The sequence below is a fragment of the Carcharodon carcharias genome, chromosome 13 (genome assembly GCF_017639515.1).
Source record: "Carcharodon carcharias isolate sCarCar2 chromosome 13, sCarCar2.pri, whole genome shotgun sequence".
NCBI lineage: Eukaryota > Metazoa > Chordata > Chondrichthyes > Lamniformes > Lamnidae > Carcharodon > Carcharodon carcharias.
The window spans coordinates 89,900,024-90,038,092 of record NC_054479.1 but is presented as its reverse complement, the minus strand read 5'-3'; the positions used below and the strand labels follow the sequence as shown (position 1 = coordinate 90,038,092).

Genomic DNA, 138,069 nt, shown 5'->3' with positions numbered 1-138,069 from the left:
TAGTCGTTGCTGTGATGCAGGAAACACAGCAGCCAATTTACACACAGCAAGCTCCCACAAAGACAGCAGTATGATAACAACCAGATAATGTTATTTTATGACGTTGATTGAGGGACACTGGGGATAACTTCCCTGCATTTCTTCAAAACCTTGCTTGGGATCTTTCACATCCACCCGAGCAGGCAGATGGGCCCGCAGTTTAACATCTTACCCTAAAGATGCCACCTCTGACAGTACAGTGCTCCTTCAGTATGACACTGGAGTGCCAGCCTTGATTTTTGTGCCCAAGCCCTCGAGTGGGACATGAACCCTGATATTCAGGGGCACAGAATTACACAGTGCAGAAGAGGCCCTTCGGCCCTTTGAGTCTGCGCCGACACATGAGAAACACCTGACCTACCATTTACCAGCACTTGGCCCATAGCCTTGAATGTTATGACATGCCAAGTGCTCATCCAGGTACTTTTTAAAGGATGTGAGGCAACCTGCTTCCACCACCCTCCCAGGCAGCGCATTCCAGACCATCATCACCCTCTGGGTAAAAAGGTTTTTCCTCACATTCCCCCTAAACCTTCTGCCCCTCACAAACTTATGTCCCCACATGTGCTGCCAACTGAGTCCAGCTGATGCAGCTGTAGAAGGAGCTGGAAAAGTAAACGGGATTAGGGAGGGAATTGCAGAACACAAGGTCTAGTAGGTGGCACCTCTGACAGTGCAGCAATTGTCAGTTCAGGATATGTGGTCGTGTTTTGGAGTACAGCTTTGTTGTCATTGAGATGCATCCACATGAGATTCACTGTGACACATGCCAAGTTTTCCATGCACAGCGTAAGGGGTTGAATCCTTTAAACCATTTTTATAACTGATGATTGAAAAATGCTCTGCTACTTTTAGTGTCACCCACTGTCATAGAGAGCCAAGACTGCTGGTGTGCCAGGAATAAGTGTGCCTGGAGTCAGGAGTCAGGGGAAGGGACTTAGACTGAGGAATGGGGATGGGTGCGTGGAAAGAGAAACCAGGGAATGGCGATCAGGATGAGGAGAGAAGGGACATGGGGGCAGAAGAGAGAAAATGCGGGTTGAGGGTGAGAGATGGGGGCATTGGGAAAACGTGAGATGGAAATGGGGAATGGGGAGAGAGGGAGACTGGGGAGCCGGGGTGTGTAATAAGGGGATTGAGAGGAGACTGTGGAATGGGATGGACATAGGAGACAGCATTTTCTGCAGAGTCAGGAGTAGCAACAGGGTGCTGAGTGAGACTATCAACAAGTGATGGAGCAACCTGTAAAAGGAATGCAAAAAAATCTGCAAACCTTGCAATAGCTAGACAGGGAGAGATTGACCCACCAGTGGGTGACCAAGAACATGGAGATAGAGACCAAGGATCCTCATTGGAGGAAATGAGGGGAAGGGAAGAGGAAGGGTTTTGATCTAAGGAGTAATAGACAGTGAGATACTTCACCACAGTGGCTGTTGAGGGAGAAACTAGAACATCTTTAAAAAGAGAGTGGGATAAATATTTGAAAAGGAGAAATATAAAAGTATCTGAGCGGAATGGAATTACAGGAGAGAGTGCCAATATTGGTATAGGCACTGGGGATGAATGGCCTCCTCCTGTACTATCATTCCTATATTTCCGCGGAATCTCTTCTTCGTCATGTCTGTGTTCAGCGAGTGATTTGGAAATGTTGGTGCTGAGCTGACTTTAGGGTTATGCACTGTGCGAGCTGCCCTAAACACCCAGCTCACTGCTCTATGTCCAATCTCTAGGTTTGGTTCAGGCCAGTCCGTGCCGGTCCAGTTTTGACGTGTGAAGTCCAAATACAAATCAGACTGACTAAGGCTTCCATTTTAGAGTTGTCACCTTCAGACAGAACCTGAATCTAAACCAGAGTCTGAGGAGACCGGGAGGGAGATCAGGCCTGTTAAAAGTGGCATTGACTGGGGATCCTGACAGTATATTGTACAGTGCCCTGTGATTCTGGTTTCAGAATAAATATCTGTGAGTTAGAGGATTACTACAAGTTACAGATAGAATAGTGAGGCATGTCAAGCCCAATAAGGGTATAATATTCCTAACTTTCTAGATATGGATTTCAGTCAATGTGGACTTTTTGAAATTGATGTTAAAAAGTGGGCAACGTGCATCAAAGATGGCTGACAAAAGTTGGGTGACCGTCTATGATTTCTGCACAAAGGAATAACTCATGTCTGAACATGCTTCCAAAAAGTTCTTAAAATGTGAACGACCGCAGGTGGGGTGCCCTCCCTTGAATAAGCATGCTGGAGAAGAAACCACTGGTGGAAATTACAGTCCCATTTTCTGTGTATTTACCAAAATTCAAAATCAATAGCTCCCCAGGCACATTGTCTGTGAGCTTAAACCTTAACAAAGCCAGGTGCAGAGAAACCAGTTTATAAGCAGGTGTGAACAGCCACCATTAAACCCCCATTGTGTGGCAATGCCTTCCACTTTTGAATCATTTATGTGGACAATAGAAGTATTGATCATGCGATCACATGATCAAAACTGACTTCAGATAACAAATCTTATTAGGCTAAGAACCAGACAGAGACAGGTCAGCTTGGAAAACACCAGGACAAAGACAAAGGGGCCATTCCTCCAGTCAGAAGAATAGAACTCTGCCTAACAACCAGTCAAACCAGGCAGTGTGAGGGGGACTAATTCATTTTCACCTGAAAAAGCTTGTCTCTGCAGCAATTTGCCATAACCTAGTCCAGAAATCCAGAGACTTCCAACTTCCATTCATCTCCAAAGAACTTTTGAGAGAGAGCCCAACCAAGCCTGCAATGTGTGCATTTTAATCACATGATTTGCTTCTTGTTATTCTGTTGAACTTCTAGTTGTATGCTTCATTTTCTAGAATCCATCTTTACTTGTGCATTTGCATCTCTGTGCATGAGGGTGTGTGTGTTTCATTGTGTTTACATATCAGGATGTTGTACGAATAAACATTATCTTCTTTTCTGATTTAAAGTTACCCAAAAGCTTTCTTCGTGTTTATCACTAAAATTCACAGATCGCAAAAGGTTGAAAACACTTGCTCTCAAATGCATTTCTTGGTGCAGACAACAAGAGGTAAGGAAACATAGAAATATAGAAAATAGGAGGAGTAGGCCATTCGGCCCTTCGAGTCTGCTCCGCCATTCACCATGATCATAGCTGATCATCCAACTCAATAGTCTGCTCCTGCTTTCTCCCCATATCCTTTGATCCCTTTCACCCCAATATCTAACTCCTTCTTGAAAACATACAACGTTTTGGCCTCAACTACTTTCTGTGGTAGCGAATTCCACAGGCTCCCCACTCTCTGGATGAAGAAATCTCTCCTCATCTCAGGAGAAAGGGGAAATCTTATCTCACTATCTCTCTTCCAATCTGTAACAGGCATTGCATATATTATTGCCAGTTACATATCAGTGAATTATTGTATTACTGTTGGTTATGAGATAAAGCTGAGTTGCTATTAATGGTGGAATCAAAATTTCTCCCACTTTGCCTGCTCATGGTGCTCTCCTGGTTCTCGGAACTTCTCACACAATAGCTGCTGTGTGAAACTATGAACAGATACCCAACAACAGGGTACCCAACTCTAATAAGTTAAATGATATCAAAACAAGACATCATGTGGTCAGAAAAGCAAATGAGCAAACCACCAAGAATGCCCTCATCTTGAGCTGGCAACCGTAATTGAACCGCAGAAATCAATAGCAGCTTGATGTTATGTTATAGACTCATCTGAGAATGTATAACAGCATCTTAGTCACTTAAAGTGCCATTTCTACTAGGCACACAGTGAGTGTTCAATTTCCTGACTGATCCAAAATGGTTCTCCTTTAATGAGTGAGATTTTACAATGTACGGATGGCAATTAGGCAAAATGTCTGCCAAGGTAACACATTCTGAGGGTGTGGCATCTCATTTGGTGCAAGTTATTAAATTGAGTAATGCTCCATTTTTGGACTTTTTGAGTGTGTTTTCTTACCAATACGTGCCTTAAATATTGTTGATTGCTAATGGCTTTCAAATTGCACCATTAGGAAGTGGTAGAGATGACACCTTCCTTTGGGCATTCTAAATGCTCTGAAAATGGGATGTAATGTTGACCTGGATTTTGCAGTCAGCGGTGAAGCGAGATAACTCACTGCTGACATGAAGAAAGCAGCCCACAAAGGCGTCATGAACTCCCTGCTGGGAATTTCCCCTTCACTCATCGTTTCAATTTGGTGCCAAATGAAGAGGATGACTTGGGGCGCAACAGCAATGATTTCAGCAAGCAGGTAGGCAACCAATCAAATTTAAATTTTTACACACAGCAAACCAGGAGTTAAAACCACTCAAAATCCTTCACCTTTAATGTAAACTTTCAGATGGTGGCATACATGTATGGCTGTATTAAGACAGAAGCTAAAATAAAGATAAACCAAGGTCCAAAAAAAAGAAAAACAAGTTTTTATAAACATATGGAATTTGTATTCTGGCAATTTAGGTTAAGGGATAGGTCAATAGAGATCCAATGGCTGACATTTAAGGAGATATTTCAGAATACACTGAATAGATACATTCCAACAAGAAAGAAAAATTCTTAGAGGAAGATCCACCATCCTTGGTTAACTAAAAAAGTTAAAGATAGTATCAAACTTAAAGAAAAGGCATATAATTGTGCAAAGATGGTGGCAGGTCAGAAGATTAGACAGAATATAAAAAAACAGCAAAGAGTGACTAAAAGATTAATAAGGAGAGAAAAATTAGAGTACAAGTGAAAGCTAGCTAGAAATATGAAAACAGACAGGACAGGTTTGTATAGATATTTAAAAAAGAGTTAACAAGGTGAGTGTTGGTCCTTTGGAAAGTAAGTCTGGGGAATTAATATTGGAAATTAAGGAGATGGCAGATGAATTGAATAGGCATTTTGCATCAGTCTTCACTATAGAGGTTACAAGTAACATCCCAGAAATATCTGTAAATCAGGAATTGGAAGGGATGGAGGAACTCAAGAAGTGGTACTTAGCAAAATTGTTGGAACTGCGGGTTGACAAGTCCCTGGGTCCTGATGGATTTCATCCTAGGGTTTTAAAAGAAATGTCTAGTGAGATAGTTGATGTGTTGATTTTAATTTTCTAAAATTTACTAGATTCAGGGAAGGTTCCATTAGATTGGAAAGTAGCAAATGTAACCCTTTTATTCAAAAAGGGAGGGAGACAGAAAGCAGGAAACTACAGACCAGTTAGATTAATATGTCATAGGGAAAATGTTAGCTATTATTAAGGATGTTGTAACAGGGCATAAGGTAATTAGACAGAGTCAACATGAATTGTGAAAGGTAAGTCATGTTTAACCAATTTATTGGAGCTCTTTGAAGAAGTAGCAGGTGCTGTGAACAAAGAGGAACCAGCGGGTGATTTCTTATCATTCCTTGCTTACCACCTCTGCCTTAAAAATATTCCTGCCAAAATGGACAATTTCACATTTTCCCACATTAAAAGACTCTGCTTCCACTATATTTTCAGAAAGAGAGTTCCAAAGACTCAAACTTTCTGAGTGAAAAAAAATCACCTCATCTCTGTTTTAAATGGGTGACCCCTTATTTTTAAACAGGGACCCCTGGTTCTAGATTCTCCTACAACAGGAAACATCCTCTCCACATCCACCCTGTCAAAATCCCTCAGGTTCTTATATGCTTCAATCAAGTTGCCTCTTACTCTTCTGAACTCCAGCGGATACAAGCCTAGTCTGTCCAACCTTTCCTCATAAGGCAGCCCATCCATTCCAGGTGTTAGCCTGGTAAACCTTTCCTGAACTGCTTCCAAAATATTTACATATGTCCCTAAATAAGATGACCAACACTGTACACAGCACTCCAATGCCCTGTACAACTGAAGCACAACCTCCTTACTTTTGTATTCAATTTACCTTGGAATAAATAATAACATTCTATTAGCTTTCTGAATTACTTACTGTACTTGCATGCTAGCCTTTTGTGATTCATGCACTAGGACACCCAGATCCTTCTGCATCGTAGGGCTCTGCAATCTCTCACCATTTAGATAATATGCTTCTTTTTTATGCTTCCTGCCAAAATGGTGAATTTCACATTTTCCCACATTAAACTGCATCTGCCAGATCTTTGCCCATTCACTTTCCTATCTAAATCTGTTTGTAGCCTCCTCATGTCCTCTTCACAACTTACTTTCCTATCTATCTTTGTGTCATCAGCAAATTTGTCAACCATCCCTTCAATCCCTTCACCCAAGTCATTTATATAAATTGTAAACAGTTGAGGTCTCAGCACTGCTCCCTGTGGCATGCCACTCATTACATCTTGCCAACCTGAAAAAGACCCATTCATGCCCACTCTCTGCTTCCTGTAAGCCAGCCAATCTTCTATCCATGTCAATACATCACCCCCTACACCATGAGCTTTTATTTTCCGCAATAACTTTTGATGTGGCACTTTATCAAATGTCTTCTGGAAATCTAAGTACAGTACATCCATCAGTTCCCCTTTATCCACAGCCACATCCGCATGTTACTTCGTCAAAGATCTCCAATAAGTTGGTTAAACACAATTTCCCTTTCATAAAACCACGTTGACTCTGCCTGATGACCTTGAGCTTATCCAAGTGCCCTGCTATAATTTCTTTAATAATAGCTTCTAACATTTTCCCTATGATAGATGTTAAGCCTGTAGTTTCTGGCTTTCTGTCACCCTCCCTTTTTGAGTAATGGAGTTACATTTGCTATTGTCCAATCGAATAGGACCTTCCCCGAATCTAGGGAGTTTTGGAAAATTAAAACCAATGCATCGACTATCCCACTAGATATTTCTTTTAATACCCTAGGATGAAGCCCATCAGGACCCAGGCTCTTGACAGCCCGCAGCTCCAACAATTTACTCAGCACCACTTCTCTGGTGACAGTAATTTTCCTGACTTTCTGCCCCACTTCCATTTCCTGGTTTATAGCTGCTTCTGGGATGTTACTTGTATCCTCTATAGTGAAAACCTGTTCAATTCATCTCCTCGTTTTCAATTATCAATTCTCCGGACTCACTTTCTATAGGACTAACGCTCATCTTGTTAACTCTTTTCTTTTTTAAATATTTATAAAAACTCTTATTATCTGTTTTATATTTCTAGCTAGCTTTCCCTCATACTCTAATTTTTTTCCCTCTTTATTCATCTTTTAGTCATTCCTTGCTGTTCCTGACATTCTGTCCAATCTTCTGGCTTTCTACCTATCTTTGAACAATTATATGTTTTTTCTTTAAGTTTGCATCCTAGGATATTAAAGGAAATAGCTACAGAGATAATGGATGCACTGGTGGTCATCTCCCAAGAATCCTTAGATTCTGGAAAAGTTCAAGAGGATTGGAAAACTACCAATGTAACACCCTTATTCAAAAGGGGAGGGAGACAAAAAACAGGTAACTATAGGCCAGTTAGCTTAACATCTGTCATTGGGAAAATGTTAGAATCTATTATAAAGGATGTAATAGCAAAGCATTTAGAAATACATAATCTAATCAGAGTCAGCATGACTTCATGAAAGGGAAATCATGCCTGACAAATTTATTAGAAATCTTTGAAAAAGTAACTAGCAGGATAGATAAAGGGGAACCAGTAGATGCAATATATTTGGATTTCCAAAAGGCGTTCAACGAGGTACTGTACATAAGGCTTCTTAATAAGAGCTCATGGTGTTGGGGGTAGTATATTAGCATGGATAGAGGATTGGCTAACTAATAGAAGAGAGAGTTGGGATAAGTGGGGCATTTTCAGAATGGCAACGTGTAACTAGTGGAGTGCCACAGGGACCAATGCTGGGACCACAATGATTTACAATATATATTAATGACTTGGATGCGGGAAATGAATACTATCGTCAAATTTGTGGATAACACAAAAATAGGTGGGAAGACAAGTGGTGAGGATGACACAAACAGTTCACAGAGGGATATAGACACATTGAGTGGGCAAAAACTTGGCAGATGGAATATAATGTGGGAAATTGTGAGGTTATGCACTTTGGAGAAAGAAGAGCTGGATGTTATTTAAATGGAGAAAGACTGCAGAAAGCTGTAGCAAAGAGGGATTTGGGGGACGTCATGCATGAATCCAAAAAAGCTAGCATACAAGTTCAACAGGTAATAGAGGAGGCAAATAGAATGTTGGCCTTTATTTCTAAGGGAATGGTGTATACAAATAGGGAAGTCTTGCTAAAACTATACAAGGCACCAGTTAGACCGCACCTAGAATACTGTGAACAGTTTTGGTCCTCTTATCTAAGGAAAGGTATACTGGCATTGGAGGCTGTCCAGAGAATGTTCACTAGGTTGATCCCGGTTATCAGGAGAAGTTGAGTAGGTTGGGCCTGTACTCATTGGAGTTTAAAGAATGTGAGGCGACCTTATTGAAACATATAAGATTCTTAGGGGGCTTGACAGGGTAGATGCTGAGAGGTTGTTTTCCCTTGTGGGAGTGTCTAGGACCAGAAGGCATAATCACAGAGTAAGGGGTCACTCATTTCAGACGGGAATGAGGAGGAATTTCTTCGTTCAGAGGGTAGTTAATCTGTGGAATTCTTTACCACAGAGGGCTTTAGAGCCTGGGTTGTTAGCATATTCAAGGCTGAAATAGACAGATTTTTAATCAGTAAGAGAATCAAAGGTTATGGGGAAAAGGCAGGAAAGTAGAGTTGAGGATTATCAGATCAGCCATGATCTCATTGAATGGTGGAGCAGACTTGATGAGCTGAATGCCCTACTTCAGCTCCTACGTCTTATGGTCTTTTTCTCCCCCAACTTGAATGGCTTCCTGTACCACGGTGCCATGGCCAGTCAGCTCATCCATCCTGCAGCCCCCACTCTCATCCAAACAAGTTGAAAAATCTTCAAACCTGTTGGATAATTTTAGAGCCTCACACTCCTGCACTCTGAGTCCCCTTACTTGCCTCACTTGCAGTCACATTCTTCTGTCCCTGACCACTGACCAAATCAGAAGACCTGTCCTAAGTGTGTGACTGCCTCCTGGTACAAAGAATCCAGGTAATTTACTCCCTCCCTTACGCGTCAGTGTCTGTAGCTCAGCCTCCAGCTCATAAACACTGAGCTGAAGCTGCTCAAACTTTGAACACTTACTGCAGACATGTTTTCCCCGTACCAAACTAGCATCCAGAAGTTCCCACATGCTGCAGCTGTGACACATCACATGTCCTGACATCCTTAATGTGTTCTAATTGACTAATTATTTTATTCAATTATATATTTTACTTTTGTTTTGATATATTTTATGAACCTTACCGTCAGTTGCTAGACTATTTTGAACTTAGGAATAGAATAAACCTTAATCATTTACCAGATACTCACCAAATAACTAGCTTCTTCTTCTGCAGTAGAGTACAATCACATCCTGAAGGCTGAGAAAGTTAGAAAGCAGAAAGCAGAAGAGCACCTCTTTCCCTTCCTTTCCTAAACTCCCTTAATTACCCAACTCCCAGCACTGTTCTGTTGAAGGGTCTTGAGGACTCGAAACATCAACTCTTTTCTTCTCCGTCGATGCTGCCAGACCTGCTGAGTTTTTCCAGGTAATTCTGTTTTTGTTTTGGATTTCCAGCATCCGCAGTTTTTTGTTTTTATCTCTATTCTAAGTCACTCTTCTTGCAATAAACCTTACCCAAAGCACCTCTTTCCCCCTATGCAACAAATTTCCACTTGATCCAAATTCCCAAATTCAGTTTCTGTCTCACTCAGGCCAAAGGCTGCACTCACTGATCACGCGCCTCTTCCTATCGGGGTTAGGCAGGAATATAAGGTTAAAATCAGATCAGCCATGATCTTATTGAATGGTGGAGCAGGCTCTAGGGGGAGAGTGGCCTATTCCTGCTCCTAATTTGTATGTTCATATTAATTGGGGAGAAATTTGACTTCTCACAAACATGAAATTAATTCTTTAGGGTCAGTAAAGTGTGACTAGAAGTAACTCTGAAGTTAGTATTCCCAGTTAAAAGCCTCATTATACTTCATTCAACAAGGTGTAACTTTATTCTGGGGTTTTTAACAGCAAAGTGAACAGTATTTCACTATTAGAAACACACTGTTAGAGTGGAAGTTCTTGTAAATTCATGCTTACATGGGAGACAACAGCATGTGGGAACCTATATAGCGTACCCAATAGAGCAGCGGTGTATCACTGACAGCAATTTCTGGAGTGCTGCTCATAAGTGAGGCTACTGCCAGTTTCAGTGGAGTAATGATAACAGTTTTGCCATCATTGTTCAAAAAAGTGTATTAACTTTAAGAAACAATAATCTGGGATAAAATTAAAAGTCACATGGTCAAGGATGGATTAATCGAGGAAAGCCAGTACAGATTTGTTAAGGGCAAATGGTATTTAATTAACTTGATTGAATTTTCTGATGATGTTATGGAGAAGGTTGATGAGGATCATGCAGTGGTGTATATGGACTTCTAAAAGATGTGTGACAAAGCATCAAAAGGCTTGTCAGCAAAGTTGAAACCTATGGAATAAAAGGGACAGTGACAGCACGGATACGAAGTTGGCTGTGTGACAGGAAACAGAGAGTAGCAGTAAATGGTTGTTTTTCCATCTGGAAGAAGGCATCGAGTGAGGATCCCCAGGGGTCAGTACAAAGACCACTGCTTTTCTTGATCTATATTAATGACTTAGACTTAGGAGTGCAGGTCACAATTTCGAAATGTGCAGATGACACAAAACTGGGAAGTACTGTGAACTGGGAGGATAGTGAAAGACTTCAAGAGCACACAGACAGGCTGGTGGAATGGGCAAACACATAACAAGTGAAATTTAATGTGGAGAAATGCAACGTGACTCATTTTGTAAGGTAAAACAAGGAGGGGCAATATAAACTAAAGGATATAATTCTAAGAGGGCGCAGGAACAGAGAGACCTGTGAATTTATGTGCACAAATTATTGAAGGTGGTAGGGTAGGTCGAAAAAGTGGTTAAAAGGGCATATGGATGGGATCCTGGATTTTGTAGATAGAGGCATGGAGTACAAAAGAAAGGAAGTTTTGATAAATTTTTATAAAACACTGGCTCTGGCTGAACTAGGGCATTCTGTTCAATTCAGGTCACAACACGTTAGGAAGGATATGAAAGCTTTGGAGAGGGTTCAGTAAAGATTTACAAGAATGGTTCCAGGGATCAGGGACTTCAGTTACAAAGATAGATTGGCGAAACTGGAGTTGATCTCCTTAGATAAGAGAAGGTTGACAGGAAAGTTGATAGAGGAGTTCAAAATCATGAGGGGTCTGGACAGAGTAGATGTTCCCACTGGCAGAGGGTTAGAGAACCAGAGGACACAGATTGATGGTGATTGGCAAAAAAACCAAAGATAACATGAGAACACAGCAAGTTTAGGACCTAGAATGTAGTGTTTGAACAGATGGTGAAGAACGATTTAATTGTGACTTTCAAAAGGAAATTGGGTAAGAAGGTGAAGATAAAAAAAATTGAAGAGTTACGGAGAAAGGGCCGGGTAGTGGTATGAGCATAGTTGGTCTTACAAAGGGCCAGCGTGGACTCAACAGGATGAATGGTCTCCTTCTGTGCCATAACCATGCTACAATTGAATAATTACCACAGCAGTATCTGAGCCGTTAAAATTCTCTAGAACCTTGGTTAGACCACACATGGAGCACTGTATGTAGTTGTGGGCTCCATGCTATGTAAGGCATTGGAGAAAGTGCAGAAAGACTTTTTAAGGATGTTAACCAGAATTGAGAAAATGCAACCATCAGGGGCTCTTTTCACTAGAAAAAAGTAAAAGGAAACCTGATCGAGGTCTTATACAATTTGATAAGGGTTGATGTGGAGAAGCTGTTGTCACTTGTCAATGATTCAAAGATGGTGAGAGGGGATAAATATAAACATTCAGCAGGTCAGGGCGTATCCATGGAGAGAGAAATATGCCTGATGTTTCAGGGCAATGACCTTTCATCAGTGTATAAATATAAAGTAGTCACTCTGTGTAAAGAATTTAGGAAGAATTTCTTTAAACAGAGTGGTGTGAATGTGGAACCCACTGCCACATGGAATGTTTAAAGTAGATAGCATTGATAGATTGAGGGTATGAACAGTCAAACATTAACTGTATTCCTCTCCGCAGATGCTGTCAGACCTGCTGAGTTTTCCAGGTATTTTTGTTTTTGTTTCGGATTTCCAGCATCCACAGTTTTTTGCTTTTATCTTACTGAAATGTAACAACTGTCACTGGAGAAGCACTAGGTTAGATTCTGGAATATGGCCATTCATCCATTCTCATCAGAAGAAGCATTATGGTACAAAACAGCAACGACAAATACAGCGATAACTTAAGGGTTAGCTTGTGATTCACTGATTCTAGTAGGAGCACACATCGAGCAATCATGGGATTGTAACATGATATTCTGTCCAATAGAGTCAAAAGATAATTATTGCAGTCTATAGGCCTGTGACCTCCTAACCTATGCTGCCCACTGGGAGCAGCAAATTGTACAATCATTCCACACTCTAGAAATACTTCCGCATTTTTTAAGGTCAACGTTTTCTATGGAGTTTTCTTTCAAATGTGCAGAAGATACATCAGACCGAAGAATGTGCAGCTACTGTAGTTTGGGTTAGTGCAGAAGACAACGGTGGTGATGGTGCATCTTGCAAGTGGACAAAACTGGTAATTGCAATGCTTTTTACCCCAAAGAAGACAAAAGTTAACTACGTGTTGGACTAGAGTCACTTGGAGGCAAAATCAGCTGGTGGGGGGAGGGGGTGCATGGGAGGGGGGGTTGGGGTGATGGTGGTGGGGGGAGGGGAGTGCGTGGGGGGGCAGGGTGGTGGTGGTGGCGGCAGGGGGTAGCGTGGGGGGTGGGGTTGTGGTGGTGGTGGTGGAGGGAGGCAGTAGCAGGTTCCCCTCCCTGGAGGATATTACTGAACCAGCTGGATGTTTATGGAAATTCAACAACTGTCATTGTCTTTTTCTAGCATTGCCCTAACAATCACCAGATTTACTAAATTCAATAGGTGTATAAAATTAGGAGGGGCATAGATAGGGTAGACAGGAAGGAACTTTTCCCCTTGGTGGAGGGATCAATAGCCAGGGGGCATAGATTTAAGGTAAGGGGCAGGAGGTTTAGAGGGGATGTGAGGAAGAATGTTTTCACCCAGAGGGTGGTGGGAATCTGGAACTCACTGCCTGAAAGGGTGGTATAGGCAGAAACCCTCATAACATTTAAGAAGTATTTGGATGTGCACTTGCAATGCCATTGCATACAAGGCTATGGGCCTAGTGCTGAAAAATGGGATTAGAATAGTTAGGTACTTGTTTGACTGGCGCAGACTCGATGGGCCGAAGGGCCTTTTACTGTGCTGTAGGCTTCTATGACCCTATGATTTTGACAGTTTATCACAGTGATATTTGACCTTTTAATCTGCGGATTTTGTGGTCCAATATCATACTCACTAAGCTAATATACCCATTATGGAGCATGCTCCTTGCATCGTGACATAAACAATACCATCAACCAGAAAATCGATACTCAGATTTACTTAAATGTCTGAGTTTTCCAAATAGGTGCTGCTACTGCGGTGGAAATTTTCTGATACGCACTGGAGATGGATGGGTTTTCATGGTGTTCAGCATTCTTAGACTTACATATCATCTTTTCAATGGTATTTCCTTTTTTCTATATCACACAATGGGCTGTGTTGATTCATTTATTGCATTTGGACTTAACTCACCATGAATCATGTCAGTCATGTGAGTGTGTTCTTTGTGCTTCAAGGATTTTAGCTTCCTTTTAAATAGTATCTGGGTCTGTGTATCTTGATCTAAAGAATGTTGGTAGATAATCGTAACCCACAGTTGTCGTAAGGATCCTGAACACAGAACTTAAAATTCCTTCAATATACAAATGGTGATGGTGTATACAATATTAATATTAACCCTTTCAGGACTATTATCTGAGGGGATTCAGTGAGGAGTTTACATTACTGTGAAGAAAACTTCCATTTGTGCGACTGTACAACTTCCATCTAAAAATAAAAACTGGAAATAAAAAATAATTGATTCGTCTTCATGTATTAAATGAATTTAAAATTTGTAGATTCTCACCAGGGCCACCATCACAGAAAGCATCTTCGACCAAGAAACATTTTACAGCTAGTTCTCAACTCCTGCACCCAGCTGACCTTGTTCCCAAGACAACCAGCAAGTTCATGTAAAATGATAAATTGAAGCTGAGTGGGTTCTCAGATGGCCTTAAACCATAACCTCCTCATATGAGTGCATTTTTTTTGTTGAGGAGGGATCAATATTTTTCTATATTTAAAAGTTTTAGAAATATAGCATTTGCTTCAAGAGTATTTTTACACTAGCAAATAAACCATTTTCTCAAATAGATAGCTTATGATGACAGCCCATTAAAATACACCATCTGAAATTCTTTGAACACAGATGGAACACAGGGGAAGTGTCTAGGCTGTGATTTAATTAGTTCTGTGCCTGTCAGAGGTCTAATTACTGGTCTCTGTTACAGAGGGAAAATTGCCCTAGAAGAAATTCATTCAGTTAATAAGCATTATTCGGAAAATCCACAAAGGCGTTTCCAACATTGATCGCTACACCTCCTTTTTGGAAGAGAGCAAAACCCGTACGGAGACAAAAATAATCACTTTGCAGCTTTGGTTTCAAATTCCATGTGACCTTAAATATAATGTAAACCACCCAACTGTTTTGAATTAAGCCGACCTGCAAAGGAAATAAAAACAAAATCTTCAAAATATTCACAGTTGATGATCTTTCATCAGATGAAACTGTTTAGTATGCATGTAGTCCTGTATTGTAGCTTCATTAGGTTGGCATCTCATTTTTAGCTATGTTTGGTGCTGCTCCTGGCAGGCTTCTCTATACTTCTCATTGAACCAAGGTTGATGCCCTGGCTTGATGTTAAGGCTAGAGAGAGGGATATATCAGGCCAGGAGGTTACATATGGTGGTGGAATACAATTCTGCTGCTGATCATAGAATCTTTACAGTGCAGAAGGGGGCCATTTGGCCCATTGAGTCTGCACTGGCTCTCTGAAAGAGCATACTGCCTAGTCCCACTCCCCTGCCTTATCCTGTAACCTTGAACATTCTCTCTTTTCAGATAGCATTCCAATTCTCTTTTGAATACCTCCATCAAACCTGCCTCCAGCACCCTTTCAGGAAGTTCGTTCCAGACTCCAACCACCCTCTGGGTGAAAGATTTTTTTCTCACGTCACTTTTACTCCTTTTGCTAATAATTTTGAATCTATGACCTCTAGTTCTTGATGCTGTCTTGAATGGAAACAGTCTTTCACTATTTACCCTATCCATACCCCTCAGGATCTTGAATACCTCTATCAAGTCACCTCTCAGCCTTTTCTCCAAGGAAAACAGTCTCAACCTTTCAAATCTATCATCATAGCTACAGTTCTTTATCCCTGGAATCATTCTTGTGAATCTCCTCTGTGCTCTCTGCAATACCTTCGCATCCTTCCTCAAGTATGGTGCCACAAACTGGATGCAGTACACCAGATGAGGCCTAACCAGAGTCTTATACAAGTTCAACGTGACCTCCTTACTCTTGTACTCAATGCTCCTATTAATAAAGCCTAAGAAACTGTATGCTTTATTAACTGCTGTCTCAACATGCCCTGCCATCTTCAATGACTTACATACATATACACCGAGGCCCCTCTGTTCCTGCACTTCCTTTAATTTCTCTCTTTATTTTGTATATCTCTCCATATTCTTCCTGCCAAAATGAATCACCTCACACTTCTCTGCATTGAACATCATCTGCCACTCGTCTGCCCACTTCACCAACATGTCTACGTCCTTTTGAAGTTCAAGACTATCCCCATCACAGTTGACAATGTTTCCAATCCTTGTATCATCTACAAATTTTGGAACATGCCCTGAACACCACAGTCCAGATCATTATTATATATCAGGAAGAGCAAGGGTCCCAACACTGACCCCTGGGAAACTCCACTACAAACCTTCCTCTAATCTGATAAATAACCATTTACCAATATTCTTTCCTGCCACTTAGCCAAATTCTTATCCCAGTGCCTACTTTCCTCTTTATTCCATGAGATAGAATTTTGCTCACAAGTCTATTGTGTGGCACTGTGTCAAATGTCTTTTGAAAATCCATGTATACCACATCAATAGCTGTTACCTCCCCAAAAAACTCCAGCAAGTTAGTTAAATATAATTTTCCCTTAATAAATCCACATACTTGTTTAAGTGATTATTGATTTTGTCCTAAACTATATTTTCCAGAAGTTTCCCTACCACTGAAATCAAACGGACTGGTCTGTAGTTGCTAGCTTTATCCCTGCACCCCTTTTTGAACAAGGGTGTAACATTCACAATTTGTCAGTCCTCTGGCACCTCCCCTGTGTCTAAAGAAGATAATCACTAATGCCTCTGCAATTTCCACTCTCACTTCCCTCAGTAACCTTGGATGCATCTTATCCGGTCCTGGGAACTTAACTATTTTAAGTAAAGATAACCTTTCTAGAACCTCCTCCTCAATTATAAACTCTTGCAGTGTACCAGTTAACTCCTCTTTCATCTCGGCCTGGGTAGCATCATCTTCCTTTGTAAAGACAGATGCAAAGTACTTGTTTAAAATCTTTGCTATTTCTCTTGCCACCACGTGCAATTCCCCTTTTTTGTCACTAGTTGGCCCCACTCTTTCTTCAGTCACCCTTTTATTATTTATACGCCTATAGAAGACATTGGGATTCCCTTTTATGTTAGCTGCCAGTCTCTTTTCATGCTCTCCTTGCTTTTATTAGTTTTTTCGCTTCCCCTCTGGTCTTTCTATATTCTATATTCAGCCTGATTCACCACTGCATTTTCTACCTGTCTGTCCTACACGCACTTCTTCCCTCTTATCTTCACTTCTATCTCTCTCATCATCCAGGACGCTCTAGATTTATTTTTCCTACTTTTCTCCTTCCAGGGAATATACCTTGACATTGCCTGCAATACTTTTTCTTTGAAGATAGCCCACTGATCAGTTGTCTTTTCTGCCAACATTTGATTCCTACTTACTCAACTCAGATGTATTCTCATTCCATTGAAGTTAGCTGTCCCTGCTCTGGATTGTTCCTTGTCCTTTTCTATGGCCAACCTAAACTTATGATACAATGGTCATTGTCCCTTAAATGCTCTCCCACTGATATTTGATCCATTTAGGCCAACTCATTCCCCAGAACCAGGTCCAACAGTGCCTACCCTCTAGCTGGGCTGGAAACATGGGAGAGAATTTTCTAAATGACGGGCGGGCTGTCATCTTCAATGACTTACATACATATTCACTGAGGTCCCTCTGTTCCTGCACTTCCTTTAGTTTCTCCCTTTATTTTGTACGTTGTCGGGAGTGGGCTCAGGCGGGCGCAGAGTCGATTGCTGTCCGTCATTTTGTGTGGGCGGGCCAATTAAGGCCAGCCTAGCGTGACACATGGCCTGTAGTGCTCAGCACTACCTGTGCGGGAGGGGGAGGGGGGGGAGGGAGAGAGTCGGAGCCTGCTGCGAAAAAGCGCAGAAATCTCCCTGAGGCATGGAGCTGTTCCTAAGGCACTGTTCCAACCTAGTCTATGTTTGGATAATTGAAATCCCCCTTTATAATCACTATATAATTTTTGCACCTCCCCATAATTTCTTTCCACTGGTTAGCGGTCTATATACTACATCGATTAATGTTATGGCACCTTTTTCATTTCTTATCTCTAGCCAGAGGGATTCCGTCCTTGACCCTTCTGGAACATCCTCTCTCCCTCACCAGTACTGTAATGCCATCTTTAATCAGTATTGCCACTCACCATAACCCCCACCCTTTTCTTCCTTTCCTGCCTCTTCTAAGTATTGTACATGGATTTCCAAAAGGCACTTGGTACAGGAATATTAACCACCCATTCCTACCCTTCTATGAGCCAGGTCTACAGCCCACAGCACCTCAATGATGCCCATTTTTTTAACTGTTAGATCTGTCCTGAGTCTATTCAGCACATTGCTAGTGCCACACAACATGATGGACATTATCCTCAATGTGAAGATGGGACTCCGTCTCCATAGGACTGTGAGGTGGTCACTTCTATCAATACCATCATGGACAGATGCATCTGCAGCAAGTATATTGGTGAGGGCAAGGTTAAGTAGGTTTTTCCTCGGTTCTCTTACCACATGCCACAGACTCAGTCTGGCAGATATGTCCTTCATATGACTCAGCCAGCTTGGTTAGTAGTGGTGCTACCAAGCCACACTTGATGGGCATTTCAGTCCCTCACCCATTGTACATTCTGAGCCCTTTGTTATAAAGTTACGGTTTATATCAAGAATAATTATTTATTTATCATGCTGCAACCACTGGTTGAGTTTTAAAAGACTGAGCATCAGCATTTCAGTGACTTACACAGCAGCTTCTAAGATGGCCAAATATTTATATAACTACCGTACAAACTCAAAAGCCATTAAAAACAAAATCAGGCTGCCTAGAAGGGCCCAAAGAAAATGTGAATGACCACATACTCTGACCCATTCACAAAACATCCAGATGGTAACTGTGTATTCAACTGGAGGGAAACAAGCCATTAGATGAAATCACTTTGGACAATGGACCTTGACTGAGCAAGGAATCTGTCCAGCCATAATCTAATCATGTCTAAACCATGGACCTGGAATCAGCTTGCTATGACCATCTTTGGGTAACTGACCAGTTGGTGAGAGGGGATTACGTGATGAGCCAAATAACCTCCTTTTGTGTTTTTAAGAAACTACTTTTCTCTAGGCCAGAGAACAGAAGAAGTTGGACCTTGCGTGGGCTCTCTTTCTCTTTCTATCCAGCCTGAAAGTTCGATCCTTCTCTGTTGTTTGACCATCCACATACCATAGGCAATGTTTTAAGAATCAACCCAGCAGCTACTCCAGAAGAAATAAACATCTTTAAAAAATCTTGACACCAAAACCAGAGGGAACATGGAGGCTAGCCTGAAACCATTCATGCCATCAACCTACAAGATCTGTACACTACTGACTTTTATTGGACTTTAAAAAACTGCTCAATTTATCCTCCCATTTGGTAATTTACTTGTGTGTGGTGTGTGAGAGACAGAATCTTTGACTGCATGTGCACGTGAGTCAGAGTGCTTTTATTATCTTTATTTAGACTGGGTTTTGAGTACAATAAATACTATTCTCTTTTCTTTTTAAAAACTTACAAGGAACCCTGCCTATGTGTGCCTTTTGCAGACACAGCATGTAAACAGTTAAACACATACTGAATTGGCAAGCACTTCCATTTCAAAAACCCTGGTGCAGTCAAACGAGGAGTGGGAAAAGAGGGGAGCCATTCAACCTCTCCTCACCTGATCATAACACCTTGCTACCCTCAGTGTTTCTACCAAATGGTATCAAATTGGAGGAGTACTGACTCATCAGTTGAGGAAGGGCAGTAGGTAGTAATCAGCAGAAAGTTCCCTTGCCCATGTTTTACCTTATGTCATGAAACTTCATGGGGTCTGGAGTCAATGTTGAGGAGTCCCACAGCCACTCTCTCCTGACTGTATATCGCTGTGCCACTACCTCTGCTCCAGTCCCATCAGCAGAACAGACCAAGGGATGGTGATGGAGGAGTCTGGGACATTGGCTGTAAGGCTCGGTTTGGTGAGGATGACTATGTCAGGCTGTCCAGGTGGTCTATTCAGTTTTTTTTTACTTTTCTGGAGCGGTTTGATTCAACTAAATGGCTTGCTAGGCTAGTTCACAGGGCAATTGAGAGTCAATCACATTATCGTAGCTCTGGAGTCAGACCAATTAAGGAGTGCAAATTTCCTTCCCAGAAGGACATTATGGAACCAGCTACAGTTTCGTCGTCACCGAAACAAGCTTTTTACTTCAGATTTATTTATTAATTTGATATTCTGCCAGCTGGCGTGGATAGATTTTAAATCATATCTCCAGAGCATTAGCCCAGAGCCCTGGTTTGCTAGTCCAGTAGCATTACCACTACACTACTGTTCCTACAGTTCCATACAACTGTACTTGTATGCCATCGACTGCTTATAATTATGCAAGAAGAATAACCTTAATGCCACGTTTGTGCATTACACCTCTTTAGACGAATTGAGGGGGAAATTAAAACGTTATCACAAGAACCAAGTGTTAAATAATGCAAATCAGCTCCTTAAAGGTCTCCCACCCTCAAGCTGCAAAAGGAAATGTTGCAAGTGTGTTTCCAATCCTTATGACACATTGATGTCAGGTGCCTATTCATTACTCTTGTATTTTTCTTTTAGGGCAGAGACTTTTTGTTTCAGCCTTCTACCCATGTCAGGCAAGTGACACCATGCTGCCCTCCACCCTGGTCTGGTCTGCTTTGCACTTGGCAGATACAAGGGTGAGAGGAGAAAGCTCCATGTTCTGTGTTCCACCCCTTTGATTTACGTGATCTTATTGACAAGAACCTCTAGCACCTTTTCTGTAAAACACTGCTCCACATAAATTTGTACCTGTAATATCTGTAATAAGCTTGCTAGCTTATTAATAATTGGCTGTGCTGACTTATTTCACAAACGAGATTATTAGCATTCATTTGTGCATTTCTTAATTGACATTCTAATTTGCTTGGGTCCCATTATAAAAATACAGAGAAATAAGCTTGTCATATTATAGCAACTTTCACAACTTCAAGACGTTCCAAAACACTTTTCAGTCAATGAAGTGTTTTTGAAGCAGTCGCTGTAATGTAGAAAACATGACAGCCAATATGCACACAGCAAGGTCCTATAAACAGCAATGAGATAAATCACTAGATCACTTGTTTTAGTGGTGTTGGTTGAGGGAAAAGTATTAGTCAGGTCACTGGGAGAACTCTGGTTCTCTTCTACAACCACTTGAGGGCAGTTGGGGTTTTAATTTAAATGCTCAACCAAAAGACACTGCAGCAATCCCTGCATCAGCCAGGTTTGTGTGTTCAAGTCACTGAAGTGTGACTTGAATCCACAATCTTCTGAGTCGGGGGCGAGAGTGCTACCATTGATCTAAGTTTGACACCTACTATACTTACAGAGTATTATTAGTTGTGCATTTATTTTCAGGTGATTTCCTCATCTCAGGTGCCGAGGCAGCTTTGTATCATCCCTGGTTCATTGTAAATGCTGATGTAAGGTGACAACAGTTATGAGCAGTTGTACTGATAAATTAAACACATTTATAAAAGTTGAACTGGGGGGGATAAAACATGAAATTGTTAATTAGCTGAGCTGGATCTTGTCCTCTCCTCACGCAGTTTCCAACAGTGATTCCAGAACAATCGTAGGAGCGTGAATTGTCCTCTGCTTCTTTGCTGCCGTTCAACATTAGTGCAATTGACAAAACTTCCAGCATCTACAATATTTTGCTTTTGTAGACACGGCTGAAGGTTGTTTAGCAGTCCCCCTCAGGGTCCTCTCCAGCCGTTCAGTGACATCCTTGACCATGGCACCAAGGAGGCAACATATTCTGGGAACACCTGTCTGTTCCACTATCGAACTCCCCTCACTATTGCTCTTCCAGTCTTCTCTGTGCTCCCCTCAGCTGTACAGCCGAGCCAGCTGGACTTGGACCTGGCTACACTCCTCAGATGAACCACCATTTCCAGCAGCATTCAGAACCTGGCACAGGTTGGAGAGTGAGATGCACTCAGGAGACTCATACCTATTTCTTCTTGACGGTCTGGAGGTCATCCATTCCCTCTCTCCCTGCGTATTCTTAAGCTGCAGAGTTACTACATCTATAAATGTGCTATCGACAAAGCTCTCAACCTCACGGATGCACCACAGTGATGCCAGCTGCTGCTCAAGCTTCGAAATCCAGAGCTCAGGCTACTGCAACTGACATGTCCTGGAGTTCCCACATGGAACAGGATATGCATTCCAGGGGGTCAGAGCTGCCCTGCCATTCCTCTATCTATTGGACAGTAAAACTTAAAAAAATACTTATTGGTTTTTTTAAAATTCGTTCCTGGGATGTGGGTGTCACTAGCTAGGCCAGCATTTATTGCCTATCCCTGACTGCCCTTGTTCAGAGGGCAGTTAAGAGTCAACCACATTGTTGTGGGTCTGGAGTCACTTTTAGGCCAAACCAGGTAAAGACAGCAGATTTTTTACAACAATCGGCAACGGTTTCATGGTCATCATCAGACTTTTAATTCCAGATTTTTTTTGAATTCAAATTTCACCATCTGCCATGGTGGGATTCAAACCCAGGTCCCCAGAACATTACCCTGGGCCTCTGGAATACCAGTCCAGTGACAATATCACTATGCCACCACCTCCACATTGACATACTTCTCCTGTTATCACTTAAATATAGGGAGATTATTTGAAATGCTTTACTTAAGTAATATTATGAATAATAAAAATTATCTGAGAAATTTGGAGAATTCCAAGCCAATTTATTGCAGGGTAACTTGAGTTTATTTTTCACTCTAATTCAAGAGTTACAACATTCCCTGGCCTGTGGTCAATACTACTCAAGAGAAAATGAGACACTTAATCAAAAAGCACCATTCACTCACAATTCTGGTTCTTAAAAGAAAGCAGATGGCTGTGCTATAGCAGTTTATTTAAAAGCTGAATCTGAGCTCCTGGTATACATTGTATTATTCACATGCCAAATAATTTTGGATACATTATTTTGATTTAACAACCAAACATGCAGGAAATAACTCCATTTCAGATTCAGCTTACTGCAGCAGAGCAAATAGAATTCAGAAGTTCTATATATTTGACATTCTTTCATAACAATGTGATATAAATGAATCCACCAGCACCGTACCCATTGAGATTGACCTAAAACAACAAATTGGACCGCTTGCATTGATTAAAAAAAGAAACAATTTATAAATATTTATAAAATATTTATTTCCCGGTGGAGTTAAGGGAACAATTTTCTTTCATGCTATTACTTGTTTGTTACAACCTGCAAAACTACTGCAACAGTGAATTTTATTTTCATGCTATTACTTGTTTGTTACAACCTGCAAAACTACTGCAACAGTGAATTTTATTTTCATGCACTTAGGTGTGCAAAGCAAGTGAATTGTTGAAACCCTTACAAATTAAGTGTTCTGTACATTCAAGTCTTCAATTATGCACTAAGTTTGAAAAACCACAATCAAATGTCCTGTGTATGCACTCTGGTTCTGCAATTTGCAGACTTTAAATGCTTTCATCTTCTTACAGTTCAATCTTGAGAATTATAAAAATACCGTTTTTTTTATTTGCAGAATTATACAGTACCATTTGCTGGGTGTGGTAACTACAAATGTGCTTGGGTACTGTATTCCTAAACCTTCTGACATTTTCTAATTTTAACAATTTTTGTGAAACCAACTAGCCTGTAAAATTTTCTTAATCAAAGAAAACCTCTGGCTTATTACAACATCTATGGGATGTACATATAGATATAAGCTAAAACTCATGCAGACTGGCACTGAACCTCTAAGTTGTTATAGCATTTTGATAGTGGCACTTCTAGTTTTCACTGAAGGCTGGTTTTAAATCTTACAAAAAGCAGGACTTGCAAATAAACATCCAGTTTTACAGGTACAGCATTGGCTTAAAATACACTTTAGTACCATTTTGAATTTTAACACTCTTCTTTCTGTTTGGTCTTAGTGATTTGTATTAAACCATACATTTATTGAAACAACTTCTACAACAGAAATAAATTGAATGGTTTTCATTTGTTCCATTCTTGTGGACTTTCTTCTAAATAATTTCTACACTTAGAGCAAAAGCTCACCTCTCATCTAAAGCTCCAGATCGTAAAAGGACACGCAAAGGAAATTCCTGGGTAACAGAATATGTGACAAGTTGACCATTATTTGTCCAGGACTATCACAAGTCTACAGATATAGGACAATAGAGGCCATTTACATACTGTGTAATGCAGTACGACGATTACGTACACCTATCCATACAGAGGATAATGGCAGAGGTTGGAAATACAGATAAAGGGTCTTCCATCATTCCCAGAAATACACGTACCTACAGGTGTAATCAATCTGCACCAGTTTCATGTGACTACATCTCCGCTACCATTTCCTGTCTGTAAACCACTTGCTTGTGGATGAGAAGGTGCAGACTCTACATCAGCATCTCTAAAAAAGTTCACGGCATCACCACTTACATTGATAAGGCACTGCGCCTAGAGAAAAGAGACAGCAGAGTAAGGAACCATTATGAGCAAAACGTGGAACATTCATACAACATTGTCAAATAATCAGTCTACCAAATGGCAGAAGTTCAAAAATGATATATGTATTTTTAGAAAACGTTATATAAAAGTCAGATATTGCAAGATCACCAAAAGAGCAGTCTTGTCTTTTGCTGTCTCTGGAACTGCCACCTTAAACCTCGAGCTCTCACATCCTTTGACACTCCTTAAAACTAACGTCTTTGACCATAGGAATAGCAGCACACCATTCAGCCCCTTGATCCTGTTCCGCCACTCAACTAGATCATGACTAATCTGCATCTTAACCCCATCTACTGTCTTGGCTCCATAACCCTCAGTACTCTTGCCCTAACAAAAATATATCAATCTCGGTTCTTAAATTTTTAATTGATTCCCCCAGCCTCAACAGCATTTTGGATGAGAGAGTTCCAAATATCCTCTAACCTTTTAAGGAATTGGCCTACTTCTGATTTTATGCTCCCTTGTTCTGGGCTCTCATACAAGAGGAAATAGGGTGGATAGAGAGAAAATACCAAATCCTTTAACACATCTTAAACATTTCAATTAGATCACCCCTTAATCTTCTACATTCCAGGGAATACAATTGTAGTCTTGGCAATCTACCCTCATAATTTAACCCCTTTAGCCCTGATATATCTGCTAAGGACTCCTTCCAAGATCAATATACCCTTCCTGACGTGCAGAGGCCTGAACCAAATGCAGTATTCCAGATGGTGTCTCTAATCAGAGCTGTGTACAGTTGGAACATAAATTATACCCTTTTGAGATGAATGTTTCATTAGCCTTTTAAATTATTTTTGTCCCTATCCACTCTCTTTCAGTGATTTCTATACTTGGACTCCAAAATCCCTCTGTTCCTCCACAGTTCTGAGCTTTTAGTCATTTAGAAAATACTGTGCTTTATCTTTCAATTTAAAGGGGTGAATTTCTGAGTGGTTGGTCCCCTGTCCTAATATCTTATGTGGCTCGGTGCCAATTTTGTCTGACAATGCTCCTATAAAGCGCTAGAGGATGTTTTACCAGACTAGAGGCACTATTATAAATGCAAATTGTTACTGTTGTTAAATTATAGTGAAATACTGCATAATAGTATCTCATATACTATTGCAAACTACCATCCCATATCCAACCTCCCTTTCTCTCCAAAGTACTTGAATGTGTTGTTGCCACCCAAATCCGTTCCCATCTTTCCCAGAACTCCATGTTTGAACCCCTCCAGTCAGGTTTCTGCCCCTGTCACAGTACTGAAACAGCTTTTATCAAAGTCACAAATTATGTGACTGTGACAAAGGCAGACTTTCCCTCTTTAGCCAACTGGACCTCCAGTTGAAGGTCCAACTGGACCTTCAGACCTGCAGTCTGAAACATAGTTGACCACACCATTCTCCTCCAAACTTTCCACTTTCCTTCAGCTGGGTCGGATAGCTCTCACCTGATTCCATTCTTATCTGTCTAATTGTAGCCACAGAATTGCTTGCAATGGTTTCTCTTCCTGCTTCTGCACCCTTACCTCTGGTACCCTCCATGGATCTATCCTTGGTCGCCTCCTATTTCTCACCTACATACTGTCCCTTGGCAACATCATCCGAAGACACAGCATTAGTCTTCACATGTACACTGACGACACCCAGCTCTATCTTACCACCACCTCTCTCCACCATAACTAAACTATCAGGCTGCTTAGCTGACATCCAATGCTGGATGAACAGAAATTCCCTCCATCAAATATTGGGAAGCCTGAAGCCATTGTTTTTGGGACCTACTCCAAACTCCGTTTACTAGTTACTGACTCAATCTCTCTCCTTGGCAACAATTTGAGATTAAGCCAGTCTGTTCAAACATGTTCATTCGCAATTTTTGTTGTCACATTTGATCCCGAGATGAGTTTCTGACCTCATATTTGTGCCATCACATCTTAACATCACTTGACTTCACTCCTGACTTAGCTCATCTGCTGCTGAAAACCTTATTCATGCCTTTGTTACCTCTAGGCTTTACCATTCTAATGCACTCCTGGCTGGTCTCCCATCCTCCATCCTCCATAAACTTGAGGTCATCCAAAAGTGCTGCCCACGTCTCAACTCGCAGCAAATCCCATTTCCCCATCGTCCCTGTGCCTACTGACCTAAATTGGCTGCTGGGCAAGCAACATCTTGATTTTAAAATTCTCGTCCTGGTTTCCAAATCCCTCAATGGCCTCGCCCCCTCCGTATCTCTGCAATCTCCTCCAGACCCGCAACCCTCCAAGATATCTGCACTCCTCTAATTCTGATCTCTTGTGCATCCCCAATTTTGATGGCTTCAGTTGCCTTGCCCAAGATCTGGAATTCCCTACCTATATTTCTCTGCCTCTCTACTTCACTTTCCTCCTTTAAGACTCTGCTTGAAACTTACCTCTTTGACAAAGCTTTTGGTCGTCTGACATCTCCTAACATGGCTCAGTGTTGTACTTTATTTTGTGTCCCTGTGAAGAGCCTTGGCATGTTTCATTATGTTAAGAGCACTACATAAATAAGTTGTTGTTACATACCAGATGGGCTATTAGATTGGCCTTTTGCATTGTGTTCTAATTTATTAAAATAATTTAACATCAATTCCTATTTCTTCTTTGATTTGGCCATTACTGTTATTCAGGCATGAGAAACGGATTACGAAACGGTGATTATTACTCCTCATTCTAAAGTTGCTCAGCAGAAATTAAAAATGGAATTATTTTAAAAACCTTTTAAGACAAATTGGCATCCAAGATGGTAGTTAGGTTCTTAAGCTCCAGAGTGGAGCAGAAAAGTTCATTAAGCGCATTGGGTAGGATTTTGAAGGGCATTCTCCCAATCTCTTTGTAGCTTCGGCAGAAATCCTCTACAGAATAGGGTGAGCAGCTGTTCTCCAGGGAAAGTGAACAATATCTGTTTGACTTGAACAGCAATACTTCAGTTTAGCTTTATGCATTTCATAATTCATAAGAAAATCTAAATGTTCCTACAAAAGATGAGTAAGTTTTGAAGCTCAAGTCCAGACCTGATTTTTGTTGGGATTTTCCATAAACACACACTGTTTCATGATGTAGGACACGACTGCATTCCCTCCCAAGGCAGCAACATGGGCCCGCACCATAGCAAACACTTCAGCAATGAATGCATGAAGAAATCCGCTAACTCCTCCTTCCTGCACAAAGATAAAGCAATCTTAAAATTAACATTTTTCTGTCCTTATCCTCTGTTTTGCTTCACTTGTAATATAACAGTTCCTCACTCAGTGAGACCACCTCATTGCCTCTCAAAGTTATCTGGTTCATTCTTTCTTTCTTAGTAATGGGTTTTTGTAAAATTGGGAATGGTTTTAAGTGAGGTTCCAGGGTTTAAAATGAGTTCAAAACTGTATTCCTTAAACACGTTCATTCTTATAAGAAATTTCATACTTCTCCAGAGTAAAACATCTTCCATATTCACAATAATGAAACTGCACAACTTTTATCTCAATTTGTTTCAAACTTGTGTTCCATTTTAGTCAATTCTCCAAATTTGGTGAATGCCCAATTGAAACATTATTATCCTAGTACTGTTCTTCTTGGCTATTCTTCATCGCTGAAAAACTTGCACATTGAGTTGCCCTTAGGTATCTGCTGTGGCTCAGTGGTAGCTCTGAGCCAGAAGGTGTGGGTTCAGGTTCCACTCTGAGATAAAGATCTCGGCTGACACTTCAGTGTGGTATTGAAGGAGTGCTGCACTGTTAGATGTGCTATCCTTTTGAATGAGACATTAGTCTGGGACTCCATCTGCCCTCTTGGGTGGATATACCAACAACAACTTGTATTTATATAGCTTCTTTAACATAATACAACATCCAAAGGGACTTCACATGAGCATTATAAATGCCAAGTAAAAGAGATATTAAAGCAGAATATGTAGGTCATCTTAAGGAAGAGAGAAGTAGAGCTGGAAAGGTTTAGGGAAGGAATTCCATAAGTTAGGGCCTTGGCAGCTAAAGGCATGACCAATATAACAGCAATTAAAATTGGGGATGTTCAAGAGGCCAGTGTTGCAGGAGCATAAATATCTTGAAGGGTTGCGGGCTAGAGGGGATATCAGAGATAGGGAGGGACAAGGACATGGAAGGATTAGAAAGCAAAGATGAGAATTTTAAAACTGAGGTGGTGCTTAACCTGGAGACAATGAAGGTCAAAGTGGGCATAACAATTCAAGGAAAAGAAGGGGAGTTCACTGCATGTGTAGGCTAATACTCATCCCTCAACTAATATTACTAAAGCTGATTACTGGTTGTTACCACATTGCTGGCGGTAGGAGCTTGCTGTGCACAAGTTAGCTGCCTGTTCTTTGATTAAAGCATATGATTACACTTGAATAGAACAAAATATGTCATTGGTTGTAAACCACATTGGAACATCCTGAGGTTTAGAGCATTCATCAAGCCTCCCATGGATGCAGAGCAAAATGCTGCTTGATCTTTTTGAACAATGTGCACCCACCGCCAACTTCAATGGAATACCCATTATCACCATGAGAATATTTTTCCATCCCCAACATCAACTATTCTGTGACTCTTTCAGTGGGAATACCAAATATTGCCAAATTTGAAGTGCTTGTAAATTTTTGGACCAGCACTATTAGCAACTGGATTTAATTCCCAAACACATTTCATGTTGGACAACATAGTCTGAGTTGACACATCCCAAAGTGAAAGGCTAGTGTCATTCAAAACCTTTTTCAAAAAATATTTACAATGCTCCCTTGTTGTAACATCGTATACCTCCCACTTTAATCAACAAGAATATGTTGAGATGTTTTAATACAAATAGACCCATCATTCAACACTACTGTCTACAATTCATTTTACAAACTATTTTTTTGTAAATATATAAATTGAACACAAAGGATAAAAGTCCACATAACAACTCTCTAGGCTGGAAGATTTTTTGAACTTCTAGATTTTGTGCACACAATTGTGCAGTATATTTAGTGATGGAATGTAGGCTTGTGGCTCCAGTCTTCCAGGATTCATAAACTCAATTATGTTTCCTAAGGATTGAGGCAGAAGCAAACTAAGAATCATCCTGAAATGCTTTCCATATATATTTATATAGCATGTAGTATATGTTAATGACCTCAGGGTACCCTAAAGTACTTCACCAGTAATTAAGCTGTTTTGAAGTGTAGTTGCTGTTACTATGTATGCTGCAAATGGGTCACTTTGCACATAAAAAGGTCCCTCAACAGCTGTGACATAAACGATTAGATAATCTATTTTAGTGGCACTGGTTGAAGGGTAAACGTTGGCAAATCCATGTGAAAGAGCAGAGAGTTTAATGGCTCACCTGAGTCTCAGTACCTTTAACAGTGCAGTATACCCACAGTACTACAGAGATGTCAGCATAGATTACATAATGAGTTTCGAATCCGCAGCCTTTTGAGTCAGACAGCTACCACGTCCAAGTCACTCTTACCGCACAATTTCAGGGTAGAAAAGCATCTTTAAAGCAGCAGTGTTACCCTCAATTTGAATAAATTATTCAAAAGTCAAATGGGAATGAATTTGAGGAAAGTACTAGGATCAGTTTGGCTCAGTTGGTAACATTCACAAGTCAGGGATTAGGTAATATAAACCATAACAAGCAACTTAATCTTGTGCAGAAAAGTAGAACCAGAGGCCATGATCTGAACAGTAAATTCAGAACTAATTAGCAGAAGTAATATTTCAGTGAGTCACTGGTCAATTTATGGAATGGACACCTTAGGGAGATGGTGGAAGCAGTTAGCATTGACTCATTCAAATACAAATTAGGTCACATTTATATCAGAAATATTTTGGGCTACTGTATTTCAGGTTATGACATGGGTTGGTGTAGCATTCTTGGGAGGAAAAAGGTGACTTTGGACCTATGGCTCCCAAGCTTTCCACCATTGAGGCTTAGCTCATGTCTGGGTCTGGTGAAGGCTATTGATTGCTATGATTATTCAACGACTCTATCATCATTGCTTTATGTGACTACTTGGATGGTAGAAGGTAAACCAGGTGGACCTCAGTACTTTTTCACTTTGTAACTAATGTCCCTGATCTAGGCTGACATTCAAATATAGTACTGACTGTCCACTGCTTTGAGAAGATCTGTACTGCAGAAGTGCTGCACTGTCAATGCCATCTATTAAATGAGACTTTTAAGTGAGGTTTTTTGTCTGCCTGTTTAGAAATTGAACAAATCCTGAAAGGATCCCTTTGAAGTAAATAACTCTTTTGGTACAATAGTTCAATTTCTGAGGAGTCGCAAATGGTACTGAACATTGTGCAATCATCAGCGAACATCCCCAATTCTGACCTTATGATGCAGCAGAAAGCACTGTTGAAACATTAACAACAGTTGGGCTGAGGACACTACCCTGATCAACTCCTGCAGTGGTGTCCTGGAGCTGAGATGATTGGTCTCCAACAACCACAACCATCTTCCTTTGTGTTAGGTATGGCTCCAACCAGAGGAGAGTTTTCCTCGATTCCTACTGACTCCAGTTTTACTAGGATTCCTTGATGTCACACAAGGTGAAATGCTGCCTGGATGTCAAGGGCATTCACTCTCACCTTTTGAATTCAGCTCCTTTGCCCATGTTAGAACGAAGGCTGTAATGAGGTGAGGAGCCAAGTGCCAAGAACCCAGACTGAGCCGGTGAGCAGGTTATTGCTGAGAAGGTACGACTTGATAACACTGTCAACGATACCACCCACCTTCCATTGACACTTTGCTGATGACTGAGTTTAGGCAGATGGGATGGTAATTTGCCAGATTGGAAGCTAGCAAATGTAACTCCGCTGTTCAAGAAAGGGAGAGAGAAAACAGGGAACTGCAGGCCAGTTAGCCTGACATCAGCCGTCAGGAAAATTCTGCAACCTCTTAAGATAGTTTTAATGATGCACTTATAAAATCATAGTATGATCAGACACAGTCAACATTTTTATGAAAGGGAAATCATGTTTGACAAACTTATTAGAGTTTTTTGTAGATGTAACTAGAGAAAGGATAGACCTATCTATTCTATAGGTAGCTAACCAATAGACATAACACAGTTGGATTTCAAAAGGCATTCAATAAGGTGCCACACAAAAGGTTAATACACAAGATAAGGGCTCATGGAGTTGTGGGTAATATATTAGCATGAATAGAGGACTAGTTAGTGGACAGGAGGCATAAAAGAGGTGTTTTCAAAGTTTGCAAGCTGCGACTAATGGAGTGCCGCAAGGATTGGTGACGGGGATGGGGCCTCAGCTACTTATAATCTATATTAACGACTTGGACGATGAGAGCAAGAGTAACTTATCGATGTATGCTGATGAAACAAAGCTGGGTGGGAATGTAAGCTGTGAGGAGGACACAACAAGGCTGCAAAGAAATGTAGAGGTTAAATGACTGAGTAACATGGTGGCAGATGGAGTATAACATAGGGAAATGTGAGGTCATGCATGTTCGTAAGAATAGAAAAGTACAATTTTTTTTTAAAAAGGCGTGAAACTTGTAAATATTGATGTTCAGAGGGACATGGGTGTACTCCTACAAGGAACGCAGTAGTGAGCATTCAGGTAAAACAAAGAATTAAGGAGGAAAATAGCATGTTAGCTTTTATTGCAAGGGGATTAAAGTACAATATTAAGGAAGTTTTGTTACAATTATATAAGGCAACAGCCAAGGTGAGGGGGAGGGGGGGTGAGTAGAGAGAGTGGTCCTGTTTATGGATTGCAGAGTTTACATGGAGCAAGAGGTTAAGGGAAGATCGGAGGGCAGTGTATTGAGCTGAGGAGATAGAACTTGATGAATTGAAATGGAGGTTGAAATCACTGCGGATGAAAAGGCATTCAGTGCAGAGACTGACAACTGCCAGAGGAAAGCGATGAAGATTGCTCTTTGAGAAAATTGGCCTGGAACTTGGATGGGTGGTACAGAATGAGGATTTTAAATGAAAATTGTGAGGGGTAGAACAAGGCGAGATGCTCAAAGAGGGAGAAGATGACATAGGAGAAGGGGGACAGAGCACGATGTAATTTGGTGATAACAATCACACCACCACAGTGACGATCCAGACAAGGCAAGTGGTGGAAGGTATAGTCAGACCGGGAGACTTCAGTTAGGGGGAAGGTGTCATCTTCCCTCAGCCATGTTTCCATCAAGGCCATGATGTTGATGCAATAATAAGCTCACTGATTACAAGGGCTTTATTTGTGAGAGAACAGACATTCTGGAGGGGATGTAGAGAGGGTCAGGAGAACTGGTCCACTGGCAGAGTCCACAGGATCAGCCCCAGCTGGTGGACTGGGCAAGGAGATTGGTGAGGGAGTAGGATGGGGCAAATGGGGCTACTGCTCGTAACGAACCAGCACCTAGTGCCTCGACTGACTCTTCAGAGGGTGCCAAGTGAGGAACGGAGAGAAGCCATAGGTTTATCAGAGTGCTGAGCCTGGCATGGTGGCAGGAGAGGAGGGAGGTTTAGGAGTGCTGAAAGGTTGGGGTAGCAATTTCCGAAGGTAGAAGGCTCGAGAGGTAAGAAGTGAAATACAAGCAACAGGGCAGCAAATCCAAGACATAGCAGTAAACAGGATATGTTAAATGATTTATCTGAAAAATTGTATAAGGGCTTTTCACATTGAAACAACAGTGTAAATCTGTGCAAACTCAGTAACATTTTGAAGGGACCGTTCCTCTATCAGCCTGGAAAGAATCAGAGATTTAAAATATTTTCCAGCAAATAAAAAACGGATGAACGGCAATTCTACTTTTTCTTTCCGAGTGAGGTAGCTGTTACTAACAAAACAGAAAGAACAATAAGGGCAAATACAACAAAGCAGAGGAGATGTCGCATCTTGGGCATGTATTTGATAAATTACTGTGCATTTTTATGGAGGAGGACAGCAATACCATATTTGCATTTGAAAGCTGAATTGATGAGAGAAACTACTGTCTTGTGTGTGTCTTTCCTGGATGCTGTCAAATACAAATGCATATCTTTAATGGCTTACGTCACCCCATACTATGAAAGCAGCCCCAAAGAATATGTAAGAGGCAACTATCCGGGTTTAAATCCAAACCAGATGATAAGAGGAGATTCCACTGACTGTAGGCTGTGTGACAAAAACAAAGCTCAGTAATCTTCCAATAGGAAAATTTCTATGTTTTATCTTTTTATATAACATGGCTTTAAAAAGAATAATATGAATTTAAAATCAACTATTTTTCTTAAATTGCTGTCAGGCAAGAAAGTAATAAACATAGCTGTCGGGAAACATTCCTTTTCTGACAGGAGGGAATGAGTGAGGTGAACCTAGTGTGTTTTTTCTAGGAAGCCTTAAATTCCCTGTTTGGACTACCAGTTTCTAGATAGAACCACAGAAACCACAGAAAAGTTACGGCACAGAAAGAGACCATTCAGTCCATCGTATCAGCACCAACTAGAAAAGATAAAAATAAAACACCAGCCACCCATTCTAATCCCACCTTACAGCAAATTTTTTGACTGGTGAACTATTTAACTGTCATGCATCACAACCAATGTACTTTTCCACACCGAACAATTTCAGTCCTTTGGATACTAATCCAATGGGATTTATGCAAAAGTCAGTGCACATTGAGGTGTGTCAGTCACTTCACAAAATGCAATTCTCCAAATAATGCTCTGATATTACTGCAACATTTGAAAACAGAATTGATCAGAGGGCATCACAAAGGGTTGCTTTTTGAAGTAGTTAAATAATTCAGTGTTTAATTATCACCTGTACAGGTGTAAGCCCTACCCACCTCATATCCATCAAATAAGAGTAAAGGAAAAAAATTACCAGTAATTTTAGGGAAAATTTCATATTATGAATGTAAAACTATAGTACAAATTCTTCCCCATTATGCAACAGGACACACAAGACTTGAATTAGTCTCTCTGTACAGCTCTCGCTCATAGATTTGCTGCTCACCTCACGCAGCGATGTGGTTTCCCGAATGAAGAACATGTTGATGATTCCAAGATATTTGGTTATTTTGGCACCAGGAATGAAGGAGAGAGGGGTCATTTCCACAACAGTGACTGTGGAGGTTGTACATGATATTGGTGAGCGATGACGTATATGGGCTTCAGCCAGAGGGCTTGCTTTATCAAGTGAAGCAACTACAATGGGTGGAAGAGAGACAGAAAAAAGTAGAATGCAATTAGTGGTGAAAGACCAATTCGTTTAGACATTTACGTGCTTTTTATCAAACTTCTTCAGAGCAGCTACAAAGTCATATATTCAGCACCTGAAGCTCAGTGATGGAGCAGGCATGAGCTACAAAGAGTATGTGGTCATGCAGAACATGCAAAAAAAAAGGCATAAACAGCTGGAATGGGAATTTATTTTAAAGAGACTGGCATTCCTTTGAAAGGCTAATTTTTTTCACCCACAAGGGAGCATTTTAATAGCGATGGCTGCATTGGCAATACCTCAATACAAAAAGAAATCAAGGAAAACATTTCTTTGCTAAAGGGAAGTTTTGATCAAGAGTGTGAAAGATGTTACTTTAGCAGAATGCACTAATTTCACAAGTTCATCTCAAGGTTAAAGTTGTCCAATGAAGGTTAACTAATTTCTGTTAAACATTCTCTGGACAAAGGTGCAGCTTTCACACTCAAATTGCGTGTGCCATTGATTTGCAATGCCATTACTGGGTAGGACAGTCCATCCTTCACCACTGGGGATCATAGGCATGTCTCAGATTATTATCACCATGATAAACTGTAACTTCCGCCTACTTGTTTTAATTGATCCACGTCTTATGGTCTGAGCTTTCTGTTTAATGAACTCTATCCAGCTGCTGCATCTGTCTGCAAAGGAACTGTAATCAACTGAGGTGGCTAAAAACACACACAAAAGAAAAAGAAAAATGGATGACGTCTATTGCCCATTGCAAAGCTCCTCTGATGAACCAATCACCACTGCATTAAAGCTCTGAAAAAGAGAACAAAGACCCTTTTCTTGGCTGAGTTAACAGCCTGGTTTACTCACCTCTTTGTGCTGCTGGAGTGACTTGCTGTAAGTTGCCAATTTCAGTAAGCCCTGAGAAAAAGATTTAATGAATAAATATTGAATAATCTTTATGCAACAACATGCCAAGGGATATAGACATCGTATACAGCATTATGCTAAGTGAGAGAGCTTTATCACTTTCTGCAAGTCATATTATGATCTTAAATCACAGTTCTCCAAATGTGAATTTTAAATTTAACCAAAGAATTAAACTGGAGGAAAAATGGATTCAAAGCAAATAACTCAATTGATTAGCTATAGGCAGTCAAGGAGAAAATTGTATATCATGTGATTCAAAATAATATGCACTTTAAGCAGCAAGTTTCAAGCTACAAGACAGGGGGTCTTGTTTATGTACTAAATGCTAAAACTGAATGAATATTCCTTTTCATTGATCATTTTATGATTTACAGACATGGGGTAACCTGGACAGATCAGTGATAAATGGCACATGTACTAGTGCTACCATTAAGTGCTACAATTTTTCCAAACTACATTCTTTCTTATATATATTTTCAAACCACATTACTGGAGTGCCACCTATTGGTAATCTCTGCTGCTTGTTTTTACACAGCATTCATATTTCCAAAGGAACATTAAATTAGTGGCGTAGTGGTAATGTCACTGCACTAATAACCCAGAGGCCCAGATTAATGTTCTGGGAACACGGGTTGAATCCCACCCTGGCAGCTGATGGAATTTGAATTCAATGAATAAATCTGGAATTAAAAAGCTAGACTAACAGTGACTATGAAACCACTGTTGATTGTCATAAACCCTAAAGGGAGGAAAATCTGCCATCCTTACCTGATCTGGCCTATATGCGACTCCAGACCCACCAGCATCGTGGTTGACTCTTAAATGTACTCTGAAATGGCCTAGCAAGCCACAAAGTTCTTTCAAAACGCTACAAAGTCTAATAAAAAAGGAATAAAACCAGAGGGACCACCTGGCATTGATTTAGACACCGGAAATGACAACGGCACACTCAGCCCCGTTGGCCCTGCAAAGTCCTCCTTACTAACATCTAGGGGTTTGTGCCAAAATTGGAAGAGCTGTCCCACAGACTTGTCAAGCAACAGCCTCACATAGTCGTCCTCATGGAATTAAACCTTCAATGTCCTAGGCAAGTCCTGACCCACCGACAGGATAAACTCACCAAAGGTGGCAGCACAGCGGTAAGGAGAGTCATCCTTGGAGGCTTCAACATTGGCTCTGGACCCCCTAAAATATCATGGCATCAGGCCAAACATGGGCAAGGAAACCTCCTGCTGGTTACCGCCTACAGTCTTCCCTCAGCTGATGAATCAGTACTCCTTCATATTGAACACTACTTGGAGGAAGCACTGAGGGTGACAAGGAGACAGAATGTACTCTTCAATGCCCCTCACCAAGAGTGGCTTGGTAGTGTCACTACTGACCAAGCTGGCCATGTCCGAAAGGACATAGCTGCTAGACTGGGCCTTTGGTAGGTGGTGAGGGAACCAACAAAAGGGAAGAGGCCTCGTCCTCATCAATCTACCCATGCATCTGCCCATGACAGTATTGGTAGATGTTACCACCACACAGTCCTTGTGGAGACAAAGTTGGGTCTTCATCTTGAGGATGACCTCCATCTTGTGTGGCACTGCCACCGTGCTGAATGGGACAAGATTTCAAACAAATCTAGCAACTCAAAACTGGGCATCCATGGAGGGCTACGGGCCATCAGCGACAGCAGAATTGTATACAACCATAACTTGGTCTATCCCCCACTCTACCATTACTATCAAGCCAGGGGATCAACCCTGGATCAATGAAGAGTGCAGGAGGGCAAATCAGGAGCAGTACCAGGCATATCCAAAAATGAGGTATCAAGCTGGTGAAGCTACAACACAGGACTATCTGCATGCCAAACAGCAGCATGCAATAGAGCTAAGTGATGTCAATAGGAATTATAGGGAAAACTCTCCACTGGTTGGAGTTATAACAAGTACAAAGGAAGATGGTTGTTGGAGGTCAATCATTTCAGTTCCAGGACATCACTGCAGGAGTTTCTCAGGGTAGTGTCCTTGGCCCAAACATCACCAGCCCATCAATGATCTCCCCTCCATTATAAGGTCAGAAGTGGGGATGTTCGCTGATGATGGTGCAATATTCAGCACCATTCACATCTCTTCAGCCACTGAAGCAGTCCATGTCGACATGCAGCCAAGACCTGGACAATATTCAGACTTGGGCTCAGAAGTGGCAAGTAACATTCGTACCACGGAAGTGCCAGGCAATGACTATCTCCAACATGAGACAATCTAATCATCGATGACATTCAATGGCATTAGCATCGCTGAATTTCCACTATCAACATCCTGGGGGTTACCATTGACCAAAAACTGAACTGGATCAGCCATATAAATATTGTGGCAACAACAGGTCAGAGGTTGGGAATTCAGCGAAGATTAACTTACCTCCTGACTGCAAAGCCTGTCCACCATCTACATGGCACAAGTCAGGATAGAATACACTCCACTTGCCTGGATGAGGGTAGCTCCAACCATACTCAAGAAGCTCAATGCCATCCAGGACAAAGCAGCCTGCTTGATTGGCACACCATCCACATTCACTCCCTCCACCACCGACACACAGTGGCAGCAGTGGGTACTATCTACAAGATGCAATGCAGAAACTCACCAAGCGTCCTTCAACAGCACCTTCCAAACATGTGAGCACTACCACCTAGAAGGACAAGGGCAGCAGAGGCATGGGAAACAGCACCATCTGCAAGTTCCCCACCAAATCACACACCATCCTGACATGGAACTATATTGCTGTTCCTTCACAGTCACTGGTTCAAAATCCTGCAGCTTCCTTCCTAACAGCACCATGAGTGTTCCTAAACACATGAACTGCCGCGGTTAAAGGCTCACCACCATCTGCTCAAGGGCAATTAAGGATGGGCAATAAATGCTGGCCGAGCGATACCCACAACCCTTGAATGAATAACAAAAATAGAAACAAAAATTCTACTACAAGTACAACAAGCAGTGATATATGCATGTATTTTCATTGATTACTAAGGCTCTCTCAATGATGCATGTGGAGAGCCCAGCTGTGCAGATTTGGATTCTTAACTCACTTTGGATGGCTAGGTAATTTCTGCAGTGAGTGTGCTATTGAAGAGTCAAACATTTCCAACATGAAGAATGAACAAATTAGATTGTGGCTCCAGGTCTTATACAGAACTATTTGATGTGCATAAATTTAGAAACTGTTCAAGGGTTGTAAGTGTGGAAAAATCTTCACATTAACCAACTCAAAAAAAGTCAGCATTCCAGACTGGTATCATGTTGGAATCAAAATTTATAACTGAATACTGCACACTCATTTACCTTAAAGCATCTTATAAAGCTACACCTGCAAGATTAAATGCATTTTTCAATAAGGCAAAGTTTTCCTTCTTCACACCAAAACACATGCCTTCTCAACGAAGGCTGCAATAGTACAATCTACAGGCATACTATGGGTGTTATCAATCCCACTATTGTTCACCATGTATTTAACTGTTGAGAGAGAAAACTTCTTCCTTTGTCTTCCTCCATTTTCCACACTGACCTGCTGGGCAAGACTCGAGAACAAATATTTATGGAGGCTAGGACTTGAACTAAAGCCTTTTAACTGGCCTTCACCATTGTAGAAACCAGCCACATCGAAGATTAGTTTGAAGTGAAATGCAGTGCTATAATATTATAGGCCTTTAACATGCATTTGGGTACCAAAAAGATCCCATTTAAATTTGTACTAAAACTCCTATGTGCAGCACACTGCCTTACCTGCAGTCTTACTAGGTGAAAAGTGTAGAGCAGACTGACTAGACTGTGATTCCATGCAGAGTTCCAAAGTAAACTGGAGTTGATCTTCGTTCTCTACGGAAGCTTTAGATCAATGATGAAACAGAAACAATAAATTAAATTCAGCAAAGATTTTTATGGAATACAAAACTATGTGAGGGATACTTTCTGCTTAGGGTACTCCCACAATGTCCATTTGAAAAAAATATCATTGAATGATACAGCACAGAAGGAATGCATTTGGCCCATTATGCCTGTGCTGGCTTTTTTGAAAGACCTGTCCAATTAGCACCACTTTCGTGTCCTTTTCACGTAGCCCTGCAAGTCTTTTTTCCTTTCAAGTGTTTACACAATTCCTTTTGAAAGTTACGACTGAATCTGCCTCCAACAGCCTATTAGGCAGTGTGTTTCAGATCATGACAACTCACTGTGCAAAAATATTTCTCCTCATCTGGTCTCTGGTCCTATTACCAATAACTTTAATCTATGTCCTGTATGTTACCAACCCTTCTGTCACTGGAAATAATTGGTTACTCTATCAAAATCCTTCATAGTTTTGAACAGCTCTATTAAATTTCCCCTTAACCTTCTCTGCTCTAAAGAGAACAATCCCTGCCTCTTCAGTCACTCCAGATAATTGAAGTTCTGCATTCTAGGTATCATTCTTGCAAATCTCCTCCACATCCTAAGCTTCCTGAAGTGGTGCCCCGAATTGGATACAGTACTCCAAGCTGAGGCCTGGCTGCATTTGTGCCTTATGCCTCTATTTATAAAGCCAAGGATCCCTTATGCTTTTCCAACAGCTTTCTCAATTTATCCTGCTATGTTCAAAGATTTGTGTACGCACAACTCCAGGTCTCTTTGATCTTATATTCCTATTAAAATTAGACCATATGACTTCTATTGTCTCTCTTTCCAAAATGCATCATTTCATGGTTCTCTGTATTAAACTGCATCTGCCTTGTGTCTACCCATTTCGCTAGTCTGTCTATGTTCTCCTGATGTCTATCATTATTCTCTTTTTTTTAATACATTTCCAAGTTTCATGTCATCTGCAAACATTGAAATAATGCCTTGTATGCCCAAGTCCAAGTCAAAAAGAGCAGTGGTCTTCACAAGGATCCTGGGAGACACCACTGTATACTTTGCGGATACTTTGAAAATTCCCTTGTCTTCCATTATATAAATACATAAATCCATTCCGTAGTAAGCAATACATTTTACATTGTGCTCAGAACACAACATCACAGCACAATGAAATGAAATGCTCTACACTAAAATGTAAGTAAAATGTTACACTACCTCAAACAAAACATTCCATAAATTTTATACAGTACACTACTGGCAGAGTTTTTCTTCCTGTGTGAATGCTCACCAACAAACCATACAGCAGAAAATTTGAGCCTCTGAAATACAGTTTGCTGCAATTGTGGAAATAAATATAGGGTAAACTAAGCAAGTTATCAGAATTCATAACACTAACTTGCAAAACTACCTAGAAGACTTGGAAATGGAAACTGATGTTATCAGTTGTACAAAGATCAGGCTAGATCTCTCTAAACTAGGTTCTTCAATGCTAAAACTCTAAGGTATGCTCCTAAACTTACCCACAAAATCAAAAATTAATAAACCTAAGAATTAGAAGGAGATCTTCATTATCTCTTCCAGAGTTTAAACAGACCCTTGGCTTCACAGGTCAACATATGCATGTGAATTACTATTTTCCAACTTTTACATGATGTGATGACACTAAATTAAAGAATACGCTTTCCAAGCAACTTTTATGGTACACTGAACACCAATATTCAGGTGTCAAAAGTTTCTGGATCATGTTGAGAAATCATTAGCATTGAATCTGGATTTTTTTTTAACCATCATGTAGGTACCAATATTATTTCTTGACCATGAAATACCTCACCTTTCAGGACGGTCTTGTCTGTGCAAACCTTAGTGATGTATTGGGCTTGGTCCTTGTCATATGTTATTGCAACAGCTGTAACTGCAACCTACAAAATTGAACTAAATGTGAGTGATAGATACAATCTATATTATGGAGGTTGGATCATTAAACACTGTTGTAAATGATGGCAGTATAGTGTCAAATGTACCTGGATTAACTCATCCTCTGGTAATGCAACGTTGAAATTCACATGACAAAGACAGCAAGGTACCATGGATCGTAGTTTAAAATACAGGGTCTGGAAAATTAGGGAAAACACTTATTTCATCAGATAGAGAAAAAAGCTATGGCATAATTTTCACATGAAGCACTTCTAAAACTGTAAAGCATCACTATACTGTTTATAGTGCCATAATTTCACCCTGTCACAGGGTAGCAATGGATTCTTGTTGCATCACCCATTAATGCCCAGCCTAGTCTGGCGAAGCCAATGATCCTCCCAGCAAACCAAAATAAACAAGTCTGCACTTGAAGAATCCCAGCATTGCCCGGAACTTTCTACTCTACGAAGTGAAAATGTGACTACTCTCCTGATTTGTGCTGAGTCAGCTCAGTACACAGTAATCCACTTCCTGCATTATGCCAAGACCTGCCCAACTTCACACACAGCCAGCCAGCACAGACCATCTCTGATCTACATTGGACTCCAACTACCATCATCACCAGCTCAAAGAAGCATTGAAACCAGCAAATTGGGAGGATTACAGCGAGGCACTGGAACAAAGTGTTATAACGATACTAGCCCAAAATATTCCCACAGAGCTGGAGTAAGTTTGCTTCTACAAAGCCTTCTATGAAGCAGCCACCAGAACCATTCCAAGGGGATACTGTCCTGTGTATATACCTTTCGCTGCTCTAACAATATGTTCTCCAGTGACCCAGACATGGCAAACCATCTGAAGAAGTCATATTAGACTCAAAATGTTAACTCTGTTTCTCTCTCCACAGATGCTGCCAGACCTGCTGAGTTTTTCTAGTATTTTCTGTTTTTATTTCAGATTTCCAGCATCTGCAGTATTTTATTTGTATCCGCTGTGCCAGATGAGAAGAGGCAACAAAGAAACTGGACTTCACTCGCTCAAGTTGGAAATGTCGGAGAGTCCTACGCCACCTCGGAGCAGCTCAGCAAACATTAACGCCAAGTTCTGCAAATGCCAATTAGGTAGCAGGCCATCTCCTTCACAAGGGAAAAGCATCGCTAGAAGGAGAGTGAAGAATCAAATCCGGGTCATGTGGAGATCCTTCCACAAGCAGCACAATTCTGGATTGGAGTTGTGCTGCCACCACTCTGGAATTGGATGAAGTACTACAAACCATCAAGCTGGGTACTGCTGCTGGTTATGGCAACAACCCCCGTGTGTTCCTAAAATACCTTAGCCTATGGGCCCGTTCCTGGTTGGCCCAATTCTTTACAAGGGTCATTTGCGAGGGAAGGCAGCAAAAATCCTGGTGTATATCTAAAGTCATTGGCGCATGACCCGCAGGCCTTCCTGTCACTTTCAACACACCAACCTGCTCTCATGCCCACATGTCCATCCTTGGCCTGCTGCAATGTTCCAGTGAAGCTCAACGCAAACTGGAGGAACAGCACCTCATTTTCCAATTAGGTACTTTACAGCCTTCCGGACTTAACATTGAGTTCAACAACTTCAGATCATGAACTCTCTCCTCCATCCTCACCCCTTTTTGATCCCCTTTTTTCAAATATTTATTTTTAAATTTTTATATATACATTTTTCCCACCTATTTTTATTATTATTTTTAAAATTTATTTCCATTCATTGTCTTATCCTCACCTTTTAGTCTATTTTGATCTTTTCTCCCACACCATCCCCTCCAGGGATATCTGTCACTTGCTCATCCTACTTTCTATTCTTAATATCGCCATTAGCATCTCCTTCAGCCAGTATCACCACCATCAACATCCCTTCGACCTTTTGTTTATGACATCTTTTGCACTTTCTCCTTTGCCTCCGCCTATCACTGGCCCTCTAACCAGCTTCGTTTGTCCAAATCCCCCATCCCCCCCCAAACAGTATATATTTCACCACATTTTTACTTCTCTTTAGTTCTGAAGAAGTCATACAGACTCGAAATGTTAACTCTGTCTTTTTCTCCACAGATGCTGTCAGACCTGCTGAGTTTTTCCAGCAATCTTTGTCTTTGCTTCGCATTAACCACTTCAACTAAAAACAACTTTCAAAGGAATCTCAAAATGGAGCAATTTTCCTTGACCTCACCGCAGTATGAGACAGTCTGGCACATTGGCCTATTCGTCAAAATAACAAGACTTTGCCCCTCTGGGCTACTGATGTCATTACTACTCTGGGACAGATGGTTAAGGGTGCATATGGGTGACAAGGCTAACACCTGTAGGAAACAGACGAACGGGCTCTGAAGAGTCATACAGACTCGAAACATTAACTCTGTTTCTCTACAGATGCTGCCAGACCTGCTGAGCTTTTCCAACGTTTTCTGTTTTTATTTCAGATTTCCAGAATTCGCAGTATTTTGCTTTTATTATATAGAGGAATGGGCTACCCCAGGGGTCAGTCCTAACCCTGTTCAACTTGTACTCCAAAAATCTACCCCCCAACTCGGGCCTGGACGTTCATCTATGCAGATGGACATCCACTGTGGCATACAGGCTCAGATTTTCCCAGAGCTGGAAGACGCACTAAAAAAGATATTGCTGACTAGTGTAAGGCATGGTGTCTACAGCTGAGCACCAGTAAAACCGCCTCTAGCACATTGCACCCTCATAATGCTGGGGCTATGAGGGGACTGAACATCACCCTGGATGGCATGATCACCAGCCTGTTTATCTAAATGTTACCCTTGATAGAACCCTCACATACACATAGCAAAAATTAAAACCCGCAATAACTTCACTAAACTGGCCGGTACCTCATGGAGATCGCAGGTCAAGACCCTAAGGACTTCTGCTCTTGACATTATGTAGTCAACTGCAGAATACTGCACCTCAGTATGGTACCAATCTGCTCAAACCAAAATTATCTATGTGCAACTCAACAATGCGCATCATCACAGGTACTCTTCAACTAACTCACCGCCCCTGGCTCCCAGTTCTAGGTAAGGGCGGCAGATTTCCTTCCCTAAAGGACATTAGTGAACCAGGTGGGTTTTTGCAACAATCAATGATAGTTTGAGACTAGTTTTTAATTCCAGGTTTTATTAATTGAATTTAAATTCAATCAGCTGCCTTGGTAGGATTTGAATCTGTGTCCCCTGAACATTAGCCTGGACCTCTGAATTACCAGTCCAGTGACATTACCACAAAGGCACTGTCTCCCCCAGTGTGACCAAAGGGAAATTTTCCAGAATACGTTTTTCCCTTATTGGCCTTCGGTCTTTTTCTGAATCCTCCTTGAAATTACATGGCTGTGGGAATGGTGACATGGTGGGGGAGTGAGGAAGCTGTTTAGTCATGATGCTCCAGCCATCATGATGCGGGGCAGGCTTGATGGACTAGCTGGTCAATTTCATATGTTCAAATGAAAGACGACTTGGAAATGAAGAATGTTTATATTCGAAAAGTTCTTGCAAACATATTCAATTTCATTAAGTTTGTCCTTTTGTGACACGGTATTTTGTAACTCCAGACCCACATCAATGTAGTTGACTCTTAACTGCTCACTGTAATGGCCTAGCAAACCACTCAGTTCAAAGGAAATTAGGGATGGGCAACAAATGCTGGCCTTGCTAGCGACGCCCACATGCCTTGGAAGAACTAAAAAAGAACCCACCGCTCCCAAATCACTCGGGCAATCAAAAGCAATCCAGGAGATTACATGGACCAAGTGTTGTATTTTCTTTCTGCACTTAGAAATCCATAATTTTAATAGTTTAGTTACAAAGGATTTCTGAACTGAATACTATTTATCCATCCTCCAGCATATCAGAGCTTTTAAAATTCTAAATTAAAACAAAAAAGACCCAACGTTACTACAATTTGGAAGAGAAATTCTGCAACAACTTCCTTAACGACTCGAAATGCAAATTAATGCAAGACCTTGCATTTATACAGCATCTTTAATGGAGATAAATATTCCATAGAACTTCACTGAGGGCACAAGCTGACAAATAGGGACCTTGAGGCCAAAGGAAGGGATTTTAGCAGGAGAGATTAAAGGCTTGGACAAAAAGGTAAATTTTAAGGAAGGTCTTATAAGAACATGAGAGAGGTGCAGTGACTTGGAAAGAGCATTTCGGAACTTGGGCTGAAGACAGGAGCCACCAATAGTGGGGAGAAGGGAGGGAGGAATGGAAAGTTCAGAGAGAATTGTAGAGCTAAAGAAGGTTACAGAGATAGCAAGGGGTATCTACGATCTAAATAGCAAGAAAACAGTTATCAGTGTTTGTTTTGCCCTCACATCTCGTGAAAAATGCCCCAAAGTGTTTCAATATGTTAAGAAGCTGCACAGAAATAAGTTGTAATTAATGTTGTTCAGTTGTTTTCCCCACATTATTTCCAGCTTCTTACCTTCAGTAGATTTTCACAAAGATCACTAAAAGCTTTATTAAGCCCATGTGATGTGAGACTAGCGACATTGTTTAGCCGGAACACTCTCACTGAAGTGAACATCTAAAAAGGAAAAGGAGAGGGGAAAGCACAAGTTAGTCATGGTAACAGGCACATTCAATTGGGGTTATAATTATAAGTGTTAATTGTTCAGGCTGTGGCATGTAATTTTGTAAATAACCCATTCGAATGATCATTGAGTTCATAAGTGCTGCACCCTCAAACTTCACCGCTTGAAAATGCACTCCTGAAATGGACTACTCATTCCTTCAGACTACTTGAAAGAATCAATTGTGAAAAAATACAATATTGAATGTCTATTTTTAAACACAAGAATTTAACAAGTGCTGGTGGAATTACAAAACTAGCATTGCAGCTACAAATAGATCTTATTTCTGCCACACTTTCAAAACAAAAAAAGACATGAAGCAAAACATAAAATGTCAGCATTGCATGTGGGGGTAGTGGGGGGCTATAAAATTCTGATTTATTTCAACAGTTCCAGCACTGCACCGTGTGCAGATAAATGGCCTGCTTGTGTCTTTTCATTGCTTAAATGCGCAGCATTGTTTATTTCAAACAAACAATAATCTAGTTATCAAAAGAAAATGACTTCAAGTGGCATAATACAAGAGAACCAATCCTGGATTCGCAACATTTCTGTTTGCATGCTGCCTTGTACGTTCCATGAGTTTACTGCAACTTCAAAATATTTCAATGCCAAGTTCAGCAATGCCATACTTATTGGTTTAAAAGCATATATTTTTTCTTATTCAGGAATGTACAGTCAAGCAGGATATAAGCAACTAAGTGAGCCCAAGCAGTTAAGTGGTGTTAGAGAAACCTACACAGTTTGTTTAACTGGGATGAGGGTATTTGAACTATAAAGAGCTGAGACTAGTCTTAAATAGGAAGGGAAATAAAGATATGGGGCAGCATATTGTGGGGGTGGGGTGGGTGGGCTGCTCACCACCCCCTTCAGAAGCAAAGTCGGCATGGAGCCATCTCGCTCCACACCAGCCCACCCCACAGCCATAATACATTGCAGGCCGGCTAAATAGCCTGCCAGTGGGACTTCTGCCCCTCAATGGGGAAGAAGTCATGGCCGCTGGAGCTGCCAGCTAATTGGATTGTTAACAAACTAAATTGGCCTTAGATTATTTATTTAAGTATGCCGTATTACAGGGGTGAGCTCAGGGGTGGGCTGGCACCCACCCGATTTTACATGCCTACCTCCGAAAACATGCCCGGCAGAGGCACATAAAATCCAGCCCAAGACAACAGATTAAACTCAGTCATCAGGCAGTCAGCCAGAGTAAAATCATCACTGATGCATTGTTAAAATGAAAAATCCTGGTGCAGTATTAACTTCTAAAAAATCCACGCACAGCATGCTGTATACAGACCACTTAGCTGGATTTAGCTGGTTACCCATCACTCAAATGCATAAAAACATACAAACTGCTGTCAAAAATTTCTTTCCCAGCTATATGTTACTCTGTGTTGGCTTTTATTTACCTCCCTACTATCTCACGCCAAGAGAATGCAAAATAGTTTGCTAACCAAGCATTCTTCAAATGCAATGGTCTATACATAAACCCTTCAAGGATTAATAGCTGACTATTCCCATTATTGTACCTGCACTTGCTTAATTAAAACAAAAAGACCATTCGTGTCTTAAAGCCTCACTCTTTGCATTTTAATATGTCGTATGCCAATAATTTTAACATTCAAGATATCCCTCCTACTCTGTGCACTAGAGTTTTTAAAAAAATGATAATTTAATGTAACCGACCTAAGGTAAGCACCATCAGAATTGCCATTTTTTTGTGTCAAAATGTCAGTCCGAACACAGCTCAGTTTCCATGTACAAATAAAGATGCAATCAGCTAAATGGAGAATGTGGCACAAGAAGGGAACTGCACACAGCAAAACAGGAGCTTTGGCCAAATTAAGAACCATGGTGCAGATACAGAATTTCCAAGTGCAGGTTGAGCCTCACTTGAAAAAGAACTGCCTTCTCTGCGGAAAGTAATCTAGCCTTTTCTTTTGTTCAACCGTTCTGCTTCCACGTACAAATGAATTGGGTCAAAGCCAAGCAGCAAACCAGGGTGGGATCTCCCGAGACTAAATGTAAATTGCCAGTCCGAGACTCATCATCAGCTATCACATTAAAACGGCAATAGTTCATCAAAACATGCACATCTCTGCATTTTGCAGACAGTGCCTGAAGGAAGCCACTGGCACCCATATCATGAGCATACTGCAATGGGCAGCAAACAACCTAACTTCACAATTCCACTTTAGGTGACTTTAATCTACATAGACTGGGCAAACCAAATGTGCTTGGGCCCTAGCTATTCACAATATATATCAATGATTTGTATGAGGGAACCAAATGCAATATTTCCAAGTTTGCTGACCACATGAAACCTGGAGGAATGTGAGTGGTGAGGAGGATGTTAAGGAGCTTCAAGGCGATTTAGACAGGTTGAGTGAGTGGGCAAATACATGGCAGATGCAGTATAATGTGGATAAGTATGAAGTTATCCACATTGGTCGAAAAAACAGAATGATAGTATTATTTAAATGATGATAGATTTGGAAACATTGATGTACAAAGGGACCCGGGTGTCCTTGTACATCAATCACTGTAAGCAAGTGTGCAGCAAGCAGTTAAGGAGGCAAATAGCACATTGGACTTCATTGCGAGAGGACCCAAGTCCAGGAGCAAGGATGTCTTACTGCAGCTGTACAGGGCCTTGGTGAGACCATACCTGGACTAGTGTATGCAGTTTTGATCTACTTACCTAATAAAAGGATATACTTGTCAGAGAGGGAGTGCAACAAAGGTTCACCAGACTCATTCCTGGGGTGGCAAGTTTGTTGTACGAGAAGAGATTGAGTTGACTAGGCCTGTATTCACTAGAGTTTAGAAGAATGAGGGGGGATTTCATTGAAACGTATGAAATTCTGACAGGGCTCGATAGACTGGATGCAGGGATGATGTTTCCTCTGGCTGGGACAGGGGGTGCGTCTTGAACAAGGGGTCCTAGTCCTAAATGGCCTACCCCGTATCCTGAGACTGAGATGAGGAGAAACTTCTTCACTCGGAGGGTGGTGGACCTGTGGAATTATCTACCACAGAAGGCTCTGCATGCCGAGTCATTGAATATATTTAAGAAGGAAATAGATTTCTAGACTCTAAAGGCGTCAAGGGATATCGGGGTAGAACGGGAGTGTGGCGTTGAGATAGAGGATCAGCCATGATCACAATTGAATGGTGCAGCAGGCTCAAAGGGCCAAATGACCTACTCCTGCTCCTATTTTCTATGTTTCTATGTTGACTTTGTTTTACAAACGCTACACAAGCTTACCTGTAAATCAGACGTCCAATTGTTGATGCCTGGCATAACCTCTGTATTACAACTGTAAAAGCCTGTCAACATCAAATAAATTACATAAACCATGAGTCAGGAACGCCAAGTACAAAATCTAATTAACAGAGAGCCCAGCTCAGCAGAGACAGATAATTTCCATGCATATAACTGGGACACTCAGCTGATCTGTCCATGTTGTATAAAAAATATTAGGAAATGAAATTGCAAAGAAATTAGAAAACAATAAAGAGAAGTTTTTGTTTTAAAATATGTTACATAATCTGTTACATTAGTATCTTCCTGTGGGCTTACCTGCTGGTGTGGGAGCATCAGTCAACAATGAGTGAATATCTTCAACAGCATCAGCATCATCAATCTGAAATACAGAGCAATGTTATTGTGGCCTTGACCTGGTTCAGTGGAATATAGCAGCATTATTAAAAACCTAATCTGGGCCAGTGGAATACCAACACCACATTTTCAACCCCTCCAACTATCTCTAAATTATGAGACTGCCTGTCCTACATCTAGTTATTGGGCGAGCCAAAATTTTCTCCAATTAATTATTGGGAAGACCAAAATCATTCTTTTTGGACCCGCTAAAACTCCACTCTCGACCCCAGACTCCCTTGCTCTGCCTACAAATGTCTGAGATTGAACCAGACTGTCCACATTCTTGGCGACACTTCTGACACCAAGATGAGCTTTCGATTACATATCCACATCAACAATAAGAATGCCTTCTTTCACCTCTGTAACATTGTGAATCCTCCACCCCGCCTCAGCTTATCTGCTGCTGAAGCCCTCCTTCATGCTTTTGTTACCTCTAAACTTGACTATTCAATGCACTCCTGGCTAGCCCCCACATTCTACCCTTCTTAAGTTTGAAGTTATCTAAATCTTTGTTACTGTGTCCTAACTTGTACCAAGTTCTGTTCACCTAGCACCATGCTCACTAAACTATATTGACTCCTGATCAAGCCATGCCTCGATTTTAAAATTCATATCCTTGTTTTCAAATCCCTCAATGGTTTCACCCCTCCTTACCTTTGTAACCTCCTCCAACCCCACAACCATTTGAGATATTCATGCTCCTTTAATTCTGGCCTCATGACATCCCCGATTTTAATAATTTCACCTCTGGATCGTGCCTTCAGCTGCCATGGCACTTAGCCCTGGAATTGCCCCCCTAAACCTCTCGGCCTCTCTACCACTCTTTCCTCCTTCAGAGCACTACATAAACAGACTGTTAAAGTTGGGAATTTGTTGCTGATTTTTATTCTTTTGTTTTATCTTCAGTAGCTAGTGAGTGCTTTCCTTTTGTTTCCAAACTAGAAGACTATAACTTAGTCACTTGGTAGTGCAGAAATTGAATATCGCTAAAAAGTGAGGCATGTTGCCAAAGTTTTTGAGCTCAAGACAAAAAACTTTGGCAACGTGCCTCGCTTTTCAGCAATAGACTGTAACTTGCTATCACTTTACTAAATTAGCAACTATAATCAAATAAATAAATAAGTTTAGACAGGCATTGCAGGGCAGGTGGCACACCGTCACTATAACATGAGAGAGCTTGCGGAGAACATAACGATCGCATACAACCATACCTGCAGTTAGTATCTGCAAGTCAAGCAATTTCGGCTCAGAATTGTTGAACTGGAATCTGAGCTGTAGACAATTGGGATTCATGAGGGAGGGAACGATTTATGAGGTACTTGCTATATGTGTGGATGAAAGCAAGGACTACTGGGTGGATGAGCAAACTGACCATGGTACCATGGTCCAGGAAGCAATTCAAATAAGGGAAACAAAAAGGAATGTGGTAGTGATAGGGGACAGTAAAGCCAGGGGGATATATTCTTTCTGTTCTCTGCAGCCATGACCGGGAGTTCTGAAGGGTGTGATTCCTGCCTAATGCCAAGGTTAAAGCCATCACCTTGTGACTGAAGATAAAATTAGATTGGAAAGGAGAGGATCCAAATACTTTGCTCACGGAAGAACCAGGAGTCATGTTCTGATAAGAGCACATAAAGAGTTCGGGTCCAAATTAAAACACAGACTTCAAAGGTAATAATCTCTGGATTGTTACCTGAGTTACCAGCCAATTGGCACAGAGTCAAGCAGATTAGAGAATTAAACACATGGCTGAATGAGGTGTAGGAAGAAGGGATTTTGATTCATGTGAAATGGGTGTCAGTGCTGATGAAAAGGAGAGCTGTTCGTTGGTATATGCTCCACTTAAGCCAGGCTGGAATCAAGTGCCCTTGCGAATTATATAACTAGGGCTATGAAAAAAGTTTTAAATCAAAAGAGAGAGGTGGACAAGTCAGGTGAAGGGAGATTTAAAAATCTGAAGGGAAAGATTGAGTCAACAGAGCAGTGTAGCAAATGGGGAGATGGTGGTTTAGTGTTAATGTCATTGGTAGTAATCTAGAAGTCTAGGCTAATGCTCTGGGGACACGGGTTCAAATCCCACTACAGCAGCTGATGTAATTTAAATTTAATTAATAAAATCTGGAATTGAAAGCTGGTCTTAGTGACGGTAACCATGAAATTATCATTGTAATTATCGTCAGAAAAACCCTTCTGGTTCACTAATGTCCTTCAGGGAAGGAAATATACTGTCCGTACCTGGTCTGGCCTACAAGTGACTCCAGGCTCACAGCAATGTGGCTGACTCACAACTGCTGTCAAGGGCAATTAGGGATGGGCACCAAATGATGGCCTTGCCAATGATGTCCACATCCCAAGAATGAGAAGAATAGGATAAAGACATGCAGAGTGGGACATGAAGGGACAAAGAGTTTGATGGTAATAGTGTCTCAGTGAATAAAGTCCTTACAAAGAACAGTAATAAAAATATCAAGACTCTACCTGAATGCACAAAGCATTCATGATAAGATAGATGAATTAGCTGCACAAATAAAGGTAACTGATTTAAATCTAATCACCATTATGGAGATACAGTAACAAGGTGGCCAAAATCAGGAAATAAATATTCCAGGGCATACAACATTTCAAAAAGGCAGGCAGAATCAAAAAGGAGGAGGGGTAGCCCTGATTGTAAAGGATGACATGAGGACATAGTAAGAAAGAATCTTAGGCTCAGATGATCAGGAAATAGAATCAGTATGTGTAGAGATTAGGAATAACAATGGGCAATGACAAGAACATCTGTGCTGACTGTGGGTAGACTCTTAGTCTCCAAATCTTGTAGGGAGGTGTTAGGAATCTCAGGTTTTGTAAATGCTAATTCTTTAATATTTAATCTATTTAATTCAAAGATAGAATGGAGTTGTGGGGTCTAGATGCTAGCTAATTAGCCTTTCTACATGGATACATGGCTCATGTGATTCACATTGCCATGGAAAGGGAAGGAATCTGCAATGTAACCCTAACAGTGAAAGTCATTTTGGGGATAAGAAGTTACTTGGTTGGGAAAGTAAAAAGGCCATCGGGAGCAGAGAATCGCTTTGGACTGATTCTGGGAGAAGTATCCATTCACTTAAGGGACAACGCAATGTTTAACCACAGCAGAAGATTTTCAGTTATTTTGAAAGTTAACTGGGGAAATTTTTCAGTAGTATAAAGTATAAGTTGCCTACTTAAGTATAAGTGGTTAGTTATGTTATTTTTAATTTGTTTGTTACAGTAAAAGTCTTAAAACTTAAAATCTTGTCATGTGATCTTTCCAGGCTGTCACGGGAAATTCAAGTACCTTTTTTAAAGTTATTGGTCTCTATGCGGCTCGCAACAAATTTAATCAGATGCCACAAGATAAGTGCTCATGGAGTCGAGGGTAATACATTAGCATGGATAGACGATCGGTTAATGGACAGGAAGCAGAGAATGGAGATAAACAGGCATTTTCAAATTGGCAGTTTGCAATTAGCGGAGCGCTGCAAGGATCACTTGCTGGGACCTCAACTATTTACAATCTATATTAATGACTTGGATGAAGAGACTAAGAGCAATATATTTATATTTGCTGATGATACAAAGTTACAAGCTGTGAGGAGAACACAAAGTGGCTGCAAAGAGATAGACAGGCTAAATGAGTGGGCAACAGGGTGGCAGATGAAGTATAATACTCCATGGGGAAGTGTGAGATTATTCATTTTAGTTATAAGAACAGAAAAGCAGAATATTTCTTAAAAGGCATGAAACTTGTAAATGTTGATGTTCAGGGAGACAGTGGTGTACTCGCAAAAAGAATAGTTAGCATGCAGGTACAGCAAGCAAGGGGATTGGAGTGCAAGAATAAGAAAGTCTTGCTACAATTGTACAGGACTTTAGTGAGACTACACCTGGATTACGGTGAGCTCTTTTAGTTTTCATATCTAAGGAAGGATATACTTGCCTTTCAGGAAAGGTACTGGTTCCTTAGATGAGGGAATTGTCCTATGATGGAAGACTGAGTAAACTTGGGACTATAGTCTCTGTGCTTTAGAAGAATGGGAGGTGATTTCATTGAAAATACATGATTCTGAAGGGTCTTGACAAAATAGACATTGAGAAGTTATTTCCGTTACCTTGGAAATTAACGCGATGGCAGAGTCTTGGATAACGGGTCGCTCATTTAGGACTGAGGTGAAGAGAAATCTTTTCAAAGGAATGAGAAGCCTTGGAATTATCCACTACAGAGGGTTGTGGATGCTGTACTGGTGAGAATAGCTAAGACTGAGATAGACAGGTTTTTGGTCTCTCAGGGAATAAAGGGGTACGGGGAGCAGGCGGGAAAGCGAAATGCCAGCCATGATTGCATTGAATGGTGGAGCAGATTTGAAGGGCCATTCGGTCTACTCCTGCTCCTATCATATGTTCTATGAAATCTAGGGCGGTATTATTAAGACCTTGACCTGGTGGAATATAGGGCAGTGTTATTAAAGTCTTAGCTTGGGGAAATATTGTGCAATGATTTTAAGATGTTGATCTGGTTCAGTGGAATATAGTTCAATTAAAAACATCTTCAGATGCGTCTCTTTACACTCTGAATAAGAGTCACAGGGTGGCTAAATGATGAAGATTTCCTTACCTCTAACACAAAGGCATCCTTTTTCCCATGTGAAAGATCCAGTTCTGAAACATCATCTGAACTTTCTGATTGGGACCTAAATAGCCTGGAACGCTGCCTTGTTTCTGGGATTGGGGATCCAAGCAGCTCCTCCAGGATCTCCTATTGTCAGAAAAGCATTGGACAGGAAATAAATATTGCTTATGAAAAGATTTCACTATTCATTTCCTCTCCTACTCCATTAAAGCACTGATGTACTGCAGGGGTACAGTTCCAAGGGCTCTGGCCACCCTTGAGTACCTCATGTAAGTTAATAAGTGACACTAGACAGTGAACGCTGTAACAGCCACTGGAAGAATGGAGGGGATCATGACCACCCAATCTGATCCTGTCTACAACTGATGCCCAAACCCATGGACTTCCACAAGGATCACTGCCTAGTGATCAGAAATGGGAACCCTCAGCCACTTTCCCAAGCCTCGGTGATGGTGCCGAGACCAACTGCACTCTCCCAGCCATAGAGCTTAGATTACCTCACATGAACTTTGGACCTTCCTGATTTACATGGCTGGCCTGTGCACTGTTAACTACACCAGTTATCGGAGCCATATCTCGTTTAATTTTGAAACATATTTAAATTTGCTGAACCTTGGCTGGCCACTTCAGATTTCTGCAGGGTCATATTCATTTTTGCTTATTTCCAAATTTATACAGAACTCTGCAAACTTTTACAAGATGCCTTCGAAAGTACTGTGGACTGACCATTTCCCAATTAAAAACATTCTCAAGTGGGTTTTGGCAACCTGTGGTTCTTGGGGTGTTTAGCTAGAGAGTGGTGGGTACAGTAGGCCTACATCCTCTAGGGCTTTTGGAGGTCTAGGTGTAATTATGTGCTTAAAGTTGAAAATGCCGACATTAGTTGGGGGTGATGTTGCGTTATGTCAAAGCTGAAGAGAAGGGAGCAGTTCTATGTGTTACAAGTGAGAATGATGTAAGTCTGCCAACTATAGTGTCATCGATGGCAGAATGTAGAGATAAAATTTGGACAATAAGGCCAGTCACAACTCTGGTGGGTCCCATTATACTAAAACTGGTGTGAAACCAAGTGGTTTTAAAAAAGCTACTTTAAGGTGCTCCTGCACTGTTTCCAATAAATGATGGGACACAAATGTAGTCATCCCACAGACTATGCTGGCGCAACTCGAAAATAGCACTGAATAAAAGCAAAACCTATAGAATGACTGGCCCTGTAATTAGGTATTCAAACCTTGAAAGATTTTGCCACCTAGAACAAGCTTTCAAAAAAAAAGCCAGAACTATATTAACTTGATAAACTATTTCTAGATGCACGCCTCCTGTCACTGGTGTTCAATGCTCTAGGAGACAGGATCTATAACTGACATCAGGTTCTGATAGGAGAACCTCAATTCCATGTCTGTACATCACCAGTAGAGGCTTCAAATTATTTCAGACAGGTGGCCATCAATTTCAGCCAAGGGTACATAATGCGAATCTTTTTCTTTTTAAAATGTGATATGTAAGGTGCAACCAGAAGCTTGTCACATCACAGAGCTGCACCTCTTTGTAAGAACATCTTTGGCTGTGAGTTTTCTATGCAACTTAGAAACATGAACACACAAAAAAAATGTTTTCCACTGTTTCCTAGTCAACTTATTCCACTAGGATAATATACAAAATTAACAACATTACTTCCACACCTTCAATATGACATTATTTAAACATATATATAAAAAGGGATTATCCATCATTATTTTAACAAGACTTCAAAATGCGTACTTGGCTTACCCTTCTTGGAAGCACTTCTCTTTACAATTAGGAACGTAGAGTGCCTGTTTGCTCAGTGGTCATTAGGAACATGAGCAGACCATAGCGCAAATCTGTTTTGCCATTCAATTAGATTATTGTTGATCTCCATTTATCTGCCTTTGCACAATATCCAAGATACCTTTGACTGACAAAAAATGATCAGCCTCGGTCCAGAACACTTCAACTGACTTCACCATCAGTAGCCTTTTGAGGGAGGGGTTGCAGATTGAGAGTGTTCCAGATTTCCACCACCCTTTGTGTGAAGAAGTGGTCTTTTTCATACAAATGGTCCAATGCTAACTGCATATTATCTGGTCATGCGGTCACTACTAACCAGACTGCAATAATCCATTCCCCAGCAACATATTGGATCTCTGCCTATTTCAAGTTATTTTTTGATCCTACTTTTTAATTAGCATATAGTTTAAACTGAGCAAACATGTAATATTTTGACTGGAGTTTTTAAATTTCTATCACTTCCTTTCCCCGGCCAGTAACCCTCATCACTCCCAGGTGGCAATCACTCTACAAGGATTCTCTCCCACTGTGTTCAGGTGTGGGGGTTGGGGCCTACGTGTGGCAGAATGCAGTCAAGGTTCACACATCCTTCCATTAGCACTGCCCATGTTGCTCCAGGACAGGAAAATCGCAGGGTGTTCTAGCAAGGGATGAGATATACCAAGCCACTTTCTTTTATAGCTCACTGGAGGTCACATTGTCAATTATCTACGAGCGCATAACATAAACTTGTAACCTCCTGGGCAGGAGGTTGTGGCCTTTTATGTTGCTTCACTACCCAATCATCCCCCTATTTCTGATTTTGAAGGTGTCAAAGGCATCCAAATTCAAGTACAGAACCAAACCTTTGCTTTTCACTGAATTCTTATAATTGTTTCACTATATTGTTAAAGATTCTAGTTACGATAGTTTTCGCTGACGGAAGTTCACCCTTTAGTATATGACTATGCAATTCTGTCTGGTACCAAGCCACCTTATTGAAAATAAACAAGCCTCCACCACACTCCCCACCCACCCCATTGGTTCATATTTACTCACAAAGGGGCTTGTACTTACAGGTGGATTTATCTCATAAATCTCCCTGTTCTTTATGATCATATCATTGATCTTTTTCTGCATATTTGATATGTGTTGTTCATAAGAAGAGTCATTTGGAGTCTTCCCTGCAATCTGTATACCACCTGGAGAGGGCAGTGCACTCAGATATAGACCAGTTGCAGACTAGAACAAAGGAGGATAGACAAGAAAAATATTAAATCAGAAAATATAGTGGCAGTTTTAATTACAAATATGGACACAGGGATTTATAATGGGAAGAAGTTGATGGGCAGTGTGCACAGATTTTAAACATAACACATTAATATAAATTGAGAGTGCTTTTACATTGAAATTACAACATTGAAGCAGGAAGCTCAGTTCAGACAGCTCATCTAATCTTTGTTATCAACAGTAATCCTAACTCCAAATGCTTGGTCTGTTCCCATATTGTTTTATTCCCTTTTCCTTTATCCACCTATGTCACTGATTCTTAAATGGTACAATCACTAATACTGGTAACGTATTCCACAGCTCTGCAACCTTAACATAAAAATGTTTCTCATATTCATGCCCTGAAACATCTTTCATTTCATCATATATTTATGCCTTATTCCTGCTATCTCAAAGTTATTTTGCACCCTGTACAGCAGCTTCCTACCTACATCTGCAACTCTTTTGACACCTTTCATTACTTTTCCAGTTTCCTGGCCCTAATTGTCTCCTTTCCACAATGAACATTCAGAACCTCTACACCACACATGCGCGTACGCACACAACAGGACACCCTGTGAACCCTCCATCTCTTCCTTGAATGGAGGGCAAACCCCTTCCCAACCATCACCAAGCTCCTTTGGCTGGCTGAACTTGTTCTTACATTGAACAACTTCTGCTTTGATTCCATTCACTTTCTCCAGACAAAAGGTATTGTTATGGAAATTCTTTGCCTGCTTTTTTTGTGGGATATGTGGTACATTGTTTCAGTCCTACTCAGGTTTACCTTTTTTCCAGTAAATTGGAAACTGTATAGATGTTGCTTCTTTTTCTCATCCCAAATTGGAATATTTCATCAAATTTGGTTCTAATCTTTTTGTTTCTCATCTTCCCCTGCCTTCAAATGGACATCTCCAACCCCTCCCATTCTCAATTTCTCTATCTCCATTTCTGGTGATAGGCTGCCAACCTATGTCTGCTATAAGCGATCGATTCCCACAGCTCCCTTTAAAAACCTCTTCCCACCATGTTCCCTGAAACGACTCTATTCCGTTCTCCCAGTTTCTGTCTCTTTGTTACATTTGATTTTTTTTAAATTCTTTACACAGGGTGTTGACATCACTGGCAAGGCCAACGTTTGCTGTCCATCCTTAATTGCCCTTGAGTTGGTGGTGATCCACCTTCTTGAACCGCTGCAGTCCACCCATAGTGTTGTTAGGAAGGAGTTCTAGGATTTTGATCTAGTGACAGTAAAACTGAGATAGGTCCAAGTCAGAATAGCGTATGGCTTGGAAGGGAACTTGCAGGTAATGGTGTTCCCATGCATCTGCTGCCCTTGTCCTTCTAAGTGGTAGAGGGCAAAGGTCTGCACGGTACTGTCTAAGGAGGCTTGGTGAGTTGCTGCAGTGCGTCTTGCAGATGTTACACACTGCTGTCACTGCACTGGTGGTGGAGGGAGTGAATGTTTAAGTTGGTGGATTGGGTGCCAATCAAGCGGGCTGCTTTGTCCTGGATGGCGTCGAGCTTCTCAGGTGTCGGTGGAGCCGCAATCATCCAGGCAAGAGGAGAATATTTCATTACACTCCTGACTTGCGCCTTTTAAATGGTGGACAGGCTTTTGGGGAGTCAGGAGATAAAATACTCACTGCACAATTCCCAGTCTTTGACTTGCTCTTGTAGCCACAGTATTCATACGGCTGGTCCAGTTCAGTTTCTGGTCAATGGTAGCCCCCAGGATGTTGATAGTGGGGGATTCAGTGATGGTAATATTTAATTTTATGTGGCAATGGTTAGATTTTCTCCTGTTGGAGACGATCAATGCCTGGCACTTTTGTGGTGTGAATGTTACTTGCCAATTATCAGCCTAAGCCTGATTGTTGTCCAGATCTTGCTGTATGTAGACTGCTTTAGTATCTGAGGCGTCACGAATGATACTGAACTTTGTGTAATCATCAGCGAACAAGCCCACTTCTGACCTTAAATTGGAAGAAAGGTCATTGATGAAGCAGCTGAAGATGGTTGGGCAGAGGACACCACCCTGAGGAACTCCTGCAGTGATGACTCCTTTAAACCACACCTTAAAATTGCTTTCTTTGACCCAGCTTTTGGTCATCTGACCTAATATCTCATGTGGCTCGGTGTCATCCTTTTTTTATAATGCTCCCGTGAAGCGCTTTGAGATGTTTCATTATGCTAAAAGCTCTGTATGAGTTGTTGTTTTCTGTCTATATTTGAGTTCCAGCATCAGCAGCATTTTGCCTTTATATTTACCACCCCTTTTCTGAACCCTCAATCGATGGAGACTGTCTAGCACTGTTTGTTTTGAATTGTCCCACCATAATAGCTATTCTTTACCATCCTATAATGTGTCATGGAAATACATAACAGATTTTTACTTCAGCTTCTGAATTCCCTACAAGCATAGCCAAACTTAGGCTTAAACACAGTAAATAAGTGAATTGTGGGTATTCCTGGAATGAATCCGAAGTTAATGGAGTATACAATATTTGAATGTTCATCTGTGCTGGGGGTTTAATACCATGTTCTATTAGATTCAGTGAAATATTTACTCACAGCGAGGCCCATCAACATGTTTTCACCAACTGTAATCTGAATCCTTAGGCCAAACAGTGCATTCATTCCTCTCAGTTTAAGTTTGTTCATCAGCTGGGTGTGAAGTTCATACTCCATAAATGGCAGCAGATTGCTTATTGCTGTGGCATTGGCCTCACCCTGAGTTTTTTTCTTTTGACGACATAGCCTAGATCACCAAGATAAGCAGATGTCAGAACACATCTTATTCTTAGCACCCAATAGTAAAACGTAGTCAGGTCAAAATGATCTAAACTCTCAGAACATCACCTAGCCTGAATTAAGCAGCCTTTTCCAGTTACTGCCGCTTCCAAGGGAGGTTCAATTGTGGTGAAGAGAACATCTGGAACCTTCTGCTTCCGACAAACATAACAATATGTGAGGTGTGCAGGGAAAGGCATATTTAACTCATCATATGGAACGTGACAGAAACTGCAGCCCAGGGATGATGTATCATCCAACCTGGAAAAAGGAGATACATTCTAATGAAATCTTCAACCACAAAATAAATGAACATAATTAATTTTTGCAAGTGAACGGACAACAGCACATAGGGGCCCTTTAAAAGTTGAAAAACTAGACAATAAAACTGTTCTCTTGCATCTTTTAAATTAAAAAAAAATCACCCTCATTTTGCTAACTTCCTGCATTTCAAAAGAAAAGATTAGCTGTTAATCTTATTCACCCATACAAGAGGCATTTCCATCTACAACAATCCACAAGGATAAAACACATTTTGTGCAGTTGTGTAAACATCCAAAACGATTCTGTCATAGCTATATCAACAAAATTATATTCTGAAAGAAATTAGAACCCCACTTTGCTTTTGATAAATTATATCGTGTTCTAAACAGATAGATTTGTTACTGTGGGACATTCAGAAATACCGGGGCTTAACCAAGCATTGTACTGGTTACTTACATAAAATCATGATCTTTGCTAATGCAACATTGAAATCACAATTCAGTTTGACTTTCCTGAGTCTTTAATCAAAATCACAAGAAACACAATACATTTTCTCCAGGTACAAAGTGGAAAATCAGCGAGCAATATTAAGTATGGTTAGTATTTTAGAGTTACCTTGATGCAAGCTGTTAGGTAACAACAACAGCATTTCAATTTCTTGCCAAATCGATGCCAAATTTCAAACTTTGTTAGTAGAACGAAATGAATTGTTTCGACCTGCCCCCTTCACTGTAATAGTTTAACCTACCCTAATATAGAAGCACTATCCTGGCACTGAAGAAAAAAATCAAACTCTCCCTTCTCTGACCCTGTGGAAAAGAAGCTAGGCTGCCTTGACAACCTGTGTTCACTGCAGCCTTCCATGCTGCAGTCTTGAAGCATCTTTGGATTCAGTACAGCCGCTGTGCCTGAAGCAGACAAGATACAGACTTCCTCACTGTGGAAAATAAATTAACAGAAAATTATTGGGATGTTGTATCAAATAAAAGAAAGCACAGAAAAAAAAAGTACTCATTTTCAGATCCAAAATACTTGTAACACTGTTGTTCATGCTGTGTCTCATAAGGATATATATAAATGCACAGCGTAATTATGGTGTAAAGGTTGTGCAAAAATACCATTGAAGGTCATGAAGAAAAAGCTATCCATGCTCAAGCCTGATGCTACAATCATCTACTACCCTATGGGCAACTTAATCTGACAATGACGAGCTTCTCTACTACACCCTGGCTGACATTGCCTGGTTATTTCACTTGCTATGGCCTCTATCACTGCTCCCTAAAGTCCAAAGGGTGTTGACTTGAATATGGCTAGGTAGTTTATCCATTCATTGCCAAAGAATCAGTCATAGCCAAAGGATCACCTGTAATGGCTTCTCTTCACACTCCTGCACCATTACTTCTGAGGGCACTCAAAGGATCGGTCGCTGGCCGTCTCCTATTTCTCATCGGCATACTGCCAACTCAGTGACATCAGCCGAAAACAAAGTCAGGTTTCACATGTACGCTGACAACAACCAGCTCTACCTCACCAACATATCTCTCAACCCCTCCACTTCTTCTGCTTTAACAGACTGTTTGTCCAACATCCAGTACAGGAGCAGCAGAAATTTTCCTCAACTCAATGTTTTCTTATTTGTTCATGAGATGTGGACATTCCTGGCAAAGTCAGCATTGATTGCCCATCCCTCATTACTATTGAACCACCATACCCCATGTGGTGTAGGTGCACCTACTGCACTGTCAGGGAAGGAGTTTCAGGATTTTGACCCAGGAACAGTGGAGGAACTGGGATATATTTCCAATCATGCATCTGCTGCCCTTATCCTTCTAGGTATTAGCGGTCACAGGTTTGGAAGGTGTTGTTGAAGGGGCCTTGATGAGTTGCTTCAGGGGATCTTTAGATGGTACATAGTTCTCCACTGTGCACCAGTGGTGAAGGGAGTATCGAACTTCTTGAGTGTTGTTGGAGCTACATTTATTTAGAAAAGTGAAGCGTATTCTATCATACTCCTGGCTTGTGCCTTGTAGTTAGGGGAAAGACATTGGGAGTCAGGAGGTGAGTTACTCACTGCACAATAGCCAGTCTTTGATCTGCTCTTTTGGTCACGGTATTTATGTAACTGGTCCAGCTTAAGTTTCTGGCCAATAGTAAGTTGCAGGATTTTGAGGGCAGCGAGGGATTCAGTGATTGTAATGCCACTGAACGTCAGGGGGAAATGGTTAAGATTCTTTCTTGCTGGAATTCTTCAGCGTCTGTTATTTGTGTGGCGTGAATGTTACTCGCCATTTGTCAGCCCAAACCTTAAAGCTGTCCAGGTTTTTTTGCATCCGGGCACAGGCTTTTTCAACATCTGATGAGAAGAAAATGGAACTGAACGGCTGTTCAATCATCAGCAGACATCCCCACTTCTGACCTTACAATATAGGGGAGGTTATTGATGAAGGTGAATGGGCCATGAACAATATTGGGAGATCAAAGCCCTTGCCTTTGGTCCTTGCCACAGTTACATTCCTTTGCCTTGGCTCCATCCCCTTTTTCTGGTCACTGTCTGAAACTGAATCTTGGATTCCTATTTCATCCTGAGATGATCTTCAGAGCACAATCCATTAAACCAAAATCACCTACCTCCAACTCCATAACAACACCAGTCTCCATCATTGCCTGTGCTCACCTGCTGTGAAAACCATGGTCCGTGCCTTATAACCTCTAGACCTGACTATGCCAATGCTCTCCTCGCCATTTCTCATCTTCCGCCTTCCATAAACTTGAGCCCATTCAAAACTCTGCTAATAACTTGCAAACATCAGCCTTGTGTTCCCTGACTTAGATTGGTTTCCATTCCAGCAATGCCTCATATTTAAAATTTGTATACTACTTTTCTAACTTTTCTGTTCCCCTCCTCATCTCTGTAACTTCCTAAAGCCCTACAATCTCTTTGAAATCTCTGCGCTCTTCCAATTCTGGCCTCTTATGTATCTGATTGTAATCGCTCCACAATTAGCAGTCGTGCCTTAAGTTGCCAAGATTCTAAGCTCCGGAATTTTCTCAATAAAGCTCTACTCCTCTCTACCTCTCTCTCCTCCTTTAAAACCCTCAACGCCTACCTCACTGACCAAGCTTTTGATCAGCAGTCCAAATATCTTATGTGCCTTGGTGTCAATTTTTGCCTGATAACGCTCGTGCCTTGGGATGCTTCACTATGTTAAAGGATCTATATAATGCAAATTGTTGATAAATGGTACTTTGCACAATACATTCTAACTTTTTGGCATTGCTGGAATGGGAGCCAATGTAAGTCAGGGAGTGCAAGGCTGATGGTTGCAAGTTATCAGCAGAGTGCTATTAGGTAGCAGGTTCCAGGATTTTGACTCCGCAACAATGGAGTATAGTGTAAATAAAATCTTCAACGTTGTCAAAAAAAACCCTGACAAGCCCCCCCAAGAATTTTATATGTTTCAATAAGGTCGCCTCTCATTCTGACCTCGTGGAGGTCAGCAGTTGATACCATTTCTTTTGGGGTCAGCAAATAGTGAATCAGTTTCAGATCATTCAATGACTGCTCTGAGTTCCCATGTAGAATGATACCTAAATGGATGAACAATGGATGCAACACTCAAAACATCCTTCCTAACAAGGGTAATATTGGTAAAAAAAGATATTTACAATGAAATACCATACAGATTTTCTTCATGGGGAATTGAAGGAGAGAGAACATTTTGAATAAAATAATATTCTGCTCCCCCACCCCCCAATCAAACAGCTCTTCACCTTTAAAGGGCAACTAACATTACACAAAGCTAACGCATTTGCAAATCTGTCATTAATTGCATATCTATTATATACATATTCATATCTACAAAATCTACACATATAAGTTCTGCATTTTAACTCTTATTCAAAATATTAAATTGAAAATATTGGCATTGAGAGAGCATTTAGCAAAGTACAAAAACATACTGCAAGTTATCCCAAGGAGACACACTAAAAGTTTCATCGAAAAAATTAAACACTCACCAGATGCTGGTTGATTCACTGTATCCAACTACTGCATGGCATCCAAGAGCTTTGCCATGTGACTTGATTTCTTGTCGGATTTCTGCCCACCAAGCATCGCGAGTTTCAGGCTCATCTAAGCAAGGGAAGCAAAAAAGAAAAAAAATCAATAGACAAGTAAAGTTTATTAATGTGGCACGAGATATAACCACATAAATCTCTGAAGAATTCCATTTCTTCATCCTCTGTGATATTGCTGACAAGGTTTTCAGCTTCTTAAAAACTGAAAAAGTGATTACAGCAGTCTGAAATATATTCTCCAAACAGAACAAGATATACTCCAAGAAAATATAGTTTGATAATAATAAATTTTTTTAAAAATCACCCAAAATGGCCAAAAAGATGCTGAATTGTCATTAAACTCCAACGGGTGTACTGGGAAAGGAAACGCGTTGGCATTACTCAGTCGGGTATATATGAGTCTCCAGTCCCACAGCAATATGGTTAACTCTCAACTGCCCTCTAGCCGAGCAAGCCATTCAAGAAGGTTCATCATCGCAGTTTCAGGGCAACTTAGGGATGGGAAATAAATGCCAGCAATGCCCACATCCTAAGAATTTTTTTTGACAATGTTGAAGATTTTATTTACACTATACTCCATTGTCGCGGAGTCAAAATCCTGGAACTTGCTACCTAATAGCACTCTGCTGATAACTTGCAACCATCAGCCTTGCACTCCCTGACTTACATTGGCTCCCATTCCAGCAATGCCTCAAATTTAAAACTTGTAACCTGTTTTAAAACATTTCCATTCACCTTCCCATCTCTGTGACCTTCTCAGGCCCTACAATCCCTCTGAAATATCTGAGCTCTTCAAATTCTAGCCTCTTATGCATCCAATTGTAATCGCACCACCATTAGTAGCCATGTCTTAGGTTGCCTAGATTCTGAGCTCCATAATTCTCTCAATAAAGCTCCCAGCCTTTCTATTTCTCTTTCTTCATTTAAGACCCTCCTTAAAACCTACCTCGCTGACCAAGCTTTTGATTAGCTGTCCAAAACTTATGTGCCTTGGTGTCAAATTTTGCCTGATAACACTCCTGCTTTTATAAGACCATAAGACGTAGGAACAGAAGTAGGCCATTCAGCCTATCAAGTCTGCTCCGCCATTCAATGAGATCATGGCTGATCTGATAATCCTCAACTCCACTTTCCTGTCTTTTCCCTATAACTGTTGATTCCCTTACTGATTAAAAATCTGCCTATCTCAGCCTTGAATAGACTTAATGACCCAGCCTCTGCAGTAAAGAATTCCACAGACTCACTACCCTCAGAGAAGAAATTCCTGATTTTAAATGGGCACCCCTTTACTCTGAGATTATGCCTTCTGGTCCTACACTCCCCCACATGGAGAAACAACGTCTCAGCATCTACCCTGACAAGCCCCCCAAGAATTTTAAATGTTTCAATAAGGTCGCCTCTCATTCTTCTAAATGCCAATGAATAGAGGCCCAACCTATTCAACCTCTCCTCATAAGAAAATCCCTCCATCCCTGGGATCAACCTAGTGAACCTTCTCTGGACTGCCTCCATTCCAGTATATCTTTCCTTAGATAAGGGAATCAAAATTAGTCACAGTATTCTAGATGTGATCTAACTGGTGCCTTAGATAGTTTTAGCAAGACTTCCCTATTTGTATACTCAATTCCCTTAGAAATAAAAGCCAACATTCCATTTGCCTTCCCTATTACCTGTTGAACTTATATGTTAGCTTTTTGGGATTCATGCACAAGGACTCCCAAATCCCTCTCTGCTGCAGCGTTCTGCAGTCTTTCTCCATTTAAATAATATCCAGCTCTTCCATTCTTCCTGCCAAATTGCATAACGTCACATTTTCCCACATTATATTCCATCTGCCAAGTTTTTGCCCACTCACTTAACCTGTCTATATCCTTCTATAGGCTCATGTCATCCTCGCCACTTGTCCTCCGACCTATTTTTGTGTAATCCGCAAACTTGATGATAGTACATTCACTTCCCTCATCTAAGTCATTAATATATATTGTAAATAATTGAGGCCCCAACACTTGACCCTTGTGGCACTCCAATAGTTATGGGTTGCCATCCTGAAAATGGCCCCATTATCCCAACTCTCTGCCTTCTGCTAGTTAGCTAATCCTCTACCCATGTTAGTATACTACCTCCAACACCATGGGCTCTTATCTTATTAAGTAATCTTATGCACGGTACCTTATCGAATGCCTTTTGAAAATCCAAATTTATTACATCTACTGGATCCCCTTTATCTATCCTGCTTGTTATCTCCTCAAAGAATTCTAATAAATTTGTTAGGCATGATTTCCCCTTCAGGAAGCCTTGATGACTCTGTTTGAATATATTATACATTTCTAAATGCTCTGCTGTTACGTCCTTTAAAATAGACTCCAACATTTTCCCAATGATGGATGTTAAGCTAACTGCCCTAAGTTACCTGTTTTTTGTCTCTCTCTCTTTTTGAATAAGGGTATTACATTGGCCGTTCTCCAATCCTCTGGGACTTTTCTAGAATCAAAGGGTTTTTGGAAGATTACAACCAGTGCATCCACTATCTCTGTAGCTACTTGCTTTAGTATCCTAGGATGCAAACCCTCAGGTCCAGGGGGCTTTTCAGCCTTTAGTCCATTAGTTTTCCTAGTGCTTTTTCTCTCGTGATAGTTATTGTATTTATTTCCTCCCCCACTTTTGCCCCTTGATTACTTAGTATTTTTGGAATGCTATTAGTATCTTCCACCATGAAGACTGAAGCCAAGTATTTATTCAACTCCTCTGCCATTTCCTGGTTCCCCATTATTATTTCCCCAGCCTCATTCTCTAAGGGGGCCTCTGTTCACTTTGGTCTCTCTCTTCCTTTTTATTTATTTAAGGAAGCTCTTACTATCCATTTTGTATTACTTGTTAATTTCTCCTTATTATCTTTTTGGTCATCTTTTGTTGGTTTTTAAAACTTCCCCAATTCTCTGGCTTACCTCTAATCTTTGCCACATTGTATGTTTTTTCTTTCAATACGATACTGTCCTTAACTTCCTTGGTTAACCATGGTTGGTTTATCCCTTTCCTTGAATCCTTTTCCTCACTGGGGTATGTCTTTGTTGAGAGTCATTAACTGGTTTCTTAAAAGTCTGCCATCGTTCATCAACTGCCTTTTCTGCTAAGCTGCTTTCCCAATCTACTCCAGCCAACTCTGCCCTCTTTCCATTGTAATTACCCTTATTTAAGTTTAGCACAGTTGCTTCTGACCCAAGTTTCTCTACCATATCTTGGTCACTGTTTCCTACGGGATCCTTTACTCTGAGATCATTTATTAAACTTGCCTCATTACACAGTACCATATCCAAAATAGCCTGATCCCTGGTTGGATTCACAACATATTGTTCTAAGAAACTATTCTGAATATACTCTATGAATTCTTGCTCATGTCTATCTCTGCCAATTTGATTTTCCCAATCTTCATGAAGATTAAAGTCACCCATGATTAATGTATTGTCTTTTTTACATGCCCTCATTATCTTCTGATTTATTCTCTGTTCCTACAGTATAGCTACAGTCAGGGGGCATATAGACAGCTCCCATTGGTGTTTTCTTCCGCTTGTTATTTCTTACCTCCACCCAAATGGATTCTACATCTTCCAAACCAAGATCTTTTCTTGCTATCATATACTTATTCCATCTCGCACTAACAAAACAACCCCATTACCCTTTCCTTCCTGCCTGTCCTTTTGAAAAGTCACATACCCCTGAATGTTTAGTTCCCAGCTTTACTCTTCTTGTAACCACATCTCCATAATGGCTACATCATACCCAATTCGTATCATTAATTAATTTATTTTGTTTTCCAAATACTACATGCATTTAAGTAAAGGGCCATCAATTTTGCCTTTTTTACCATTTTTCCCCCTTTGACCCTATTTGATATACTTTACTGTGTTAAAGGAGCTACATAAATGTAAATTGTTGATAAGTGGTAATTTGCACCATATATCCTAACTTTTTATGCCCTGGGGGAGGTCAGCATTTGGTGCCATTTCTTGTGGGATCAGCAAGTAGCAAATCCATTTCAGGTCATTACAAATAAATGGCTACTCTGAGGTCCTATGTAGAATGACACAAAAAAGGATGAACAAGGGGTGAAACACTTCCTTCCTAACAAGGTTAACATTAATAAAAATATAGTTACTACGCAATACCATACAGATTTTCTGCACCACACAGACTGCAGTGGTTCAAGAAGACAGCTCATCACCACCTTCTCAAGTGCATTTAGGGACAGGCAATAAATGCTGGCTTTTCCAGAGGCATCCACACCCCATGAATGAATGAGTAAAAATATATGCTTTTTGAAATATACCATTAATCAAAAAAGTACTTCAATGATTCACCCGATGATTTAAGGCCATTCTGGCTACTGAAAATTACTGGCACAAATCCAGAATTACATGTTAGAAAAGCTGATTGGGCAACTTCTAAAGAACCAAAATCTTAACTGATGTGAGATGGTGTCATGGGCAGAATGGAACAAAAAAATTTGGTGGTATCATGATGAGGCTAAGCTTGGCAGCCGTACTTGTTGCTGTCATGCTCAGCTACCATACAAAATACCTAGCTCAGTTAAAGAGCAGAGATCTATTTCCTGCAGCCACAGAATGTCAGGAGGCTGAGATGTTTCAAACTACTCTCACTCTAAAGAAAAAGCTAAGTACAAATTCCAGCATCAACCCGATAAAAAATTAAAACGCAGCTGCTTGAAGTCTTGGTAAATGGCACCCAAAAAGTGAAAATCATAACAGTCAGGTAAGTATTACAAAGCAGGTATCACTGTTGGGCCCTACTTTATCTACAGTTAGCAAAAAGGCATTGAACATTGGCAACATTTATATTAGTGACTTGCCCATTTACAATACACGTTGGCAATTCAAAATATGATGAAACGTTTAAACAATGCACTTCCAGCTATTTTTACCAATAAACATAAAGACCAGTGTTCAACCAAATGCAAGATTCTGTAGCAAGGCACTGCATAGAATCAAAGCACTGGAAGCCATTTGGTCCACTGTGCCTTTGCTGGATTTTTGAAAAGTACTCAATTTGTCCCACTCTCCTTCCCCATAGGCCGCACCTTCCTTCTTTTCAAGTATGCATCTAATTTCCTTTTGAAAGTTACTACTGAATAGGCTTCCATCACCCTTGATATAGTGCATTCCAGGTCATCATTGCTGCTTAAAAAGAATTTCCATCTCCCCAAGCTTCTTTTGTGGATTATCTTAAATCTGTGTCTTCTGGTCACCAACACTCCTGCCAGTGGAAAACATTTGCCCCCATCAACTCTATCAAACCCCCTTCATAGTATTGAGTGCGCTGTTAAAATTCCTCTTAACCTATTCAGTTCTAAGGAGTACAATTCCAAATTCTTTTGTCTCTCCACCGAACTAGTACTTATTTTGCAAAATCTCTTCTGTGCTCTCTCCAAAGTTTAGACTTCATTCCTAAAACATTGTGCCCAAAATCAGACACAAAATTTCAGCTGAAGATTAACAAATGATTAATAACAGTTTAGCGTAACTTCCTTGCTTTTGCACATTACTAGCTGGATTTTTCCAGTGTTGATGAGACAGGAATGGAGGCAAGACAGTAGAAAAATAGCTGCCAAGGAGCATGGCCAGGGCCTCAGTCTCCACTTCCCAGCCCTCAGGAAAATAGCAGAAGAGAGTAGGCTTCACAACAGGTCTGTTCTTATTAATGAGGTACACCACTGCGGACTCATGAAGAGTCCGTTCCCAGTAAGTTTTCTATTTTTTAGCAAGGCAGCCAGACTTTAGGAGCTGTCAGGAATCAAACCAGCTCAATGGAGGCAGGGACAGAGTTGGTTGTAAACCTATCTGACAAGATGCAGTTCAAGGTGGCACTGAAGAGGCTGCACATGACAGAGGGGTCTTAGCCCATTATATAAAAATTCACTGATTTTAAAGAACATCAGCCTACACTGTCCCAGGTTCAGGCCTCCCGCTGCCTTCCAAAATGTGGGAAATTTTAACTTTGGCAACTTTTGTCCTGAAACATTAACGTACAAACAGCAGCCAAAGCAATTGCTGTTGAAGCAAGTTACAACGTGGCCCGGATTTGACTGATTCAGCATCCTCCCCATGTTCTTGCTGGATAATTGGACAGCTGACCCACCACGTTAGACAATTAATACACCAATTCTGTCAAAGTAACAGCTGCTTCTTGTTTTAGGGTGGGGACAGGTTCACAAACCAGAATGGAACTCACTTCCCGATTCCCCCTTCCGACGGAAAAATCTGGCCAAGCGTCTCTATTTAGAAAGCTCATAATCCCATTTCATTTTTTTAACAACCTTCTCAATTTATCTTGTCAGATTTAAAGATTTGTGCATTGAATCCAGTCTTTCTGTTCCTGCACCTCCATTAAAATTGTGTTATTTAATTTATATTGTGTCTCTTTATTTTTCCTTTTAAAATGCATAAACAATTCACACTTTTGTATTAAACTGCATCTGCTATTTGACCAGTCTCTGAAATCTTGATATCTGCTACTATCCTCCTCAGGTTTACCACATTTCAGAGTTTTGTGTCATCTGCAAACTTTGAAATAATGCCCTGTATATCCAAGTTCAGTCATTACTATAAATGAAAGAGTAGTGGCGCCACTATATGCATCTTCTGGTTTACCACGAGGAACTTTATCAAACACCTTTTAAATTTTATATACATAATATCAACTACACTACCCTCAAATGACCCTCTTCATTTTCTTCACATTAACTTTGCTTGGTGCAAGGAATCCCTCTGCTTGTTACTGCTACAGTTGTAAACTGTTAGGCTGTGCACCACAACTGATTCAAAATCATCTGCTGATGCTTAACATAATCAAGAGAGTCATGAAACAGCATGTTATGGTGATTTAAGACTGCTTAACTATTTTTTTTGAAGTTATTTTACAAATTCATTAAAATCTGAAAAGCAGTACCAGTCTTCATTCCTCCTACTAGCAAAAGGCTAGAAACGTGTTAATAGCCACTACGGTATTATAAAACTAATTAATCACATCAGGATAAATTTATGTAATTCGATCTGCATATGCATTTAATCATTGTACATCTAGAAATGTATTTCAGAACCATAGGTATTGTCTAGTTAGAATTTAATTGAACATCTATCAATTACATGGCAATTAATAATATTAGATACAAAAGTGCCAATGAGTACATTTTTGATTTAAAATACAATCAGAAACACATGATAAAATAAACGATCACTGAAAAATATTAAACTCTATTTCACTTTGAATTTCATTTAGATTATTAAAATATCCCCAACAGAGCTGAGTCTGTAAACTTTACTGGATGCATAAAAGTGACAACACAGACACCAACTATTCAGTCCCAACAGTCTACATGGATGTTTATCCTTCACATAAGGAGTAGCCCTAATTCCTGAGTCAACGTCATCCTTGAATTAAGGGACAGCCAACAAATCCGAATGCCATGTTCCTACTCTGTTCCCTTATCGCTTTATGGTCCTTTCCTTTAATTGACTGTCTAAATTATTCTTAAATGTTGCTATGGTTTTTGTTTTAATCACTCATTGTGCCTCTCCAGCCTATGCAAAAAGATATCCTAGCTCTCTGTCCTAAATCTCTTGCACTTAACCTTATATTTATATCCCCTTGTTCTCGGCCTCTGAACCAGTGTTCCTTCCAATTCTGTCCCACGCTGTCTTCACTTTGAGCATATTTGTCAAATCTCGAACAAATTGACCCAATAATCTTTTTTTAAAACAAAACACACTCATCATGTAATGAGTCTAAATTAATTGCTTCCAAATTCAGCATGAAATTTAACATTTAAGCAACCTCCAATGAAACAATTCCTAGCAGCACATGCTTCCGATAGCAGTGGCCCTGTTTTTTCTCTTCACAATCAAAATTGGTCTCAGTCTAAGAACATAAAATAAAACAATTACAGCAAATGAATCCTTTCTTAAACCCCAAATGCACTGATATTTTGTTTATCTTTATACGCATACCATCTGGAGGCTTGCAACTAGACAATCCATTATCTAAGTAACAGCGTGAGCATTAAGCATTAAAAAAGGTTAAGGTCTCCAACAATTAAAGCTTCAAAAAAGTGTTTAATTATTGCACCAAGATATATTTTTACCTTCTTGTCCATCATCAGGTTAAAAGAAAGTTTCATACACAACTTTCACATGAAACAGAAGAACTTTTAAAATACATGTGAGGTCATAAAGAACTTGTAATTATTTAGAACCTTCACAGCTTCAAGGCCTCCCAAAGCACTTCAAATTGGAGTCCCACAAACAATGATTAGATTCTGTGATGTTGATTAAGGGTAAATATTGATCAAGATAGTAAGGAGATCTGATCATTTCTTCTTCAAGTATGCCACGGGGTCTTTTATGTCCACCTGAGTAGGCAGGCAGCTAGCTTAACTTTTATTGAAAGACTGTGCAACACAACTCAGTACAGCACTGCAGTATCAGTCTAAATTGTGGGCTCATGTCTCTACAGTAGGACTTGGAGGGTAGACAATGTTCATTGTTGTTATAAGATAAAACACAACTCTGGCTTATTTGAATAAATTGAAAATGTATACAAACATGAACCATGCAATGAATTTTCTTCTGTTATTTTTATTTCAATCTCTCACATTTGCATTGGAATAATCCAAAATGTAGTCCATACATCCTTTTGCTGTATGTCATCTTTATTTTTTCCAAAAGGTCCATTCATAATTTTTAATCAAAATAATTGCTTATTTACTTTTTCAATCAGCATCTATTTAACTTGTCAACCTTCGAGTAGCATTTTGAATTTCCCAATTGGAATGAACTGGAACACAGAAATAAAGAAACTAATTTCCATTTATTGGTGATTAAGATTTTATATGTTAAATAAAATTTAGTTATCAATTTTTAACAGTATTTTTTAAAACATTATAGTTCCTCCCAGGCGTGCTTTACAAACTACTTTGTTAAAAAAAGGACGAAATTGATCTTCCTACTCTCCGAGTTAGGTACAGTGAAATGAAACAATGAAACCATAGCATGTTACTGCACAGCTTGGGAAAGTCTTCTTATGCCCACATTCAAAATGAGGGTACTGCAGATAATCAATAAAGGAAGGTTCACAGTAGAATTCAAGGAACCTTTGGTAATGTTACAACTTCAGTGAAGGAAATCTGCCGTCCTTACCTGGTCTGGCTTACATGTGACTCCAGACCCTCAGCAATGAGGTTGACTCTTAACTGCCCTCTGAAATGGCTGAAAAGCCACTCAGTTCAAGGGCAATTAGGGATGGGCAACAAATGCTGGCCTTGCCAGCGATGCCCACATCCTATGAAAGAATAAAGAACTAAAGCTCATTCCAGCTAAATGCAAACAGTTGGAAGGACAAGCGAGGCCAGTGTGGCTGCTGCTACATGTACTCTTGGATATTTATTACACTGAATGAAGTCATTATATGAATGCAAGTTGCTGTAAAAAGAATGATTGGGGACAAGATGATCCAAGTAGAAAGATCCCCTTTATATCAACAAGCTCAAATTGTGTTTTAACTAACATTTTAATGTATGCTTATCTTTTTCCTGTGCAAACAATAAAAAAAATGTCAAAAACATCAAGTTTGGATGCTTAAAATACTTACACTTAAAAAAAATTCCTACTTGTTCAAAGGTACATACTAAACTTCTTTATAGAAATATTAATATGGTTCCGTATTCATTAATGTATTTGTCAGTGCAGCTTTTGATTCTAATAAGAAAGCAAACGGATTGGTTACTTGATTGCAGGCTAGTGCTTTTGGCCTCTCAGTTGCACTGTGTAATGCTGTTACCCTATCTACCTCGAGCAGCATACCTTCTGCAGAAAAATATCCTTTCATATTTGCAACTGATCAGTTATATTCAAAATCAAGTCAACTGATCCTTGTCAGCTCTTATTACCTATATGTAAGTGCAGCTTTCTAAGCCATTAGATTCCTAAGAGAGCAAAATGCAAGTTAAATTATGCCACCTTTTCAAAGATGACTTCACTTTTTTTTTAGATAGCAGTCTGCAAAATTATGTAATACTGAAGAGCAAAGAACATAATGTATGAGAACATGAGAAAAGTCTTAGTTGCTTCTTTGTGTTAGGAATTGGAATGTAAACTCTACAGTTTTCAACAAAAACACAATTGTAAGAAAGGTATTGAAATGCAATTAAACAAAATGTGCACTCTGCCACGAGAAATGAAAAAGTGCAAATTTTAAAAAGTAAATCTTCAGAAACAGCAGCCTTTTTCATAGTTCTAGCCATAAAGTTTCAAGTGGGCATGCAATTACAAATCCACATAAATTAAGCTTGAAGCTGAAGAGGAAATATTTAGGATGCTTGATGCAAAGCATCAAGCAGAGTTCAGCAATACACAAGTCTTGGCATTACTATCTGCTGAAGCAAAAAATGCAAAAATAAAAAAAAATGGCAATACAACAGGAACTCTCTTGGTGAACAATAGTCAAAAAATACTATGCATGTTGAGGCATGCTTCACTGAACAGGACAAAACAGACAGAAAACCATGGCAGCTCACTGAAATGGTTAAAAGTAATGATCTTGACATCCTTGTAAAAGCATGGCGAATGTACGCAACATCAAAGAATTTTTTTTTAAAACAGTATTAGCACATTACTTGAAATACCCAAACCAGAATATCAGAAAATTACCTTTAGTTCTTATTTTTTAAATATAATTTACAAGGCAATAATGAAGTAATAAAAACATAAAAAAAGAGAAATTATTTCAATAATGGTAGGGGCATTGGAATCTACCCACATCTTCACTCAAGGCTCACTCAAGCCAAGTGCCACTCTGAACAAATTTGAAGGAAACCATCTCATTCAACAGTTCTCAAATTATTCTTATGCAGCCAAATCAGCCTCTTAAGCAGATCTACCAAAAAAACTCTTGCTGATTTATTTGCCCCTCTCGTCTTTGCCACTTCAATTTTGTTTCTTTCATTCTACTTGCTTTTTCTATCTTTTAATTTTCACTTTTCTTTTTGCCACCTATCCAGCACTTAGTTGGAAATGGAGGGTTGTTCGGCAGGTTTGCCTCTATCTCGCTGCAGGTATTGCTCTCTGCATTGTGACGGTGTGCACGCTACACTCTCTGCCTGTCATTTATTTCCTTTCAGCTGCTCTGCTCTTCTGCCACAGCTTAGGATCTCTGCCTCACCCTCTTCCTTGCATTTAGGGTTTCTGCAATATTCCTCAATATGTCCCAAGTTCTACTTAAGTCTCAAGATTAAATATAGATAACTGTGAAGTGGTGCATTTTAGTAGGAAAAATAAGGAGACCACATATTTCTTCAAAAGTTAAGAGCTTAAATGGCATTGAGGAGCAAAAGGATCTAGGAGTACAGATAACACAAATCACTAAAAGTCGCAATACATAGGGACATAAAAAAGCAAACAAAGCATTGGATTAATTTCTAGAGGTACAGAATTGAAAAGCAGGGACTTAATGTTGAACTTGTAAAGAACCTAGGTAAAATCACTTTCACAAGTTCTGGTCTCCATATTATAAAAGGGAAATAGAAGCACCAGAGAAGGTGCAAAAGAGAATTACAAGATAATACCAGAGCTGAGTGATTATACACATCAGGAAATATTGAACAGGCTGGAGTTCTGTTCTCTAAGAAGGAGAAGGCTGAGGGATAAATTGATAGAAGTCTTTACCCCTGCCCCATCAAATCTTTACATAATTTTATAGACGATTTTTCCACTTGTGAGAAAGGCATAAACTAGGCAGCATAAATAGAAGATACACACTAATAAATCTAATATAGAGTTCAGAAGAAACTCCTTTACACAGAGTGGTGAGAATACGGAGCTCGCTTCCACAAGAGGTGTCGAAACAAATAGCACAGATGCAGATAAGGGGAAGCTAGATAAAAATATGAAGGAGAAAGAGAAGGAGGTTATGCTGATATGGTTAAATGAAGGCTTGGACGAGGCTTGTGTTGAGCATAAACACCTTAGGGTCCAGTTGCGCTGAATAGCCTGTTTCTGTGCTGTAATCCTCTTACGCACTCTGCTTCCTTCCTCTTCCCAGTTCTAATTTTTCTGCAGTCAGCTCAATTCTTCTCTCTAATTTCTGTCATTCTATTTTTCCCTTCTCCCCTCTTAATCTTTGCTACAATTCTTATTAGTGTGCTTTTTTAGTCTGGTGGGAGAGTACAAAACAAGGAAGCATAAACTTAAAATTAGAGTTGGGCCAATGAGAGGCAGTGTCAAGAAGCACTTCTTCAAACAAAGGCTAGCAGAAGTCTGGAACTTGCTCCCTGAAAAAAATGTTGAAACTAGGTCAATTGCGAAATTTGAAACTGAGATATGTATATTTTTGCAAGGTAAGAGGTATGGGGCAAAGCCAGGTAAACAGAATTGAGGTACAGATTATCCATGATCTAACTGAATGGTTGAACAAATGCAAGGGATGGAGTGACCCATTCCAGTTCCTATGTAAGTAGGTCATTCAAGCCCTTTGAGCTTGTTTTCTTATTCAACTAGATCATGGTTGATCTGTTTCTTAACTCCACCTAACTGTCTTTGAGCTTCCTGTTCCCCTCTACACTCTTTACTATAACACTCCAACACATACACACCATGTCATCACTCTTCCCATCTGATGCCCATGCTCCATACTCCTTTTGTCCAATTTCTACATGAGGCACTTTTGCCTGAACAAATGTGCATACAAGTGTTACTGCTCAAAGTCAGCATTAAAATATAAGAACCTAAAAGTGTACCAGGTCTTTCCAGCTCACTTTGGCCTCTAAATGGTTTGTCCCAGAAATTGGTTGCATTACTGTGTTACAGCCAAAGTGCTTTGAATCAAAAAGTAATAACAGATAATTATATTTTTTTAAATCTAACTAAACTTGATCATTCCAAGTGGTTGCTAAGTTCAGGTCGAACAGTGTGATTTGGTTTGAACAAAAAACTAAAGAAAGTAGATGTCCTATGAAAAGAGAACATTGCTACACATTGAGTTAAGACACTGGTCTTTCGCCTTTGAGACCTGCACTTAATCCTGCTCAGACTGTTGGGATGCATATCTACCTACTGGTTCTAAGGAGTCTGACATTTAGCCAACAGCATTTAACTATTACCAATTCCCAAGAGCAATTGGTTTGGAAGGGGGATTAACATAATTGTTCCATAGGTTCTGAGGTTGGGGGAAAACAGGTTGGAGTACAGTAGAAGGAGTTGTGCTCTCAATCTAGCTGCTTCATAACTGACCCAAGAATGCTTGATGCTGAAATTAGGAATGACATTTCCAAATACTTAAAGCCCTCATCTTAATAAACACTTCATTTTAACAAAAACATCTTGTGATCAGGATAGAAAGTTCAGCATCATTATAATTGCTCCATCTTGATAGTAAACCTTCACAATTACAAACAAAGTTGAAGGCAAGGCCCACCTAAGTGACTTAATGCAAATTTTTAAAATAGAATAAATGGGTCTTTTAGCTTTACTTTAATATGCAGGAAGATGAATTAAATTCTTAAACTGTTATATCAAATTGTTATTTCAGTAATAATAAATGTTATCATCCCGACCGACTTTTGAGAACAATGCCTCTATGTTACACAGGAAAGCTGGATAAGCCAAATACGCAAGTGCAATCCAATAACAGAATTCCCTCAAGATTAGCAATACAATTTAAATAATAGAATAAATTTTAAATTTCACCTAATAGTGCTGTTGCTCATAAACCACCAACATTAGACTCTGCATTACTGCTAGTTAACTTGATGCCATTCAGTGCAGCACCTGAATTAATACTGGGATAGTACATTAACTAAGAAAGTTTTCAATATTTTAAAGGCTGCTTTAGTTATGGAGTCAGACATTTTCAGAATTTTGTTAATTCAGATTATGCTTGGTTATGCAGTTTAAAATGTTTCCTTTGTAATTATTTAAAATTAACTTCTGTAACTGCATCCTTTAAAATTGTATAAAGCATATAAAAGTTTGGTTTAAAAAATGCCTGTTAAGTATAAATGCAACTTTTTTTTAGTTAGACAAGAGCTGGACTTATGTTGTTTAAGTAATTAAATAAACTTTGCATATAAAAAATATGATTTATTCCCTAAAAATGATTCTGATCTATCCACGATAGAACATTTGGTTTGGTTATCATTACTTTCACAAATGTTCAGTGCTTCCAAGGGCTGCAAATTATTTACTTTGGCTGATCATAAAGTTATGACGATAAAGCCATGGAAGGTTACTTCACTGAGCTGCCATAATTTCGGTCAGTATGTGTAATGTTGAAGAAGTTATAAAATACCTGCATTGAAACTATTCCAGTCTAGCAGTTTGTATGATCTTGTGTTACCCATAATTCCGACAAAGGCTGAGTTCAAAACAGCAAGTTAGTAGATCAGTAATAGGAGCAGATCGGAGTAAGCAATACAGAGAGCACAACAAGGACAACACTACTCCACAGGAACTGGAAAGACAGACAATAGAGTTAATAGAGGTTCATTTATCCAGACAGGCCAGAGAGTAAGGACCATGCTACTGCAATCTGGTGCCAGCGTTAGCCATTATATCTTAATAAAATAGAAAAAGACAGGTTGAAAACTAGTTATAAATATTGTTAGCTGTTCATTGGGAGTGTACATTAAATCACAGCTCCATTAGTTTTCAATTTAAATTTATTGTCCAAAGAAGTTGTCCCAATAACGTGTCAGCCAAACACAAAATTAGTAAAAGCATTTCCATCAAAGAGGGGGAAACTGGGAAGGTATAACCCTTAGATTTAAATATTGAGATTAAGAACAGATTTGAATAAACAAAATTCATAAATGGTAAAGTCTTAAGATGAGATAAACAGATCAACTTTACTATCTCTACATAATTAGGCTGTTGTAGATTTTGTTCTTGAGATGTTTTTTTAAATTTAAACCAAAAATATTAAACTTTTATAACTCTCCCAATAAAAGCATTATTGCACTAAAAAGATAAGCATTTCTCAAAAGCCCCATTCCAATAAAAAGGTATTGGTAGAAAAAAGTTGTGGAAATCATTTAAAAAGTAAAGTCATTTAAAATGCTATGAAATGCACACCTTAGCATGCAAATGTAAGTAAGGCTATGCTTGGTTTTCCACTGCTAAAATATATAATTGAAGAGAAGTCCAAGTTTAACATATTCGGGGGATAGTCTCCAAATATATCTGCAATGCATCAACATAGATATATCACCAACCAAAGTCAGCTGAGTTTGCAGGCTGTAAATATATGCTGGCATTTCCCAAATTTGGAAACGCTTTTAGTTTTATTAAACTGAACAGTGAATCCGGAAATATTTTAACAGACTTCCCTAGCCTAAAAAAACCAAGATTAATATTCCACAAGTAAACATTAAAGGGGAGCAACGGCACTGGTTGTTATTCATAGTGAAATCAGTAACGTGTTCTCCTTTGATACATAGTCAGCAGAGTTATTCATTCCTCAAAGTGAGGTTAGAATTTGAAAGAAATTTGCAGCTGATCAATAAAAAATTTAATCCTATACATTGGCTCTTTCCCGTGTTTATTAACTATCTTAAATGTACCAGCAGATTAGTAGAGAATTTTTATTTTGCACAAATTCAAGTCCTCTCACAAAATTTGCACCAAGCTCTTTTTTCAGCAAATGAAACCAGCGTTCAATGGAAAAAAATTACTTACAAATTTGGTCGAAGTTCAATTTTTTTTTATGTAAAGTTTACAAATACGGTAACAGTGGTCATATTAACAGACAAGTAATCCAGGGACTTTGACTAATAATCCAGGAAATGCAAGTTCAAATCCCAATAGTTTGTGAACTGGAAATAAAAAGCTGCTACCAGTGAAAGTGACCAGGAAGCTGCCAGATGGTCACAAAAATCCAACTGGTTCACTAATGTCCTCTGGGAAGGAACCTTGCTGACCTTACCCAGTATGAACTAAAAGTGACTCCAGTTGCACACCAACATGGTTGACTCTTAACTGCCCTCTGAAGCTGTATCAAACCGCTACAAATGGAAATCCCTTACTATAAACATTATGGGATTTCATTCACCACATGGACACCCAGCCGTTAAAAAAAGGTTCCTCACTGCCTTCTCACGAATAAATAGCAATAGGCAATACATGCCAGACTTGTTAGTGATGCCCACATCCCAAGAATGAATAAAAAAAACAACCATAGCAGTGTTCTGGTATACGTAGCTTTGAAATTTAATAATCTTCATGGTCAACCCAACAGTGCAAGAAACCGAGTTTTGAACATTTGTTCCTCATTGAGAAAAGTGACTGCTGGTGAGGTGACTGTCATTGTTCCAAGTACAGAACATTAGAATATATGATCAAATGTAGTAGTTCCAAGATTCCTAATTTTGAAAGAAACTCAAAGATGAAAAATAAACTGTCAAGTAATGTGAAAATTCAGAGAATTAAGTAAATGAGGTGACACACTGCCTCTTAAACACGTGATGAGCCCAGTGTATGCGTGCACAGATGGCTCCTTTCAACATACCTAAGTATTTGATGAGAAAGACAATATTTGTGAAGCTTAGTTGAAATGTGCTCCAACATTTTTAGGCTACTGAGATAACAAATTGGTGTTCACAATCTCCAAGCATAAACCATCCTTGACTCCAGTAAACTGGTCAAAGTAATGGTAAAGTCAGCAGGACTGGAAACAGGGTTAATGTTTCAGGCCAATAAAATTTTCATGAAAGATCATCGACCTGAAACATTAACTGTTTTTCTCTCTTCATAAAGGCTGTCACACCAGCTGAATATTTCCAGCAATATTTCCATTTGCAGTTTTTATTTCAGGTTTCCAGCATTTGCTGTATTTGCTTTTGTGTCACACTAAAGCCGTCCTGAGTATTGGTTACTAGCATTTTTTCAATAAAGACATTTTAAAAGAAAACCACCAGCATGCAAACAAAAAAGTCACCTTGTTAAATATTTCCGCAAGAATTTTGCCAATATAAAACTACTAACAAGTTACTTACAATCTACCTGCAGTCCTCATTTGCGTCCTCGCATTTTTTGTGACTAGTTTGCATAAGAAGCCAACATTTTGAACTTTCATTCCTTAAACCTTCAAGAAGTTGTGAAGCCTTTTCTTTTCCCCAACAAGCTCGTACAATCTGACAGATCCTACTTACCAGGGTTGTGGATTCGGTCCAGTAGCTTCACAGATCTCGCACTGACAACACCACCAACGTGAACAAGAAACCCAGGTGGGAAAGTTGTAAGGGTGAAGAAGGGGAATTCCTATGCATAGAGAAAAAATTGAAATAGTAAACTTACTTGCAAAATGAAATTATAGTCTAGTCAGCACACCTCCATACAAAACCTAATATATATAACCAAGTCAAAGCAATTAAAAATTCTAACAAACTACTGGGTTTATTTCTAGGGGTGCAGAATTCAAAAGTAGTGAAATTTTGTTAAACCTACATAGGACCCTGGTCAGGCCACACTTAAGAGTGGTCTCCATCCAACAAAAAGGGCTTAGAAATGTAGGGAAAAGTGCAAAATATTGATTATTAGGATGGTACCAAAAGTGAGAGATTAGAGTTATCAGGAAAGGTTGAACAGATTGGGTTTTAACCCTTTTGGAAAAGAGAAGACTTAGAAATGACTTTACAGGGGCTTTTAAAAATACGAATGGGTTGGACAGGGTAGATGTGAAGAGAATGTTTCTGCTTGTGGAAGAATCCAAATCTTGGGGCCATAAATCCAGGATGGTTACTAATACATCTAATAGAGAAATAAAGAGAAATTTCTTCACTCAGAAGCTGGTCATAATGTGGAATTTGCTCCAACAGAAAGTGGTTGAGGGAAATAGCTTTGATGCTTTCAAAAGAAACTAGTTGAATAGATAAGGGAAAAGCAAATAGAAAGAGATGTTGAGAGGCTGAGATGAGGTAGATAGAATGGGAACAGAGACTCATGTGGAGTCCCTTCCTTAGGAGTATAATCACCAGCATAGGTTAGTTGGGTGGAAAGGCTGTTTCTATGCTGCGTAATTCGATGTTCATCCACGAATCAAAAATTATCTGTGATAATCCAATTCAAGAACTGGGCTGAAATTGGCACGACCGTTGACGGTTAAAAAGTGGTTTTATTCAGTAACATACGCATGCAATAATTTGAAATTTGAGCCACATGACTACATGAAGTAACAATTGGAAAGTATCTAATACATTAAGGAAATAAGCTTGATACCAATTCCAAGCATTTCAACTTGAAAAAAACAAAATTAGAAGCTGGCCAAAGAAATCACTTAATCAACCACTGAATTGGGGCATCAGAATATGTACAGCACAAAATACTAGTTTAGCCATTCTCAAAAGGAACACAATAGGAAATAAATTACATCAACTCAAGCAGTTTATTTTTAAAACTATCTGATCAAGCAATTCAAGTTACCTGGGATAATACGTTGGCGTTAGCAGATAAGACTACAGCAGAATATACTCTAATCAGTTACAGTGGAGAAAAGGTGATGCACCAGCGTATTTAGAGAGGGTGTAGAGAGATTCACGAGAATGGTTTGAGGGATGAGGGATTCCAGTTATGTAGATAGACTGGAGAAGCTGCAGCTGCTCACCTTGGAGAAGGCTGAGAGGAGATTTGAAAGAGGTATTCAAAATGATGAGGGATCTGGACAGAGTATAGGGAAAAACTTCCCAGAACCAGAGGACACAGATTTAAGGTAATTGGCAAAAGAAACAATGGTGACATGAGGAAAACTTTTTTTTAATGCAGCGAGCAGTTAGGATCTGGAATACACTACTTGAGAATGTGGTGGAAACAGGTTAAATAGAGACATTCAAAAAGGAATAGGGTCATTACCTGGAAAGGAAAATGTACAGGGCTACAAGGAAAAGGTGGGGAATGGCAAAGGTGAATTGTTCTTGCAGAGGACCAGCACAGACATGATGGGTTGAATGGTCTCCTTCTGTGCTGTAATTATTCTATGATTGTAAACGAAGGTGGCCATTTAACCATCTAAAGCGACCCCACCTGCTTTGCTGCACTGAATTACACAGAAGGAGCCCACAGCATAGAAACAGTGGCCATTCCACTGAACTGGTCTATGCCAGTTTTTGTGCTGCACAAGGCTTTCTTTCACCCCTCTTCATCTTAACCTACCAGCAGATTTTTCCATTTCTGTCTCCCTCATGCAACACCTTAAGTGCATTTGTGCTATTTGCAAATTTGACATTCTTATCACTCTTTAGAAATCATAGAAATTTACAGCATGGAAGGAGGCTACGTGGTCCATTTTGTTTTTTCTGGCCAACAAGGAACCATCCAGCCTAATCCCACTTTCTGGCTCGTAATCCGTAGCCTTGCAAGTTACTGGGCTTCAAATGCACACACAAGCATTTCATCGATGTAATGAGGCTTTCCGTCTTTAGCCCATTCTTAGGCAGTGAATTTCAGGTCCCCACCTCTTTTCTGGGTGAAAATATTTCCTTACTTCTTACCCTGAATCTATACACCCTGGTTATGAAGCCTTCAACTAAGCAGAATAGGACCTTCCTTTCCGCTCTGCCTAGACCCCTTATAATTTTATACACTTCAGTTAGGTCTCCCCTCAGCCTCCTCTGTTCCAAAGAAAAAAACCCATTGGGTAAAAAAGCATTCTATTGGACTTATTAGTGACCAAGCTCCTAGGTCCAAAAATAGAGTCATCCCTACATATTCCTGATCAAATCCTTTAATAATTTTAAAGACCTCTGCTCGGTCACTCCTAATAGATTACATTGAATAAATACTATTGCTCATATCTATACATTGGATGGGGTGGTATGAAGTAGCCAATGTTGGGGTACGATTTTATTTCCCATGGTCCAAGCTTTATGGTCATGTCACTATCTTACATTTATTGCCCCTAGTTTTTGTCTATTCTGCCATTGGAACCGTCTTCTCTACGTCTCCCCTATCAAACCTGTGCATAATCTTAAAGACCTCCATTCAGTCAGCTCTCAGTCTTCCCTTTTCTAGTATATTCTGGATTTAGATATCCATACCTATTAGTTAGTATTTTGCCAACATACAATTCAACTAAATTCTGCAACTTAAAACATAGAAGTGCAGGAAGTGGCATTCTATTTCCCTCATATTTAACAAGACAGATAAACTTTAAAGGAGGCTGAATCTTGACACAGAAGTATATAAAAAATGCCATACTCTTCAAAACCAAAGTCTGCACAGTAATCAAGTATAAACAGTCCTAAATAAAAGCCATTCAGAATGCTTACCCTGTGCTCAAAAGCAGACTGAGTTTGCTGTCGGTAGAGTGCTTTCAGTGGACCTCCATCTTTCCCACCGCTCCCACTTCCCATACCTAAGAGATTATCAGGCAGGTGCATTATAAGCGGATTACAATACTCAACAGAAAATTTTAAAATGAATCAGCACAGACATACTTTTCAATACCCAATAAGAGTAGAAGTGATTATCAAGAAAATTGACCAGATGCCTATTTTGCTTGAAAAGATAAGGGCTGCCAACCAAAATGTTAATACAATGCTGGCTTTTCTGATATGTACAGACCTATCTGTACCTTTTAATAGTGTTTTAATATTTCAGGTTACCAATCATTTGAGAGTTATTTCTCCATCTTACTACTTCTTCATTCACTAACTTCATCTGTTCATTATGTCCTGCTTTTTTGTCTTTTTAATTGTTTAGCTCCATTTAATCTGAAACATGAATGTGCACCTTCAACCACATACCAATTACACAGTAACCTCTCCAGTCCAGAACTCCAAAATCTGGAAACAACAGTTGTCCAAAATTTTATTTACCTGGGCCTGCAACTCTCAGACACACCACTCACGACGATACAGCAAATTGCTGGCAAGTGTAACTCTCTCACTGACTGACATGTTCAGAAAGTGGGAAAAATTGGTCATGGATCTGAGCTGGGAAGACAAGTGGCAACTTCAAACTTTGTTGTGTTGTGCTCCTGTCTGCCTGTTGCATAGGCTCTTTAGCCCAGACTGGAGACTGAATTGCAGGCGCACACAGGTGTGTGTGTGTGTGTGTCTGTATTTGGGGAGGATGGGGGTGGTGATAGGAGAGAGGCTGATTACTGTGTGTGTTAAAATGTGGTCACATTGGAAGACAGTTAGGGAAGCACTGGTGTAGAGGGTACTGATTAGGTAAGAGCTTGAGAAAACTGCAAGTGTCTTCAAATGTATACTATGAATGCATTGGGATTTACAAGCCTCAATGCATATTTATAAATGAATGTCTTGCTTAACTGTTGATGATGCTCAATTTTATTCTGGACCCTTGTGCATTAGTGCGCCAGCCCATGTTTTCAAACGAATGGATTTGGAAATGCATACTTTTGTGTGTTGCTGAAAAAAGAGACATGCTGTTGAAGTTTTTCATCTTGCACTCATCAGGGCAGACGCAAGAATGCCAATTTCAAAGGGAGCAACAATTTATACTGCATGAGAAGAGTGTGTCGATTGGTTGGCAAGTTGATGCTGATTGGTTGAGGTGTTGCTTTTGTTTAATTCAAGGGGCATAATGCCTGCATAAATGTAGCTTCTAGGAGTGAGCCACACTGATAATCTTAAATTAACACACTTTCATGCCTTAATGCTAGTTTTGGCATCTTTTATGTCTCAGGTACCTATTTATATCGGGTTCACACACTTTTGTTTAAGCGTTCTAACTTTATTCTATAAATTCTTAAATCCAGAAATGCCTTGGTCCCAAACACTCTTACAGGAGAGGTTCCAGCGTATTTAAACAGCTCTAAATTTAAAATGTTAGCCATTGGCCTGTTATGTTTGGGTCCATACTCAATATTTAAATGGAGTTAAGAGCCACATTCACACAAAACACTTAGAATCACTTCAAATGGCTCATTATCATAATAAATTTACCATGCAACCTACTAATTACACTCTGCTTCTGTACGTTTGAATGTCTACCAAGATATTAAAACACTTACATCTGCAGCAGCTTCCTGAATTCCTATACACACATTTATAGTGAAAACTGCTTATGTAAACCTGACACACTGTAGCTACATCTTACACCCAATGTTATAGACTCAAACATATACAGCACAGGCGGCCGTTCGGCCTATCATGTCCACACTAGTCAACAAAGATCTGACTACACTAATCCCATTTTCCAGCGCTTGGCCCATAGCCCTGGAGGCCTTGGCAACACAAGTGACTATCTAAAGACTTCTTAAATGTTACGAGAGTTTCTGACTCAACCACCCTTTCAGACAGCGAGTTCCAGACACCTACCATCTTCCGGGTGAAAACATTTCTCCTAAACTCCCCTCTTCACCTTCTACCTCTTACCTTAAATCTATGCCCCATGGTTATTGACCTCTCGCCTCTATTAATGGAAAAAGTGCCTTCCTATCCACCCTATGTCCCTCATAATCTTATACACCTCTATCATGTCCCCTCTCAGTCTTCACTGCTCCATGGAAAACAACTCCAGCCTATCCAGTCTTTCCTTATAGCTCAGGCCCTTCAGCCCAGGCAGCATCCTGGTAAATCTCCTCTGCGCCCTCTCCAGTGTAATCATATCCTTCCTATAATGTGGTGACCAGGACTGCACACAGTACTCTAGTTGTGGCCTAACAAGCGTTTTATGCAGTTCCAGCATAACCTCACTGCTCTTGTATTCTATACCTCAGCTAATAAAGGCAAGTATCTCATATGCCTTCTTAACTACCTTACCCACCTACCTATCCTGCTACCTTCAGGGATCTATGGATATGCACACCAAGGTCCCTCTGATCATCAGTACTTTCCAGGGTCCTACCATTCATAATGTCATCCCCTGCCTTGTTAGCCCTCCCCAAGTGCATTACCTCATACTTTGCCGGGTTGAATTCCATTTGCCACTGCTCTGCCCACCTGACCAGTCCATTGATATCCTCCAGTTTACGGCTATTCTCCTCACTTTTTACCACCCTACCAATTTCCATGTTATCTGCAAACTTCTTGATCATACTCCCTATATTTAAGTCCAAATCATTTATGTACACCACAAACAGCAAGGGCTCTGACACTGAGCCCTGCGGAACCCCACTGGAAACAGACTTCCAGTCACAGAAATATCTCTCTAGCATCACCCTCTGCTTCCTGCCTCTCAGCCAATTTTGGATCCAAGGTGACACTTTGCTTTGGATCCCATTGGCTCTTACTTTCTTGACCAGTCTGCCATGAGGAACCTTAACAAAAGCCTTGCTAAAGTCCATGTAGACCACATCAAATGCATTAGTCTCATCAACATTCCTGGTTACTTCCTCAAAAACTTTGTTCAAATTTGTCAAACACGACCTTCCCTTAACAAATCCATGCTGACTATCCCGGATTAATCTGTGTCCCTCCCAGATGCAGATATATTAATCCATGTCTCTCCCAAAGTGCAGATATATTCTGTCCCTCAGAATTCTTTCTAGTAACTTCCCCACCACTGAGGGTAGACTGACTGGCCTGTAATTTCCTGGTCTATCCCTTCCTCTTTTTTTTAAATGACGGGACAATGTCAGCAGTCCTCTGGCACCTACCTGTGGTCCTCTATGGCACCTCACCTGTGGCCACAGGGATTTGAAAATTACTGCCAAGGGTCCTGATATCTCTTCCCTTGCCTCCCTCAACAGCCTGGGCTACATCTCATCTGGGCCTGAAGATTTATCCATTTTTAAGGCCACTAAACCCGCTAGTACCTTCACTCTCTCTATGTTAATTTCCTCTAATATTTCACAGTCCTCCACCCTGATGTCTATACCTGCATCGTCCTTTTCCATTGTGAAGACCGACACAAAGTATTCATTATGGGCTGCACCCATGTCTTCCAGGTCTGCACACAGGTTACTTCTATGGCCCCTAATTGGCCCTACTCTTTCCCTAGTTATTCTCTTGCTTGTTATATATTTAAAAAACCCCTTTGGGTTTTCCTTTATTCTACCAACCAATGCTTTCTCATGCACTCTCTTAGCTTTCCTAATTTCCTTTTTAAGTTCCCCCCTGCACTTTTTATACTCCTCTAGGGACTCTGCCATATTGACCCATCAGTATCTGCCATAAGCTTCGCTTTTTCTCTTAATCCTTATCTTTATGTCCCTTGACATCCAGAGTTCTCCAGAATTGGTCCCCCCCGCCTCCGTCTTTTCAGGAACATATTTGCCCTGTACTCTCGCTATTTCCTCCTTGAATGCCTCCCACTGCTCTGACACAATTTTATCTGCAAGTAGCTGCTCCCAGTCCACTTGCGCCAAATCTTATCTCATTTTAGTAAAATTAGTCTTTCCCCAGTTTAGAACTTCTATTCCCTGCCCAACCTTATCCTTTTCCATAAGTATCCTAAATCTAACTGAGTTACAGTCACCATCTCCAAAATGCTCCCCTACTGAAACACTTTCCACCTGCCTGGGCTCATTTCCGAATATCAGAACTGCCCCCTCTCTTGTTAGGCTTTCCACATACTGGCTAAAAAAGTTCTCCTGGATGCAACTTAAGAATTTTGTTCCATCCCTACTGTGCACACTAAAACTATCCCAGTTAATATTTGGGTAGTTAAAATCCCCTATTACTGCCTTATTATTCTTACACTTCTCTGAAATCTGATTACATATTTGATCCTCTATCTCTCCCTGACTGTTTGGGAGGCAACAGTATAGAACCAACAGCATGTTTGCCCCTTTTATGTTTTTTACTTCTACCCATATGGCCTCATGTGATGATCCTTCCAAGATATCCCTCCTCACTGCTATAATTGATTCCTTGATCAATGTTTCGAACCCCCCACTCCTCTTCTAACACTCTCTCCATCTCATCTGAATACCCTATAACCAGGAATGTTGAGCTGCCAATCCTGCTCTTCTTTTAGCCAATTCTCAGTAATAGCTATGATATCATACTCCCACATTCCTATCTGCACCCGCAGCTCGTGTGTCTTATTCTTCAAGCTACTTACATTAAAATATATTCCATTTGGCCTTGCTAAACTCACCTCTTTCTTATCTAGCCTGTTTCCTCTGCCTTCCAGACTCACTTACTAGCATTTTAACTTCTAATTCCATATCAGCTTCTCTCCCCTCCGAACTACTTTTCAGGATCCCATCCCCCTGCAAAATAATGTCTAAATCCGCCCCAACAACATTAGCAAACCTCCCTGCAAGGATGCTCATCCTGTTCCTGTTCAAATGTAACCCATCCAACTTGCACAGGTCTCACCTCCCCTAGAATGGGTCCCAATGCCTCAGGAATCTAAAGCCTCCCTCCTGCACCATCTCTCCAGCCAAGCACTCAGCTGCTCTATCCTTCTGTTCCTATAACCACTGCTGCATGGCACTGGGAGTAATCCGGAGATTACTACCTTTGAAGTCCAGCTTTTCAATTTCTGACCTAACTCCCTAAAGGAAGACCTCATTTCTCTTTCTTCCTATGTCATTGGTCCCAACATGGACCACGACCTCTGGCAGCTCACCCTTCCCCTTCAGAATACTCTGCAGCCGTTCCATGACATCCTTGACCCTGGCACCTTGGAGGCAACATCCATCCAGGAGTCACGTCTACAGCCGCAGAAGCGCCTGTCTACTCCCTTTACTAACAAATCCCCTACCACTATTGCCCCTCCACATTTCTTCCTTGCCCCCCACCGAGCAGCTCGACCACCCACAGTGCCATGGCCTTGGCTCTGGTTGGCCTCCACAGAGGAACCGTCACTCTCAACATTTCCCAAGGCCAAAAAATGGTTTGCGAGCGAGATGCACTCGGGGGATTCCCTCACTACCTGTCTGGTCCCCTTCTCTGTCTGGCGGTCACCCATTCCCTCTCTTCTTGCACTTCCTTAAGCTGCGGGGTGACCATGTCTTGAAACATGCTATCCACGAACCTCAGCCTCGTGAACATACCATAGTGCCCCTAGCTGCCGTTCGAGTTCCCAAATCCGGAGCTCGAGTTGCTCCAATCGGAGGCATCTCCTGCATACGTGGTCATCCAGACTGCCAGGAAAATCTAGGATTTCCCACATAGCGCAGGATATGCAAATCACAGGACTGAGCCTCCTAGACATATCTTAACTAAAGAGAATATAGACCGTTGTTTTTATTTTACTCTTACTTCTACTTGAGCATAGACTAGATGCTAGATTCTCCAGATAGACTAGCTCTTCTAGGTGCTGCCAACTGCCTGTCTCAGGGTGCTCCTCTTGCATTTTCCTCTAGGTGCTGCTGACTGCCTGGCTCGGGGTCCTCCTCTCACACTCACCTGTAATGGCATCACTGGCAGGAAGGTGTAATTATGGTATGACAAGTTCATATATGCAGTTTCCATTATAACTACAGACATGGGAATTTAAACGGAAATATAAAAATCTGTACAGAATACAATATTTTAAAATGGGAACCCTGGATTCTGGTCTAATAATCCCTCCAACCCTGCTTTACCTTGGTCCTGACTCAGTTTGAAATTTTATGGGAAATCTAGTATATTTTTGTGTGTTATTGACTTTTGCAACTAGAATTTTTTATACTGAAATCATTTTCTTTAATAATCACTTTCTCTTAATTTATAAACACTTACATGAATTTTTTTTTTTAATTTTAGGGATAAACAGAATTTAAAGGAAAAGCCTAATCTAAACTTCTGTATTAAATGTTTTAGCTGTGTCTTTGATAAGGAAACAGTGCAGACTTACCAATACTTCTGTATAGGCCTTTGATTCACATAAGCTAATTTTCTTTAAAGGAATAAACAGTACAAAGCAATAGTGCACACAATTTTATAACTCTTTTCACAAGAGAAAAATGAGCTAATGCAAGATTGTACTGAAGAAAGGACAACACAGAATTAAAACACGCTAATTAAAGGTCAAGAAAAGAAATAGAGTTTTAAGACAATCAGCCTTAGCTGGATCAACAGGAAAACGCATAACCAAATTAACAATATTAACAAATGAATAAAGTAAGCATTGGACTGCACACAGCAACCAGAACACTCAACAAGACAAATATTTAATGAACTATGTAAATGTGATGAATGAATGAAGTGGTTCCCAATCACTATTAGCCATGATTCATTATATTCATAACTTCATTTCCGCCTACCCCATTTCATTTCCATTGGCAATTTCTATGATACAAAACATTTAACTAGGGCAAATTTGTAGGTAAGTTCTGAACTTTTGGGTTACTAGCAACTGTTAAGTGCAGAGCAAAAAAAAGTTTAAATTTGCAATTTACAGAATTGTACATTAGTTTGATTTGTTTTTCTTGAATAACTTCTCATTTGCCAATTAAAGTCAGAACAATTTCCACTTTTGCATGCTTTTTTTCCCTTAATTCAGGCACAGTTGTCTGGCTGTTTGCTTTAATGTAATGTAAGCACAAAAGTTTTAGGTACTGAGCAAACAGGCTTTCTAAAAGTTAGTATTTTTTTTACATTAATCAATCCTACCAGAGGCAGTTAGAAGCAACTCTTCATTGAAAGACACAGTTTTCCTCAGACAGACTGGGCTCGCATAGCCAGAGTGAGGAGGGGTAAGGCTGTGCAGAGCCTCCAAGCGAAGGAGATGTGTACTTTTATGATGGGGGGAACCGGAAGAGAGGGATGGGGAACTGGGAAAGAGGAAAATCCTAGGCCCCTCAGGGAAAGGTGCTGCTGTAGAAAGGTAGCAGGAAAAAGATGAAAAAGAAGTTGGAGGTTCAGAAGATCACATACAGAAGGTGAAGAAAACACTGCATGGAAAGTCATATGAAAGCAAAACAAATTTGATATACATTTGGCAAAATGAACACATATACACAAAATACATAAATAACCAATGAAAACTTTCAGAGGCTGATGCAATCAATTAAAAAACAAATACCTTTCTACATATTGACTTAAAATAAGCCAGTTGTAGTGGGCACTGAACATTTTTTATGTATTAAAAAAGGTTGCTCCTTTGGGTGTCTCAGCTAATTGCAAGCAGCATACTGTCTATTAGAGGAAACATTAGCAGAAAGGCTTCATTGCTGTTTAGAAAAAACATCTTAAGCAAACTGAAGCGAACTGGATACCCCCTGTTAATTAGATGCTTGGACAGTGCACCTATCCATACACAGGTGATGTCCCCTATAGGTGTACAAAATGAACAATCCTTCTCAGCACATTTCCCTCAGCTTTGCTCTACTACAAATACTTCCCAAAAGTAGTTGAGAAATACTTCCTCTACTCAGATGCAACGCAACTTCTGAAAACGAATATTTGGTATTCCAAATATTGACTTATATGTTTAAAATTAAAAACCTACTTTCTCATTCACTGCCTAACTATGGTACTGATTAAACTGGGCGTTCACTTTTTTTTTTAAATGTGCCCGTAAACAGGCTTAGCTAAAAAGACATGACTGTATAATTCACAACCTATTATAGCCTATACACATTCCAAAAAATGCACAGACATAATAGAAAACAAAACTGTTTCAAAGTATAGCACATTATCAAGGGATGGCATAAATTAAACTTGGGTCACAGTTCTTATCCTTTAAGGAAAAGGTTCTTTTCTCAGTGGGAAAAAAAAAGGCTACAGCTAAAGCAGAAATTCACAGGCCCAGGTTTTGCAGCTGTGGTAACAATGAAACTGTCAGTGTTTGTCCTGATAGCAGCTTTTGGTGCCCACACATGCACAATTAAACATGGAAACCCAGAGGTTGCTGACAGAGATCCCCTGCTCCTCTACAGTGTGAGCTGTTGTAAGTTCTCGCATATGGAATATAATCACTTGAATTGACATGAACATCAATGTTAATGCCATTTGTCTTTGTAATTGTAATTGGAAAATTACTTTGTTGAATGAGATGTAACTGGGTTTTTAACAGCTTACTAAGTTTATAACTCCCACTGAACAACCTATCTAGTGGTGAAAACTAATTTTATATTTGTGGAAGATCAAATGTCTCTATTACAATAAACAAAGTTTTTAAAATAATTTTTAAAAATAAGTTTGCTCGTGATTCTTCAGCTTCTGCGTTAATCCTAGATTGGAGGGGGAAAAATCAGCCCATTGCACTTTCATTGGCGGGGTAGACACTAACATTGCAGCATCATTAAAAAATAAAACCAGACAGACCATTCAGCTGTGACCCTGGTATGGAATCAGGACATACATATACACACCCAGCCCCATCTGCAAAGTCCACATTTTTAAAAAATTCCTTCACAGGATATGGGCATCATTAGCAGCAACAACAGTATTTGTTGTCCATCCCTGATTGCCCTCGAGAAGGTGGCAGTGAACCACCTTCTTGAACTTCTGTAGTCCATATGGTGTGGGTACACTCACGGTGCTGTTAGGAAGGGACATCCAGGATGTTGATTATCGTGGAGACCAAAAACAATGGTTTTGGTCTACCTAAATGTCAGCTGGAGAATGTTTCTGCTCATCCAATGCGGAGAAGAAGCAGTGGAGAGAATGAGAAAGGTGGTGGTGAGGTAGAGCTTTGCAGCATCAGCATACATGTGGATGATGTTGCCAAGGGGCAGTATATATAACAAATAGTAGCAGGGCGGCGGAAACCAGAGATAACAATGGGGGAGCAGGAAGAGAAGCCACTGATTCTCTGGCTATGACTGGATTAATGTTGCCTCCTGACATGAGAGGAATGTTTGGGGCCTGGGAAACGGTGTAGGTGGTGGTGAACAGGCAAGTGTTGCACAGGAAAGTGCATGGAAAGGCAACTGAAAGTCGGGTTGATGAAATAGTGAATAAGTGCAAGTCAAGAGGCAGCAGGGTGAGAGGCAAAAAGTTGTTAAAATGTGCATGCTGATGGGGAATCTTGAAGATAATAATGATGATTTAGTAAATGTGGAAGGTGGTCAAGGAATACTCTAACTGTGAAGAAAGTGGGAGACTGGCGTATCCAGTATATGTTTTCAGCACTCTAATTTTCACCTTAGGCTTGCATCTGGAGGCTTCTGTATTGTTTCTAGCCTTTTTCTTTAGTTGCGCCACTGACTGTCTTAGCTATTTGCATATTTCTTTTTAAATGTATTTCTCTCATCATTTAACAATGTGCTGTTTTTCTTCTGAACAGATTGCAGTTCACAAAACTCTGACAGGGTTGAATAATTTTTTGGCATATTTTATTTCTTGTTTCTCGCCAATCCCTTTCTTCCCAAGTCTATTAAAATACTTATTTACCTTTCAATTTTCAGATCCTCAGCATTCTAACCAAAACATTCACCTGTCATTGCTCTTTACCGCTATGTTTACAGCATTTTTTTTGTCGTGCTTCTGTTGCTGATCACAGGAAAGTAGAGGAACAATCTAGAATAGGAGTTTTTATGCACTAAAGTGGATAAAACTGCTGCCTGAATTTCTCCAGTGGATCACGAAAAACAATTAACATCCACAAAACACAAAAAAGTCCAATTATTAGCCATTTGCTGTATAAAGAAAATTCAAATATTCTAAATAAATGTTGTTAAAGGTCAAATATGTGTACTTTAGTTGTTTCAAGTGTGAAAATGTCAGACCCAGAATACCAAATGTTGGAAACAAGATGTCTGTACCTATGTCACGATCTTACATAATCCATGCTTTAACTGTGTAATACCTCTAGAGCTCTCTTTACCTAGCACCATCTCAAATATACTGACTGGCTCCCAAAATACACTGATTAGAAACAGCACTTGAGTAAAACCGGGCCCCTCTTGGCATAGTTTTTAAACTGCTATTTGAACATTGTTTTAATTGAGATCAAATTAACTTTAAAAAAGCGCAAATATCCAGATTGAATAGGGTGGACACACAGTGTAACACACCTAATATTCAAGTGTTCAGGCATTTGTAAGCCAAGCTACTGTAGAAATTAAGGGAGTTGAAAAGTTATTTAAACCCAAAGAGTATCCAATTCCATTTTTATTTTCTTGAAAACAGACAATAGCTCAGCTTTTGTATTTTAAATGTGTCCAGCTATAATAAAGAAAGAAATTTCCACAGCATCTGAATTCATTCATTGTGATTCAAAGACTTTAAAAAAAAATTCTGGTCCAATTCAGTTTTCTGCTCTTCATATTTCAATGAGAGGAATTAGGTTTTGACAAACAGAATGAGGTGCTTCAAGCGCAAAAAAACACAAACTTACAACAAAAAAAGAAGCGGGGTGGAGGTGCCTTACCAGTTTTAGGTGTCAAACTCAAGTCTGTGTCAGAAGAGGAGGACTGTCGACTGTAGGACTTGGAAGGTGAAAAGGAATAGGTTTGATTTTTCAGTGGGGTGGAGGGTCCAGATGAATGAGTAACAGGGTTGGGATCTTCACTGAAGGGAACCCTGCCAGAAGAAGCGGGAAACACATTCAGTAACCCTGTGCTAAGGATCTAAGCAATGATGGAATGTTCCAAATACAGGGGAGACAGCAGTTGCTTCTATGTGCAGGCTGGGGATGAGGCCAAAAGGCAAGGAACTGCTGTCCATACACTGAAGATTCTGGGGAGATATTTGGCTGCCCAGGTTTGTACATTAAACACAGGAAACAGGTTAAAAATTCTGGAGCACAAATCAAACCATGTACCAGAAACCGGAGCCAGATGATTGTTTAAATAAAACAGCATGAAATATGACTTTTAAAATACACAACGCATTTTAATTAGATAACCAAAAGAAAGTTTGAGGATGCGCAACTGAAACTCATGTTTCCTTATTCCGGAACACCAAAATAGTGCATCACAGCTAAAAATGAAAACAAAAAGATTTGGTAAGTAAAGCTTCTGCATCTTTTACTCAAGCCATTGGTAAACTAGAAACCAGAACTCCCTCTGTACTCTTATCTTTAGAAACCTTATGTTCAAATCTACTAAAATTTGACCAATATGTCTTGATTCTGGAAAACGGGCTACTGGTTAATTTAAGAAGGGGTTGAAGATTTATGGTACCTTCCTACACTGCCTGCCTGGCTTTACTCACTGAACCCCTTTGTCTGTGGCCCGTCTCTCCCCAGCTCTTCAGCCTGTGCAGTCTCATACCAGTGTAGATGAGTGTAGGAACAGATACAGAGAAGTTCTGAGTTAGTCTCGAGCCCGCAGCAGTGTGAATTGGGCTGTTGTGAGTCGAACGGCATCCGTGGCTTGGCTGATGCACCAAAGGAGACCTGACAGAGAGAAGCAGGAACCAGGAAAAAAAATACAGACGGTAGAACTGTAAATGTTAAAAAAAACAAATGTGAGGGAATTGAGGTATTCAGTAAGTATTGTCACTTTTTGGTATAATATACAATTAGGGTTACCAGAAACCATGTAATTCCCAAGAGGAAATAACCAGCATGCACGCACTGAAGCGGTTTAAAGGTGACATGAAAAGCTGGGGAGATTGACAGCAAAATTCAAGGTTAACATACATTTAAATGCATTTTAAGATTACAATATTGATTTTTAGATTATTATGCTCAAAGGCTAGTAGATCTTGTTCAATTAAGTTAATTTTTTAAAAGCTTTGTTCCATACAATTTTCCAGCTTTCTAGAATCAGCCATGCAAACATTAGTAATATATAGAAAAATGATATTGTAAGAAAGAGCAACAGTTCTTCAGAGTTTAGGAATGATCGTATCTTCAGAATTGCATTCTGTGGGAGGAAATTAAAAATGTTTATTCTCTTTTCTGATGACATTTTGCTTATATACCTCTCCTTAGGTCCCACACATTATAGGCTAACTATGAGAACAGGCAACTTGCTCTGCTTTCTCTGCTAATGTTGCTGGGTTAGGTGCTAGGGCACACTTAAGAACAACTGCAGTTGACACATTCACCAATTACTGAAAGTCAATCAATGAAAATGCCTCCAATTTGTTGACTAAACTCAAAAAGGTGAATTGATCTACAATTGTAAAGGATTTGTGCAAAATAAGACAAATAATGGTAGCATGATAGCATATCTCCATTTCACCCTTAAAAATTAATCTACAAAATAATTCATGCCAAAGTAATCTGTCATAATTGTCAAACATATTGCCTTCTAATTTCTTTTTTAAAAGTTTAAAAATTTTTTCATTTGAACATTAACACTTCCCTGAATTACATTAATTTACTCAACTGACACAACGGTTCAAACTCTAAATCAGTCTCAAAGCATCAGTCAAGTAATCCCAAACATAACTGCTATGTTACATAGCAAAACAAAAACAGAATTACCTGGAAAAACTCAGCAGGTCTGGCAGCATCGGTGGAGAAGAAATGAGTTGACGTTTCAAGTCCTCATGACCCTTTATCTCTATGTTACATAGCAATCTATTTTAAAATAATCTGCCAGTTGTGGTAAAAACTCTTTTTCAACACATCCACAAAGTATTATCCGGCCGACGGGGAGAAAAGCAACTTCTGCACCACAGCTTTGCCAGAACAGATGCGCATGAATGGCTAAAGCTGGCTAGTGTACAGAATTTCTCTACCTACCACTGAGCAAACATTGCCCCTTCAATGGATGCCTCCTTCTGACCAAGTAGCTCTTTGCTACACAGATTAATAATTTGTGGATAATGCAGCCTGCCATTGTTGCACCAACAAGGAAACAGGAGTAGGCCATTTAGCTCCTCTGAACAGATACTGTTCCATCACTGAATGAGATCAGGGCCGCTCTGTGCCTCAACTCGATATACCCACCTTTGCCCTATGTCCCTTTACTCTGCATAACAAAACTCCATAAATCTCAGATTTAAAATTAAAAATTGATCTAGTATCAGTGTCATTTGCAAAAGAGAACTCCAAGGTCTAGTTCTAATTTTTCAACTATATCCCTAGTTCTAGACTCTGCAGCTGTCAGAAAAAGCCTGTCTGTCTACCCTGTTTCCCTTAATATCTTGAAAAATTCAATCAATTACTCTTTAATTTTCTAATTTCCAAGGAATACAATCCTAGATTATGTAATCTCTCTTTATAACGTAATCCCTGGAGTCCAGGTGTCAAATGTGGTAAATCTATCTCACACTCCCTCCAAACTGCTCACAGTACTCCAAGCCAGGGATTTGTATTGCTGAGGCATGACTTCTAATCCCTTGTATTCCAGTCCTCTAGACATAAAGAATAGTATTCCATTAGCCTGATTATTTTCTGTACCTGTTTGTGACACTTCAATGTGCCTGGAAGCCCAAGTCTCTCTGGGACCACCAGTTTCTTGCTTTTCATCATTTAGAAAGTACCCTCTTCTATCATTTTTAGGTCCAAAGTGCATAACCTCACATTTGCCTACACTGAAATCCATTTGCTACAGTTGGACCCATTAAACTTGATCTATTAACATCTCTTCGTACTTTACGCTGCTTTACATTGTCACCTATCTCCGTATCATTAGTAAATATGAATATGTGGCTGTCCCCAAATCTAAATAATTAATAAATAAGGTAAATAGTTGAGGCCCAAACACAGGTCCTTACATGATGCCACTAGTCACATCGTGCTTAACAGATTTCCTACCAGTTATCCTGAACCTCTCTCCCTGAGCTTCAATGTTAGCTAACAGTCTCCATTGAGGAAATTTATCAAATGCCTTCCAGAAATCCATATAAATATCAACAGATGTTCCACTGTCCATTATTTCAGTCAACTCTTCAAAAAATTCTATCGGGTTCATCAGGCATCGCCTACCCTTTACAAATCCATGTTAGCTCTCTCTGATCAGCTGAAAACTTTCAAGGTGTACAGTCGCACCATCTTTAATTATAGACTCTAATAATTTCCTGACAATAGGTATCAAGCTAACTGGTCTATAACTCCCTAGTTTTTCTCTCTCACCTTTCTTAAGTAGTGGAGTGGCATGTACAATTTTCCAATCTAAAGGAACAGTTCCCAAAGTAAGAGAACTTTGAAAGATTATAGTTCAGACATCTTCAAAATTCTCACTTGCTTCCTTTAAAATTCTGGGATGGAAATCATCTAGCCTCGGGGATTTGTCATTGTTTAGTGCCACTATTTTCGTCATTACTATTGTTTGCTTACATTAATTTTGGTGAGTCCCTGTCCCTTATTCAATGGTTTCCTTGGCATGTCTAGTACGCTATCCCCTACCTCAACTAAATACTGACACAAAATAATTATTCAACATGTCCACCATTTCCAATGACAATATCATCGGCATCAGTTTTAAAGGGCTCACATTGCTGATCAATTTCTTTTCTCTAATAAAATTATTAAAAATTGCGTTCATTTTGATATCACTTTCATATTCCCTTTAGTAGCTGTATCTCGTCACTCTTTGCAGTTCTTTGTACCTCTCCCATTTGCCAGAGTCCATGTTTTTATTTACATTATTTTACATTTTTCTTTTAGTTTTAGTTTGCCTCTTTATTTGTCACCAATGGCTGTATTTTTTCTTATTTTTGATAAGAAGAGTTCTTGCCTTACAGGGTTATAAACTCTATATCAAAAATTCTTTTTCAAACACCTCCCATTCATCATCTGTCATTTTTCCATTTGCAGGCTTGCTCAGTCTCTGTCTCATGACACTGAAGTCAACCTTACCAAATCTACAATCTTAGTAGCTATTTCGCATTTATCCCCTTCAAACACTACAATGAATTCAATCATATTATGATCGCTGTTAGGTAAATCTTCACACACTGATTCAGCTGTTAACTAAAATTGGCTCATTACTCATTACTAAATCTAACATAGCACTGCCCCCCCTTGTTGGTTCTCTGACACATTGCTGCAAAAAAACAATCCCAAACACACTCAAGAAATTCACTACCTTTCTAGCAAGTGCTAGTCTACTTATCCCAATTTATATAAAAGTTATAATCCCCCAATAAAACAACACCGCCTTTTCTACATTTGTCTGATCTCTGCATTCATACATTCTGCCACTTAACAGCTACTACCACAGGGCCTCTACACGACTCCTGCTACAGTCTTAAATCATTTTCTATTTCTTAATTCTACCCATAAAATCTCCAATGTCTGTTTATGCATTACCATTTTCTCCCTTATAATTGAAGTAATTTCATCCTTTATCACTAAGACTATTCCTTCCACTCTTACCATTTTCCATACAGTGCCTTTCCCATAGACATTATAACCTGGCATATTTAACTCCTAGCCCTGACGATTTTGCAGCAATGGCTCAGTAATGGCTGCCAAGTAATGTCCTTCATTTGAAATTTGAACCTGAAATTAATTCAATTTTTTTATACTCTCTGCATTTATTTAAAGAATGCTTATTTGGGCCACACACCCTCACCTCTCCTTCCGCTCTATCTTACTCACACATTTTCTTATTTCTCTCTCTTGGTTTAACTGCTTTACATCTTTGAGCTTTCCCTTTATTCTCTTCTTTTGGTTTGTTTCCAAACTATTATTTATACTATCTTTTCCACCTGAGCCCTTCCCCCCGACTTACCAGTTCAACAATTACTCTACTAGTCAAGCATGGAAATGTAATGTGCAATATTTCAAAAGATATTTAGATTCACGGTCTGAAGCAAAATTAGCAATGGATGCTTTAGCCTGGTATTATTTAAAGTTATCAACCAAGCTACGTACATTGGGACATTCTGAGGTCATGAAATGTCCTGTATAAATACACATCTTTCTTTCTCTATAATGATTTATATAGCAGATATTACAGATGGGACATCTATTTCAGGAAGATTTATAAACAATGTATCTTATTAAAAGGTTCAGGTATGGCCAACTAGTGCACAATGGATTAAGACATCTCTGGAAGCTTGGTTTAAAACTGCACAAAATAAACTGCTCTCTACCAGCTGTAAACTCATACCAAATGTCCCATTCCTTACCTTAAAAATTACATATTTAATCGAATGATAGAAATTAGATTCAAATGCTGGCACAGTGATCTTCTTGTTTTGTGTCTCCCGATACAAGCACCCTGCTAATAGAGTTCATTTTGTGCCAGTAGCTTTTCAGGTCCCCTTTAGACTCTTTTACAACAAACTCAGGTGCTGCTTAAGGAAAATGCAGTACATAAATTTCTAGCAAGCATTAATCCCTTGAGAATAATTAGAGAGCCAAACTTTGCACCAAAAAGCATAATAGGAGTTGATTGCTTCTTCCAGTTTGAAGAAAAAACATTACTCATACCTACCAAGTCTCAATTTTTTTTTTAAAGCTGGAAGCAGGGAATGATTATGCACAAACTCAAATCTGAGAAATGCTCCAAAATCATGAAATAGTCTGCTTTAATGGAAGGATTTAATCCCTCAAATTTAGCTGTTGACATATTTGTGGTTTTTAAATTTAGCAATAGACAACAGCAGAATATTTTAAAACTTAGTGTGCAAGCTATATCTTCATGCACACCTTATACATAAATGCAGTTTGTGTATACAAGATTTGTGCATACAATTTAATGCACCCATGCATAGCTAGCATTACTCATATTCAGGTCCATTATTGCCTCGAATTAAACAATGTTCAAAGGTTTAAAGATCAAAGTTTAGAATAAGATTTATCTACAATACTTGCAAATGTTAGGTAACACTACTTCCCATACTTTTTGAATGCTGTGCAACCAGTACATATAATAGGAATGGCCGTCACCCCATATCAAAAAGTCTCATTCAGGCCTACTGTTCCATTCCCATGCTTCTGTTCTTTCCACCTAACTTCATTGCTCCCTTTCAACATATCCTCCTATACTTTTCTTCCTCATGTACTTAATTAGCTTTCCTTAAATGCTATTCATATCACCGACTCCATGTGGTAGCAAGTTCAAAGTGTTCACTTAAATTTTGCCTGAGAACATACATTCAAAATACCTGTTCCCTACTGGGTTCCTTAACTTACCCCCAACACCAGAGTTACCCTGGCTACACTATTGACAAGAAAAGCCATCTGCATTCTGGCAATTTTCAATCTTCCTGGGGACTAGAGTTTTATGCTCTGGAGGGGCTAAATTGGAATTGCCCAAATCACGGGAAATCACACTACTGTGCATTTTCCTGGGTAGTTTCAGATGAGCTACCAAGCCAGTCAAAAGTTGTATGCCACATTAAAACAAACACAGTCAGTCTATGTTCAGGTAGCTCCTTCCTTCAGGCTACTAGCATCATTAGAACAGCTCTAGAGAGAAGGTCACCTGGATTCCTGTCAGAATGGTAAGTTAAAGGCTTTTTTAAAAGCCGAATAAAGGAAAAATTTTCTTCCTCAGAAATTAGGAGAATACTTGGAAGGTACAATATTGACTTTCTTTCTTATGAAAGAGAATCCTGAGCGCAGGAAAAAATCCTGACCAAGATAATGTCAAGAATTCTTGAACTTTAGCATTGTAAGTGCATGCCTTGAGCAACTTGGTAAGTGATCCAAAAGGCCTCACACTTCAGGTAACAACAAATATGCCTGGCACTGACCTGGGCCTGGCACTGGAGTTGCAGTTCTACCTGAATCAACACGATGACTACAGCCATTTTCACAAAACTGACCATAATCGGGGACAACCTTAGAGTGGCTGAAGACATTTCAAATGAAGTCGTGAGGAAGTACATTACAGGAGTGCCCTCACCAAATACCTTACTTTTGTACTTTCTGAAGGATGATGGTCATGGATCAATGTTACCGTTGGCTCATCCACGATCTGGTTTGATAACTGAAATGACGTGCATTAATGCCAATGTGAAGTTGAGATGCTAATTCAGGTAGTTTGGTGGTTCCATTTGGTCCTAAGTTTATTGATATTTTTACCTCATTATCATCTCTGACCTCCAATGGAATTTCCAAACTTCCTTGACTGCTAAAATTGTCTCAAAGCTCATTTTAATCTACCAGGCCACATTTTATTTTGTTCCCTCAGGTACTCCCAGTTCTTATAAGTCCAAAATTGGAACACATGCCATTATTTTTCCTAATATTATTGTGGGATACTTTAAAGTAGGTTTATGTTTGTGTGTGTTTATGGTTCTATGTGTGTAGCTAAACTAGAGACAATTAATCTGCAAGGTTTAAATTATTGAAGGTGTTAGGTGTAAAATACGCATTTGAAATGGAGTTAAACTAGGGTGATGTCTTAGTAGAGACGGTATGAATGAAATTTGTATTTTTAGATAAGTGGGAGAGATGTTTGATTTTCAAAGGGACATGGAAAATGTTTACAACTGTCAAGATAAATAAGGCAAGGTTATTATGTTGAATTTTCCCAGTGTTGGCCATAATAAGAACTTAAAAGATTTTTATATTCTGGAAAAAGTAAATTCTAAAGAGAAGTTGAAACAATGGGATTTGCAGGTCAAAAGCGGAGAAAATATATTTAAAGAAGGATGGAAAGCTGTGTGAGGGGTGGCCGTGAGAGATCTTGAAAGGTGACTGTGTGAAACAGACTTGGGGAAAAAGCCTCTAACCATCCTGCTTGCCATTTCAGTAACTAAAATTGTGGCAAGATTGCTGGGTAACTTTATAAATTTGGAATCTATTTGGACTGTTGCCTTAACCAGACTCCCAATTACACATCCCCTTTAAGTAGAAATTTTAGGAACTGTTATAACTGTGTAACTGTAATCTTGTGTGTGTTTAAGTTTTTTCTTCTTTTGTTAATAAATGTCTTAATTTAATCTTTAAAATCTCTAAAGGTGGTAGTGGGCTCATTACTTCTGACTTCAGTGCACAGGCCTTCTCATAATAAATACAAATTGCACAATCATTTAGATAACATGGCCAAGTTTCCCTTGTGGATTTGATCAGCCAGGAAAATATCACCTGCCATATCGTAACACACAGTCTTCATTTCTGGGAGGCTTTTCCAGCATCTTTCTCTTACTTTTGGACAGGATAAAAGGAATAAGTCATCTTTTGATAGCTAATCCTTCATTCAACCCTTAATGTGCACCTCTTTCATTCATAAATTTTCTTGTTCTCCTCTCTTTTATTCACAAGGTTAACATTGTTCTCTGAATTTCCACAAGCTCTATGCATCCCATTTGCTGGTATGTTTATCAAACAAAGGCTTGTGAACTGCACAAAGCAAATGGGATATTCTGATGGCCAGACCTTCCAAAGACTGATTTGGTCATGTGCATTTGCTAAATTAACAGGCTTCAAACAAGAGCAAAGGTTGTGGGTCTGTCTTCAGGGTGTGTTTGTGGTACTTTTCACACATTTCCAAACCAAATGCCAGCACTGGGTGACAGGCATAGGACTGAGGCAGCCTGAGGTAGATCAAATTGAGACAGCCAAGTAGGGTACATCGTCAGATATCAGCAATTCAACAAAGGGAATTCAGAAAGACTTGCTTTTCCCATTACCAAAAAATGAAAGACTTAAAATATGCAAAAAAAAATCCACAAAATGGCACTTCAACTTGCTCCACCATCAGAGACAACACAACTAACTTTGTTGCCAAATTGTAGGGAGTAATGAACAGGAGAGTCTGTTCCCCAATAAGGCTGTTGCACAGCAGTGTATAAAACCACAAACATTTAAGGGGAGTATTTTTTTCAAGGGATAAAGTGTCAACCTCATGAGGGGATGGAAATGTAAGTGGATATTCAACTATTGAAAAATTATTCCTTCCACCCTCCACCAATCACCCAAGCTTCATCCCACATCTCTCCAAAAGTGGTTTAATTTTAAGTTTTCAAAACATTCAGCAAAGCCAGATTTAATGTTTCTATCTTTTTTGAATAAAATATGTCATATCTTGGAACAAGAAAATCTCAACATCCATGTTCCAATATAGTCATAGGGTTTCAAAAAAATGCAGAATTTTACAAACACTAAAAACACAGCAGGATACACTGTACACTGCAGAAACTATACAGTAACATGCTAACTGGAACAAAAAAAATCCATTTCATACGTCTTCAAGTACCAACAAGGGCAGCATTCCATAATGCCCATCAATGTTGTACCATGCGAGACTCATACAAGGTGTAGGGTGAAAGGATACATGACTGGGGCTACAATTCCACAAGTTAGAGTGGGATTGATATTCATCCTAATGATTGTGGGAGTTCCTTATCGGAGACACATTAGTCATCATCGTTGGCAGGAATTTGAAATTTTGGGAGACTCCAATATTTGTGTACAGTTTTTTAATAAGACTAGAAAGACCCCAGTTCGACTCCTGACTTGGATAATCTCCACCAGTTGTAACAACTGACCTCAAGAGCCCTGGGCCAGGAAAGGGAAAGTCAGAGTGCACATTCTTAATGGTTATCTTGTAACCAGCATTGCCAATTGTGTGTATGGCCATCAGGCAAGGGCACAATGAGGTGTAGCTGCGCTCATACAACTAACTGGCTTAAGCTCCCTGAGCTAGAAAAAGATAAGAGGGTGAAAAGTAGCTATGCTCACAATGTCTGGTCAGTAGGAAGTGATCCACGTTGAGAAAGTGTGCGCTGAAATTAAGCAAGATCTTGTGAGACATGGGCTGTAAAGCCTATGCCACAAATAGGCTGCCAGCAATTGCTGACTTTGCTCACAGATGAGCAAGGAAGTGAAGAACAACCAATGCTCATGGTATCATGCACAGGTCAATGTCTACAAGAGAAAAACAAAGAAATTCAAAAGAAGATTAAAAAAAAAATTACCAAAGGTACTTCACACCTGTACAGCGGCGATCTGATTATTTTGCAGAACTAGACTGATTCTACAGATACTCAAAAATTTAACCAACAGCATCACTTTGTCACAATTCAAGGTCAAAACTAAAACCAGGGAATGTCAGGGTACCTGGGCCTAGGCTACAAAGATTTAGTACGTCACATGCATTCATCAGTTGTCTCCAAGATTATATCCAATTTTCATCAGGAGCTGAGGTTCGAGTTCCTAACAATAGTGTGAAACACTCGTTAATATACTACTAGAACCCAATGCTTGTGTTTTACCCTAATTTAATTAAACATATTAAAGATATAGAAATATAGGATTTAATGAAGATTCTTCCATTTCTGATTACACAGCTAAAATAATGCATTCTGTCTAAGATGTCATATGTACCAAATCCAACTATTCAGTTACAAAACTGTCAGTTTATGCCGTAATGGACCTCCTGTGTTTAGCCTGCATAAATTGTTTTTCCACATCATGCATTTGAAAGCCTGCATTTATTGTACTAGCAATAAATCTTTGTATTTAACAATGTTCAGATATTCTTGAAGCACATATAAAACAGGCATATGAATTGTGCATGCAACATAATACAAAGTAATGAAGAGAAAGAGACTGCACATAATTGCAACCTTGTACTTACTCTTTCAGGTCTTTGGATGGGGAACTACATGGAGGTAGGAGTGATGTCGCTGGGTTACTCAATTTATCGAGTGTACATGCAGTCCCAATAGCACGTACCACCAGCCCAGATTCACCTTCCAAGTCAAAACACTGCAGATAGCCCACTACAGCATTGCCTCCCATCTCAAGTACCTTTAGGCCAATTTTTCGTTGCAATTCTCCTGTTAAAATCAAATATTTATTGGCACTTAACATGATTTATATCAAATATATAAACTTTACTGTGTGGCCAAGCACCACAACACAGGCCCAAATGGGATGACATTTCAGGCACAGTAATTTGTTTGAGAAACTGACCAAAAATGAACAACATTTATTTTTTTAAGTTCAGTTTGCTGTAGGGATGCGCTAAATTAGGTATGTGCTAAATTAGGTAATGATTTTTGGTTCCAAATTTCTCAAATTAAAAAATACACAGAATTTTGATGAAAGTGCAGAGCCAACTTTCCCATACCCAAGTGTGCTTTCACAGCAATATTAGTCATTTTGTTCCACAAATTTAATACAAACATATCATGCAAAAACATTGTTCATTCAAGCTTTGGATGATTTGATGAATTATAGTGCACATCACAGGGAGTGCCTGAATTACAGTAGTGCTGTGATGCAATATTTATCATTGCCAAATCATTGTTAACAGGTATATTGTCAAGAAAACAAGAAATTGTACTATTTTCCTTCTGTTAACAATCCTCTTATATTTCTTATGTACTGGAAGACAGGCTGTTGTGATAATTTGAGTAAAAGCCAAAGTGACTGCAAGAGTCTAAAACCAACTATAAGAAGTCGTTTTGATATGTTAATGAATCAAGAGGAATCTCAATCGGAGTTTTACATAAAACAATAACAAGAGTAATTTTGAATTGAGTTGTTTTATTTCAAAGGAGGATATATGCAGGTTGCAAAAAGATGCAAGCAGATAAGGTAAAAATAGGGTAAGCTTAGGTTTAAAAAAAGTAAGAGCTAAAGTAAAGAAACAAGTTTAATCAATGCTGGAAAGAAAGCATTTCTGAAGAGACTGGTTGAGACAATAGAGAGGTCAAAGGGAAGGAACACATTTAAGGAAATACTGAAACCTAGGTGGTGGCAGCTGCTTAGATCTCCCAAAAGACAGCAGGATAGCTGGTCAGAACTCCCGGAAGACAGTGTGCACAAGGCCAGGCTGGGAGAACCAGGTGCTTAATCAGAGCTAACCAGGTTAGCTCTGATTAAGATTAATTTCTGGCAGAACTGTTTTAAAGTACTGTTTACTGTGTGAAGCCATTCTTGTGTTGAAGTGTAATTGTGTTTTTTTTTGCTTTATTCTTTTAATAAATGTTTACTCTACTATAAAATCATCACAAGTAGTCTGAAACATTTCCTGATTTTGGAACCTCTCCTCATGCTATACAAATTGCAAAAACCGTTTTGGCAGCTGTTTCAAGTTTTCCTCTGGGACTTGGGCAGCTCGGCATTTACCATCAGCCATGCCATAACAATATTTTGAGGAAAACTGTAACCCAGATCACAAAGCTAGTTACATGATAAAGTTTCAGTTAGTTCTATCTCTAGCTCTTAGAAAGAGTTTTATTTTAGCATGAATACATATTGCAAATCAACATTTTGCTACAATAAATACCTGTCACTGGAATAACATCAAACACGCCTGGTTTACTGGTGGAGACAGGACACAGTGACTAACATAACAGCAACAACTGTAGTTTTAACATTTGAACCTGTAAAATGCTCATACTCTTAAAGCTCAATGAGCAGATGGTACTTTGCAACAGGATAATAATGGTTAAGTGAACATAAGTAAATGAGTCAGCCAAAAATGAACAATTACAACTTTACAAATTAAAAATAAACTTCAAATTCTGCAAAGTTGAAATTAAAATAAAACACAAAATGCTGGAATTACACAACAGATCAATCAGCATTTGTGATAAGAAACAATGAGCACAATTCTGATATTTATGGTTATTTGAAAGCTCTTCTTGTCAGCTTCTTAAAGGGCATCAAAAATTCAAATCAAGTCTGTATGGAAATTTACAAACTCCTCACAATTAGAAATTTGCCAACTGTATATTCCACCAATTGTATTACTGATAATGTAGACACCCCAACCTTCAATCCCAGGACTTGATAAATTATCAGACTCTCAACATATTACTGCATTGTAACATACTGCTAAACCAACTCAGATTTGTGAAGATTCTAGCCATTGGTTACTCCAATCTTTAACTGCACCAATCTTGGATCGTAGCTTCTATAATTAATACAAAACACCCCATCCCAAAATCTCTGAATATGTTGCATACAGCACAGTGCAAACTAATTTCTGAGCAATTACACCTTATAGAAAATACACCTACATCAACAAATATTGTCAAAAAGAACCTGAGTTTTTTTTACCTGACATAAGGGATATTAACCTCTGTCTGGCTTCATTTGATGCCCTTGGTGTGCGTATCCTGTCAATCCACTGGTACTCTGGATCCTCATTTACTACCAATTCTTCAACAAACCCATGGATCGTTACTGCTTTATAGCATTTAGGAATAGAAGCAGCTGTGGAGAAAATATATTTCAGACCTTACTCTACAAAAAACAAAATGGTTATAAAGAAAGTTTAAAAAGGCATACTGGGTTGATACTGCAATTTGAAACATTAAGTTTCCTGTCCATGATCTGAATTCAGACTGTGCTGTAACCATTGAGATTCTATGAAAGTTTTCTTTCTCTGCTGGTTGTGCTGGGGTCCTGCGGAAGATGTATTTTGGCCATCTCAAACTCGACCCTAGTGACTACCTGCCTATTAAGAAAAGCTTCATGGTTTGATAGCTTGGCAGTAAACACCTCCAGCAACAGCACTGGTTAAGAATTGAAAACATCAAGAATACAGCGTAAACTCCGAAGTTGTACAATATTTGTGGAGAGATAGGGGGAACTTTATTCTGTATGTGGCTTTGTTACACGACCTGAAAACGCTTGATGCTGAAAAAAGGTGCAGAAAGTAGAGTTATTCACCAGCAGAGACATCTATCACCTTTGTATGATCAAATGCCCAACATAAACCTTTTAAAAAATAAAAAGTATCCAAGGAATTGCATGTTTTACTAAACTGACTATTTGTGAACTGCCAATATGTAATATGTATTTGGAATTTATAAAAACTCGAACTTAGGACAAAAACTTACTACAGAAGAACTTGACTCCACATGAAGATTGTCTGAAGCGGTTCAAATCATTGAAGAGATCTACTTTCACCATAACATTAATTTCCCCTCTGATACCTGTTTAAAAAATACAATTTGAATATTACAATCAAATGAAAGAGCCAAGCATGGAATCAGAAAAGATCATTACCTTTACAAATGGCCTTTCAGTTAACATGAACCTAACTTTGTTGGATTTTTGAAGACTTTGAAAGTGAACGAAATGAACCACAAGAACAAAGCTCAAATATTGTCTAAACCTTAATATTGTTTTTTTGGAAATTACAGTCATATTTTGCTTTATTGTACTTTGGAGTTTATATTTGTTTTATTCAGCTTTCAGTTCATTTATTTTTCTCCAACTTGAATTGCATGGAAAAGAGGGCCACTTTACTCCATGCAGCTGATACAAGGCATCACCAACGCTGAAAGGTTAACATTATCATTAACTGATCAAATGATAACCAGCATACATTATTGCAATACGTCCCTCAACTGTACATTTGCAACATCGGAGACCTGTTGTTCTGTTACATATAGGACATCACAGACACTGGCCTGTCTTCCTTCTAATAATGCAGGGGCTAAAAGAGTTAAATAAAAGGACAGGTTGCATAGGCTAGGATTGTCTTCCCTTAAGTATAAAGACGAAGGGATAATTGAGGTGCACAAAATAATTAAGGCACTTGATAGGATAGATAGAAAAAAAACTATTTCCTCTGGTGGCGAGTCCAGAACAAGGGAACATAACCTTAAAATTAGAGCTAGGCCATTCAGAGGTGATGTCAACTGGCACTTCTTCACAAAAAGGCTTGTGGAAATCAGAAATTCACTCCCCTAAAAAGCTGTTCAGGCTGTAGATCAATTGAATATTTCAAAACTGATATTAGAACAATTTTTGTTAAGCATGAGTACTAAGGGTTTATCTAGAAGTCTCCCCATGTGGTGGAGTGCCCCCTGGAATTGGTAAAATGCCAGTAAAGATGGGAAGAGGCTCTTAATTGGCCACTTAAGTGACTCAACTTGGTTCCAGGCAGCCATCTGTTACCTACCCCGCCAATGGCAAAATGCCATGATGGCAGAAAGGCCTGTTTTGCCAGCTTTCCCACCACCCAGCCCCATCCCCAAGGGCCCTATAAAATTCCAGCTACTGTGTTTAAAACTGGAAGCAGAGCTGCACAAGCAAGCTACTCATTCCACTAAGATAAAAGCAAAAAACTGTGCATGCTGGAAATCCAAAACAAAAACAAAAATACCTGGGAAAACTCAGCAGGTCTGACAGCATCTGCGGAGAGGAACACAGTTAACGTTTCGAGTCCATATGACTCTTCAACAGAATTCTGTTGAAGAGTCATATGGACTTGAAACGTTAACTGTGTCCTCTCCGCAGATGCTGTCAGACCTGCTGAGTTTTTCCAGATATTTTTGTTTTTGTTTTACTCATTCCACTGTTGCTCAAAGTATGTTAGTTTCAAATGCTTTTTGTTGTCTTCCTTCCCCTCCTCCATCCTTCAGTGCTTATTGGACTTATTGATTTGGATTCTTTTCCAACAACTATGTCAAGCAAAAAAATGACAAAATAAAGGTTTCTGGGTCAAAAGAAGTTTTGAAGCTCACTTCTAGGACCTGCTTTATTTGTTGTGAGAGTCAGGAAGTTCAGAATGTAATTTTATTGTTGTACTGTAAATTATTCATTCGCCAGGCTGTGATACAAATTGCACTGGGAAATTCTTGCTGTGCCAAGTAAGAAGTGATTAATACTGGGACTATTGACGATTGCTTTCTTGGTTGAGTTACCATCAAAACAAAATCTGATGACTTTCCAACATGGGATTAATGGTTGAGAGTTAGATAAATGTTTCTTTAATCTTGTGCATTTCATGCGCAAGATTTCTGGGATAAATCTGGACTACATTTGTTTGGCACAGAAACCTACATGCTGCACTCATAAGTGGTAAAGTAGCTTAGGGCAAATCAGTGCCTGTAGCATTTTTCCATTCTTCTACCAGATATTTTTCTGATTTGGACAACAAGGTGAATTAAGCTGCTCTAACACCAGTTATTTTACACCAAGTGGATAAATTTACATTACACATTCCAACTTTTGCCACATTAAAACAGAAACAACATACGGACAAAGCTTAAAATGAAATGATAATCATTGATGCTTACTGATGCTTTTTTTTCAGGTCTTCAGTGATTCCTCCTAATCACTCTTTTTCATTCCCTTCCATTAACTATGAAACACTGAACCTTATGTCAGAGGTGCAACATAAGTGTAAATTATTACTGTGAGAGGGAAGAATTTCAACACATTAAACCATCATGGCTTCTATGTTTACAGGGAGGTGGGGAGGGTTCAGGGGGGCATGGGGAAACCTGTTGACACCAGGGTCACAAAGATCTTGCTGAATTTAACTGCAGAACCTTTTAATACCTTTTCTCTTCTGTTTGTCGTTCGGCAACCAGTCAAATTGACAAGCTCACTGGTTGCCGGGTGGGAAAACAAATGGCAAGAGGGTGCAGGCAGGGGAATCCTTGGGGACAAACCCTGGCAATCACAAGGCGGCAAAAAAAAGTGGAGCAAAGAGATTAAAAAATGATTTAGTTAAGTAGCTGCAGGTTTTGGAGTTGGTCGGAGGTCGTCAATCGCAGCATCATCTTGCGAGGCCATGCTAGGCAAAAGGAAGGTCAAAGCCTTCCTTGAAGAGCGGCAGAGGGGTGGGGGGGAATATCATTCCTGCCTTTCCTGGCTCACAAGTAGTGCTATAAAAGGCATTTACCTGTTGGAGCTGGCAACTCCTGCTTCATTTTGCTGCTGGGTTTCCTAAGCCTCAGGAACCCAGGCAGCAATCAAGTTCCAATTGTACCATGGAAGTTGGAAATCCAGAGTCAAAATAATTAACTAGGCGAAAGCCGACTTTGATGGGGTAAGAACGGAGCTGGGCCAGATAGGCAAATGAAAGATGGGCGGGGAAAAACTGTAGCGGACCAATGGGCTACTTTCAAAGAAGAATTGGTTCAGGCACAGTCAAGTATTATTCCATCGAAAGGGAATGGTAAGGCAAACAAATCCAGAGCTTCTTGGTTGAAAAAGGAGATAGAAATTAAGATAAAAAAGAAAAAGTGTGCTTATGACAGGTATGAGGTAGAAAATACAATTGAGAACAGAGAGGAACACAGAAGGTTCAGAGGGGGGTAAAAAAGCAAATTAGAGAAACGAAGGATTATGAGAAAAGACTGGCACCCAACATAAAGGAGAATCCCAAAGTCTTCCAAAGGCATATAAATAGTAAAAGGTGGTAAAAGGAGGAGTAGGGCTGATTAGGGACCTAAAAGGGAATTTACACCTGGACAAAGGGGCCATGGCTGAGATATTATCAAGGAGGTAGACACTACCCAGGCCATGGTGACAGATGAAGAAACTCTGTCACTAGAAGGGTTCAAAATTGATAAGAAGAAAGCATTGAACAGACTATCGGTACCTAAAGTTGACAAGGCACTGGGACCGGATGCATTCAAGGATATTGAAGGAAGTGAGAAGAGAAATTGCAGGGGCATTGGCCATAATTTTCAGTCTCCCCTGGACTGGGGGGGCGGGGGGGGGGGGTGGCTAGAGGACTGGAGAATTGCAAACATTACACCCTTGTTCAAAAAAGGTTATAAGGATAAGCCCAGCAATTACAGACCAGTCAGTTTAACTTCAGTGGTGGGAAAGATTCTCGAAACAATTATTCAGGATAGAATTAATAGTCACATGGAAAAACATGGGTTGATAATAAAGAGCCAGCTTGGATTTCTAAAAGGGAAATCATGTTTGACTAACTTGGAGTTTTTTGAAGAGGTAACAGAAAAGGTTGATGAGGGTAATGCCGTTGATATGATGCACATGGATGCATATGATGCATTTGATACAGTGCCACACAACAGACTTGTGAGATAAGTTATTGCTCATGGAATAAAAGGGACAGTAGCAATGTGGATACAAAATTGGCTGAAAAATAGGAAGCAGAGTAATGGTCAATGGAGATTTTTCAGACTGGAGGAAGGTTTGTAGTGGAGTTCCCCAGGGATTGGTATTGGGACCCTTGCTTTTCCTGATATATATTAATGATCTAGACCTTGATATGCAAGGGATAATTTCAAAGTGTGCAGATGATACGATGCTTGGGAGTTTGTAAACTGTGAGGAGGACAGTGTAGAACTTCAAAAGGACATAGACAAGTTGGTGGAATGGGCAGATAGGTGGCAGATGAAGTTCAATGTGGAGAATTGTCAGGTGATGCATTTTTGTAGGAAGAACACTGACGGACAATATAAAATGAGGGGTGAAATTTTGAATGGGGTGCAGGAACAGAAAGACCTGTGTGTATATGTGCATAGATCAGTGAAGATGGCAAGACAGGTGGAGAGAGCAGTTAATAAAGCATATAGTATCCTGGGCTTTATTAATAGGGGCATAGAGTATAAGAGCATGGAGGTTATGCTGAATTCATAAAGGACACTCATTAGACCTCGGCTGGAGTATTGTGCACAGTTCTGGGTGCCACATTATAGGGTGTGAACACATTGGAAAGAGTGCAGAAGAGGTTTACAAGAATGGTTCCAGGGATGAGAAACTTCAATTACAAAGATAGATTGGAGAGGTTGAGAGTGTTCTCCTTGGAGAGAAGGCGACTAAGAGGAGATTTGATAGAGATGTTCAAAATCATGAGGGGGCTGGACAGAGTAAATAGGGAAAAGCTGTTCCTGCTCATAAAAGGATCAAGAACAAGAGAGCACAGATTTAAAATGATTTGTAAAAGAAGCAAATGGGACGCGAGAAAAAACTTTTTCACACAGTGAGTGGTTCGGGTCTGGAATGCACTGCCTGGAAGTGTGGTGGAGGCAGGTTCAATCAAGGCATTCAAGAGAGAATTAGATGATTATTTGAATAGAAATAATATGCAGCAGCACAGGGGAAAAGACAGGGCAATGGCACTAGGTCAGAATACTCATTTGGAAAGCTGGTGCAGACACAATGGGCCGAATGGCCTCCCTCTGTGCTGTTAAAATTCTGAGATTCTGTTCTTTTTCGTTGATGAGAAGGTTTTCTTGGGGCCCCTCCTTTCTGTGTCACTCCTTGACTTTGGGATTTTTTGGTTCTTTCAGGAAAACTGCTCTCTCTGCAGTTCCCTCTGATGTTTCCAGCTTCTCCTGGCTCCTGGTTTCAACTGAACTAAAAAACTGCAGTCCTGCTTCTCCCTGTGTCTGTGGGCCCCCTGTTGTTAGGTAACAGCCCAGTTTTTCTACTTCAAGAGTCCTAAAACGTCATTAGGATGCAGGTATACCAACAAACCCACAGACTTTTAGCTTTTAACTTTTAAAATGAAACTAAATCTCAAGCTCCCCCATTTCTTAACACCAACACAGAAACACAAATTAAAATTAAAGGTAAAAGTCATTCCTAACACCCACAAATGCAAATATAACTTACTTAAACTATCTACAGTTCCTAACAGTTTCAACATTGCAGAAGAAAGATAGCCACTGGGTTCATTTTCACTTTTATTTGCATTATAAATTTGAAAGAACTATGATGCTGGATATACTTGCATGCAAAAATTATCTAAAACAGAACATTATGACCACACCAGGTAAAAAATAAAGGAGGAGCCCAGGAAAAGCCCGATTTTGAACTCCTGAGATTATATTCATAACTTATTGTACTTATATAGTACTACACTATGGATCATATGAATGGCAGCACTCACTGAAAACAGGAAAGTTAGCCTGAGATAGACAGGATTGAAGTATACTGATCCTCACCAGAAAAGTAGTCAACCAATATAAATCAAGTTATACATACCATGAATAGTATCATAAATTGGAAACCAGCCAGACAGAATGGCTGCAGCTTCATTGGATAACAAAGGGTCAATATCAATGTATACTTTTCCAATAGCATCATTAGCACTGTAGGTATCATGATCCAGAACCGTGATCTGTAATGGTTCATCTTGCAAGTCTTCATCATCAACCTGCAAGGACATTTCCAGTTATTTAATTAATCGACTGCAGAAAAGGCATTTAACTGTTTTGTGTGATTAAACTCAGTTTTTACAGGCTGTAAATTCTGCTCTTTGCCATATTCATGAAGTGTTGAGGTATCAGTTAAATTTATAAGAGGATAATTACATTGTTTTCATTCTCATACCCACACACTAAGTAGAGCTTCTGTGGCATTACTCATCAGATCTTGTCTTATGGACAGAAGCATTAAACCATGCAATGTACTCTTTTGTTGCTATGATAAAGCTAGGCATCTTCAAAGCTACAAGGTAGTTACAAATGATGAAACCCATTCAGCCCATCCATACAGAATGGCCTCAATATTAACCCACCCATGACAGGTGTGAGGTATTCGGGGTGGGGGGGCAGGAGCAGGTGGGGTGGGGGAAAGGGATGGCTAAACCCTAAAAGACTGCAACATTCCCCAGCCCAACATGTAAACATTTGCTGCCATTTATACAGAGATGGGTAATGAGGTGTCCATAGTCTGGGAAGAAGCAGAGTATCTCATTATCATATGTAAATCAGACTCCCACAGTACACCTGGGCCATTTTTATATATATAGTCCAAGGAATATTCAATGTTACATTTAAGAGTGAAGCATGCCCAGGAAATGTGGTAATCTAGCTTTGCAGCTAAGGGATGAATTCAGCAACTGGGAAGCCGAGAAACAGAATTGAACGGAGGGCTCAGACAGCTGTAGGCAGAGACAACAGGGAGAGGAGTAAAATGGTGGTTGCAGGGGAGGAAAGAGCAGTGGAGGAAAGAGGGTAAAAGCCATCCAATCCACAGGCAGAGGAAATATCACATTATCTGTCGAATGTTAACAGGTGGTCTCATGAAAAATAAATATAACTGGGTATTGAATACTGTCATCAGGAGTCTAGTTTGATCATCAATGGCTGTCAGGTCAGACAGCACAGCACAGCTAGAAGTGTAAAGCTTCCTCTGCTCTGCCTATACACTACAAAATTTGGGCAAACAAAGGTTTGTATTTGAATAACATGTCCAAATCCATCGAATTACTGTGCAACTTCACAAATCACACAATGAAAAGAAGAATTGTGCCCTTTATATATTGAGCCTTAAGGATAGGGCAAAGCAAATGGGCAAAAACTTGGCGGATGGCATATAATGTGGGAAAATGTTAACTTGTCCACTTTGGCAAGAAGAATAAAAAAAGTAGTAAATTATTTAAATGAAGAGAGATTGCAAAACTTGGTGTTATAAAGGAATCTGAATGCCCTGGTACATGAATCATAAAAAGTTATTAAGCAAGTACAGCAAGTGATCAGGAAAGCAAATGGAATATTAGCATTTATTGCAAAGGGAATGGAATACAAAAGTAGGGAAGTTTTGCTGCAGCTACAGAGAGCCTTGGTGAGGTTACAACCGGAATATTGGGTGGAATTTTAAGGCCTTGTCGCAAAATATGGTGAGCCGTTCAAAACTCCATTGACTTCGGTGGGATCGGACGGTCCAGCCGGTGGGAGGGGCTGTAAAATTCTGCCCATTGTGTACAGTTTTGGTCTCCCTATTTGAAAAAGGATGAAAAATGTTCTATTTGAACATTAGAAGGAGTTCAGAGAAAGCGCATTCAACTCATTCCTGGGATGAGGGGCTTATCTTATGAGGAAAGGTTGAACAGGTTGGGCCTTACCCATTGGAGTTTAGAAGAATGAAAGGTGATCTTATTGAAACATATAAGACCCTGAGGGGACTTGATAGGGTAGATACCAGGAGGATGTTTCCACTTGTGGGGAAGACCAGAACTAGACTCACCATACAAAGAACAAAATGTATATTCAACTTGCCCAGTCAAATTTTATTTTGCCTTATCTTATCTGATACAAATCTTACCTCAAATTTAAACCATTCTGAATTCCACTGGGGGTTGAGAGATTTAGGGAACACATCGGTCTTAAATGTTGTATTACCAAATTTTACCTGCCAAGAAACAAAGGTCGTAGGGAGGATTATACATTTCTTTTTAATCCCCGCTGTCATACATTTTCTCCTTTAATCAGAACAGGGAGAATATTTGGAGCACAGTCTTTTCCCTAGGGATTAATTTTACATCTATTTGCAGGCAGAAAATGCTTACAAATGACCCGTTCATGCACTTACTTAGAATCTTACTCAACCTCAAAATGACCTGAAGTGTTTTGCAGTCAATGAAATGCTTTAGAGTGCAGTTATTGTTGGCAAATAAGAAATTGCAGCACCAAATCTACTCACAGCAAGGTTCCACAAACAACAAGGAGATAAATGACCACAAAATTTGACTTTGTGTTGACTGAGGACAATTGAAGAACTCTGGTCTCAGAGTTTCCTTCATATTTTGCATCCAGAGACAAAAAAAACGATTTGCATTCATGTAATACTTTAATGTACTAAAACGTTCCCAAAATGCTTCATAGAAGCATGATCAAACACAATCTGACGTTGAGCCACATACAGAGATATTAAGGCAGATAGCCAAAAGCTTAGTCAAAGATGTAGGTTTCAAGGACACCTTAAAAGGAGGAAAGATAGAGGGGTTTAGGAAGGGAATTCCAGAATTTATGACCATGGCAGCTGAAGGGACGGCCACCAATGGTGAAGCAATTAACACAAGATGTGCAAGTGGCTAGACCATACAGATCTCAGAGGGTGGTAGAGCTGGAGACAGTTGCAGTGTTAGAGATGGGCGAAGCAAAGGAGGGATTTAAAAGCAAGGGTGAGAATTTTAAAATTGAGGTGCTATCAGACCAGAAGCTAATGCAAGGTCAACACGCATATGGGTGATGGACTTCGGTTAAGAGCAGCAAAATTTTGGATGAGCTCAATTTATGGAGGGTGCCAGATGGGACACTGGTAAGGAGAGTGTTGGAATAGTCAAGTCCAAAGCCTGGATGAGGATTTCAGCAAATGATGAGCTGAAGCTAAGGTTGAGCCAAGCGATATTATGGAGGTGGAAATAAACAGCCCGAGTGATGGCACAGATATGTGGTAAGAAGCTTGTCTCGAGGGTCAAATATGACAGTAAGGATGCAAATGGTCTTGCTCAGCCTCATGAAGAAAGATGGAGTCAGCGGCTAGAGCAAAGAAAGTGACTTCCCCTCTATATAGTTGGAGGAAATCTCTGCACATCCAGTACTGGATGTCGAACAACAGTCAATTTAGTGTGTGGAGAGGTCGAGAGAGACGATGGTGAGGTCAAACTGGTTGCCATTAGGGTATATGTGGAAACAGATGACGTGATTTCACAAGATGTCACTGAGGCCAGCATGCAGATGAGAAATAGGAAGGCTCCAAGAAGAGATCCTTGGGGGGAGTCCAGAGTTAATGATGTGGGAATGGATAGAGAAGTCATTGCAAGTCATCTCTGGTTCTGACTGGAGAGGCAAGAAGCCAAAGAGGCAAACAGGTCAAGAAGAACAAGGACGATAGTTTATCATGGGCACAGTCACATAGGATTTAATTTGTTACTTTGATGAGGGCCATTCCAATACCATGGCAGGGTGGAAACCTGATTAGAGAGATTCAAACAAAGTTTTGGGAAAGATGGACATGGATTTGGGTGCTGATGGTGATGGACTTTGGAGGGGAAAGGATGGTTGGAGATGGGGCTGTAGTCTGCAAGTCAGGCAGGACAAGAGTGTTTTTTGAGGAGAGGTCATAGCAGATAACCTGGGCACAAATTACTTATACCTAAAATTCCATGATCTTCGAAGCCATATAAATGGTTTGCACCCAGATAACACATGTCTCGGGTATAAATGTATTGCATTGTCTAAAAGGTCTTGGAACTTTACGCAAAAGTGAGCTGTGCATGCAACTACATGCGCCCAAGACTCTGTGATCTTTGAACCGCCATCCATCAAAATATTCAGCCAAAAGATTCTCCTGGAAAACTGGCCCAGCCCAACTCTCAAAATGTGAATTTCTTCCAAATGTACTTACTCGGAGGATCTCTAAAAATTGAGAATAATTTGGACGTGTGGTAGAAAAGAAAGTAATTGTTTTCATGTTTTATTTTAAGTTGACCATTTTGTTTTACTTAGCCTCACTGAGAACTGATTTGTATTTTCTTTGGGCCTGGATTGTTACACTTAGGTTCAAGCAAATAGAAATATCACATACCACTTAGAAAATGATAAAGAGCATAGGGTAGAAGAGCAAAGGGGTCTAGAGACAGAGGTGGATGAGTCATTAAAAGCATCATCATTGATCAGCAAAACAATTAAAACTGCTAACAAAGCACTAAGATTTATTTATAGTATTACAGAAATCAAAAGTAATGACATTATGTTAAACTTGTATAATACCCAATCTGGCCACATTTATAGTAGAGATCTGGCCTCAAAACTGAGATATTAGAGCTTTCGGGAAAGACTGAACAGATTGAGGCTTTTTTCTTTGGAAAACAGAAAGCTTAAAGTGCCCTGAAAGAAGTTTTTAAAATTATGAATGGGTTGGAAAAGGTAGATGCGGAGTGAATGTTTCCACTTGGGGACAATCCAAATCTGGGAGCCTTAAATACAAATTAAATCCAATGGGAAAGGGGGAGGAATTTCTTTACTCAGAGTGGTTAGAATGTAGAACGCTACCACAGGAAGTGGTTGAGACAAATAGTTGTGATGCATTCAAAAAGAAACTGGATGAGTACATGAGAGAAAAAGGAATGAAAAGATATGCTGAAAGGCTGAGATGAGGTTGATGGAATGGGGAGAGACTTGTGTGGCGTATAAATACCAGCACAAATTAGATGAGATGAATGGCTTCTTTCTGTGCTGCATACAATACTTAATTCTACATAACATTCCAATGAGATTGGGAGGATGCTTGGGCTAACTTGACATTGGCAACGTTGAGCACATTTCAGGTCTAACTTCTGGGTAACATCCAAGGAATAAACTCCAGGCCCTTCCACACTTTTAAAGTAGGGCCAAGGGAACTTCCATGCTTACCAGAGGAGACAGACAGAACTTCAATTTAACATCTAAAAGGCTGCATCTCCGACAGTGCAGGGCTCCCTCAGTGCTGCACTGGAGTATCAGGCTAAGTTATACCTCCAGAGAGAGACTTAAAACTAAGGCCTACTGACTCTACAGACGAGAGTGAGACCAACCGACTCACAGCTGACAGCTTACTGGTAGGATTCTTGCCCAGCTCACAAGAGGGCTGTATAGTTCTCTTGTACATTGAGCAGCCTCTTGGTTACTTTGTTTTCTTTCCTCTCCTCATCTTTGCGCTCTGCACTTCTTGCAATTGATGCTCATCTACTGGCATCTCCTACAGTTGAAGACAGCAAATTCACCGCATTGAGGGTCACTTCTGCAGTGCTGGTGTGTTGATAAATACTAATCATCACAATATAAGAAACTTTACATAGTTTATACAAACCTCTACAAATGCATCGGTTAGGTCACTGGCCCTGTCCATAACCGGCAGATGACGGCCAGCCACAATCCTGACTTTCAGCTTCCCCGGCATTGTTAGTCTTTGCTGCAAGAAAATAAAGGTAGGTTATGTGGCTGTATCTGCTAAAACTCCTTTCGAGTACTTGTTTTAACTTCAAACCTTGATGAGATGCTATGCAATCAGAGCACCAAAGCATTAATTCAGAAAGAAAACCTCAATCTTACAATCAGTGTTAAACCAACGGTAGCTCGCACACAAGAAGCATTTGACAGAATGAGGTCAATTATTGTAGCTCCCAATAATGAAAGGTGCTATTCTATCTGATCCTATATTCCTCCACTGGCATTTGCAGTGGAGTGTGGAAAATACTGTGCCCCCCACTTATTAATATTGAGAATACTTGAGTTAGTGCATAAGATCTAATATTACTTATTTCAAAATAAACTTTAACCTATAACTGTGCCATAATTGTGCAAACTTATTTAAGTTCAATGAAAATAGCTACCCAAAAGTAAAGTTCAAATCTGTCCACAAGGAAAAAATTGCAATTCAAAAGTTTGACAGGAGTTAACCAAAGCACATTACGGAAATATTTCACATTTTTATTTCATGATTTTCTGGATACATGTAGTTCAAATACATATCTTAACTTCAAAACTTCCAAAACAGAGCATTAATAATTCATGTTAGAATATCATTCACATCATAAAACAATTCAAAATGCTTTATAAGAGGAAAGGGGGGAGGGGGCAGCAGTGAAGTTGAGCAGATTGTGGGAGAGAATTAATGCATGATAAGCAGAGTTCTAGGAAAACTTTCTGAAGATGGAGAGAAAAATAAAAAGACACAGGTGTGGGTGAAGAATTCTCAAGTGCAGGGACATGGTGGCTGAGAACTATGTCACTGATAGTGAAGTTGAAGGATGGAGATGGAGGAACGTGCAGACCAAAGAGTGAAGCAAGCAGCTTGGAGGTGGTCACAAAGATAAGGCAAAGCCATGAAAGGACTTGAAATCAAGAATAGAGAGTTTGAAAACAAAACACTGGAAAATGCGGAGTTCTATGTGATTTGGAAATTATTGGCTGGAGTTGGGAAGAGTGGCAAAGAGAAAGAGCCCTGAAACGGCAAAACAGCGGTAGGTTTAAGCACCAGAATGGACAAGGAGAAGTTAGAGGTGGCTGATGTATCAAAGGTGCAAGCAAACAGTCTCTGCGATATCTGGACATGAGGCCATCAAGGGCATGTATTTTCTGATTCAGTTTAAGTGAGCAGCAAAAGTTGGGGGTGGAACAAATGGCCAAAGGGCAAATTTCAGGTAGGAGCCAAACAAAATGGCTGCTGTTTTCTCAATGAGTTTAGGTGATGGTTTACCCAGGACTTTATATCAGCCTGTGTGATGATAGGCTAGGATCAAAGATGATAGCAGAGGGTTCAGTTGGATGTCTTGAAAACATATTGCAGCTGATCCCATGGGAAAAATATGCAAATACATTACAATATGCAATGTTAGGATATATAACAATTTTAACACTACCTGTCATAAAGATCTTACGCTTCAAAGCAGTTGATTATTAATAGATAGAGAACTGGTCTGTTCTTTATAATGGCTGGATCTTTTTAATTAGCTTGGACATTAAGTGTGACATAAAATATAGCAATACATTCATATAGATTCAGATAGTTACAAGTAAGCAAGTAAGTGATTGCATTCAATGGTATGCCAAGGGAGGCAGCAAGGATTGATCCTTGAAGTTACTGATACAAAGAATAAGAACTTGGAAAAAAAATGCAGAGAGGGATATGAGAGGCACTGTGGAATATGATAGTTCCTAGATTGGTTTTGAGCCAGGTAGGCAACAGTCTCTTGCAGTGCTGTACGATCCATGCTCAAGATTAATAAGAAGTTATCGTGCAATCATCATTAAATGGGTGACGTGTGTAGTGTGTTGTTTTGACGTTGAGAGTGGAACACATGCACTTGGTGTTCTGCTCTGAACAAAAACCAATATACAATACACAAAATCATTTTGAAATACCTGATACATTACTGTATCTTTTTGGAGCTTTTGAACACTGTTGATAAGGAATGGACCTGCAAATGAATATGTAGCAGGTGTGTGGAAAAACTGTATAAACTTTGAAAAAAATTGTTTATTGCATTACTTAGTTTTTTTTAATACAACATAATATAATTGGATAATTCAACTCACTCCACTGAATTTGCATAACACGGGACATGTTGACAAAAGTTGATCAAATTTCTGGACAGACTGGATTTATGATATATGATTGTGATGCATAGAAACATAATTAAGTATTATAATTGCATGGAAGATACATCCCACATTCCAAATGTTTAGCGAACAAATCAAACACACAAGTTACAGATGCAACTGAGTTACATCAGCTCGGAAGGGGGGTTACTTTCTGCACTTGTTCATGTTGTATCTGTTTACAAAATACTGAAAGAAAATGTTAAGTATCTTTATTAATGCTGCTTGATCCAGCTTTCTGTTTCGACATGGGGTCACATACACAATTGATGTTTCTGACAGATTTGGGAACTAGACGTACTATATTAATAGTTCACAGAAACTTTAATGGTTGCCAGTTGGTAGCACAAACTGTAAATTTCAAGGCCGCATGCATTACATAGATAAAAATAAGAAACATTCACACCATAATTATTTAAGGTACTGAATAATCTAGTCCCTGCATTCACAGCCTTTCCCTTGCTGGCTTACCAGCTGTTTAACTGGCATCCATCTATTAAGTGTCAAGGTACTCCACATTAAAGATACTACATAACTGCAATTTGACAATTGATGTAAAATATTACTTTATTTTTTTAAAAAGTGAATGCATGGCTCAGTACAAACAATTTTGAAGTTTCAACAATCCTCCATTTTCAACTCTTTCACTGAATTGTCAATATTCTTTCAGTGAAATGAACAAGCTCTAGCAACTTGGGGCAAAAGGAGCTCTTTCAACAAGCGTGAATCACTGCTCACGTTTTCAATCTCTCAGGCTTTCAGTCAACAACTCCCACTCCAGCCCCTATTTGTTTTGAGTTAAAAGCAGATATGCATAAATACTTCATCCTCATTCACCAAAAACTTTCACATGAGTATTCTGCCCGGTACCAGTATAACTAGCATTACAAATGTGGAACAAAAATAAAAATACTTGGAAAAACTCAGCAGGTTTGGCAGCATCTGTGGAGAGGAACACAGTTAACGTTTCGAGTCTGTATGATTCTTCAACAGAACTAAATTTTACTTAGTTCTGTTGAAGAGTCATACGGACTCGAAACGTTAACTGTGCTCCTCTCCGCAGATGCTGCCAGACCTGCTGAGTTTTTCCAGGTATTTTTATTTTTGTTTTGAATTCCCAGCATCCGCAGTTTTTTGCTTTTATATTACAAATGTGGAGTCTGTTTAATCTGCTATGAAATTAGGTTCAATCTACTTCAATCCACTCTGTGACATATTTCAGTAACAAACATTATTATTGCATAAACATGAATAAGAATTTGAAGGCAAGAACAAAAACAAAGACAGACCCTTTAAACCAAATTTACAGAATGAAGCCAAACAGTTCAGCAAGGTCCTGCATTTGGTTCTAATTCTAAAAAGCAGAATATCAACTAAGATGCACATGGTCATGTTAAAATTGGCACCAGCAATCCCAGGGTACTGAGAAAAAAAAGATGTGAGGGTTCCTATCCTTGAACATTATCAAATGGCATTCTGAAAACATAACGTACAGAGCCAAGTTGAGTCTCAGATGTGTTGTTCTTCAACCACCTTTGGACATTAATAACATAGGTTAAACATTAAAACCTTTAAATGTCGCTGAGTTAAGGCATCTGAGGACAACCACTACCCACTAGACCATGGGTTCAGTTCTGAAGAGACGTTTTAGACTCGAAACATTAACTGTATTTCTCCCTCCACAGGTGCTGCCAGACCTACTGAGTTTTTCCAGCACTTTGTTTTTATCCCATGACACCAAACTCAATTATACTCCAACGCAAGTTACAAGAATGGAAGGAAACCTGTTAGTTTTTTAAAAATATATATAAAGTAGCCATTGTTGCTTCTCCGCTCAGTTTTGCTAAATACCAAACTAGTCAATCAGTTCTGACAAAGCATGTGACGTGCCATGCCTGGGAATCAGAACCAGGGAGTATAATCTTAAAATTAGATCCAGGCCATTCAGCGGTGAAATCAGGAAGCATTCTTCCACACAATGAGTAGGTGAAATCTAGAACTCACCTCCCCAATCAAAGGTCAGTGGGTAATTGAAAGTTTTGAGACAGGGATTTTTGGTAAGGGTATCCAGGCATATCAAGCATCATTCATGATTTAATTGAATGATGCAGTAGGCTCAAAGAACTTCGAATGGCTTCCTCCTGTTCTATTATTCTATTATTATTCTATGCCCTATTATTGCCCAGTTTGTTTTTTACTCAGCTTATACAATGTTTAAAAACAATGTTCCTTTATATAAATGCCTTTCACAACTTCAGGATGTTCCAAATCACAATTTAGCCAATGAAGTTATTTTGAGGTGTGGTCACTGTTACGAGGTAGGCAGCGCTACAGCCAATTTGCACACAACAAACTCCCGCAAAGGGCAACGTGATAAATGACCAGATAATTTTTTTCAGGGGTGGGGGGAAAGGATAAGTATTGGCCAGGACACAGGAGAGAACTTTAAGATAGTGCTATGGAACTGAAATTTAAACAGGGTGCACTGAAACCTAAAGGAGGAAGGGAAAAAGAGGTGAAGGGAATCTGAGCTGTGTGGGAAAACCGTGTTTTGCAAAATGGGGAAGGCTGCAGTGCTTATGATCAAAAATACAGCAGAGCAGCAATGTGTGTAAATTAACGCTCCAACTTTTTCAACAGCATGAAACCTATCACATTTCTGCCTCCCTTCAGTTCCGAAGTCGTCAAGTTGGACTCGAAACGTTAACTCTGTTTCTCTCTCCACATTCGCTGCCAGAGATGCTGCGTTTTTTGGGTTTTTATTTGACGTGTGTGTGAATTGTCAGGTTAAGGACGGGCAGGTTCCTACCCACAGTGGGGGGCAAGTCTGCCTCCTCCCTCTATCTACCTGAACCGTCTCCCAATAAATCCCTTGAAGCAGGAGAATGAGTACGAACCAGGCCTCGGGATCCGGGCCACCGCCCCCGGCACAGCTCAAAGGCCCGCCATCCGCCTCTTCACCCATAACCCGGGCCGAGGCATCGAGAGGCGCCAGGCCCCGCGCCTCATAGACTCCAAAAACAAAACCACCGGCGCTCTGAGGGCCAAGCTGCTTACAATCCCCCTCTTCCTTTCCCTATGATATTGTTGTTATTTGAAGAGATTTAAAGAATAAAATAAAATCGCGGAGCTCCTACGCCTCAATCGCTGCACGCTGATTTACTTCCGGCGTCACCGGCGCCTTCACTTCCGGGTTAGCCCTGCCAATGACCCCCGCCTGTCTCCGCACCAGCCATGGACATAGACTCAATGACAGATTTAACCACTGTCATTGAAGCTACATGCTCGCCATTGTTATACTGCAACCAAGAGGCCAGTTACAAACAACAAGACACATGCCCGGTGATGGGTCGTTGGAACTCAGTCAACCAGGGTGACCAGCTCTTATCAAATAAAATAAGGGACACTTTGTAGGATTGCCAACCCTCCAGGAATTGAAGGTCAATCTCCAGGATGCAGCAACCCTGGAAAAAAATCATTGGGACATTAAAAAAGATTGTTTCTTTTGTAATTTTATTTGAACATTTCTCTTTACCAGATATAAAAATATTTAAAATGCAGGTGGAGGTGGGGGTTGGGTGGAGGAGCAGTCTGGGAAAGGCTGTTTGACAGTCAATCAAGCATCATCCATTTGAGTAATGAGTTTGCTTTCAGTTGGTGTAGGAAGGCAGTGCATCGCAAGGATGAATGTGTTGGCACACTAATGGCTGGAGCATGGGGGAGCTTCAGGTGATGAAACCTCCACAGTTGATAACCCTACACTAGTTACCCGACCATGGGACAGGGCTGCGGGAGGGGGAGGGGGAGGGTTGGGGGAGTTGCTGGTGACCATGACAGCAGTGGCCATGAGATAGGGCAGGAGGGGGTTTGGTATGTGTGAGAGTGGAAGTGGGGGCTTCAAACCTAACAGGAAAAGGGGTTACAATCAACCAAAACTTACAACTTATCTTTCTGAGTCACAACATTACCATCTCTCCACTGGCCTACTCATTCACTTGTAGTCCTGATGGAATCACTAAAACTTACCCCTAGGGACAGAAGGCATCCCTTAAGAGACACAGGATAAACAGCCCAAATAAGGGGCAAACCCTTAAAATAGAGGATTGTTGGTCACCCTGCAAGTCAACCTCCCTGCTGGCACATTCTGTCATATCCTCTTCTTGAGCCAGGGAGCTCCAAACCTGCTGAAGTTGATGCTTGAGTTCATTGATGAGACCTCACCTGGACTAGTCAACATGGTCTGGGCCTCTTACCACTTGGCTGCATATCACCCTCCATGCCAACAATGGAGTGGATGAGCACTTCAAAGACTTGTATGCTGAGGAACTGCTTATGTGAATTTCTCAGTTTTTGATTTTGACATTTAAGCAACTTTTAAGTATTGGGTTTTCTCATATGCCAGGCTGATGAACAGCCAAAATGTGTGATTGCTGGTTCCGATAGGCATTATTCGTTGACGCTAAAAATAAACCTGCGTTATCACTACAAAAATGACAACTCAATGCGCAGAGAAAAAAAGACTCCTAATCATTAACATAGAGTTGTGACTTAGAAGGGAAGATTTGACCAGATATAGTCAACAAAGCTGGAAAAGACTGGATCAGTATTGCTTAAACAAAAGCTTAAACATTAGATTTATGTCTATGTATTTTTCTTTAATTTTGCTGATGTTTATATCAGCACAAGCAGCACATTTCAGAATTTTTAAATAATGAAGTCATGGGATGTTGATTTCACAGGCAAGTACTGAATTTGTTGCCTAACCCTAATTACACTTGAGAAGGTGGTGGTGGGGCGCCTTCCTGAACCACTGGAATCTATATGGTGAAGGTGATTCCACAGTTCTGTTCAGGACAGAATTCCAGCACTTGGACACTGCAATGATGAAGGAACTGAGATATATTTCCAAGTCAGATGATGTGTGGTGGAGGGGAGATTGTAGGGGTGGTGTTTCCTTGTAACTGTTGCCCTTGTCCTTCTAGTTGATAGAGATTGTGGATCTGGGAGGCTGCGAAGAAGCATTGGTGAGTTGCTGCAGTGTATCTTGTACACTGCACCCACACTGTGCCAGTGCTGGAGGGAGAAAATATGCTGGATGGGGTGCCAATTGAGCAGTCTGCTTTTTCCTGGATAGTGTTGAGATTCTTGAGTGATATTGGAGCTGCACTCATCCAGGCAAGTGGAGAGTATTCCATCACACGCCTGACTTGTGCTTTTAGGTAGTCAGGAAGTGAGTCACTCACCACAGAATATCCATTCTCTGACCTGCTCTTGTAGGCAGAGTATTTATGCTGCTGGCTAGTTAAGTTTCTGGTCAATGGTGAGTACCCAAATGTTGACAGTGAAGAATTCAATGATGGTAATGCCATTGAATGTCAAGATATAGTGGTTACACTCTTTCTTGCTGAAGATGGTCATTACCTGGCACTTGTATGTCATAAATGTGATCTGCCACTTATTAGCCCAGATCTAAATGTTGTACAGGTTTTGTTGCATGCGCGCACAGACCGTTTCATTATATGAGGAGTCAAAATGAAAATGATCACTGCAAACAGTAACAAACATCACCACTTCTTTTCTTTTATTCATTCATGGGATGTGGGCTCGCTGGCTGGGCCAGCATTTATTGCCCATCCCTAGTTACCCTTGAGAAAGTGGTGGTGAGCTGCCTTTTTGAACCAATGCAGTCCATGTGGTGTAGGTATACCCACAGTGCTATTAGGAAGGAAGTTCCAGGATTTTGACCCAGTGTCAGTGAAGGAACAGCGATATATTTCCAAGTCAGGATGGTGAGTGACTTGGAGGGGAACTTCCGAGTGGTGGTGTTCCCATATATCTGCTGCCCTTGTCCCTCTAGATGGTAGTGGTTGTGGGTTTGGAAGGTGCTTTCGAAAGAGCTTTGGTGAATTTCTGCAGTGCATCTTGTAGATGGTACACACTGCTGCTACTGTGCTTCGGTGGTGGAGGGAATGAATGTTTGTGGGTGTAGTGCCAAACAAGTGGGCTGCTTTGTCCTGGACAGTGTAAAACTTCTTGAGTGTTGTTGGAGTTGCACTCATCCAAGCAAGCGGGGAGTATTCCATCACACTCCTGACTTGTGCCTTATAAATGGTGGACAAGCTTTGAGAAGTCAGGAGATGGGTTACTCATTACTAGCACGATTACTAGCCTCTGACCTGCTCTTGTAGCCACAGTATTTATATGGCTAGTCCAGTTCAGTTCCTGGTCAATGGTAACCTCCAGGATGTTGATAGTGGGGGACCCAGTGATGGTAATGCCATTGAACATTAAGGGGTGATAGTTGAATTATTTCTTGTTGGAGATGGTCATTGCCTGTCACTTGTGTGGTGTGAATGTTACTTGCCACTTGTCAGCCCAAGCCTGGATATTGTCCAGATCTTGCTGCATTTGGACATGGACTGCTTCAGAATCTGAGGAGTCGTGAATGGTGCTGAACATCGTGCAATCATCAGTGAACATCCCCACTTCTGACCTTATGATGGAAGGAAGGTCATTGATGAAGCAGCTGAAGATGGTTAGGCCAAGGACACTACCCTGAGGAACTCCTGCGGTGACGTCCTGGAGCTGAGATGACTGACCTCCAATAACCACAACCATCTTCCTTTGTATTAGTTATGCCTTCAACTAGTGGAGAGTTTTCCCCCTGATTCCCACTGATTCCAGTTTTGCTAGGGCTCCCTGATGCCACACTCTGTCAAACTAATTCTCTGGTCTGTATGATAGAGGGAAAGTCATTGATGAAGCATGGTTGGGCCTAAGTGACATCCCTAATACACTCCTGCAGTGATGTCCCAGGGCTGAGATGATTGGTCTCTAACCATCTTCCTTTGTGCTAGGCATGACTCCAACCAGTGGAAAGTTTTCCTCTGATTCCCATTGACTTCAATTTTGCTAGGGCTCCTTGATGCCACAATCAATTGCTGCCTTGATATCAAGGGCAGTTACTCTCACCAGACCACTGGAATTCAGCTCTTTGTCCATTTTTGGACCAAGGCTGTAATGAGATCAGAGCTGAGTGGTCCTGGCAGAACCCAAATTGAGCATCTGTGAGTTATTGCTGAGTAAGTGCTGCTTGATAGCACCGTCAATGACACAATGCCATCACTTTGCTGCTAATGGAGACTGGAGAGTAGACTGATGGTTGGTAACTGAGGGGATTAGATTTGTCCTGCTTTTCATGGACAGAACATAATGGGGCAATTTTCCATATTGTTGAATAGATGCCAGTGTTGTAGCTGCAATGGAACAACTTGGCTAGGGATGTGGCTAGTTCTGGAGCACAAATCTTCAGCATAAGAGCCGGGTATGTTATCGGGACCCATAACCTTTGCTGTATTCAGGGCACTCAGTCGGCTTTTGATATCTTCACCTAATTTGAATCAAATTAGGTGAAGACTGGCAACTGTGATGCTGGAAGACGCTAAGATGTACCAGCCAATGGACACTTCTGGCTGAAGGATGTTGCAAATGCTTCAGCCTTATCCTTTAAACAAATATGCTGATCTCCCTCATCATTGTCAAAAGGGATGTCTGTGGAGCCTCCTCCTCCAGTTAGTTTAATTGTCCATCATTATTCATGATTGGATCTGGCTGGACTACAGAGTTTTGATCTGATCCGTTGGCTGTGGGGTTGCTTTGCTCTTTTGCATGCTCCACTTATTAGCACGTATATAGTCCATTTTATAGCTTCACCAGATTGACAACTCATTCTTAGGTATGTCTGGTGCTGCTCCTTGCATGCCCTCCTGCACTCTTCATTGAACCCTGGTTGATCCTCTGAATTATGGAAATAGTAGAGTGAGGGATATGCTGTTCTATGAGGTTACAGGTAGAGATGGAATACAAACCTGCTGCTGCTGATGGCTTATAGTGATTCATGGATTCCCAGTGTTGAGCCATAAGATCTGTTCTGATCCCATTTAGCACAGTGGAAGTGTCACTCAACACTATGGTGGGTGTCCTCAGTGTGAATTCAGAACTTTGTCTCCACAAGGACAATCATTTCTATCAATACTATCATAGGTGGATGCATCCATAATAAGTGGATTGGTGAGGCCGAGGTCAAATAGGATTTCTTTTACATTGTTTCTCAAAACCAACTGGTCTAACTAATCCAGCAGCTATATACCACAGAACTTGGGCAGCTTGACCAGTAGTGATGCTACTGAACCATACTTTTTGATGGGCATTGAAGTCCCCTATCCAGTGTACATTCTGTGCCCTTGCTACTCTCAGTACTTCGTCCAAATGATGCTCAACCTGGAGAAGTACTGATTCATACTGAGGGAGGGCGGTACGTGGTAATCAGCAGGAGGTTTCTTTGCCCATGTTTGCCCTGATGCCATGAGGCTTCGTGGGATCAGGTGTCAATGTTGAAGACTTGCAGGGCCACTCCCTCTGAACGTGTCCCACTGTACCAACACCTCTGGGTCTGTGCTGCCAGCAGGATAGGACTTATTTGTTGTAAGGTTGTATGTTGTCTCATGAGGTGGCCCAGAGGCTTGTATGGTTGAACAATAACTGTTTATTATTAACACATCACTATATACATAAATATATATAGGATACAGTCCTGACTAGGTGCTACCTTCATGCCAACTTCTACCAGACTTACTTCTTCTACTCCTCCCATATGACTCTCTACATCATAAGTGGACAGTACTGTTTTCCCAGGCCTACATTGACCCTTACAGTCCTGAAAACCCTAATACTACAACACTTAGGAGTGGTGATGGAGGATAGGGTGTTCTGGGACATTGACTAAAACATATAATTCTGTGACAAAAACAGAATTACCTGGAAAAACTCAGCAGGTCTGGCAGCATCGGCGGAGAAGAAAAGAGTTGATGTTTCGAGTCCTCATAACCCTTCAACAGAACAAGGTGAATCCAAGGAAGGGGTGAAATATAAGCTGGTTTAAGGTGTGTGTGTGTGGGGGGTGGGGTTTGGGTGGGGGGAGAGAAGTGGAGGGGGGTGGTGTGGTTGTAAGGACAAACAAGCAGTGATAGAAGCAGATCATCAAAAGATGTCACAGACATATAATTCTGTGAGTTTGACTACATCAGGTTGGTGCTTGACTAGTCCGTGGGACCAATTTTGTCACAAGCCCTTAGATGTCAGTGAGGAAGATTTGCCAGGGTGACTGGATGGGGTGTGCCTTTGTCATGACTGGTTTCTAGGTTGATGCTAGGTGGTCTGTATGGTTTTGTTCTTGTTCTTTCTGTGATGGTTTGATACCCATGAGTATCTTGCTAGGCTATTCAAGGGGGCAGTGTCAATAAATTGCAGTGGGTCTGGAGTCACGTATAGGCTGGACAGAGTTAGGACGGCAGATTTCTACCCCTAAAGAGCATCAGTGAACCATTTGGCTTTTTACAGTAATCCACTAATCTCTTGGTAACCGGTACTGATGCTAGTTTTGTTTAAAAAAAAATCCAAATTTTATATCAATAAGCATTGTTCTTTCAGGCCTCCAAGATTATTAGTCCAGTAACATAAATACTATGCTATTGTTCCAGCTGAGTTATGAATGTTTTGTGCAACTAAAGTACAACAGATTTCATGAAGTACACCCCCTGCATAAGATGAGTGTGGGATGACAAATATGTGCGCCCCTGAAGAGAATGTTGATTTGTTTTTCAAAACTTGTTTTGATTTTCTTACAGTGCTAACTTGGCTTAGTGATAGTATTGTTACAGACAGAAGGGAGACAAAGTGAACTTCTTTACCCTCTCCCCAGCTGTCCATAAGCAGAGGTGTTTTCTGAATTATTTTTAAAGTAGGCTGTGGTGTGTCTCCCCAAATTCTGTTTGTGTGGTCTAATTTTATAATTACCACACAACAAACTCCCTTAAAGATTAACTCAGAAAGTTAGATTATTCACATTCAGATACAGGGCTGCAGAGTTGGGGGTGGAGGATGTCAAATGTTCGTGACCACATCCATACACACACACACACATGCACACACACACATGCACACACACACACACACACACACACACACACACACACACACACACACACACACACACACAGAGTAGGGAAGATAGAAAAGAGGCAGTTTTCATGACTATGGATAACAACAGCAAAAGAATCACAGAAATGAATGTAATTTCAGAGTCCAGGAAGTTAAACTCCAGAAGGGGTTTGCTTCATGGCAGAGTTTAGTCCAGATGAGTCCCTGGTTGGAGACATCTGCATGAAAGTCCTTAAAACGACTGATGATACGGCACGATGGAGTTTCTGTGCTTAGACCACTTGGCAGTTGATGGTCAGAGACTTTTAAAATCAAACAAGCTTTGAGAAGTTGAGAGATGGTAACTGGGAGATCTGCTGTAGTTCTTTCCAGTTGGTGTTAAAACAGTAGCCTGAGGGTTTCTCAGTTCTCAAAGGAATATAGAGATTTCAAAATCGTCACTTGAGTGATGTGTCCTTCTTTCTCCACAATGACTTCAAAAAGGATGTTTATCCAGTGCCTGAAACTGCATTTGATTTCAAGACTGATAATGTCCCAGCCATTATGTGAAAGAGTTACCACCCATGTTGAGATTCTTGCATCAGGAAACCATTGTCTCAGCAGACCCTCTGACTCCACTAGAAGGGTAAGTTTACCAAGATGCAAATCTTGGTCCCCTCAATGGTCCCCTTTTGAAATGGACCTGGACAGTCCCAAGTGTGAGATTGGTCCATTAACAACTCTGTAGGAATAAAGAGTTTTGATTTGCGAGTCCCCTGGTTTTCATGATTATAATGTCCTTACAACTGGGTGTGAGATTCGATAATGATGAGAGGATTATTCTTATGTTATTGTAACTTCTGTTGGTAGTTTCCAGAACAAAGGGCCAATCCTGTGGCCATGTGACTTGTAGCAGCCATCTTGTTGTGTTCAGCAGAAAGTCTATTTTTAAAATAGCAAAAAAAGAATAAAGTCTGGTGTACAGTTTTGATTTCCTTCATGTCTTATTGACATAACAGTATTAGACTTCAGTGGCTTCAATCATATTTTAGTCACATAATTTAGACCTACTCTTAAGTATAGCACTGAGGGAGTGCTGCATTATTCAAAGTATTGACTGACTGGACTTTAACCTAGCTTTAAAACATGAGTATTGAAAATCTTTTGTTAATCATCAAACTGTGTAGCCAAAAAGGGTAATTTGAATTTCCCATCTTTGATTTCTGAGCATTGTATTCTCTATATATTGTATCTTTGCATTATTCTATCTGTAAACAAATCTACAAGCTTTGGCCTTTACGCAGTGGTCAGACAGCAGAGTATTTATTGTTTGTCAAAAGAGACAGGAGAATGTGTTGCCCATCCCACCTAAATTCCAATGTCAATGATGCATTTAGGGGCAATTGTGAATCTTGAGGCATGGTATCCCATACACCACACATATGAAGGCACAGGGTATGGGTCACCGGATATTTCTGCTGATAGAAACCACTCCTTTGTCATGGCCATTGGATAAAAGTATTGAAAGACAGTCCAAATCACAAAACAGGAGAGATGGAAACCTGCTTGAAATTTTATGCAGGCAATCAGAATTCTTTGCACCCTGCAACCCTTTCAAAAAGTTCAATATAGACTGCAGACATGCTCTAGCTCTAGCTACAATTTTTATCTGTATTGTTCAATATCTTCTCCTCCAACTCTTCCAGTACTTACTGATCAATGGTTCATGTCCCATTTAGCTGATGATTTTTGACAGAAGAGCATATGAAATACTAAATCTGTCACAAATATTTCAGTTCCATTTTTCCAAATTCAAATTTCTTCAGTTGTTTTTACTTTGCAAACCGCATTCAAATGCAGCAAAAGAAAGAAGTAGCAGGAAGTTCTTGTTGTGTCCTGAAAAACATTTTTGCTTCAAAAAAGTGCCATCAGAAACAGCTCGTTCATATCACAAGCTGTTGCGGAATCTTGCACTATGCACATTGGCTGCTGCTTTTGTCTACTGACCTACAATCGAAAAGTAATTAACTGGTTGTAAAGGCTTTAGCCTTGGAAACATATAAAAAGGTGATATGGGAATATATAAATGCACATTCTTTCATCTTGATTTGCTTGTTTGCAATATACTGGCACTTGCAAGTGTTATTACAGCTCAGTAGTGGCACCCTGGCCTCTGAGTACAATCATTTACACACAGGAAGCCATTCGGCCCATTGATTGCTCCGCAGAGAGCCAGAATGGATTTAACCAGCCCCAATCCCTGCTCGATGAGTAAGAAGGATGTAAGGCCAAGCTTCAGTCCAGGACTAAGAAGCATAGGAATAGTTATAGGCCATTCTGTTCTTTGGGCCATTCAATCAAATCATGACTGATTTGTATCCTAACTCTATCTACTCACTTTGGCTCCCTACCCCTTAATGCTCTTGTCTAACAAAAATCTAATAATCTTGATTTTGAAATTTTCGACTGATCAAACCCCAATAGCAGAGCTTTCCATAACACTTTGTGGGAAAAATTGCTTTCTGATATCACCCATAAACAGCTTAGCTTTAAATTTAAGCTTGTGCCTTGTATTCTGGACTCTCCCAGCAGAGGAAATTGTTCCTCTCTACCTACCCTATCCTTTAGTTATCTTAAACACCTCAATTAAATGGCGTTGAGTACATAATGGAGGCTGATGATCCAAAGTAGTAACTGGGAGGAGTGCAGCCTTGTTGGTGCTATCTTTCATATAAATGTTATACCAAGTCCTGTCCAGATGGATTAAAGTTAAAACCATGACACTTTTTATGATGAAGAACAAGAATTTTTCCCAGTTTCCTGGCTAATATTCATTTCTCAACAAACTGCAACAGAATAACTGACCATTCATCTCATTGCTGTTTGCAAGAAATTGCTGTGTGCAAATTGGCTGCCATGTTTGCCTACAAAACAGCAACATTTTGAATTTATATGGGAAGATGTCCCAAGTGACTTCACAGCAATGTTATCAAATAAAATGTGATGCCCAGCCACACAACAAGATCATTGATTAAAAGCTTGGTCAAAAAGATAGGCATTAAGGAGCATCTTAAAGGAGAAGGAAAAGATAGAGAGGGGGGCATGTTTAGAAAGAAAATTCCAGAGCCTAACTGAAGGAACAGCCACCAATGTTGCAGCAATTAAAGTCAGGGTATGCCCAGGAGAAGGGAATTGGAGGAGCACAAAGAGTTTGAAGGTCTGTTGAACTCAAGGAGGTTACAGAGATATGAAGGGGGGAGGTCATGAAGGGTTTTGCAAACAAGAATGTTTTCACCAGGGAGTGACCAAGCTTCAAATGTGAATGATTGGTTGTGAAGGTGTCTTGAAACATCCTAATATAAATGTAATAAAATCAGAAAATGCTGGAAATACTTAGCAAGTCTGGCAGCATCTGTCAGGAGCATTCTGGTGAAGTTTTATTTAAGTATATCCTGCACATTCCCAATCATAATTGCTCCACCATTGGAGGTTGTGCCTTCTAGTCCCCAAACTCTGGAATTCCCCTCCCATGCATCTCTATCTTGCTTTCTCCTTTAAGACAAAATCATAGCGCTGTTGCAGATGATTCACTCTCTGACCTTTTACAAGCTAAAAATGATCCTACCCTCGACAGGGCAATCCATCTTGCTAGACTGTCTGAGCTACATGAACAACACAGGACCATCCTATGGGGAGGGAATGCTTCATGGACCAGAAACTAACCCTCATTCTACCAGATCAAGTCACGAAAACACAGGTCACGGAAAGCAACTCCTGGACTGCCCAGCAGAGTGACTTTGCCAGCAGTGTGGTGCGAAGCATTCTCACAGGAAAGATTAGTGTCCTGTGAATACTTCCAATGCAACAGGCACAGAAACTCTGGTAAACTGCGCAAGTCAAAAACCCACTGCACTGACATCTCATGATCGAGACCGAAGACCCAGAAGACACACAGCCATTCTTCTTGGGGCACATCAGAGAATGTGGTTCTTCATTTTAGAATGCTGAGATCCTGCTAAAGGATCATCTAACAAATTTTAAATTAGATTCAGGTACTAGAATGACAGATTTGTCAGATGAGGAACCATGGCTCCAAGGCCTTTGGAATCAAACACTCCACTGTATGAAGCAGGAGGAGTCTGACTCCCGGTCCTTGAACCACTGAGCTACGGTGAGAAATAAATCTTTGAGCTGATGTATGTTGTCCACAACCAACCTTTCTCTCTTCTGAGCAGAGATGCCTGCGTAGCCAGGATTTTATACAGACGGCAGATGTCACGTCTACAACAGTTGTTAGCTGGCCAGAACAGCATGGCCCTGAGTCCTCAAACACCAGAGTATTCAGACTCTGATTCACCTGTGACCTCTCCTTTTTTTGTGGAGCAGGTTGCCCATCATCAGTCTAGGTCCTGGAAAGTCCCCAGTGGTCAGATCAACCCACGCACACAAGATTACCATTGCACCTCCAGTGGAAGCGGCACCAGAGCCAAAACCACAAGGGATGCTGGAACCTGGTAGCAGCTGGGCACCATCAACAACAAAAAGCAGAGGTGAGCATGCTACTCAATCTTCTTCTTGCCACAGAAACGCT

At 40.1% G+C, this 138,069-nt stretch overlaps 1 protein-coding gene across 7 annotated transcripts; it reads right to left on the bottom strand.

The window, feature by feature from the left end:
- Window positions 1-22,635: 22,635 nt before the first annotated feature.
- Window positions 22,636-126,672, bottom strand: c2cd5 (C2 calcium dependent domain containing 5). 7 transcript variants are annotated; one of them, XM_041202206.1, is made up of 29 exons: window positions 126,398-126,672; window positions 121,210-121,311; window positions 117,682-117,768; window positions 115,618-115,789; window positions 109,752-109,847; window positions 108,967-109,122; window positions 106,532-106,733; window positions 96,283-96,489; window positions 95,521-95,672; window positions 91,815-92,015; window positions 84,624-84,709; window positions 81,513-81,621; window positions 64,247-64,361; window positions 60,978-61,166; window positions 60,035-60,226; window positions 59,747-59,933; window positions 56,981-57,145; window positions 54,101-54,241; window positions 49,381-49,444; window positions 49,066-49,127; window positions 45,650-45,751; window positions 41,294-41,383; window positions 41,104-41,191; window positions 39,168-39,269; window positions 35,341-35,391; window positions 35,088-35,189; window positions 34,276-34,466; window positions 27,337-27,483; window positions 22,636-24,267 (listed from the first exon to the last, which is right to left on the bottom strand). In XM_041202206.1, exons 2-29 carry the CDS (start codon window positions 121,297-121,299, stop codon window positions 24,136-24,138), a joined length of 3,678 nt encoding a protein of 1,225 aa, XP_041058140.1. In that variant the 5' UTR covers window positions 121,300-121,311; window positions 126,398-126,672; the 3' UTR covers window positions 22,636-24,135. The 7 variants fall into 7 exon arrangements, with proteins under 7 accessions (XP_041058140.1, XP_041058134.1, XP_041058135.1 ...); XM_041202200.1 differs by lacking the exons at window positions 91,815-92,015; window positions 96,283-96,489; XM_041202201.1 differs by lacking the exons at window positions 91,815-92,015; window positions 96,283-96,489 and having other exon boundaries at window positions 61,071-61,166.
- Window positions 126,673-138,069: the final 11,397 nt, after the last annotated feature.

Bases quoted from the DNA above. Each gene is read 5' to 3' on its own strand.
- c2cd5 (XM_041202206.1), bottom strand. From the start codon at position 121,299: ATGCCGGGGAAGCTGAAAGTCAGGATTGTGGCTGGCCGTCATCTGCCG. The intron at 49,128-49,380 runs GTAAGCCCACAG...TGATGTTGACAG, and splicing joins TGATGCTCCCACACCAGCAG to GCTTTTACAGTTGTAATACA. The intron at 41,384-45,649 runs GTAAGAAGCTGG...CTAATTTTCCAG, and splicing joins TTTGTGAAAATCTACTGAAG to ACCCTGTATTTTAAACTACG.